Source organism: Saccostrea echinata, unplaced genomic scaffold, assembly GCF_033153115.1.
Source record: "Saccostrea echinata isolate AGI-Se365-2 ecotype Australia unplaced genomic scaffold, CSIRO_AGI_Sech_v1 ptg000012l, whole genome shotgun sequence".
Taxonomy (NCBI): domain Eukaryota; kingdom Metazoa; phylum Mollusca; class Bivalvia; order Ostreida; family Ostreidae; genus Saccostrea; species Saccostrea echinata.
Genome location: NW_026889761.1, coordinates 3,117,533 through 3,225,925, shown reverse-complemented (window position 1 = coordinate 3,225,925; position 108,393 = coordinate 3,117,533). Strand labels below are relative to the sequence as shown.

The 108,393-nt window shown below is 32.0% G+C and overlaps 2 protein-coding genes across 2 annotated transcripts; both read right to left on the bottom strand.

The window, feature by feature from the left end:
• Nucleotides 1-4,614: 4,614 nt before the first annotated feature.
• Nucleotides 4,615-59,004, bottom strand: LOC133185687 (uncharacterized). Its single transcript, XM_061320991.1, has 11 exons — nt 58,632-59,004; nt 56,923-57,071; nt 54,352-54,448; nt 53,644-53,808; nt 51,860-52,110; nt 49,119-49,236; nt 46,970-47,797; nt 44,162-44,310; nt 42,755-42,851; nt 29,570-29,734; nt 4,615-4,869 (listed from the first exon to the last, which is right to left on the bottom strand). Exons 1-11 carry the CDS (start codon nt 58,972-58,974, stop codon nt 4,625-4,627), a joined length of 2,607 nt encoding a protein of 868 aa, XP_061176975.1. The 5' UTR covers nt 58,975-59,004; the 3' UTR covers nt 4,615-4,624.
• A 5,263-nt stretch (nt 59,005-64,267) lies between these two features.
• Nucleotides 64,268-92,393, bottom strand: LOC133185686 (fibrinogen-like protein A). The gene is made up of 6 exons (XM_061320990.1): nt 92,193-92,393; nt 90,481-90,565; nt 89,173-89,309; nt 66,800-66,896; nt 65,958-66,122; nt 64,268-64,521 (listed from the first exon to the last, which is right to left on the bottom strand). The coding sequence occupies exons 1-6, from the start codon at nt 92,391-92,393 to the stop codon at nt 64,268-64,270; spliced, it is 939 nt and encodes a 312-aa protein (XP_061176974.1).
• Between the last annotated feature and the right edge of the window lie 16,000 nt (nt 92,394-108,393).

Sequence of the window (108,393 nt, the reverse complement as noted above, 5' to 3'; positions counted from 1 at the left end):
TTGCCGGCGATTTTAATGTAAGCTGCATGGTACAAGATTATAGAAAATCAAATAGGAATAAATCAAAGGAAATGGTCAATTTTATAAAGTCAAACTGGTTATTTCATCCATACCATAGTTTTAAAGCAACAAACCATTATCTCCAATACATTTTAATTGGAAATTATACCATGCTTGACTTATTCCTAGATGAAGGCTTTACAGATAAAGTGAAAACATTTAAAATCTTTAACGAAGGTGAAATTTTGAGTACATCAGACCATCTACCAGTATATGTTGAGATAAATGTAAACGAAAATTTCCACATTTTGTCACCTATCGATAAACAACTTACAGCATGGCATAGGGCATCAAACGAACAGATCGCATCGTACGAGAATGTAATGAATTATGAAATGACCACCACTGACATGGAATCAAGGATACAAACATCTGAGGAGATAGAGACTGTGTATAATTGTGTCACACCTATAATGATTAAGCAGCACGAAAGACAATACCAGTCTCTAATTACAACACTCACACTAAACCGTATTGGACACCAGATGTTAAGAGTGCACATCAGAAAGAACGTCATATGAGAAAATTATGGATGAACGACGGAAAGCTACAAGGATTGGAATATATATCCTATAGTAATTACAAAAAAGCTAAGCGTGAATTCAGAAATACTCTCGACAGCGCGTACGAAACGTATATTGATGGTGTAAATAAAGATATCGACGATGCTGCTGCAGGATGTGACGTAAGATTAATTTTGGCGCTGACTTAAACAACAAACACCCAAAAAAGATAAGACATATCCAGAAATTAGACATAAAAACAGCGTAGGGAACTCTCCGGATAGTGTTGCAGAAGTTTTTGAAAACTATTTTCAAGAAATCTATCAGCAGCGTAATAACAATCAGTTTGATGAAATCTTTTATAGAATTACTCAACACGAATATGAACAAATGAAAGCGTATTTTCACGGACAACATACCTGGAGGTTCCATATTGAGTTCTGAAGTCTTAGAAACCATCTTATCCTTGAAAAAAAAGAAAAGTCCCTGGTGTAGATCTAATACAAGCGGAACATATTAAAAACTGTGGGAAGAAAACAATACAAGTTATTTGCAATATATTTAATGCTATCTTAGAGGTTAAATACGTACCGTCATTGTTGAAAAAAGTATTATTGTACCTATACATAAAGGTAACAAGAAACCAAAAACAGAGCCTTATAGTTATAGACCAGTATCACTGTTGTGTACAATGTTCAAAAGTCTTTGAAAAAATTATTCATGATCGAATACACTCATTTATTATTAGTAATGAACTTTTTCTGAATGCCCAACAGCAAGAGTACCATAAAAGTTTAAGTTGTATTACAGCATCATTTGTTTGCAAGAAACTATATACTATAATATAGAAAACAAAGCAATGTATATACTGCTTTTATGAATAGTATCAAAGCTTTTAATTGACTCCGTGCGGAGAGAAGGTTTGATGGTTACATTGAATAAATTAGGGATTAAAGGCAAATTATCGTCTATCATAGATGATTGTCATAAAGATACACATTGTGCTATTGTTGTTAACGGATGCATGTCTAAACAGTTTAGTGTACAACAAGGTGTACGACAGGGGGTGGGGTGGGGGTTATCAGTTTTTTTTTTTTTTTTTTTTTTTTTTTCACTCTGATTTTATAAATGACCTGCTAAATGAACTTCATAATGCTAGTAATATGGATATTCTAAATGCTAAAATTTCAAACCCAAACTTGGCAGATGACATAACTTTGTCAATTTGACACCAGCAGGTCTTCAGACGTTACTTACAGTTGCCTATGAGTACTCATGTAAATGGCGTTTTACCTTTAGTGCTGAAAAAATCAAAGATTGCAATATTTATAGATATTACAAAAAGTGTTTAGTAATTACTCATGACATGTTGGTGAAAAGGTCATACCAATTTCGACAAATTACGTACATCTTGGCGTACAACAGACATCAAACCCTCAACCTTCAATCTTTACCGAACACAACCCGTTCCTTCGAAAAAGAAAGGAAATCCTACTTTGGAATAAAAGCAAATGTGCTGAAAAGTTCCCATCCCAAAACGTTAGTTAATATTTATAAGAAAGTTGTATTACCTTCAGCGTTATTCGGTTGTAAGTAATAGGACATTTTGAAAACAAAAGACTAACATTTTGAATAGGTTTCAACATCTTATTGTAAAAGACATACACAATTTCCAAAAAATCAACAAGATCGGCTATTTGTGAAAGTATGCTCGGATTACACCCAATACTAGCTGAAATTGATAAAAGAAAACTATGTTTCTTTGGAAAGCTTTGCTGCAAGGATAGTAATCTCCTTCCGAAACACGTTTCTACGATACGAATGTTCGAGTATCTCAACCACAACCAAAATTCGGTTTTGTTAGAGATCTTGTTTTTATTATCCAGAAATACTCTTTAGAAAGATTTCTTCAGACATACATAGGCAATACCAGTATTCCACCCAAGAATATTTGGAAGAACATTGTAAAACAGGCTGTTAATTCTTACTACAATTCTTCATGGAAAGATTTAATTCACTTCGATCGAGATTTCGATGACATCAAGTTTCCTCATACAACTGTACATTTGGCTTCACTTTGGAAAATTTCATTTTCAACAAAAGAAATGCAAGTTGTTAAGTACATTGATCTGTGGACTCTTGTACCGAGGAAGGATACATATCAGTGCATTATCTGCTCGAAACCCTTTACTAATAGTTTTCAACATGCCATAACGACTTGTTCTATACCATCTAATGAAAGATCTGAGTTTTTGAATATCAAATGATTACAATGATGTTTATATAGATTTTGTCACATTAAACGAGTACAATTCTTTACTATCTGTTCTTAGAGGTACCCATGACCAAGTGTTAGACAAGAAGAAATTCATTTTAAAATGTTTTTCATTCATAGTATCTAGTATAGCCACTTACCACGATAATGTATATAATACACACACATGAGATGTTTTTATTTTTTCATATAGAGTGTAAAAGCAAATTGTAAATGCCGCATTTTTAAAATATATTTTCATTGATTTAGATATGTTGTAATTGTTGTTGTTTTTTTTTTTTATCAAAGCTCCAAATGGAGGAATTAAAGATTGAATGAATGAATGAGCTACCTTAAGTTTAGATTTTTTTTCTTAAAATTTAGAAAGTAATACCATCCCTCATAATATTACTGAACTTGGCACACATATTCTGAATTCGTTGGATTTTACTTATTTCGTACCAGATAAAATAGCATTGCAATAGTCTAAATGGGAAATAACTAATGATAAAACCAAAATTTCCGTAGCTTCCTTTGTTAAATATTTGCAAATACATTTAATCCTTAGATAATTAACATTTTTGTACGACATTTCCTGTTTACATGTTCTTTGAAATTTAGGTTTTCATCTAAAAATGCACCCAATTATCGTATACGGATTTGATTAATCTTTATCGCCTGCGTAGCACATTTTTCTGTTGTTGTTTTTTTTTTTACTCCCAAATAAAATGAATACTGTTTTTGATGCATTCATTTTAGGTTAATTTGCGTTCATCCAACTGTTAATAATCATTGCGCAATCCTCAAGCTCGTGAATAGTCTTAATTTTGCTGTGTGGCGATGTTGGATTAAAGCATAATTTGCGGTATGGTAATCTGCAAAGCCGAAAAATGATATGGAATGACATCAAATAAAGTTCCTGCGTACGTTGGATATAAATGGGGTCCTAAGCAGCTACCTTGTGGAACGCTACATTGCGGCTGACATACAGATAATGAAACGGAATTCACACATACCTGGCAGCCACGAGGTCGCAAGTATGAATTTACTCAATTTCACAGCAAGCCGCAGTTTTTTGAAGTACTTCAATTAAGATATCTTGGTCTACAGTATCGAACGCGGCGCTGAGATTAATTGCAATGAGAGTTGTTACTTCTTGTTTCTATATAGCGCAGATTCACGACAATGGAAACGTCTGTATGCCGACGGATTTTTTGGAAGCAGATTGTTTTCGTTTACGTGCATATTGAGTCTATAAGGAGAGGATTTTTCAATAAGTTTTGAAAACAGGTTACTCACCGGCCAGTAGCTCGCTAGCTCCAATTCCAAACCTATTTTCTTTCAAAGGGGTTTAACGATCGCTTTCTTCCACAGATGCCATGTTTCAATGAAAGGTTAACGATTTTCATAATGTTTGGTAAAATATCAATTAAAAAAGATATCAAAATATTAGTTGGTAAGATGTCTAATTCGCAAGATTAAGTTTGTAGTTCCATGATCAGATTCTTTGTTTCATCTTGCGAGAGTTCTTGAAACTCACTCAGTGAAGGAACATCTTTATACCTCGGTTCAAAATATCGAATGTTTTTAAAGATTGTCTAATCTTCTATATTTTATCTTATATAATATAACTATTATGGATTTCAGTGACTTTGCAAGCTCGGCCGCTATCACTTCCTGTGTCTTCGGTCAATATCACTTGACATGGGTCCTTATAACCACAGATGGATCTACACTGAAGTCCAAAATAATAAAACTTAGATATCAGTTTCATTATAAATATTACAGGATTGTTTATACATTAACTCTAGTTTTTGTATCTTATCATCATCACAGTCTGTTTTAAAGCTTCAGTTCCTTTCCACTGACCCCATACCGGGTATTTATAATCAGACACAGCAGACTGGGTGTACTGTCCGTTAAGGTTTGAGTGGTGACAGGAGTCGTACCACCAGGCTCCGTGATATGTTGTAGCACAGTTACGACTATCCCCGTCGTTGTCCTGATCCTTTGTACTGAACTTAATTGCACTGTGATAAGCCAAACTGTCACCTGTTACAGAGTATATAATGAATTACCTGTATTACCTGTATGAAATTTCAGTTTGCCAAAATTACTTGCGTAACTATCCACAATGAATTAAGGCATACAAATGGCTAAGTATAATGTATCATCAAAGTTTATATTTCTAATTAACAATTCAACAAAATACATAGTAAATCCAGGAAATATTATAATTAGATCCTCGCCTCTACTACAGCAGATGATAAAAGTAATTGAGTAACACCCCTCTTTAAACAAGCCTTATTTTCTTACCAGACAGTGATAAAAAAAAGAATAAACAGATGTAATCTTTACGTTAAGTGTTGAATACTGTAGATTTCTTTAAGTAATACATGATATAAAATGGTTACGGAAACATGGATGAAAAACTGTTTGAAATTTTGCTGCACCAATAAAACATGGAACCACTCATATGAAAAAAGAATGAACTCACTAATATCCAGCAATTTCCTGAGACAATCTGATTTCAGTTGTCTGAAAAATCATGAAAACACAATTTTGAAATTAATGGTTTAATTTCCCTGTTTTAGGAAAATTTAATTATTAAGGTATTGTGATGTTTTTGTGCTTATCTGATTGATTTGCTCCGATTACCTTTCTCAAGAAAGTATAACAAATTCCTATTAGTGCTCATATCTTATAGAGTACTATTTCTCAAAGGAAACCGTAACTTTTCGACTCAATACCGTACAGGTCACGTGTAATACCGTACTATCTAAGATAAATTTTAGACTCTGTAAAAGGTGAATGCGTTTCAATATGGTTCTGAATTACAGGAATGAGTTTAAATCTTGATTTTTTTTTTTTTTTTTTTTTTTTTTTTTTTTTTTTTTAAATTGACCCTTTTCCATATTTAAGGACAGATGATACACACAAATTTTTATCAAAAATCTTGAAAATAAAAACTAAAGCCCTGTTTATATAAGTAAATTGAATAAGTTTAACCGCATAGATTTTTATTTTTCTTTTATATTTCACAGTAATTGGATTTAAAGTGACAAATATTTGTAAAGATTAATAAGGACAGTTGCAAAAAGGTGGACTTTTGAACATCGTAGAAATTTTACGATTTCTTAATATTTTGGAAATTTAGTATTCCTATAATTTAGAACCAAAATAGATCAAAAAATATATACCAATCCAGGCATCCATTTTTTTTGTTTGTATCATCTGTCTTTAAGGACAACTATCATCCATTATTGAAATGTTCTTGTGCTTCTTCCAATGACTTATTTTATGAAAGTATTACAACAAATGTTGATATTTCTTAATCATTTTTCTCAAAATAACCTGTAAATGTTCGACTCAATACCGTTCAGGTCACGTGTAATACCGTACTGTCAAAGGTAAATTTTTGACTCTATGAAAAGTGAATGCGTTTCAATATTGTTCAGAATTATATTTATCCAATGACTTTTCGTCTGAAGTAATACTTTTTTCCATGGTGAAATTTCTTAATTACAAATATGTACAATCTTAACGTTGACATTAATATCTAGAGATCAGAAATGATACCACACAGCCAAGGGTAAATTTCAGATCCTCTGGAAGACACAAGATCCTTAGATCACATGATAAAAATGTAACTTTTAGTTCCTTTGTTAGAAAAATGTGTTACAAGGGGCCTATAATTCAAGGTTATTTCAATGGGAATTTTTTACCTGCAGTTCCTGTGTATCCAGACACTGTGAGTTGGTATTTATCTTTCTCCTCTCCGATATAAAACGTTGAATATTCAGCATACGCTGTTTCTCCATCAAAGCTCTGTAGACCTACACAAAGTTCCTGGTCCTGATCTTTGGTTAAAGCGTGGATTAAATCATTCCCTTTGTGAAAAATATAAATTAATCCTTTAAAACGGATGATTATGACTTCAAGTATTGATTAAAATAAGATTTTATGACATGTCAGATGTACATCAACTACACGAAGTGAGAAGTAAATTGACATCTACAGAATTAAATGTTTTATACAGCTGGAGTAGGTCGTTCCGGTATAGTTCGGGTAGCGAGGTGAGAGGTTGAGAAGATGACATTATTTTACCCATCCTTGTGGTACAAAACAAATTGTAAAATCAATGTTAAGCATTATCATCTTTTTTCATTTTGAATCAAAGCAGTTGAAATGATTTTATATATGGGCACTTAACGGTTCGTTTGTTCAGACTGAATCATTCTTTAATCTATCATTTTGACTAAAAGATTGCCAACAACCATTGATTCCAAGATTGCCAACAACCATTGATTCCAAAAATGTTGTTAAGTTGTGCATTGTAACAATGGTGTATTGAAAATTCCTAGTTATAAAGAATCCATTTTCTCATACTCTGTTTATGTATGAACGAAAATATTTACAGTAGTCCTAAACTTATCCGTACATGTAGTATATATATTTAGATTAATATGAACAATTAAAATCAATCTGAATCCACCTTTTAGTGTTTATGACACTATGTAGTACAACAAATAATCAATCAGTGCCTCACAAACTTGCATCACATGTTTCACATTGTTTAAATGGACTTTGAGCTTGAATACTGTTCGTTATCTCCATATCTCATTTCATGGAAATGATATATGTCTGTCTAGTTACTACTTTACGATCATTGATTAAAACAACAAAAGACTGATTACAAATTTTTGACCATCACCAATCCAGTAGTTACTACTTTACGATCATTGATTTAAACAACAAAAGACTGATTACAAATGTTTGACCCTCACCAATCCAGTAGTTACTACTTTACGATCATTGATTAAAACAACAAAAGACTGATTACAAATTTTTGACCCTCACCAATCCAGTAGTTACTACTTTACGATCATTGATTTAAACAACAAAAGACTGATTAAAAATGTTTGACCCTCACCAATGCAGTAGTTGTTCCTGGGATCTCCAAATCCATGTTTATAATCTTCCCAAGTTCGATAGAAATTTGTTGAGCCGTTTATTCTTTTCTGTATAACCTATGGAAATGTAGAAATCAGGTAATCTGTGCTTGTGTGCCTAGGTGTATTCAAGATTTTTTTAAAGAATGTAATAGCTATCATAAGAATGCAACAAAATTAAATTCCTTTTTATATTCTTCTACATGGCAAGTAAATTGCAAATGTAATGATGACGAAGTACTAATGAAATTAAAAGATCACAATGAATTTCAATGCAGAGTGAAGTATGATAAGAACAAGATAGAACTAAAGAAATGTAAATACTCGGAACACATCTCAACACGAGCCCGACCAAGCGAGTATTTTATGTAGACAAAATACTTCTGTCAAAAATTTCGAAAAGATAAACGTATAATAGTAACCGCATTAATTTTTAAGTCAGTTATTTACCTAATCAGGAAGCTATTACTTGTAGTTAAATGCATGTCGCAGCAAGTCACACGATTTTCAGAGAATCAATTTACTTTGAAATTAAAATATTCTGTGTGACGACTGGTCACTAACGCTTATAAAATTTTGTTTTCTATTTTCAAAATTATGCTAAATAGTACATGAATTTTGAGTTGTAATGACACCGGAATGTTCTTAAAAATGTTTATAAATTATTGTGATGATTAAATGCACTTTATCTCTCAACACTTCTCGTTAAATGATTAGATATTAAGGACACCTGATGGAAAAATAAGCAATGATGATTATATTATTTTATTAAAGACTTATCTTGGGTTGTAAATGATGCAAAGATCGAATTCCTAAAATTTTACAGCATCTATGTAGTCTTTTGGAATTTTGATGAACACTACCTTTGTTCACTATTAGCCGACCTGTTTTAAATCCTTATGAAGCAGACGTTATTAAACAATTACTATATGAGAAGCAGAAAACAGATTCTATGGCCTTCAACTCGACATTCAGACATATCGACGGCGTTTTCTCAATTAACAATAGTTACTTCCATTCATATGTCGACTAGGCATATCCCAGAGAACTCAGATAAAAAGAAAGAGACCACAGAGTTTTCCGCATCTGTTTCATACTTGGATGTTTTACTGACTATATACCAGCTACAAACTAAATATGGGTCAAACGAGAAGACTTTATCTTTTTCATCGTCAGCTTTCCTTATTTACGTAGTCATTCCACTATCACTTGTATATGGTGTTTATGTCTCCCTCCCAACTTACTCGATACTCAAGAACAACTGCACTGTAAATCAAGAAAAGAGTCTCTGGGTATAACCAATTTTTAAATCGAGGCAGGCTTCTGCCAGATAAGTTGATATTACGATGATTTTAACAACCTCGTTTAAAGTCAGCATTTCTAAGCAGTACTCCACAATCTTGTAAAGAGAGGCAAACAATCAAGGACCTTAGCGATGCTTGCAACCTGTTTTCGGGAGAAAAAAAAAAATCCAAATCTTAAAGAAATATGTCAGACTTTGTGGTGCCTTTTATTTCGAGTTCAGTTGGCTATATCAAAATCAACTTAGGAATGTAAAATAAATATTCTTAATTGATAAATTGTCGTGTATATATATCTTAATGTCGAAGTGAAAATAGCAGCAAAATACATTGTTTTCATGTAGAAGTTTTTCAATAAATTCTGCTTCATGTGAAATAAAAAAAAATGTTTATAATTAATGGGTCACAATTAGTACCCATGGGAATTTTTGCAGATTGTTGGAAGACCTGATCTCCAAAAACTAAAAAGATATTGTAAATCAGAAACTCAAGCATCTTAATGAAATGATTAAAATGGCTTTTATCGATGAAATACGGAGATAACGAACAGTGTTCAAGATAAAAGTCCATTAAAACAATATGAATCGGGAGCAGAGCAAACACAGATCCCTAGGAACATCAGAGGTGGAATCAGGTGCCATGGAGGAGTGAGCATCCCCTGCCAACCGGTCACACCCGCCGTGATGCCCTATTGATGTATGAAAAGGGGTGAAGATAACAAACAGTGATCTATCCTGTTAAAAGTACAAACAATACAAATACGTGAAAGGGGGATTAACACGGAACCTGGAAACTCCAGAGGTGGGATCAGGTGCCTAGGAGAGGTAAGCATCCCCTATTGACCGGTCACACCCGCCTTGAGCCCTATGTATTGATCAAGAAGACGTATTGCATCTTAAGAAAAATGATTACAAAAAGTACAAAGCTAATATTTAGTATACCGGGTATTTCCTTTAGGATTTATAACTACAGCATTTTATCAAATTAAAACACAACTCATTAAGTATAGGATCAGAACGACCAGCATTTTTATTTTAACTTCATCAAATACTTTAAAAGAAAATCTACCAGGGTTGGGTTCAATTACTTTGAAATGTAATTAAATACTTTCAAATACATTGATAATTTTTAATTAATTACTTGCAATAACAATTACATTGATTTTTATAAATGTAATTAATTACTCTCAATTACTTTGAAGAATGTAATTAAATACATTTCAATTACTTTAATTTTCAAAAAACTGGAAGAACAAGTACATGTAATCTTTAATTAGGTAGAGGTTATATTTAAAATAAATAGCGTCAGGTGCCTTTGATGTTATTGTTTCCTCAACACAGGACCTACATGTACATATTTATCAATCGACTGCCTTTATGAAATCTGACTATAAGCGAGTTTCCAAGTGTTAATGAATCAAACGTAAAATACTCTGAAATTATTTCATTTTTAGGTAAACGTAACACCTAAATTGCAAATGGTAACAATTTTTATAAAATGAATAATACTTGTATTATATAATAACTATTTCAGATACTAAATTTATTTTTAAAGATATATGATTAGATGATTAAATAATGATTTAATAAAAACTTCTTTTTCTAAATTATACTGAAACGCAAAAGAAACGCAACAAGCAGTAATCTACAAAGATTTGAAATTTTTATCTAATGATTTTCAAAAATGAATACAGTTAAGTAAAACTCGATTTAAAAACATCAGAGATTTGATAAAAATGTTAAATGATTATCTTTTAACTTTAGAAAGTAACACATCACTGTTAAAACACCCCCAACCCGGCCATTCAATTACAGCGTGCAAGACTGCCATGCACAATAATTGCAGCTTGATTTCTACGATGCAATAGGTTCATCAATCTCGAGATCTGAGCGAAAGAAATAATCTTTGCCACTTTTAAATGCCCGTTTTTCAGATGATAAGGTCGAATTTTCTCTAGACTAGCGCAGTGTAGTAATCCTTGGACTTCCTGTCCAAGAACTGTCATTCATGCTAATGATACGTAAGAGTCTCTTGAGGCGTGATGTAGTGCATATTTGCATCTGCAATTCTTCATCACCTTTATTTTGAGTTTTTCCAGCTAGAGCAATGAAAATGCGTACTTAAGTCATTTTCAGGAAGCCTTAGCATCGCTTACGCGAAAAAAAGGAGAATTTATTTTTCGGAATATTGCTGCATTACTTATGATGAACAGATACAAACCCTTCAACCCCATATTATTGCCAAATGTTTTGTTAAACATGCAATTTTTGATTTCTTTTAAGCGGACTCAAACTTAACATCCGGTAATGGTATGAAAATCATTCAACCGTTAAATTACCGATATTTACAAAGTTGATGTACTTACTTTTTATATACAAAATTACATCTTATATATAATATTTCCCCCTAAAATAGGATGTTGCGTTTCAGTATATATAAATAATTGTATTAAATAAATCACCTCTAATGGTCATATCTTTGAAGTTTAACTAAGCATAGTATAAATAACCTTTTGAGGGATTTTGAAAGGAATTTTCAGCTGTGATTTGAATGGCCACCAGGCAGGTTTTAATGACAAATTACACTATTTCCTATTTGATAATCAAGCTTAAAAAATGGAAAGGTTCCATGGCTATACCAAAGAAGGGTAGAACAAAATTTTAGACAAACATTAAACTCATATTTATTCAATATGTGCATCATGGTTATGAAACAAACTATTATTATAAACAAGGCTATGTATCAAATTTATTTATAAGGGTGTAAGTTTGGGGTTTTGAAAAAGGCTTAGGATGTTTTTAATGAATAGATTGATTAATTGATTGTATGTTGTTTTACGTCCCATTCGATAATTTTTCACTCATATAGAGATGTCACCATATACCGGTGAAGGGCTTCAAATTTTGACCTTTACCCGGCACTCAGGGCCATTGAGCAGTGAGGGATCTTTATCGTGCCAACGCCTGTCGTGACACGGGGCCTCGGTTTTTAAGGTCTCATCCGAAGGACCCGCAACTTTCACTTCAAAGTGCCGAGCGCATGGCGAAGGAACAGTTGCTACCCATTTTTTCTCGACTTAGGTCAGTCGCGGCCGAGATTCGAACTCACGATCTACCGATCACGGAGCGAGCGCTCTACAGACTGAGCTACCGTGAACGGTTTTAATGAATAGAAGAAAACTCTAAATTGTGACTGTGATGGAAATATTTCCCTATTAAATACGAATGATATGTATTATATTAAGGAATTGAAATGTAATTGAAAAGTGATTGATATCACATGGTATTTTTTAGTGTAATTAATTAAATTGCAAACACAAGTAATTGACAAAATGGTCAATTTACAAATTACTTCCAGTAAGTTTAAAAAATGTAATTTATTACACTCAATTACAATTACTTTTTTCCAATTACCCCAAACCTTGAATTTACAACAACAAACAGTGTACAAGATGTATGTGTACACGATGTATGAAGTAAAATATTCCGACTGTAAATATAAAACCATTATTTGAAATCGGAAAAAGTCGATATTAGAAATATCGAAACAGCCTTTCAAATAGTATTCTGATAGTAATATACATCTCTTTGACTGTGCATTTTGTAAGACTAAACTAAAATAAAAATGTGATAACATGTAGGCAGTCTACTAACAGATTTGTTGAAGGTACAGGGTTTTCAAAATCACAATTTCCCCCCTCCGACATTTCCAGGGGTCCATGATTTATGCCCTTTTCACAGATTTGTATTGTCTAAGGATTTTTAGATCGCTCACTGTTCATTCCTACTAACAAGCAAAATATGCATAAAATATTTACATGATTTAATGCTTATACGTTATTCTTACTTAGCTTCTGTGGTAGATCTAGCTGTCTGTGTCATATCAAGCTCAGTAAGTCTCCTTGTTTGTTTGTCTGGGATCTCTGTATTACAGATGAATATTAATTGTTGTTTTTATGCAGTCATTAATAAATGACAACATTCATCAATGCTGTATTTGAGGAAGTTATAATTAACTTAGCTGCCTGTCTTACGTGGAATTGGAATTAAATATATTTTATTTTACATATATTTTTGGATAGATAAAGGATAAATGAAAAGCACGTATAATATTAAGAAATATCACAATTATGTCCGTTAATTGGATCATCAGACTCAAAAATCATACTCAATTTGTACAAAGATTATTGCCTTTAAATTTATGATCCATAAATGTTTTACCACACATGAATAATTGTTTGAAGAGTTTGTTTGTTTGTTGTTTAACGCCCCTCTCAGGACTGTTTTATTCAAATGGAGACGCCACCATTTGGAGGGCTGCAAATTTTGACCTATACTCGACTGGCACTCAGTATCATTGAGCAGTGATGGATCTTTTTCGTGCCAGAAAATACTGCAACACGGGACCTCAGTTAATGCGGTCTCTTCAGAACGACCGGTCTCCACGTCCCATATTGGGATTTAAAACTGCGACGTAAGGATTATTTTCTTAGAACGCTCTAACCCTGCCTCACGTAGGCGACTTGTTTTAAGAGGAAACTTCAAATGGTGCTTTTATATCTTACATAGGTCCTATTCCTACTTCTTATTTTCAGTACAAATATGCATTGAATTTGTTTTTTCTTAATTTGAAAATTTACTGGTAAAAAATTTCCTAATATGCCATGTGTTTTATAACTGAAATAATACTTCATTCCAAAATGTTTATTAATTATTCAGAAGGTCATTTACTTTTGCTACTTTGTTATCAGATGACAAATCATACTCACCGTCCACCCGCCCCCCTCTGTAGTGGATCAGTCCTGAGTCAAATGAGGAAAACACACAAAGATAATGAAAATAAAATTTTAGACATAGTATGGAAATTAAGAGATTTGAATCTAATATTATGATATCATGCAGTAAAAGAATAATTAAGCAACTCCTCATTGTGAACAGCAGAATCTTTCCTAATTTAATTTGCAAAAAATTGTACGGTTATAGATATGTTTGATTTTCGAGCTAGTCTGATATGACCATTTCCACGAAATAAATGTCAAGTGAATTTTAGCTGGGTCAACTTTGAAAGACGTTAGAATGGTACCACAATGTTTCATGTATCTCTAACAAATGCTGTAAAATGCATGAACACAGAAGGTACAATATGAAAATCAGGAAGTCATCCCCTCATTTAAACATGTTAACCTAACAGATTAAATTTGTACCTAATAAATAGAGAAAGCACTTTAAAGTTCAGAGGATTCAATCTTTTTTTTCTGGTGTAGAATTTATCGGGCCTGTCTGTGACACTAGTATATGATTATACGTAATCTAAACTTTTAAGGAGTATATAATGTATCAATATATTTCATACACACGAGTGGTGATAAAAAAGTTCGCGAACTAATTGAATAACTTCCATAAAAGAAATGAAATTAGGTTTCAGTGTTCATAATTTTTTTAAGTAATCCTCTCCGATTTAAATGCACATCTGCCACCGTTTTGCCCATGAGCGAATCACGTGATACAGGCGGTCACGTGACTTGCTCCGTAGCGTTTTGTTCACAGAAGGTGAAAGATTTTTCCAAGTCTTATATTTCTTACCATGCAATTTATTTTTATAACAATAACAGTCCATTTGTCAGAAATGGCCAAACCTCGGCAATAGGATGGGTGGATAAGGATATCTTTTCCTAGAATGAGCATGGTGACCATCACAATCTGAGTCCTCTGGCTTGGAGGGCGTCGTTTATCCTATGTGGATAAAGTACGGGAGCCTTCTTTTTATCATATCTGATATGTTAAAAGTCTAAAATAAAACAATATTTTAGGAATTTAATAATTATATTATTGTTAAGAAATTCAACTATTTTTCTATCTGTAACTTGGTGATCTTTCATAACAAATTGCTGAACTAACGACGCATCTCCTCTCCCGTTTGCTTTCACAGGAAAACAGAACAGACATCATTTTTAAACATCTTCCTTCTTTCATTAAAACAATCAATCCAATTGATGATTGAACTTCTGGCAAGTCTTTTGTCTTCATAAACCTTGAACAAATTATTATATACTACTGCAAAGGAATTTCCAAGATACACATTAAACTTTACAGCCGTTCGTTGCTCGAGTACGACCGAGTCAAACATATTTTTGTCACAAGTCACCTACATATTGACGTCATTTTCACATTTTGACTTCACAAATATGGAGAAAAACATAACATGACATCAGCTATTTATAGTATATTTGTATGACTGTATGTGTGCCAAATTTCATTCTGATCTGAATTGTGGTTTTATAAATATAGAGATAGTTCACGAACTTTTTGATCCCCCCTCGTAGAGATTAATTCCCAATAACTCTCAAGTGTGACAAAAAAATTTTAATGGTTCATAATTCTACAAACCTTAGGCACAAACTAACGTATTTATTTCTGTAAATGAAAATAATAATTTTTATATGTTATATCAGATTATTAAAAAATCAGGCATTTTTGTTATTCACGTTGTTTTTATTTTTTACCTGTTTATTCACGTTGTTTTATTTTTTACCTGTTTATTCACGCTGTTTTTATTTTTTACCTGTTTATTTACGTTGTTTTTATTTTTTACCTGTTTCTTCACGTTGTTTTTATTTTTTACATGTTTATTCACGTTGTTTTTATTATTTACATGTTTAATCAACATTAAAGACGTTAAAACAGAAGGAACTTGTCCTGAGCTAAATATAATAATAATGCATTGACAACTAATATTTTGATTCAGAGAAATATCTATGACGTACAGGTTGTTTCTATACTTACATCAACAAATGACTTCCCTGAAGACACGTATGAAATTGGTTTATCTAAATTCTATTTATCATCAAAATTCTTTTATGAACACAAGTGAAACATTTTTACAAACAGGGAAGACTGTCTCTTGAGTTTGTGTCATGTTAACATCGCTTAATATTCTTTTTTAAAATAGGGATTTCATTTATTCCAATAGGTGTTTTGTTTATGCTTACGCATTGGTCTGAAAAAGACGTTAATGGTGACATGGCAACGGAACTTTATGATGGGCGTTATGACGTCGGCTTTTCTCTCGTCAACTTTCCTCGCTTGTGTGTCAATATACCCTGGTCACCTGTGTGTGGGGCTTATGTCTCCCGGTTGGTTTCGATGCACGAGGGCATGTATCCAGTGTTTTACGATCAATTTTTAAAACGTTGGCCAACAGGTTGGTTGGGCAGGGATGTCTACGGCTTCGTTTGAAGTCATTTCGCAAATTCTGTGATCTATACAACGATCTTATCATTAAAAGCAGTCTGTCGTTGGTTCAAACGCTGACTGACGTTTTCGTGCTAGTTGTTGGTTAATTATTTATACACCAAAATATCAACGGATTATCCCGTTTACCCGATCTTGACAAGGAGACACAGCGGGTGTGACGGGTTGAGAGGGAATGCTTACTTCCACATGACACCTGATCACGCCTCAAATGTTTTGGGGGCTCGTGTTGCTCTGTCCCCCGATTTGTATTGTTTAAATGGACTTGAGCTTGAATACTGTTCGTTATCTCCATATTTCTGATTCTGTATACTCATAGACATTATATTGCCAAACTGCATATTGATTCATTTTTTTTATTCCAAGATCTATAATAAAAGAGAGTATTATTCTATCAGATTAAGCGTAACCAGCGCTAAGAAGCAAAATTATATTTTTTTAACCTGGTTTCGATTAATATTTTTAGAAATACTTAATTTTAAATCATTAAAAAAATATATAATGCACAATTAAGATAAAAATAAAGTTATTAAAATATGTAAATACTTGTACTTTATGTGTAATTTTAGAATACATAAATGATATAATATATCTAGATTTTGTTCAATGATATTCGTGGGGAAATGTGAATAAAATCTTACATTTTGTCCTCCAGAAAAAATACTAATGTTTTTATGACTTGCATATAAGTCGGACATAGATTTTTGGACCGAAATTTAACTCCCAAAAAACTGACTTATAGGCGAGTATATACGGTAGATATTTTTTCTCTCTCAAAGTACACTCGGGTAACCAGGGGGGAGGGGGTGCTCCTCTTAGACACCTGATTCTACTTTGCTGTGCTCCTGATTTGATTTATCTTAATGGACTTCTGAAATTGATTACTGTTTGTTATCTCCGTATTTCATTACAATTTCTCCAGGATCCACATTTTTAATTTGTATTTTTGATTTTCATTGTTTAAAAGATTTATGAATTTGATCGCTTTTCCACAGAAACATTCACCATTTTCCTTACCTTATCACTAATCTTTAATGGTAGAAAAGTGTAAATCGCAAGGATAAATCATGATTAAATTTTAAATACCGTTTTCACGAAATTATTGTTCCTTGATCTTTGCTTTAGTTATCATGTGTTGACTTATGTTTCCACCGATTAAATAGTTTTCAACATTATGATGCAATGAGAAAAAAAAAAAAAAGATTTCTAACATTTAAGAAACTCATTTGATATGATATCAAAGTAACTTATTTTGTCTCCTTTCCAGCGCACTATATTATGTTTTAGAATAAAATATTACGGCAAGATATTATTTTGTTCGTAGAAAACCATTTTTGTTAACTATCCCTTGCTATCATTAAACTTAATTTATCAAGCTTAAATTTATGTTCATTGTTATGACGAGAATTATTTAAGTTTTTGTATGATTAATAAATCACTAACTCACAATAATTGTTAATATTAATTTGTGACCAAAACTACAAACACATATGTACATTGTACAAGATTTAAATGTATTTTCATTAATTTTTGAAACCATGATAATTTACTTACCGAATTTTATTGTAAACAAGGGGGGAATCTTTTTTATCAATAAAAACTCTTAATGCGAGTTTACTCACGGATGATGTTTAGAAAATCATAATCTAGGCTTCCAACGAAACACATAGATTCACTAATTGAAATTCCCTGTTATCAAATCATAATCAAATCGTCAAGTATAAAACAATAAAGAAAACACAGTGTATCAGAAACCAAACTAAGAAGATTTCATTTTATTGAATTTGGTGCGCCATAAAAAACTGGTGATTATTTACCAACAGAACAATAGGAATGCTTGGTAAAAGTTTAAAGAAAGAAGCAGTTTACCAGCAGTAAGAGAAGAAGAAACATTCAAAACCTGCAGGCTTAAAACTGTATGATCCTCAAGCAAACCATCCAGGATCTCATTCATAGATATTGAATAGTTCTTAAAAGAATTTCCCATCTTTTCTCATACACGGAACCGTTGATATCTCTCAGAGTGTTTTTGACATCATTTAATAGTTTCCTAAATAAGTCATTTTCTCTGGATTCTCGATTTTTATTTTTGACATCCAATTCTCCACTTTTTATTTGCTTAATTTCTTCCTGCAAGGCATTATAAGAAAAATTCAAAAGTGTGTTGGTCTTATTTTGCAAATCTTGTTGCTGTTTAATTTTTCTGTTTTCCGCCAGTAATTCTTTAGTTTCTTTCTGGAGCACTGAAGTTTGGTTTCTTATTAAAACTAATTCCTTCTCTTTTAAATCTTTAACGTTGCCAATAGTGAAAACCTCATTTTTTTCTGAAAGTCTCATTCATTACTTCTAACACCTGTTTAAGTTTTGTAACCTCGGTTTCTATTCCGTCGTCTCTTGTCTACAAATCTTTTAATTCCTTGGTCAAGATTTTCAGTTTCTGCTGCATATTTTGAGAATTGTTTTTGTTATCTATGACGTCCATGACTAAGTTTTGAATTCTCTGAACCATAGAAAACCTTACTAGACTCTCCTGATTAAGGATGTCCCGTAAAACACTAGATACTTTTCCTCCGGACGTCGTGCTTCCGTCCAAAATAGATTTTTCTAGATTGTTACTTTCAGCTAAGACTTGTTCACCGAAGGTTACATTCAACAAAAGTATAAGAAATGCTAGACTCTGTAAAATGTGCATTTTTTGTAATATGGTTCTCATTAGCTTGCAAGTCAAGACTGAAATTAATATTCATGCAACAAATAGAGATATTTATATTACATTGGACAAAATAATAGGAATTTTTATCCTCCTTCATGTGCCAAGACATTGACGTGATAAAAAAATGTTTGATACAGTATTCACGTTATCCCATCTTTCGTAGGTATACCGGGAGATCACAGAAATCAAAACCCACTTATTATATTTTTAAGCTTGAATAACAGAAGAATAGGTTACAATTTTCGTGATCGTAATTAGCATGGTACTTGGAATACGTTAAGATATAGTTCAATGACATCAAATGGATTTATTATCTCTGGCATCTATTAAGAATTAAGCATTTGCTTCACTTACCGGTGATGGGATTTTGGTCTTCATTATTCTCTTTTAACAATGTAGAAATATTTATTTTCAAAAGAAAAGGAAATTAGAATGTTTATTCAAATTTTGTACAATGTTATTTATGATGTACAATACTAATTAACAAAAAAAGAACAAAACATTATGAGAAAAATAAATAAAGAATATGAGGCCTTGATTTGAAAAGAAAAACTAAGATTTTGTGAAGTTTGTCCTTGGCCAAAAGAAAATTTATAACTGAAAAAAATAATGCAAATTATTGAAATTAGCCATGAGTTGTACATGACGGATCTTCTATCAAATATTATCAAATAAGTCTGTATTGATGTTACTGGCTCTATTTCTTTGTTCCCAATGCAAAATAGTTTGTTTCCGCTTTCCATAATCCAATATTTTACTTTTTACAGTGTTTCTTCATTTAGTTAATCGAGCTTTAAAGTCAGCCATTGATCATGCTCAATTTTTAACTTCAGTTGACAGTTTATTCCAAATTTTAATTGTATATTTTAAAAACTATTCATCTAGGAGAAAGTTTATTGTTCCTGTCCTTAATTGTACTTCCTTTGAAAATGCATGTTTGTTTCTAAAAATTTCAGTTCTTCTTTTCAATGATACATTAATGTGTCACTGGTAGGGGTACCCGGCGCAGTCACGAAATCAGATTTTGAAAATATGTTACACCAACGTTTAAACTCACGGTGGACCCACAGTAAGAGCGAAAATAATTCACATTATATATATAATTTAATCTAGACTTCATTTTGTGCAAATTTGTTAGAATTTCGATCAGAAATAAGGAGATCATTAAATAAATTAAGCGCGGTCTAGAAATCTGATAATGACAACAAAATAGATTTTGACGTCAAGGCGGCGCAGTGAGCATACCTAAAATGTTGATGAAATGTGGAAAACTCTTGTACAAACTAAACAGCCTATTAAAACAATAACAATGCGATAAAATATGTCTAAGGGTTTGTTTATTCATTGGTATATATTTTTTTCTAACAAATAATTCAACCAGAGTAAAAACAAAAGCTCCGTACGACCATTAATTATTACGGATTAAATAACGTTGACCCGCGTTGCATAAATCGGTACTGCATAATGCTAAGTCAAACTGTATAAGACACTTGATGTATATTTTACACTGGTGTAGCAACAGCACACATTTTATTATATATTTTTTAAAGAATCGTTTAAAAAAAGAGAAAGTTTGATTTTTTTTATTTTTTTTTTGTATGTTATATGTGATAACGGAGTAGAAAAGTAAACGAATGCGATCGTTTCACATCTCCGGCTGACATGACGTTAAAATGACGTAGCAAAGCTGATCTAGGTCAATAGACATATATATGTTTGTAAATTCACCGAAACGTATTTAATTATCCTACAAGTAATAGCTTTTCAAAAAGCTTGCCTGACTAATCAATCATTATCTATGGAACGTATAAGCAAGAGAGGTGCTAAACGTTTCCGTCATCGACATAGTTGCGATACTTCATTGCACAAGATGTACAATTGTATCGCCGTAGGAACCGGGGGAGGGCACGGGGTAGCCGTGCCCCCCCCCCTCAATTATTTTGCCGATATATAGAATACTATAGAAATACTATAGAAAACTATAGAAAACATAGCTGCTATATGCTTGTGTCCCCTCAATAATAATGTCTGATGACTTTTTTTTTGCTTGTCAAGAAATTTTGGTAATTCATAGTGCCCCCCCCCCCAACTGAAAATGTATGGTTATTCCCCCTCAAAGTGAAATTCCTACGGGCCTGAATTGACTTTCACAAATGACATAACCAAATACTAGAGATTAACGAATATCTAAGACATGCCACTATTTGGTCATTTATTAGTTAGCCCACGGTCTGACTAGTTACGTTGGGATGAAACTGCAAGTGCCCTAGTGTAGATTATAATTCTGGGGAAAATAGTTAGATGATTCGTTTTAGAGAAATTCACATTACATGTACTCTCTTATCAGAGGGCGCCCTTCTTCATGCACACTCTCGTCAGTGATAGATTAGTGAGATTGCCTCTATTTATAGACTGGTCTCTTTTTAGTCGTTCTCGACGACGAAGTAAATTTTGAACACTTTTAACTGGAAAAGTTGTCTTGAAGGGTTTGAGAAAAAAATGCTTCAATGCTGCTTTAGAACTCAAAGTAAATGGCCTGTACAATTTATAGCTAGAGCAAAAACAAGATACTAATAACACCCCCCCCCCCCGGACAAAACTCACGCGATGATGGTCTTACCATATACATGTGCATATATTATAAATGAGTTTAAAATACATCTTTATGTACAGTTTTAAAATTGTTAAGTTTTTCTTTTCAATCGATTCCAGGACCTTTCTTATAATTTATAATAACGTGCTTCTTTATGAAATGAAAACCAGCACAGATCATGATGTCTTCTTCATTTTGCCGATTCTTTACTTAGAACCTTACGAGAGTGAAGTCCATTCCTCTACGGGTACTGACCTACACTGTTGTCACTGTATTAAGAGTAAACCCTTGTTCATCATATGCTACTGGCTGACTCTCTAAGCTTTTTTAAAAGCCTAACCTTGTAATGTACTTTATTAATAAATATAATATTGAAAGAAAAGATGGAAAACAGACTGAATCAAGAAGGGATGTCCCATTTACTAGATGGAGGGAGTTTGTTTATGATTGGACTTATAGGATAAATAGTAAGAAAAATCAGCAAATCCATTGTTTTAGTGTTGCCTGTCCATATACAATGTGTTCTTTTAAAAAATGAGATAAAATTTACTGTTAATAAAAAATCTGAAGCTTAAGAATCAGGTTAAAAGAATAAACTTTATTTATTTCCATAGAAGTTATCACACCCATTCAATAGAACAATCCAAGAAAAAGGCGCGAAGATAATTTACATGTGACATTTGGCGCTAAATGATTGTGTCACCCCTTTCGTAGAAGGCAAATGGACTGATCCAGTAGTTTAGAATCGCAGAAAAAATGTTACACGGACATGTCCATACAAAGAATTGCAAAGAATAAGCATGTGGATGCAAAAAACTGAAGGAATTAAACACATCATTAATTTGCATCAGTAATATGATTCTTTCTTCTGTACACTGTTTTTCTTTAAATACAGGTAACAAATTCCGTTGTAAATCAGCTTACACAAAATCTAGTTCATTAAGAATGATCGCTTAGTTTCGGATCTTGAAAAAAATAATCCTTATACTGCCTGATGCACGTGGCGTCAGGCAATAAATAAGAAATTTTGCACATTTGTTTTATTTGTTCTTTATTAAATGTTGACGAATTTTCATGAATTTATCTCTGTCCTTTGTGGAGTAAAAGTAAATGTCTCAATAATTTCCGAACAGCCCTGATAAGACCACTCTTTTCCCCGCCCTTACTGCGAAGAAGCGGGAACGCGAAGGCAATAACACAACGAAGAGAGAATAACAAAGAAACGAAGTCAGTGGTCACAATTAGTTCATTCTGAATTCATAAAAAGTAAGCAGGACTTATTACTGCACTTTAAATATATATAAAAGAAATAGCTGGTCTTATGTTAAGTGAGCGAGCCTGATGTAAAAGTTGGTAGGCCCTTTCAGTGATTTTTTTACTATGTACAATATGTCAAAATTAAGCAACAATGCAATTATTACAAAAATAAATGTTTTATATGTATACTTATAAGACAGCTCCTTTCCCCGGCCTTATGGCGAGACAGCGAAAACTTGTTAGCATCATAGAATGCAGCCTTTTCAATAAAATAGAACTCGTAAGTTTACTTATCTTATCATTGGTTCTTTTGCATAATTGTTTTTTGAAAAACATTCTGATTTTACACGTAATTAAAAATTAAAACATCAGTCAACATTCAACCTAACGACGGATTGCATTTGAAAACAAGATCATTCATTCATTGTATCGACCATAGATATGAAAAATTTGACTTTAATGAAATATATGGAGAGATAACAACCAGTATTCAAGCTCAAAGTCCACTTAAACAATTTAAATCGGGAGCAGAGCAAACACAGACCTCCAAAAACTCTGAGTTGGGATCAGGTGCCATGGAGATATGAGCATCCCCTGCCGACCGGTCACACCTGCCGTGTACTTCTCTTCATGATCGGGAAAAACAGAAAAATCCGTCAACAATTCAGTGTGTAAATAATGGTCTAACAATTAATGTGGAAAACGTCTGTCAGCATTTGACTTAATGATGTTGTATTTTCTGACAAGGCCATTGTATTGACCATAGAACTTGCGAAATGATGATTCCAAGCGAGACTGTTGATATTCTTGATTCATAAACTTGTTTGTCAATAGCTTGCCCCTTTTTAGAATTGTTCATACGTGGAGCATGCTCTTGCGTATCGACTCAACTGAGAGACATAAACCCAATATGCAGGTGATAAAGGTATATTGCTACATAAGCAAGGTAAGTTGACGATTGAAAAGTTAAAGTCATCACCTTTATCATAAAGCTTTGTTGTAAGGGTACCATTAACGTCTTTTCTAGTAAAATATTCAAATATGAAACAGATGTGTCAGACTCTGTGGTATCTTTTATTTCAAGCTCGCCGGGACATATCAAGTCGACATATGAATGGAAGTAACTATTGCTAATTGATAATACGCTTCGGTATATCTAAATGTTGAGTTGAAGGCCGCAGCAAGTGTTTGTTTTTTTCTTCTCAAGAAGTTTTGAATTAATTCTGCTTCATATGAATACAAAAATAGGTCTGCTAACAACGGTTCCCAGTTGATACCCATGGGAATTCCAACAGATTGTTGGAAGATCTGATCTCCAAAAACTACATAGATATTGTTAATCAGAAACTCAAGCATCTTTTTAATATCAACTTTAGAGTACTTGTGTGTACAATCAGAATGTTTTTTTAACAAAATAATTTTGCAAACGACCAATGACAAGGTAAGTAAATTTACGAGTTCCATTTTTATTGAGAAAAAAAGAAAACAGCTGTCTATAATGTCAAAAAGCACTGGACTTTAATTTATTAATAGGAATATTTGTATAAAGTGTTGAATAGTTGTTATTGATTTTGGTAAAATTTTGTGATTTCAAATTTTCTAGAAGTTCTTTGGAGTTTTTAAGTAGCAACACCTGATTTACACCACTTCTTTAATATACAGTTGTACAGTACTCCTGAAGTTTCCCCTTCACTGCTGTGAATATCTTAGTGATGAGTAAAGAAAGAGGCTTGGAAGATCATTTACTGGAATCCGCTATGTATCTTTGTTTGTAAGGATTTTTATGGAGTTTTATAATTCAGTATAGGTATTGTAATTTAAATTCATTTTGATTGTTGGGAATATTAAAAATATTTAAAACTGACATATGGTTTTGAAGTATTTCCTCCTTAGAAAGGGAGCTATGGGTAGAAGTTGGATTACCACTTGCAGAATTAGATCCTAGTTCCCCTAAAATAGAATTCAAATAATGAGACTTACAAGAAAGACAATGTTGTTACCTACTTTGTCAGCTGGGACCAGTAAATGAGATTTGTTGATACTCTTGTATGATCAACTTCTTTGTCAGTAGATATAGAACCCATATGCATGCGATAACCGTATATTGTGTAAATAAAGAGAGATGCTACGGCCAGACAGAATAATGCTAAAAGATCTATTATTATAGCAATGGTCACATTTGTCTCTTGTATTCTTATGCATGCCTATTCAGGATTATTTTCTTATACTTTTTAATGATTATTTTTAACTTTTTCAGCAAATTTTCTATCATTGGCATCTATTAATAAAGTTCAATCTAAATGCAAGAAAGAATTGCAAGATGCTTACATTTACAAATATTGATGAGAACTTCATTTTACTTCTTTATCTGCTTATTAAAAGAGAACGATACTTTGTGCTAAATATTTGTGTACTTTCTATTAACAGGGTATAACCCCCCCCCCCCCCCGGTTCTATCACTTAAGAACAGACGAGAAACATGAATATAAAGTTATATTCTTAATGACATTCAATGAAGTATTTAATTTTAAGAAAAAACTTTTGGAAAAATTCGAGCATTTTTGAATAAAACTCATAAATGACATGGATTTTGCTTTTTATAAAAACTAAATGATTCTTCTGAATAATAGATTATTTCAGATGAATTCTCTGTAAGTTTCTTTTTATTCTCTTCGTCAACAAGGCTTGTCATTTTTACATAACGTGGACGTTTAGATTATTTGTCCCTGCATTAAGCTACACTAAGGGAAAAGTATCTTTTTAAATTTTGTTTAGGTCCACTGCCAAGGGAACAGGAATGCAAAGCAACGAAATAATCAATTGATCAGTTTGAATTTCTGTATGACCTGTCAAGAAAATCTATGATTATAGATGCAAAATAAGATATATGTATATAGAGAATGTCTCCTTAAACAGTGATTTATAGTTTTTTTAATAAGGTTTTTTGAAAACTTAAAAAAAATGTTTGGATATTTTTCTAGAGTTTTGATATATCATAGGGAGCATATATCATAAATATCAAAATTCAACAAGTTTAATTTGTTTCAATTTGTTTATGGTTAGAGTGTATTTGGGTCCAAATTTATGCGGGAAATGTTGATGTGACTTCACACAAAAATAGCAGTTCCTCACAATACCAGAAAATGATATCATTTGCTATTTTAAACTATATAAGAGTAATGAACTTCATCAAAACATACCATGATTACCATCGCGTTCAATTTTGTCACTAGTTAAATCCCACACAAAGTATACACTTCTCACTGATCGCAATGCACTTGTCGACATGACGTCATCATGATAAATTTAAATCATTTTATGTGCAGTCATTTTATCACAGAGAAAAATGCATTTCATTTTTTAAACATAATATTATTTACAGATGTTAAATCATTAAAATCCTGTCGCCATTATTCAATCGTTGTCGGAAGAATTATTACATGTAATTATGTAGGAACAATTTATCACTTAAAGTTTTAATTTTAACTTGGATAGTCATGCTCTTGCAAGGTGACCGTCAAAAAAGGTGATCAAAATATATTCAATACAGATTAGGGTATACTATCTTATTTCAATTATTATTAAAGTCATGTGATAATATAAAACTTTTACAGAAATAAATTCAGATTTAAAAGGTATCTAAATGTGCACGTCTATATTCCGTCGATTTTTTTTTTTCATAGTACGCCTTAACAGGGGCTTGGTTCAGTGCAGGCCTACTACAAAATTTGCATATAGAATCCAATTTTTTGTTCCAGTTGAAGTTATTACCATTTTCAATTCAGATTATTTTACCCCGTTCTGCCTTTAAATGATAATGTACTTAATCTAAAGGTATCTAACTTAAATTCCATGCCAAGTGCAGGTTTTGTACTTACAACAATAACAAATAATTTGTATCTTTTTTTTTACTTTGTGTTATGTAAAAGGTGAAGATAACAACGTTCGATTTCAAAAAATCTATAAACAATACAAATATTTTAAGATGGCATAAAACACGGACCCCTTGAAATTCCGGAGATGGGATCAGGTGCCTAGGTCGGAGGAGTAAGCATCCCCTAGTGAATGTACGTAAAATTTTCTATTTTAAGTATCTATTCTAAAATGGCAGGGGAATAAGACATTGGGGTTGGGGATTGGTTTAGTGTATTTTCAGACTAGTAAATAATTTTTCACATGAATTATGTACATGAGAGGCCCATGGAGCACATTCTTATCTGAGAATTTTATGCCAAACTTGATACCTATATAAATGTACATGTTCTGATATACTTAAATTATAGATTATTGTTGCATCTTCCTTAGTTTCTCATATTTTATTCAGGAGGCATGTTTTTTCTTGTTGTTGTTTTATTTTTTGGTGGTTAAAAGGTGTGAAAGAGATTTAGTGGCTGGACAAATCCGACTGTAATATTTTTTCATTATTTTCTCTTTTAAGATAAAGTTTTATATTGACGTTGAGTCTGTGTATTTTTGTAAGAGAGCCAGGTTTGACATGATATGAATATGGCATATGAAGTTTTTCGGCATAATTTTAAATCTCTAACATAAAAGCCTTGAATTCATTGTTGGTATATTAAAATGTTTCATTGTAGAAGAGAGCAGGGAACCATTTAAATCTAAGCAGAGAACGATAGTTGAGGTTTAAGTATGTAATCAATACGGCAATTTTACATACATTTGAAAGTAATATTTAGCAAATGTAAAACATGTGTTACTTCTAATGGGGAAAAAATATGATTCAGAAAAAAGCAAGACTCTGTTATAAATCTCCCTCTCTAACCGAGACTTAATAAGAACTAACACGCTACTTTATCAACTGAGGTTCCTTAAATGCAAGCAGTGTGCACGTGTGTTGTATCACTACACACACTAAGCTGCGGAAATTTCATACTTCTTATATAACACTAATTAATCATAAATGCGACATTGCTGTCCTGACAGTAGATACAAATATAGAGTAAACAATAACTATATCATAGAAATATATATATTTTTTTACTTTATGAGAGTTATTCAAGATAAAGGAGGTAAAAAAAAACTTGAACGTTAAAACAATATGTAATAAAGGCATGTTGCTCATACATGTAATACGTTGTTTTATAAAAAGAAAAATTAACAATAGCAATCGTTAAAGCTGATCACAATCTGATTCAGTTTCTGTGTCTGATCATCATCTGAGTCTGTTTTAATGCTTCATATTTGTTTTTCCAGCGATACCATACTGGGTGTCTATAATCCGACACAGCAGACTGGGCGTACTCTCCGTTAAGGTTTGAGTGGGCACAGTTGCTGTACCACCAGGCTCCGTGCCAATGTGTAGCACAGTTACTACCACTCCTGTCATTGTCCTGATCCTTTGTGCTGAATTTATTTCCATTTTGATAATCAGCCATACTGTCACCTTAAACAGTTATATGTTAAGTTACATATAAATGTGTAATTTCTGCATTATTCTTGTATGATTTAATTTGAAAACCAGACGTATCATTTTTCAAGATTTAAAATTAACGTGCTAAGCTTGATAATCCTAAATTGTGATTGTGTGTCATCATATAAAAAAACCCATCCCCTTTAGTCTACTTTTAATTAACGATAATTCAAATAATTTAAACTATCAATTAGAATAGGGAATCAATAAAATTTATATTGGGATTAAATGTTGATAAAAGTTTTTTTTTTTTTAAACTTACACATTAACTTTGTGTAAAATGTCTTTGATATTCTTCACTTAAAGTTTTTGAACAATTTAAATGACATGAATACCTGTTAACACTAAAAAACCGAAAATGCTTAAACATGCATTATTGTGTCAAATAATATTTGAATAACAACCATCTCCTTGAAACAAGCCTTACATGTACATGTACTTTCTTAACATTGATAAAAACTCCAAAAAGAATGAATGCATGTAAACTTTAGTTAAATGTTCAAAACTGCAGATACCACTCTATATGCATTACATGCTATAAAATGGTTACTGCAAGGTGTGGATAAAGAACTGGTTGAAATTCTGTTACATTAATAGAACATATGTTTATTTGTTGTATGTTGATTTGTTTGTTAAACGTCCCTTCGAGAATTTTTCACTCATATTGAGACGCCACCACTTGTCATAGGAGGGCTGCCAATTTAGACATGAAGTCGGCGCTTAGGGTTTTTGAGCAGTGAGGGATCGTTTTCGTGTCTGCACTTGCTCCGACAGAGGACCTAGTTTTATACGGTCTTATCAGAAGGACCGGTCTCCGCGTCCCGCAATGGGATTCCAACCTGCAACGTAAGGATCAACTTCTTACTACGCGACTCTAAAACAAACGCTCTAATCACTGGGCCACGCGGGCGACTGTTCATTTGTTGTTAAAATAAATGTTGTATTCAATGGGAGCCAGCAATTTTCTGGGACAGTCTTATACAACGTATTATTTGTCCGAAAAGTCTTTTTAAGAAGAGGCTAATGCCTTTCAATATGGTTCTGAATCATATTTATCCAATGACTTTTCCTCTGAAGTAATCCTTGTTTTTTCGTAGTGATACTTCTTAATTAACGTTATTGATACTGTTTGACATCAATATTATACAGATCACATACAAGACGCCGCACTGCCAAAGGTAAATAACATACCCTCTGTAAGACAGCTGTTTTACAATGGTTTCTAAATCAAGGTAATAACAATAAAAAAAATTACCTGCACTTCCTGTGTATCCGGATACTATGAGTTTATATTTATCAGCCTCGTTTCCGATATAAAACTTGGAATATTCAGCATACGCTGTGTCCCCATTATATCTCTGGAGATCTACTCGCAGTTCCTGGTCCTGATCTTTGGTTAAAGCATGGATTGCGTCATTCCCTTATAACAATTGTAAAGAAATCATTGAAACTAATGTTTATGACTATTGATTAGAATGTGCTTTTATCCTGTAATATGGATTAGTTTATAAAAAACTAGAAATATGTCCATAGGACATGAATGCCCCACAGAGAATATATTAGTAATGCAACATGAAAATTTGTATTAGTGTATGAAATTTGATGAGAATTACTTGAAAGTTTCTTTAAAATTGAGATTGAAATCTAAAAAGTTTGATATAGATGATAAATTCTCACCAAATTATGTATAAATGCATAAGGTTACACTACGGTCAACGCGGATCCCGTATTTTCCCGCGCCCCGCGATGGTGTTTTAATCCTTTCCGCGATACACCGTCGCGGTTTTGTCATCGCTGCAATCGCGGGGACACGAGATTACCGTGACGGTGTGCTCTACCGTATTTTACTCAATGTGAAGTCGATAATCCTTAATTTCAAAGTAAGGATATTTAATTGTGAATATATAATATCGATTTTTTAAAATTTGGCTTAAACATGTTAAAGTCATATTTGGCGTACTTTTGATAAGTTCAGGCTCACCAAAATTAAAGAGATCTTTCTTTTTGTTTTAGTACCTTATATAAAGATAGGACTTTCCTGTAAATTACACAATTTAAATCAATCGCGTTTCATAGATATTAGAAATTTAAAACAATAACCGATTTATTTACCGACTCCGCATTTCAATATCAGACATAGTTTAAACTCAATTTAACGATAGAAATGTGGGGTTATTCGAGTTCAAAATCGGCGAAAATTTTAATTTGAACGTAAAGAACAAATATCATGTTCATCCACACTCAATCTCGTATTTTTATTTTTTAGCTCAGATACGCCATATATAGCTTTAAATTTCTAGAAATCATTTATAAAATCTTTTTTTCAGTCTAAAGGGTGATATTTGAATGATACTTTTATTCTATCAAAATATTATCATTGTTGTAGTATCTAATAAGTAAACTGAATTATTTTGAGGAGATCTATAACTCAACATAATTTTTTTTATTGTAGTAAATATCGATTCTATTTATATTACGCCCTTTTTTCATCATAACAGATTTTTCATACAGAATTACTGCAATTGTTGTTGTTTTTTTTTTCGAATTGAAAATTGCAATGTGTATATCACTGAAAAAAAAATGAAAACACATAATTTCACGCCAAAATATCTCTTCCAACATATTCAAATATTATTTACAATAATCCCGAATATTTGAATTAATGATATTGATCACCACCTAATTTGTTAGAATTATGGGCCTGAATGAAAAAAAAGCTCTGGTCATCATGTTCATATATTCTAAAAGAAGTCGACAATAGTCATTTTTGTAAAGCTAAAAGAATTAAATGGTTGCGTTCTCAGTTGATAATTAAGCAGAGAAGTCATGAACTAAATAAGTTGAAACTGACCAAACACGTTTACATGTATTACACAATCACAGCGTGTGCAGTGGGGCGTAGCTAATCCTATCAGTCGCCCAATATGTGACTATGGATTCTCGAAAAATTCACGAGATGATAAAGCCCTTTTACGATAACCGTGTTTTCAAGCTGTAAAAACTGCATGTATGACATGACAATATTTCAGTAGCCGGTCTTGACACCTTGATCACCCTTCCTACATATAGGTTATATCAACTGATCAAAAGCAATCCTGAAATTACAAAAATATCGTTATACTCGTATAAAGAATTAAAAAAAAAAAAACAATAAAAGTCTTCTTTTTTATTGGTCGGCGATTTTGAAAAACTTGGGACTGTCATTCATTACAAGAGGTACATATATACATATTTACAATAATTATGGACGAGCAGAGATTACAGGAGGACAGACAGTGTCAAAAATTTTGATGATAAATATACACAATTTTCTTAAGAATGCTGGGTCAGTATTTGTCATTAAATTACAGAATTTTATAATATTTGGATGTACATAGTATTTCTTTAACAGAAAATCTTTTCGAATATTACAAAATACATTACATTCCAATAAGTAATGAAATTCGTCTCCAATTTGATTATTATTACATAAATAGCACACTCTTTCATTTCTTTCAACATTATTCCATCTACCCACCTCTATGGGAAGACGATGGTTACTTGTTCTGAATTTTGAAAAGATATTTCTAAATTTTCTTGGTATAATAGTTAAGTATTTTTCACATTCAAACTTTGTTTTAAAAATTCTATATGTAATACCTTTACTGGAATTATTCATATCACTATACCATTTTTGTAAAAATTGGTCTTTAAGCTTTTGGTTTATTGCAGTCGCAATCCATTTAACACTATGAAAATTTTGATCATTCCAAACATTACATAGTCCTGCAGTGTTAAGAATATTCTGTATGCAAGATATCCATGGATTATTGATTCCATTTTTGGTATATTTATTATAAAGGTGTAAATAAATAATACAAATCTTATTCTCATTTCCATGTAACAGTTTCCCCCAGAAAGATATCATTCTTGTATAAATGCGTACGTACATCGGGTAACGTCCAGTCTCCCCGTATACCATAAAACTCGGTGTACTAGATTTTAGGTTTAAAATATATTTCAAAAATCTTAAATGTAAACGTTCAATAATATCAATATTTTCAAATCCCCATATTTCGCACCCATATAACAAAACAGGAACAACAACTTTATCAAATAGATCTAGCTGACAATCAAAAGGTAGATTATATAAACGAATTTTTCTTATAATTCCGTACATTGCCTTTTGTGCTTGATTACATAAGTGTTTCTTAGCCTTTGAAAATGACCCTGTCAGAGTAATTATTGAAACCAAAGAGAAAGGTTTCACGAAAATGAAACTTTTAAATCGTTTAAGAGAGTGGGTATTAAATTACACACTAATTTTGGATAGTGAAACATGAGGATTAGTTTGCAGGCAACAAAGTGGGGGGGGGGGGGTTAAGAATAAAAAACTAAAATAAACGGCGAGGCACATTTCAGGAAACTTGTCTGTATGTATTCATTTAATCAACACACTTCATGAATGCCCAAAATGTGCATAGCATATCTTTAGAAAATAATCAATAAATATGAACAGTCTGATTACCCCCCCCCCCCCACTCCTATCGTCGTCGATATGTGAATATGAGATACTTATTAAATCTATTTTTCTATATCATATTAATGCATAACTCATGTTGTTTGTTCAAGGCTTTGAAAGTCTGGAGGAATTCTGAATGAATTTTTCTAATAGTTGCTGAGAATTTAATGTTGTATATTGAATCAATGGAAAATTTTGTATCAAATAATTTGCTACTTATAGAATGGACAAATTATTTTATAGATTCCGATGCATTTCAAGTTTTATAAAGCAGACTCCTATTCAATATGAATGCAAAATTTTTCATGTCCAGGTATACAATACAGGTAAATCACAGATTTAAGAAATCTAATCTATTGTTGTGCAGACGTATGTGTATATCTATTATATAACGGCTTATTCCCCGAACGGCTACTCGCCAAAAACAACAAGTAATTATCACAGTCAATTAAGGGGCCCTCTAAGGGGTACAGGTAAACTTACCTGTATGAATAATCTGCCAGAATTTAAGTTACTTTAAATAAAATAATATAAAATAAAATGGATTTGTAATTAAGTTTTTTTTTTTTTTAAATTTTAGCAGAAGTTTAATATATATATATATATATATATATATATATATATATATATATATATATATATATATATATATATATATATATATATATATATATATTGTGTACATATTTTTTAAATAAATAATTTTACAAGCACAAAACATAGTAAAATTAAGAATTAAACAGATTTTTTACTTTAAATTGTCCTGAAGTTTTGTTGTTTAACAGCACTGTTTAACACATTTCATATTTCATTATAAATAAAAAAAGCACTCTTTCACACCACACATATTTACAATTTATTTAGTCACAACTAAGAGATCACTATCCTAGGTGTAGTTCAGATGCAGAGTCATATATATACTGTTTTGAAGCTTGTGTTGTTCTTGTAGTTACAGCTTGGACTGCATCATTGGGCAAGTTCAGCACATCATTTTCTTTGACACTAAATATTATAGTTTTTCTTATTTAAAATTTCAAAGTGAACTGATCTCAATTATCATTGCTTATCAATTAGCTTATTAACTTGGGTCTTCATTAAAAATCAAAGTGATTGTTTTTATCACATCAAATCTATTGATTATTAAAAAGTGTTGCATAAACTTCTGTATTTTATGATGAGTTTTTAAAAAAGGTTTCATTCAAAATGATAAATAAATGAGTTAGATAAGTCAGAAATTTATAGATAATTTGTGTATGTGTGTGTTAATTTTATGAACAAATAATTTATGATTTTTTTAAAAATAATTATTAATAATTATATGTAAATTTTCCATCAATACTATTTAATAATTTGGAAAAAATAATATTAAAGGTACAATAAAAATTTTTATTTTAAGTACAATCATACAAAGGATCTTAATTTTATGTATTTATTTTTTTTTCTTTTACACATTAGAGTTCTGAAAATAAAAAAAAAAATCTCTAAATTAAAATGAAATTGAATGAATTTATCTGATTTATCCTGATTTTATCTATTTTTTTTCTTTTATATAGTAGAATTATGAAAATTAAAAAAAAAATCTTTGAATTGAATGGATTTATCTGATTTATCAAATATTGCTAATCCAGGTAAACACAGGTAAGTCTATCTGTACCCCTTAGAGGGCCCCTTAATTGAGTGTGATAATTACTTGTTGTTTTTGGCGAGTAGCCGTTCGGGGAACACACCTACATAACACTTCCTGTCTGTGTCAGTGCCAAGGTTCTGACTGTGCGTACTACTAACTCGAATCTAGCCCGGGGACACATAGAACCTTTGTTCCAATTGTAGTTTATCAAACTGGTGTAAATTAAATTTCAAAATCGAATGTTGCATGTTTGCACATGCTGTAACATCCTCTTAGCTATTAGTAACGTTTTTTGCCTTTAATTGAAGTTAAATAAATAAAAAAAAAAAAACGTAAATTCAGGGAGGGGTATCACATGCATGAAGATAATGTGTGATGCCCAGAGCATGGGAAGTCAGTCACTAGGGTAACCGTCACTAGAAAACAATCAACGAAAGAAAACCTAAACTATCTTTGAATCAGTTTGAACTTTTGAATTATCAGTTGATTATGGACCTAAAATTAATTAAATTTTTAAATCAAAATAGGGCGAAGCTTGCTATTTACGAATAAACATGTATCTAAAGTAAATTAAAGTTTGAATGATAATATTTGTAGACAGGATATACATTTTTAAATAATATTTTACACCCAAATCATAGTTTGTTTGTAATACCTGGATAAATACCGTAAAAAGCGAACTAGATTAAAAGTCATGAAAAAGAGTCTAGTATACAGAACTGAACATTTATTTTCTAATTTAGAGCCCATAACAGACAAGTATGAAATTATTGCAATAATAAAGAAAAGATATACCAATGGATAGTATAACAATTTGTAAATGACAATACTCATTTCAACAATAATATTGTACTATTTCATTAAAGGGAATACTATATATAAAAGTGTATGGCTAATACATGTTGTACGTTCATAGTACTTTCTCAAGTTTAAAATCATCAAGGAAACTTGAATTACGAATATGGAATACAGAAAAAATATCTATTTATACTTTGAAGATTTTATTCTGAGCGCCTTTTTTTTGAGTATTGCGACTATTTTACTTATTTAAAATGGTTAAATGAAGGAAAACTTGTTTTCAATTGACAATTAAATCATTGAGTTATCGGATATCAGTAACTGTGATTTACAAAATCAATGCATATGTATAATTACGGATAAGTTAAGAACAATAAATGAACACTATATATATATATATATATATATATATATATATATATATATATATATATATATATATATATATATATATATATATATATATATATATATATATAGTTGTCTCCATATCACGCATTCTTTCTTTCCTTTTCTTTCTTTCTTTTTTTTTTTATTTTTGAAAGAGGCGTGAAATAAAAAAATAAATTAATCAAATATAAAAATGAGACCTAAATAACTGCTAAGACTGGTTTTATCTTTTTAATCTATTTTTTACTTCTATTCATTCTTGTTCTATTGTGTTTTTTTTCCCCGTCGGGGGAGGTAACTCGCGTTTATGAATTGAATATTTTTTTTTACCTGAGACGGATAACGCAAACCGCGATGGTGTGGATTACCTGAGTTACCTGTGTTAAACCGCGATCAATTTCACACCGTGAGGACTCGCGGTAAATACGGAAACCGCGTTGACTGTAGTGTACATAAATATATCTTAAATGGTTTCTTTAAAATTAAGCAAAATGCAAATTTAAGAAAAGTGAGGTCAAGGTCTCAGAAAAGTTCAAGGTCAAACTTTTTGATACAGTTGAATAGTTCTCATAAATACGTATCAGCATCTTAAGTTTGATAAAAATATTTTGAAAGGTTTTATTTCAAACTGAGCTAAACACTAATTTAAAATAAATGAAGGTAAGGTTAAAGGAAAGGTCAAGGTCAAAAAATGTTGATACCGTTGAAAAGGTCACATCAGTATGCATTAGCATATGAAGTTTGATAAAAATATTATGAATGATTTCTTTAAAACTGAGCTAAACACTAATTTAAGAAAAGTGCGGTCAAGGTCAAAGGAAAGGTCAAGGTAAAAAAAATATTGATGCAGCTGAATAGCTCTCATCAGTATGTATCAGCATATGAAGTTTGACATTAATTCAAGAAAAGTATATGAAGTTTGATAATACTATCTTGAATGGTATCTTTAAAATTGAGCTAAAACTTATTTAAGAAAAGTGAGGTCAAGGTCAAAAGAAAGGTCAAAGTAAAAAAAATGTTGATGCAGTTGAATAGCCTACATCGGTATGTATCAATAAATGAAGTTTGATTACGCTATCTTGAATGGTATCTTTAAAACTGAGCTAAACACTAATTTAAGGAAAGTGAAGTCAAGGTCAAATGAAAGGTCAAGGTCAAAAAATGTTGATGCAGTTGAATAGCCTACATCGGTATGTATCAACATATGAAGTTTGATTACGCTATTTTGAGTGGTATCTTTAAAACTGCGCTAAACACTAATTTAAGGAAAGTGAGGTCAAGGTCAAATGAAAGGTCAAGGTAAAAAAATGTTGATGCAGTTGAATAGCTCACATCAGTATGTATCAACATATGAAGTTTGATTACAATATCTTGAATGGTATCTTTAAAACTGAGCTAAACACTAATTTAAGAAAAGTGAGGTCAAGGTCAAAGGAAAGGTAAAAAAATGTTGAGTCAGTTGCATAGCTTACATCAATATCTATTAGCATATGACGTTTAATAAAAATATCTTGGATAGTTTCTTTGAGCTTTGAACAGAGCTAAAGGCAAAGTGTGATGGAAGGACAGACGGAAGGACGGAAGGACAGAAGGACGGAAGACGGACATGACAAACACTATATGCCTCGGCCATGTTCATGGTGGGGCATAAAAATCACACAAATTGATATCCACAGAATAAGTTGTTATCAAATAGTTAGATTGAGAGGTTCCTATTGTTGGAGAGGTACTGGGTGGTGCTTAAAGCGAAATAAGAGCTTGAAGTGGTGGCACATTTTACATTTCCGTGTCTTCTAAATCAAAACAAAATAAAACCAATGTTGCTTGTTTTCATCTCGACTAAGCAATTCCTATGATTATCCTGTAGCTAATTTATTTGAGATATAGGGTGCTTTCTGTCGTTGCTTGTTGGCTCTTTAGTTGCAGTTATTTCTTCATGAAGTTGTGTTACAACTTTCAATAAAGATTGCAACTCAATATTGCTAGAAAATTAAGAGTTGTAGACATAATAATACATTGTATTAGACAGTTTGACAGTTACATGTATGACTAGTTTTACTTAGATCTAAGTACTATAAATAAATAAGTAACGAGTTACACCCGAAAGATACACCAAGAAATGGTAATTAAAAGCTTAAAAATTACAAGTCCTATTAATTAGTCCCCTACCGGTGAAACCGGAGGGGACTATAGGATTCCTCTGAGTCTGTCCGTCCGTCTGTCTGTCTGTCTGTCTGTCTGTCCCTCTGTCTGTCTGTCAGTCTGTCCCACTTGGTTTTCCGCACTTTTTTCTTAAACGCTTGCAGATATTGAGCTGATTTTTGGTATGTGAGTGTATCTTGATGAGTTACAGATCAAGTTTGCATTTCGTTCCGCTTCATTGATTTTTGACGGAATTACGGCCTTTTCAATTTTTAAGGGTTTTCCGCAATTTTCTTCTAAACGCTTGTAAATATTGAGCTGATTTTTGGCATGTGGCTTTACCTTGATTAGTTATAGATCAAGTTTGCATTTCGTCCCGCTTCATTAATTTTTGACGGAATTATGGCATTTTCAATTCTTAACGGGAACCAGATTACACTTGCCGGTAGAGGACTAGTATTGCTAATGCAATACTCTCAGAATGCTTGTTAAAAAAGAAAGAAAAAAAAATAGCAACAAAGAAAAAGAAACAGAAGAAACAAAGATGAAACAAATCAAAAAGAATTTTGTTTATCATTCTAATATTATGTGCTATTTAACAGGCAGAAAGAAGTTTATGCGCGTGCTTAACCTTTTTTTGTATTAAAAAAAAACACATTCAGTAAAATATAATGAATACTGCATGTAGCTAAGGATAACATTGCAATTTTTCACCCCTTGAAAACCTTCTTCAACTTCGGATCCGTTTAAGTAGACAATTGGTTTATTAGAGTTAGATTTGCAATGTTACCCTCAACTAAATGCAGTATTTATGGGCATTTGTTGGCCTGTTGTCCAATCTATTCAGTATTCAAAATAAACATTGTTTAAACTAAAAAAAAGCAACAAACAAAAACCAAAGCCAAAATAATTGCAAAACAAATATATATATATATATATATATATATATATATATATATATATATATATATATATATATATATATATATATATATATATATATATATATATATATATATATATATATATATATAACCGGAAGAAGAACTCTTTAATAGTTAAATCAACAAAGTTACTAGCCAACTTGGCTTAAAGCAGTAAACTGCCTCCAGTTATGATTGTCAACCCAGGTAAGGGGATATCTGAACTATGATCAACGCTAAATGAAAACACAGTTGTAAGTTTTATAAATTTAATAAAGTGAGAATTAACCTTTGTAAATGATAACAAATGATAAATAATAATCAAAATTTCACCAATAATAAAGGGAGGAATGTGGAAAACCTATGAAAATAATTTATCCCCCTACTGAGCTTCCATACTTATGAAAAAGGTCAAAAATCCTATAAGAACTGCTATAAATGGCAATGATTTGGGAAAATGTAAGGGAAATGAGCTACATCACCCAATATGAACTCTACTAATCAACACTCTAGAGTTGAACTTAAAATAATAATGCTAAATCTGGACTCAAAAAAAAAAAATATCTAACCCAGAAAATAAACAACATCAAAAATAAATAGTGAATAGTGGTTCTAGGAATTAGACCTTTTATCTACAAATCCCTAGACCAGGCTGGACTTGGAAAGGGGAAACTAAGTTAACTCTATAAATCCTACATCCTAACTGTTTCCTAACAAAAACCTAGAACTTGTGAAAAACATGAAACTAAAGCTAACTAAGACCTAGAGTACTGTTAAACCATGAGGTTTTCTTAGAACTCTAAGGTACTATTCAAATAGTGCTCATAAACCATGAGGTTTTCTTAGCACAGTAAAGAGGAACTAACCATGAGGTTGTGTTCCCCAACCCAATTGAAGAAAACTATACGAAAACGGCTTTAAATACCCTAGCTAGGCCCAAAAATAAAAGCCAATGAACATCAAGATCCTACAACTAACTTAACCAATCAGAACACAGCTACCAAAAGTACTATGGAAAGACTCCCAACATGGATGGCACTTCCTGTTTAAAAAGTAAAACATGTTGAATGTCAACACATGTCCTAACTGGTAAAAGACAATTAATAAAGGGGTTTTACGTAAGTAACAACTGAAAACATAAGGTAAATAGAATTATCAGACTGAAATACCAGCAAATACTTGCAAAATATAATTTACGAAACCAGGGCTATGAAATAAAAATCTAAACCACTACATATATAATTCAGAAGTTGTTAAAAGATGATGCACAGTAAAGATAATCATAAAAGAAAAAGAAAATGCACAGTTTCCAAATTTCATTTAACACAAGCGCTTTCTGGATTTAATAATCCGTCTTCAAGTGTACATACTTTGAACTGATTTGTTTTGCTTGGTAACGTTAACTATGACGTCATGACGTTATGAGAGTCTTTGCAGGGAAGAAATAAATCCATGACGTCATACTATAACGTAAAAGTTCGGGAAAATTGAATTGGACAATAAATCATGATTTTCTCAGTCTCAATAAACAAAGTATTTAAGAAATTAATTATACAAAAAAGACAGGAACTTATCAAAATATTAATATTTGTTCAGTTTTGGTGAAAACAGATTTATAAAGTAGTTCTCTTTCACTATTCTCATTACGGCTGAATCAAGCCTAAGTTTATAAAATGGAAAGACAAAGTAGTTTCCTTGAAAGCAAATGTCGAAATGCTCACTGCATGGCGTGTTTCTGATGCTCTGATTATCGATTTGCTGACGGTGGACGCGCATGAGGGCGGTTAATTGGGATCCGGTTTGACCGATGTATTCCTCTCCGCAGTTGTTACAAGTTATACAATAAAGAAAATTTTTGGTTTTACACGACATGTTTTCATTTACAAAAAATATTTTTCCACACTTGAAAATAATAGAGGATCATGTTCGTAGATAAGGGCAGGTATCATATCTGGGATCACCGCATTTTGATACTGTGTATTGTTCAGGAATGGAGTTGAAATTTAGCTCTGGTTAATATTTTGGGTGGTTGTCGTTGGCTGTGAATTAAGTCCGATTTCTGTATAAGTTGTTGCAGATCTTTGTCCCGTTCGATGATTGTAAAGTTCTGTAAAGTTGTAAAGTCCACCGTCAGCAAATCAATATATATATATATATATATATATATATATATATATATATATATATATATATATATATATATATATATATATATATATATATATATATATATATATATATATATATATATATATATATATATATATATATATATATATATATATATATATATATATATATATATATATATATATATATATACTTTGCAACTGATGAGATAAATGCAGTTCTCAATTTGGCAGGACAAATTCCCTAATATTTTGTAGCTGTTGCCTGTAACGGGACTGTTAAAGCTGTCTGTGTCAGTGCTGTACTTAAAGAGAAGACATCGTCTGTCAGAGCAAGTTTTAAAGGGAATTTGTCCTGTCAAACAGACAACTGCATTTATCTCATCAGTTGCAAAGTTTGCTCCAAACTGTATGTTGGTGAAACAGGAGATCTCCGCAGGAGAGTCAATAATCACCGTTCTACCATTAGGACCAAAAAAGCTAAATGAGCCCGTTGGGGAACATTTCAACCTTGAAGGTCACAAATGGGAGGACATGACAGCTGTGGTTATTGACCATAATCCAAGATGGACAGACGCTCAGAGAAAAGGCAAGGAAAAGTTCTGGATGCACAGGCTGAAGTCATTCCGCCCTAATGGTATTAACAAACTAAATGACTTCACCAGGATGAACGTGAACTAGATCCTATCCCGGATTGTAACAAACAAGTTCATTCTCTCTATATAGTGTAAACTTTACCGTTTATTCGCATTCTGGAAAAATCTACGCAAATATTTATAGCTTACATTTTTGTTTATTTCTTTATCCGATTTCCAAATTTATAATATATCCAAATTCATATTTTAAAATTGCCCTTTCATATTATTTTTCTTTAATTTCTTTTTATCATGTATAGTTACGCTATATTGAGAGAATAAGACAGTGTACGATTTACTAATTGGTCGTAATTAATTAGCGATAATCAGTTCGTTCAATTATATAAATCGCACTTCACCAGAGTACACCCGATAGACCGGACGCAGTTCATAGCGCTCCGGATTTCTTCCTGCACAACTTTTTATAAACTTCAAATTAAAAATGTAACACTGTAAATATTAAGTGTTTGGTAGTTTAGAAGTAGTGCTAGTTGTTTTTGTTTCTCTGTTTCCTTTGTTTTTATGACCTCTTAACTTTTTTCTTTGTCCTGAGGAAGGGACAGGTCGTCCCGAAAATTTGACAATTTTTATTGTTCGTGTCGTTGGTCATTTTCAGTGCTTTATATAAATTTCCATCTGTCACCTAGTATCTACTTAGTAGATCCGACAGTTAGGATATACAGTGTTGTTGGATTTTAGTGATATATATATATATATATATATATATATATATATATATATATATATATATATATATATATATATATATATATATATATATATATATATATCCAATGAAAAAATCAAGAATCACAAGACTCGAATAATCATTTTAACTGTAAGCGCTTTCTGCCTTTTAATAGCTCTTCAGACAGTAACAAAATGAAGAGCCATTAAAAGGCAGAAAGCGCTTACAGTTAAAATGATTATTCGAGTCTTGTGATTCTTGATTTTTTCATTGGATATATCAATACTTTACTGTACCAAAAATTGGATTTTTCATAAAGTATATATATATATATCTATATCTATATATATATATATATCTATATATCTATATCTATATATATATATATATATATATATATATATATATATATATATATATATATATATATATATATATATATATATATATATATATATATATATATATATATATATATATATATATATATATATATATATATATATATATATATATATATATATATATATATATATATATATATATATATATATATATATATATATATATATATATAAAATTCTCATTTCAAAGTTTGTATTCTTACCAATCCAGTAGTTATTCTTTGGATCCCCGAAACCATGTCTATATTCTTCCCAAGTCCGATAAAAATCAGTTGTTCCGTCTGTTCTTTTCTGTATAGCCTATAAAATGTGTAGAAATCTTTTAACTTGTGGAAATTACTGAAAGATACTGGCAATTCTTTTAGATTGGAAAATTGATCATTTATTTCCATTCATGTGCACCATCTATCCATGCACACACCTACCCACGTACATTCCCACCTAACCATACTCGTATATGCTTTCCATCTTGTATACATACACACATATATGTACATACATACATGCATAAACATATATGCATACATACAAACTTATATCTAAACATACATGCATACACAGAAACGTACATATAAATACACATAAAATTCGAACATAAACACTATTTTCATATAAACATGTACGTACGCACACATACTTACATATAACCATACACGTATACACACATACTTACATATAAACACACATGCATACACACGTTCTTACATATAAACATACACTTTTACGCCTTTTACGCATACTCACATATAAACTTACATGGATACACACATACGTACATATTATCATACATGTATACACACAAACTTACATGTTAACATACACGTATGCAAACATACTTACATAAAAACATACCCGTTTACTCACATGTTTATATACAAACACACAGTACACACGGATTTACAGACATTACCAGACACAACCTAAAGTGAGCAGACCCAAATTGAATCCTAGATTCGCTTTTCTTTGTTAAATCGGGTCTGCGGAGGCTGGCTCAAAGCCATATATATTTATATATGTGTCTGATTAATAAGATGTGTCCGATACATGATATATAATTATATATGTGTCTGATTAATGGTATGTGTCCAATACATGATATATAACTATATATGTGTCCGATTAGTAGGATGTGTCCGATACATGATATATAATTATATATTTGTGTCTGATTAATGGTATGTGTCCAATACATGATATAAAATTATATATGTTTCTGATAAATGGGATGTGACCGATACATGATATATAATTATATATGTGTCTGATTAATAGTATGTGTCCGATACATGATAAATAATTATATATGTGACTGATAAATAGTATGTGTCCGATATATGATACATAATTATATATGTGACTGATACATGGTGATACGTGGTGATTTCCTCCTCTGACAATACAATTTTCTTGCTTCTTAAATATTGAACAGAACAACAGTTAACAAATTCGATTCAAAAAAGATGATAAACTCATACGTTGGACTTAAGTATTCCTTTATATGTTGAAAGATTAATCATGCAAGTTAAAAGTTAACAAATGAATTTTGAATCATGTTCTCTCTCTCCCCCCTCTCTCTTAGTAATATGTTCACGTGATCTATTTATACTCACAGTCCATCCGCCTCCATCCGTAGTCATGTCACAAAAGACGGAAGTGATGTTTGAATTAATCAAAATATCATAGACGCCATCTTTTCCTTTCAATGTATTATTTTGTTCCAAGATATCGTTGCATGATTTCGAGTGCAATTTTAATTTAACTACAATATATATATATATATATATATATATATATATATATATATATATATATATATATATATATATATATATATATATATATATATATATATATATATATATATATATATATATATATATATATATATATATATTAGGGATGTCAACGAGTACCCGGTTAACCGGGTACTCGATCGAACGTCCGAGTATCGAATACTAAAAATGGTAGTCGGTTACTCGGATGTGTATTTTTTCTTATTTCAAAGTACATATTTTTTATCAAAAACTTATAAGAAAATAACTTAAATAAGCATACTGGTAATTAGCGTGTCGTCATCTACACATGTAAACACCCGTTATCGCCCATGGCGGTGTTTATACAGTAATTAGTGACCTGTCACCTGGTACGCAGCTGTTCTCACCTATTGTGGTCCTTAATTTTTTGATGGCTTCAATGATTGTTTTTTCAGTGAAAATCGTGGTCTATTATCTTCAGATCATTTTAAAATTATTTACTTATAATATACGGCAGCGAAATTGGACTTGCATAGAATTGCCGTTACCCACTTCAAAATAAGTAATGATTCAAAAAAATGTTTAAAGTCAGTTTACATGGTAAGTTTAGTGTACATGGGGGTAAACAACCAATATATGAAAAAATATTAAACTAACGATCCAAACAACGTCCATTCCTTCTCTTTCGCTAGTCTAATCATCACAAACCTGCGTAACAGATTGTCCTCCTTTTGCGTTGATGAAATAGATCCTAAACAAGAACTGTAAACCATTTGTAATTTTTGATGTATTAATTGTGTCTTTTGTACATGTATTTATTTAGAACAAAACTCATTTCCGTTGGACTCCATGCTGTACGTTTATAAAACGTGATAAAAACAGCTATTGGATTTAACAAATTAACAATTAAAAATTAACAAACTTGTATTTACATTTTTAACAAGTACCCGGGTACTCGATCGGAAAAACGTCCGAGTAATCGATTATCAAGAATTGACCGATTTGACATCCCTAATATATATATATATATATATATATATATATATATATATATATATATATATATATATATATATATATATATATATATATATATATATATATATATATATATATATATATATATATTTCAGAAACAAAAAAAAATGTAGTTTATGATTCTCAGTTGTTCTGAAAATATAGGTTTAGGCCACATGTTATTTTTTTTCAAATATAATGGAAAAGAATACAAAATCTATGTATGTACATAAAGTTTTGCAACATAACTTTTAATCAATATTTAGTCCAAAACCTCCAAAAAATGTCCTATAAATGCGTTCAGAAAATTGGATAGATTTATTATAGGGACGGCAAAATGTTAGAATTTTGATTTTGATAAAAAAAAAATCTACAACTTTTTAAATATTTCAGGATTTTGATTAATCGATTGTATCTTGTTTAACGTCCTATTCAGAATTTTTAACTCATTGAAAGACGTCACCATATACCGGTGAAGGCCTTCAAATTTAGACCTATACTCGGCACTCAGGGCCTTTGAGCAGTGAGGTTTTTTTTTTCTCGTACCAACGCCTGTCGTTTCATGGGACTTCGGTTTTTAAGGTCTAATCTAAAAGACCCGTGACTTTCATTTCAATACTACGCTTTGCAAAGGAAGAGTCACTACCTATGTTAACGCCTTACGTCCTAGGTTTGATGCGGGCGGCGCTGCGAACGAAAATTGAACCAGGGATCCCGATGTTAGGCTTCTGAGAAGTCCAAATATATGCTAATCCATGCTTTCAATTCTTTTTTTATTTGTAGCAAGTGTCCTTAAAGGTGATACGGTACGTAATATTGCTTTGATTTTACCTTGTTTCTCTTAGTTAAGTGCTACATGATAAGTTGATAAATGGCTTTTACAAGACAATTCTCGTTAACTTCCACACAGATTTAAAAATACATATACTACTCAAGCACGATTGTAAATTCAAAAAGTCACGAATTTTATCATTAAAAGTTCTTCATAAGTAATACTTTTTGACTAAAAGTTAACTGAAAGATCAAAATTATTTTGTGCAAATCACATGATACGTGTTTTAGGTTCTATTCAAAATCCAAAATCGAAATTTGTTTCCCTGAAGGGTTTTCTATTCATGCTGCCGTATTGGTTCTTAGACTTGATGAGGCCAAATTACAAACAACACCAATCTGTCCCTGTCTTTCTCAGATCTGAGGTTTAAAATAAGAACAACCATGAGTTTTGCTGAGAAGAAACAAAGCAAAAACAGGGAACAAAAAAGTCAGTTCTTGCTATGAAACTAGAATATACTTTCATCAATAAGAAATTGTCAGTGTGAACTCGGAAGACGGAATATTACATTGTAATTTTGTTTTGCAATTTATAACCTAGACTTTCAGTTCATGAAGATAAATCATCAAATAAAGTTGCACAAGTCAATCCTATGATTATCAAATCATTTACTTTATTTGATCATCTGTAAAATATAGTATAAGAATCACAGAGATTGGTTATCAAATACAAAATCATGCATAGATCATTTAAGTCTGTGAGTTCGGTGTGCTATAAAGATTGACAGTATGTTGTTAGGAGTCTAAGGAAAACGATTTAAATATTAAGTACATTACAATACTTTATGAGGACTGGTTACTTAACATATAACTTACCTGCAGACAGAGAAGAGGAGACGTTCAAAACCTGCATATTTAGAACTTTATGATCCTCAAGTAAACCATCCAGTGTATTATTGATAGATTTAGAATAATTCTTAAGGGTATTTTCCATCTTTTGAAATCGCCCTTCATACATGGAACCTTTGAGTTCTCTCAGAATGTTCTTGACTTCATTCAGTTGTTCTCTATATAAATCATTTTCTGTTGACAATTCTCTGGTTTTATTTCTGATATCCAGTTCTCTATTTTTTATTTGTTTAATTTCTTCCTGCAAGACACTGTAAGAAATGTTCAACCGTGTAATGGTCTTGTTTTGCATCTCCGATTGCTGTTTAATTTCTCTGTTTTCCGCCAATAATTCTCGACTTTCTTTCTGGAGGACTGACGTTTGTTTTTTTATCAAAACTAATTCCTTCTCTTTCAGATCTTGAACATTGTCCATTGTCTTATCTTGATTATTTCTTACTGTCTCATTTAATGCTTGTAACACTTGCTTAAGTTTTGTAACCTCTGTTTGTATTCCGTTGTCTCTTGTCTCCAAATCTTTTAATTCCGTTGTCAAGATTTTCAGTTTCTGCTTCGTCATTTGAGAATTGTTTTTGCTGTCTATGACATCCATGACTAAGTTTTGAATTCTCTGAACCATAGAAAACCTCACTAGGCTCTCCTGGTTAAGGATGTCCCGTAAAACACTGGATGCTTTTCCTCCGGATGTCGTACTTCCGTCCAAAATAGATTTCTCTAGATTGTTACTGTCAGCAGAGACTTGTACGACGTTCAGGAAAAGTATAAGACACACTGGACTCTGAAGAATATGCATTTTTAAAACAAAGATTTCATTGATTGCAAGTCAAGACTGAGATATTCCTGCAAGGAATTGGTGCTTATATAAAACTATAGAAAATATCGGCTAATTTATCCTACTTCTTGTGCCAAGACATTGGAGTAATTATATATTATTATATGATACAACATCTACGCAATATCTTCATTCCAAGGCATATTAACGATACATTGTAGTTAAGGAGTCATTAACCTATATTTTTACAGTTGAAAAACAAAAGAAATGGGTTATACCTTCTTCTAGGAATGATTCTGGGCGGTACTTGTATGTAAGATAGTTGTCTGACATCAACAGATAAAATCTGGTATCTGGCAAGATTTACGTAAGCGTCTGCTTCAAGTACCGTTGTCTCTCTGGTAAAACATTAGTTTCAATCATTTTTCTATTTTTACATCTTTCCATCACAGCGTTTATTGATATTCTTAAAATTTATTATTTTTGTTTATTTTCAAGAATTTACTTGTCCCCGTAGACCTCAATGCAATCTTCATTGATTAATTTCTGCTTCGGAAATTACATTTTTGAAAATTTCTATTGGTAAATCCTTTTCTATTTTAAAATGCTTTGAATAAATATGAGAGGATTTTACACATGATGGATATTTAAGATCAGAAAATTAGGTCCTAATATGGATCGGATACTTAAATTAAACCATTACCTTGGTATATTAATTTCTCAAGGGAAATGGAATAGACAGCAGGCAAAAATGCCTATTTAAGGAGGAAAGGACGTCGAGCGGAAATAAAGTTATATTTTTCATTTTATTTTTTCAAATTATCTAATATCCGCCGCAGGAGCGGCCGACTTATTTGTGGTTGTGTTAGAAAATGCAAATGGTGAAACGAGTAGTTATTTCTTTTGTATATCAGCAAAATAATTCATTTATGATTACGTGCATAAAAATATGAACCTGCTTTAAACTAAGTCTTCATTGTTATTAACACCGTTAAGGTAGCTCAGTCGGCAGAGCGCTTGCTCCGTGTTGGGTAGGTCGTGAGTTCGAATCTCGGCTGCGACTGACCTAAGGTGGCAGAGGATAGTTTCGGATTAAGTACAGGTCAAAAATTATAAAAATAGAGAAACCTAAAGTTTAGATGCATATTATATGTGATTTTATTGCTAGAATATTTTATGCGTGCATTTGGAGGGTATTGGTGGCCTTTGTATTTTATTGATATATGACACTTTAGTGTCACTACTACTATTCATAGGATATGGACTAGAAATACGAAACTAAAATCAAAAATCACTCATCCGGGATTTCCTCAGAAAAGCTTGGGTTCATATGATGAATTGTACCTTGAAAATGAGGTGGTTGAGCCAGTATCCCTTGCTGTTCAGTGGTATGTACAAGTGTTTTTCTGCATTTTGTGTGGTGGCATAGGACATTAGCACGGGCCTGGGAGCTGTTGCGGATCTGGCAAAATAGTGAAAATAGCCTAAATATTTAAAATTTTGAGATTGTCCCTGTGCCATCATTTGGGCTCAATGTGTAAGTTGTACATGTTTTATTCTGAAAGCTTCAAATTCCTAAAGGGACTAGACCATACTAATGTTACATGTAGAGAGAATTTAAAATTTTCCTCTGCACATTTTACAAGCAGCACAATATTAAGGAAAACGTCAGCCAAACGTTTTGATAGCCAAAAAAACCCTCTGTCCTCTGCCACCTAAGTCGATAAAAAATGGGTACCAATTCTTCCTTCGCCATGCGCTTGGCACTTTGAAGTGAAAGTTGCGGGTCCTTCAGATGAGACCTTGAAAAGCGAGGCCCCGTGTCACGCCAAGCGTGGTACGATAAAGATCCCTCACTGCTCAATGACCCTGAGTGCCGAGTAAAGGTCAAATTTGAAGCCCTTCTCCGATATATGGTGACGTCTCTAAATTCTCGAATGGGATGTAAAACAAAATACAATCAATCAATCAATGTTATTATTGTGATTCAATTTATTATTATTTTTTTTTTGTCTCATCAGATAATTATTAATTTATTATCATATGAAAATAGATACTCCGCAATATGAGTAAGATATGAACACAACCGTTAAGATTTTCCGATTAATAATTGCAGTGGTAAAAGCGATGAGTAGAAATTGAAAAGTTGGTAAAACTAAAAAAAAAAAAAAAAATAGTAAAAAATTGTTTTGAATATACTACAGCTGCGAATTACATAATGACATTTTTCTACATTTGCATTTATTGTATTATCCACTAACGCCACTTGCAGCATAGCTGCAGAAATCATTGGCATCATCACGTGACAATAGATCCAGGTAATAGCACGTGGTTCACTGGAGAACTGAATATAAATAGCCGTACATCTCCATTTTGACGGCAATACATTCTATCAGTGATCACTGATTTTCACATCGATGAATCAGTTTGATGATCAAATGAACTGCAATGTCTATTTATCTTGAAATTCGTGTTTTTTTTTTCTTTGAAGACTGAAATAAAAATGTTCACTTTTAGCTTTCAAAATCTTGCACTTTCATTGAATGTTCACTTGCAAAAGTACTTTTTAAATCCTATATTTCTTTGCATCCGATTTGATCAAATTTACTTGTTAGATAATATCCCTCATACCCTAAAGCAGTTCTATCATTAGATTCCTAATCTTATTTTAAAGTTATTAATAAACAAATTTTGCACTATAAAGTGTTTGTTTGAAGTTCTGATTCTTCATGTTAATAGTTCCATCATTCTAGGAGCAAACAAAAAATGCATTAAAATAGGAAGCTCTTCGAAACATAAATTTATTTTAAATTTTACAAAGGAAGTTTTTGTATTAAAGACTGCATACGGATGGGATAAACGAAGTAATTTACAGGACAACTATAACAAAATTAAGCCTGTATGCATGTAGGGAATGTGTTGTATCATTCAATGTTTCTTTATAAACAAAGGAACTAAATTTTGATTTTGTTGATCAACCTGTAACAAAATTGAGAGTTGAATGAACACCTCAATAATGTACATCGTTGAACAAGACAGTACAAGTACTGTATATAAAAATAAGCAGGCCTTATCAGAACTCTTTAAATATATAATACTAGAGAATAAACGGATATATTCTTTATTTCTAAATGTTATACAATTATCTGACATACTGGGCCCGAGATAAATGAATGACCCCTCCTAACACGTTTAAACAGTAGTGATGTGTTCAGCGTTATGCATAGATATCGATCAAATATATGCAAGTCAAAATGATCACGAAGATCTATCATGCATTGTTTACATTTTAAATTTCTATGCTTATTAAAAAAATCAGTTTTATGAATTGAACTAACAGTTTACTTTGTGCAAGTGCAAGAATATGTGTCTATATGTGTCTATCAAACTCTTCCCGAAATTATTAGTTTTAATAAACTCGTGGTAGAAGTTTCTAAACATGCTTTCATTATATTTCGGCATGAAATGCTCAAGCAACATATAAGTCATTATATTATACTGAAAGCTTTAGAAAATATTAACTTCAATTCTGTGTCCAAGCCCCTATAACGACTACAGAGGAAGTATTTACAGATCAAGCGACTGGGTAATTTTAACCAAATGTCACGACGAATTTGTATGTGACGTTGTGTCAAATGGGTTGGTTCTGGTATAAAGACTAATACTTGTTCATACTCTTAAAAATAACTTCTTCCAACATAGGCCAGAAGAAGTGGTTGTTACAATTTCTATACATTGCCTTCACTTTTTATAGAGTCGTGGTGTGTGTCTTGAATAACACCTGGATACGGCATATTGTTATAAACAATCACAGACCACTTTCCAACTATTACTACATCTCACTGTATTAGCGGATAGAACTTATGTCCTGTATAATATCATTTTATCTCTCTGATAGAGAGGTTTGAGTGACATTCTCTCATAATCTAGAACAACACTTAAAGATGAAGAGATAAGAGTAGTATCTTTTGCACTGAAGCAAACAGAGACAAGATATTTTGTACAGAAACAGGATAAATGTCTAGTTCTCAATGAATCTGGATCAGTGATTGAGCGCTGGCTGACAACCTGATTAATAAACATCAACTTGTGCGTTTGCGTCTTATCATCATAACAGTCCTTTTTAGTGCTTTATATCCATTTGTCCAGCGATACCAATACGGACATTTATAACTAGTCACTTCAGACTGTGCATACTTCCCGTTTAGGTTTGAGTGGGTACAGGCAAAGTACCACCAGGCACCGTGATGTGAATTAGCACAGCTATATCTAACTATATCATTATCCTGGTCTTTCGTGCTGAATCTCATACCATTATGAGGATCCAAACTGTCACCTAGAGCAGGAATTGGAAACAATAACTAAAATACATGTAGAAATAATGAACAGTAAAGGAGTTGATAAACACTATATATATATATATATATATATATATATATATATATATATATATATATATATATGTGTGTGTGTGTGTGTGTGTGTGTGTGTGTGTGTGTGTGTGTGTGTGTCCTTCCCAACCCGGGGTTGAACTTTCGACCTACTATATCTGTCTCCTACCAGTACAGGAACAGCACGCTAGACCGCTTGGCCATCTAGGCAAGTCACTTAAACTTGTTTTCGATTCCGATGGAATTCTCGCGGCGCCGCATACACTACACGGTCATTGAGAATGAAAGTGAGATACAGTTATTTGAACATTAGTTTTATTATAGGATTGTTACCGATTCACTTTGTAGTGAAATTAATTTTTTTTGATAAAGGACATTTTACAACAACTCTTTAAGTAACATAACTGCGCTTAGTGAAAAAAAAAATTAATATAAAACATGTAGAAAGCACAAAGAAATTCATTTTCATAAAGAAACCCTCTTCCATGCTATTTAAATAAAAAAGCCAGGATACTGAAAGATAAACTGATGTTTCAACAATAACAACAACCTCCTTTAAAATCAACAAGCATTTTTTCATATCTTTAGATCAAAATCAGACTGACATGTTTAACCAATTGTATTGCCTTTGCTTTTATCCTAAACTTGGCTACTGAAAATTCAGTGTACCTGATCAATACATAGGGTTCACGGTGGCTGTGACTGGTTACCAAGGGATGTTTACTCCTCCTAGGTATCTAATTCCAACTCTATAATTTTCAGACTTCCGTGTTTTATGCCCTATTCACAGATTTGTTCAATTCTGTTTGAAGGTTTTTTTTTACGATCGTTTTATTTGTTATCTCAATACTTTGCGTATTTAATATTTATTTTCATTGAAGATATGGATACTGCCTTTAGGATTTTGTAAGCACATTTGTCACGACTAAATTAACTTGTTTCATATTAGAAAAAAATATTCTTAATTAAAGCAAGATAATTATAATATGAATTCTAGTCTATATCTATCACAAATGAGTAAATCAAACTAAATAATAAATAAAGATTGAAATTCAGTACTTAACTAATAAGTATGAAAATACAGAATTTGATATTTCTTTTATTTACATTATCTAAGCAGAGCAAATGAAATTAAGATTTGTGTTTCAAACTTTACTCTGGAAGCAAATCCATTATTCATATACGTATAATCATGTCTACTCTTATAAAATCGATACTCATTAACGTAAATGATGTTCCATAGATAGATTTATAGGACGATTAATTACTAATCATAGGAATGTTTTTATGATTATTGCTGTAATTGGCTGAAATGACTTGATGTTTGTTATAATATAACAATAATATTTTTTTTTTAAAAAATCAGCAATTTCCACATATAATATGCTGCTGGAGGTTAACCTTAAAATCTTTGAATAAAAAATGAACAAAGAATGCAACAGAGCTGTAAAATACATTATTACAATGACAAAACATACCTGCTGTTCCGTTGTACCCGGTTACTGTGAGTCGGTATTTATCAGCCTCGTTTCCGATATAAAAGGTGGAATATTCAGCATACGCTGTGTCCCCATTAAATCTCTTGAGATCTACTCGCAGTTCCTGGTCCTGATCTTTGGTTAAAGCATGGATTGCATCATTCCCTATAATACAATTGTATAAAAATAGATGAAAGAACTGTTGATTTAGAACTGATTTCTTTTCTTTTTCATCAAGAATAAAGACTAATTCTTAAAATACATTTTGTGGAGAAAAGGACATTGACAGAATGTTATAAGTCATTATCGAAAAGAGAAGTGGACTTAAACCTAAAAAGATCAAGAAGTGTCGAATTAAATGTCCTCTGAAATTGAAAGTAAACAATTACTGTAAATATATATATATATATAAATATATTTCATTTCTTTAAAGTATATTGATATCATTAATTCAAAAAAGTATAGCTTCTTTAATTATTCCAATATTTTGCGCTTCCTTCGTTGCAAATAATTTTTTCATAACTTTTAATCATATTTTAAACAAAATGTTGCTTTGAAAACCAATATTGAGGGCTTATAATCCAAATTACTTAAAAGTTTGATGATATATGAATGCGTTATAATTTTATGTGAAGTGGATTTCAGTGATAATGAATTAGAGTTATTTAAATACAAATATATTGACAAAAAGAAATTACACAGACCTACCTATCCAGTAATTTTTAGAGGCATTCCCAAATCCATGTTTGTACTCGTTCCATGTCCTATAAAAATCAACGTCATCATCTTCTCGCTTCTGAATGACCTGTTAACAGAAATCCATTGTTTAATACCAGTAAATTATCATAGATATGTGAAAACATATTTTACATGATTGCTTTCTCCAAGATTATCTGAATGTTTGATATTCATACGATATCAATCTCTCCGTTTAATTATAGATAAACCTATTTCTATACCTTATATGTAAAATAATTGATTTACAGGGGAAATGGGGGATAAGATTTAGTTTTATTTTTGAAAATATGAAATCTACAGACAATACAAACACTTGAATAGGACAAAATATTTAATTGACAATTTAATTGACAATTGCCAAAGGAATTCGACTAAGATCCCCCAAAATATTTCTGTTATTTTCCTGTAAAATTTCATTTTTTTTTCCAAAAGATGAAAAAAAAAGTCTTCTCTGAATTAGCTCTTGTGTCCTACAAACGCAATAAATTGTTCATCTGCAAAATTAATTGACTAAAACATTCTAATTTACATTGAAGTACTCCGAAGAACATCACGTCTTCCAACAATCTGTTAAAATTCTCATGGATACTAACTGTGTTCCGTTATAAGCCTATTTTAGTATTCATATGAAGCAGAATGTTTTCAAAAACTTTTAAATGAGAAAGAAGTTTGATGTTGAAGCCTTTAATTCGGTAATTACAGATATCGACGACGTTTTATCAAAAATAATAATATTCATATTCAATCGTACCTTGATTGGATATTTCCTTTTGAAGTCAAAAAAAAAAAAGAAAAAAGAAACACAGAGCCTGACACATCTGTTTCATTTTTGGATATTTCACCAGAGAAGGATATTGTATACTATCAACAAAACCTCATGACAAACGTGGTGTCTTTACATTATCTATCGTCATATTCCTTTATTTATGAAGCAATATATCATTTTCTCCTGCATATTGAGTTGAAGTCTTCAGTTGATTTGATATGCACAGTCACGTTTTGTGAAGCGAGGTAAGCTATTGGCAAATAAGTTGATGATACAAGGATATCAAGTCTCGTTTCAATTCAACATTTTGAAAATTGGTAGCTCATTTAGTGTCTAGTTATGTTGAATGTTGGCTTATGTTTTTTTTTTGTACAAATATAAAGGCCATTATTTTCACACTTAATTGTCTACGGATTTGTCCGTTTTCTCATGACAAAGAGCAAACAGCTGCCTGACCGGTTCTGGGGATGCTCACTCTTTCATGGCACCTGATCCCACCTCTGGTGGTTTTTAGAGGACCGTGTTTGCTCTGCTCCCTATCCGCATTGTTCCACTGGAGTCTGGAGCTTGATTTCTGTTCGTTTCCCATATTTCATTGTTAAATACCAGACCTTATTTAATCTCAATAAATTCCAAATTTACTACTAAACACCCTGCATAAAATGTGTTAATGATTAATGAAATGTATATGTATTAAGTAATTTCCATTAACAGTTAGCCCGCATCTAGTCAGCGAAGCATGAACAATCAGTGGCCAATACCCTTATCGGGAAGAATGTGAATGCAGGGGCCAAGAAGAATTGTCACCTACATGTTAAAACGAGTGTATTTATCAAAGGAACTCTAGCAATTAGCTTTGTTACCAGCTACGGTATGTGGTTTTCGATTACGTTGTAAGCAATAATAAAATATATCGAGGATTAATATGACTACATCGCTTTTGAAACTGCTTTACATCTGGATAAAAATTCCTCGTAATGACTTTAATCATAAAGTTTTGTTGAGTTTTAAAGGATAGTTTTATAATGTATGTTAAATATATAAATGTATATAATTTTGTTTTTATAATTTAGTTTCACAAATCCTCAGTAAATAACTTCCTTATTAAAGGGCACCCAATCAAGTACATGGCATTGGTTAAAAAAAATGAAAACACTATCATCGTCCACTTTCCTCCATCCGTAGTCATGTCACAGAATACTTCTCTTCAGATGTTGTCGATGTATAACATTGACAATAAAACACAATACTCACCGTCCATCCCATTCCATCTGTCGTCATGTCACAGAAGACCTCTCTCCAGGTGTTGTCGATGTATAACATATAAACATTTAAGTATATACATGTATTATAAACATATTAGAGCGTTTGCTCTAGAGTCGCGGAGTAAGGAGTTGACCATTACGTCGCGGGTTCGAATCCAATGTGGGACGTGGAGACCGGTCCTTCGGATGAGACCGTATAATCCGAGGTCCCGTGTCGCAGTAGGTGCTGGCACGAAAAAGATCCCTCACTGCTCAATGGACCTAAGTGCCGAGTATAGGTCAAAATTTGTAGCTCTCCACCGGCAAGTGGTGGCGTCTCCATATGAGTGAAAAATTCTCTAGAGGGACGTTAAACAATAAACAAACAAAACATATAAACATACAGGTCATGCATACACACATACTTACATATAAATATACACGTATACACACATACTTACATATAAACATTCACGAATACACACACACACAAAAATACTTATTTGTATTGGATAACCTATTTGTACTCACCGTCCATCCGCCTCCATCTGTAGTCATGTCACAAAAGACGGAGGTGATGTCAGAATTGATTACTACATTATAGACACCATCTTTTCGTTTCAGCCACTTGTTTTGTTCATGAATATTGTAGCAATCCTTTGGGAACACTTTTGATTGAACTGAAAAATGAAGTCAAACTTGAATGATTCAGTCACAGTAAAACAACACAGTTTGCACGTAAAAATATGCTTCACATGTGAATAAAAGGAATGGTCATTTGTTTTATACGAAAATTCAGAAATAAACAAGACAGACATTGTGGTATTAGGCAGTGCATGAACATGACAGTAAAGGATAAAAAGGAGAAATATAAACATTTATCAACGCAAGTCCAGTACAATTGATACCTTTTTGTCGAATTGTTAAACCGTCATCTAGTGTCACATGGTACAGTTTTATTTTTAAATTCTATTCCAAACCGAATATTTTTCTTTGAAAGATGTTCTACTCATGCTCATGCATTGTTTTGATCCTGTGAGCAGATATGTTGTCGCCAAACAGAAAACTGCGCTTATATTTCCTATTCCTATCCTCATCTGATCTGAGGTTCAAAAAAGTGTTTATATAAGAACAGTCATGAGTGGCTGAAAAACACACAAAAAAATATGTAAATTTATAGATACCTATTGCGTGTACAGCGGTTCTGTTGTGTGATGATTATTCAAATAAAAAAAAAAGCAACTTGTGATTCAAATTCTTATTTCTAATTTTGTGATTTATATTCAATAAATAATATTCATACATTCGTTAACTTGCAATTTATTTACGAAATTTTTTAATTTTTTAAAAAGTTGATATTCATATTTGAAGACTCCTTATTTATATCCGAAATCATGATTTTTATTTGTTAGTTTTTTGAATTATATATGTGCTTGATAATTTTGTGATTTAAATGAAAAAATTGTGTTATCAATATGCAAAATGACTTCACAAGTATGGATATAAACTTTTTGCATATAAATCTCGAGACTATCAAACTTTATCTCAGATTTTTGCATATAAAAACGTATTCGAATATATATGTATATACATCAACATTTGACATACAAATAACAAAATTATCGAAAATGAAATCATTTTTTATATGAATACCAGGTTTTTCAAAGATACATGTATATGTACATATCAAGATTTCCAATATCATGATTTCGCAAATCTTATTAAATAAATCAAAAGATTGGAATATGACTCACGAGTTTATGAATATGAATAATGAGTTTTCGAACATGAATAACTAAATATCGAATATAAAGAACACGTTTTATCAAGCATAACAAAAGATTTGTATAACATTTCAACGTTTTATTTTACATACCATTATTACTAAAGGGGGAAATACTTTTATCAATAAGAACTACAGTATTTAGTAAGCGAAGTTATATACAGACAATAAAACGTGTTCAGTAACTTATAAACTAGTTCTATAGTTCACAAGGAAAATATTTATTCTCAAGACAAAATATGAGTAACAGATCTAAGCTCCGTAAAATATAAAATATAAATGACGTAGAATTGTTATCAAATACACGTTCCAACTTGTGAATTCGTTGTGCCGTAAAGACTGACACTATATTGCTAACAATCTAATGAGGAAGTAAATCAAAATTAGTACATTACAACACTATAAGAGGAATATTAACTACACTTTTAAAGGAATGGTTAATAAACATATAACTTACCATCGGATAGAGAAGAGGAGACGTTCAAAACCTGCAGTTTTAGAACTTTATGATCCTCAAGTAAATTATCCAGTGTCTCATTGATAGATTTAGAATAATTCTTAAAGGTATTTTCCATCTTTTGAAATCGACCCTCGTACAGGGAACCTTTAAGTTCTCTCAGAGCGTTGTTGACGTCATTTAGTTGTTCTCTATATAAATCATTATATGTTGACATTTCTCTGGTTTTATTTCTGACATCCAGTTCTCTATTTTTCATTTGCTTCATTTCTTCCTGCAAGACATTGTAAGAAAAGTTCAACCGTGTAATGGTCTTGTTTTGCATCTCCAACTGATGTTTCATTTCTCTGTTTTCCGCCAATAATTCTCGACTTTCTTCTTGGAGGACTGACGTTTGTTTTTTTTATCAAAACTAATTCCTCCTCTTTCAGATCTTGAACTTTGTCCATTGTCTTATCTTGATTATTTCTTACTGTCTCATTTAATGCTTGTAACACTTGTATAAGTTTTGTAACCTCTGTTTCTATTCCGTTGTCTCTTGTCTCCAAATCTTTTAATTCCGTTGTCAAGATTTTCAGTTTCTGCTTCGTCATTTGAGAATTGTTTTCGTTGTCTATGACATCCATCACTAAGTTTTGAATTCTCTGAACCAGAGAAAACCTCACTAGGCTCTCCTGGTTAAGGATGTCCGGTAAAACACTGGATACTTTTCCTCCGGACGTCGTACTCCCGTCCAAAATAGATTTCTCTAGATTGTTACTGTCAGCAGAGACTTGTACGACGTTCAGGAAAAGTATAAGACACACTAGACTTTGTAGAATATGCATTTTTGTAACAAAGATTTCATTGATTGCAAGTCAAGACTGAGATATTCCTACAAGGAATTGGGGTTTATATAAACTACAGAAAATACCGGCTAATTTATCCTACTTCTTGTGCCAAGACATGGACGTAATCAGATATATATGATACAACATCTACGCAATATCTTTATTCCAAGGCAAATTAATGATACACTGAGTTAAGGAGTCATTAACTATATTTTTATGGTTAAAAAACAGAAGAAATGCGTTATATCTTTTTCTTGGAATGATTCTGGCTGGTATTTGTATGTAAGATAGTTGTCATCAACAGATAAAATCTGGTATCTGTCAAGACTTACGCAAGCGTCCGCTTTACGTAATGTTGTCTCTCTGGTAACACACTAGTCGTCAATCATTTTTTTTCTATTATTACATCTTTCCATCACAGCATTTATTGATATTCTTAGGATTTCTTTTTTTTATTTTCAAAAATTTTCTTATCCCCATAGACCTCAATGTAATCTTCATTGATTATTTTGTGCTTTGGTAATTACAATTCTTGAAAAAAATTTTTTTTTAATTCTTTTCAACTCTAAAATGCTTTAAATAAATATCAGAGCATTTTAAACATGATAGATATTTAAGTCAGAATATTAGGTCCTAATATGGATCGGATACCTTAATTTAAACAAATCGTATTAATTTCTAAGCTTTAAGGAAATGGAATAGACAACAGGCAAAAATGCCTATTTAAGAAGGGAAGGACGTCGAGCTGGAAAAAAGTTCTATTTTTTTCAAATTACTTATTATCCGCCGCAGCAGCGACCGATCTATTTGTAGTTGTGTTAGAAAGTGCACATGGGGAATTGAGAAGTTATTTCTTTAGTAGTTCATTAAAATAATTCATTAGTGAAAACGTGCATAAAAATTATGAGTTAACTATCTATCTCGCTTTAAACTAAGTTTTCATTGTTAGGGTCTTCCGTCTTCACGGAAGACATTATAGTGATTCTATTGTTTCTTCTTATTATTATTTTTACGCCCATCTAATTTTGTGCACGCGATTTCTCGAAGACTACTTGATGGATTTACATGAAATTTGCAGGAACAATGTGTTGTAAACTGAAGTTATTTTATCTGAGAGAAAATTTGGAAATTTACTTCCGGTGCCAAGTTACGGACCATTTTCTGAATTTAAAAATGACATTTTGTCCGCGGATAATCTCAAGAACGGTAAAAGATTTCAATGTGAAACTTTCAGAGATTATAGATCGTGGTAAATACTAGCCAGGACGTGACTTTTCGTTCGTCGTCATTACTTCCGGTCGTTACCAGGTGCGAATTTAATTTTGATTTTTTAAAACGTTTTTGATTATCAATATTTTTCTTTGATAGTAGTAGTGTTAATAGAGGCACTTCTGGAAATGCTTAATATATAATTTGTTTTCAAATTGATCAATCTAAACTCTAGATATTCGCATTTAAAAAATTTGAAGCGGGTTCAAAATGGCGGCTGTCTTCGCAAACTCCGACGAGCAGGTCGGCACTCGGAGCTCCTCGGTTGGCTCGTTCCTCGCACACTAACCTCGGACGTCAATGGTGTTCTACCATGTTGCTGATACAGTCATGTGATCTTATTTGAAATTCCTCCAAATGTTATACCTTTGAAGTCTGAGTAACAAGGACGCCCAACACTATGGTTCGCTTTCAAAGACTACTTACATGATGTTGTGATCAAAACCAATATCCAAGGAAGAATTAGACAAGAGAAAAAGAATGTTTGAAGAACTTTATGCAGAGTAAAATATGAAATGAGTTAAAAGGCAGTTTCCGGCGGAGAAATGTAATCGATATGATGCATATTTCTCCACCAATCACTTCCGAGGTTTGTATGGAGCGAAGCGGAGTCAGTCGAGGATTGGCAGGTTGGAGTTTACGGAGACATCCGAGCTTCTTGTTGAACGAAACTACCATAAGGATCAATGAAATATGAAGGAATTGTTGGATCTTTCAGATTATGAAATGGATAATCTGCCTTTGAAAATATAAATACTCTGAGTAATTTGTACGGTACATACAATAATATATATGAGAATGGAGACCATTCAATAGAACATATATTTCAAAGAAAAGGCGCGACGATTTACTCGTGGCGTAATGTATCGTGACTCTTCTTTCATAGTAGAAAAGTGGTCTGATGTACATGTAGAAGTGCAGAAAAAGATTACACGGACACGTTTGTATGAAATACAGATATATGGAATTGCATGGAAGAAAAAGTTGAATACACAAAGAATAAAGGAAGTAAACAGTATCATCAGTAATAGATTATTTGTTATTGTTTAAACTCAAGTAACGAATTCCGATGTGAATCTGCTTGCATAAAATTTGGCTAGCTAGCTCTCATTCTATAATTCCGCACTATATAAAAAAACTTTTAACCTTCCTGACGCTCGTTACTTCAGGCAATGATACAAAGTAAACATTGATGATGGCTGGTAAAATTGCGCTGGTGTAGTGGCTTCCATATTGAATTTTCACGAAGGCGATCTGGTTTTAATCCCGAATTTGTTTGCTTAAATTTACGTTTTCAACATTATAAATCCAAACTCTTGATATTTGTCAATTTCACTTTGAAGTGGGAGTTGAAATGGCGTAATGGTTAGCACGTTGGATTCTCACGCTGACGACCAGTGTTAAATCTCCAGAGTGTCACTTTTTCAGCTTGAATTTACATTTTTATTTTCAAAATCGGACGGAAGACCTCTCATTGCTCGCAATGAGTTTCTAGTTATTATTATTATTCAATTTAATTTTTATTTCTCATCAGATAATTATTAATTAATTTTCATATAATAGGCTTTGAAATAGAAACTCCCTAACATAGAAGTAAGCAAGATATGAACATAACCGATATGATTTTCCAGATAATAATTTCAGTATTTGATTGGTAAAAGGGATGGCTAGAAATTAAAAAGTTGAAAAAACTATTAAAAAATGTTTAGAATATTCAACAGCTGTGATTTACTCAAAGATACTTTTTCTACTCGTACTTTGCATTTATTGTGTTATCCATCAACGCCACCTGTAGCACAGTCTGCAGAAATCATCGGCATCATCACGTGACAAAAGATGTGGTTCCCTGGAGATCTGGATATAAATAGCCCTATCTTCATTTTGACGGCAATACCTTTTATCAGTGATCACTGATTTTCACATCGATGAATCAATTTGTTGAACAAATGAACTGAAATGTCTACTTTTCTTGGAATTCATGACTTTTTTCTTTGAAGACTAAAATAAAAATGTGCGCATTTAACTTTGAAAATCTTGCGCTTTCCTTAAATGTTTATTTGCAAAACTACTTTTTAAAATCCTAAATTACTTTGCGGTCGATTTATTCAATTTTACTTGTTTAGTAATGTTCTTCATACCCTAATGCAGTTCTATCATTAGATTTCTCATCTTATTTTAAAGTTATCGATAAACAAATTTTGCACTTTAAAGTGTTTGTTTAAAGTTTTGATTCTAGGAAGCTCTTCGAAACATAAATTTATTTTAAATTTTACAAAGGAAGTTTTTTTTTATTTAACACTGTATACGGATGGAATAAAGGATTGGATAAACGATGTAATTTACAGGACAACTATAACAAAAAAAAAAAAAAAAAAAAAAAAAAAAAAAAAATGTATGTATATAGAGAATGTATCATTCATTATTTCTTTATTAACAAAGGAACTAAACTTTGATTTTGTTGACCAACTGTAGCAAAATTGAGAGTTGAATGAACACCTCAATATTGTACATCGTTGAACAAGGCAGTACTCGTTCAGTATGTAAAAATAAGCAGGCCTTATCAGTGCTCTTTGAATATATAATATAAGAGAGAAAAGATGTATATATTCTTTATTTGTAAATGTTATACAATTATCTGAAATACTGGGCCCGAGATCAATGAATGACCCCTCCTAAAACGTTTAAACAGTAGTGATGTGTTCAGCGTTATACAAAGATCAAATATATGCAAGTCAAAATTATCACGAAGATCTATCATGCATTGTTTACATTTTAAATTTCTATTCTTAAATGCTTGAACTTACAGTTTACTTTGTGAAAGTGCAAGAATATGTGTCGATCAAACTCTTCCAGAAAATATTAGTTTTAATAAACTCATGGTAGAGGTTTCTAAACACGCTTTCATTATATTTCGGCATGAAATGCTCAAGCAACATATAAGTCATTATATTATACTGAAAGCTTTGGAAAATATTAACTTCAAATCTGTGTTCAAGCCCCTATAACGACTACAGAGGAAGCATTTACAGATCAAACGCCTGGGTAATTTTAACCAAATGTCACGAAGAATTTGTATGTGGCGTTGTGTCAAATGGGCTGGTTCTGGAATAAAGACTAATACTTGTTCATACTCTTAAAAATAACTTCTTCCAACAAAGGCCAGAAGAAGTGATTGTTACAATTTCTATACATTGCCTTCACTTTTAAAGAGTCGTGGTGTATGTCTTAAATAACATCTAGATACAGCTATTGTCATAAACAACCACAGACCACTTTCCAATTATTTCTACATCTCACTGTATTAGCGGATAGAACTGTATGTCCTGCATAATATCATTTTATCTCTCTGAGAGAGAGGTTTGAGTGACATTTTCTCATAAACTAGAACAACACTTAAAGATGAAGAGACAAAAGATGTATTTTTTGCACGGAAGCAAACAGAGACAAGAGATTTCGTACAGAAACAGGATAAATGTCTAGTCCTCAATGCATTTGGATCAGTGATTGAGCGCTGGCTGTCAACCTGATTAATAAACATCAACTTGTGCGTTTGCGTCTTATCATCATAAGAGTCCTTTGTAGTGCTTTATATCCATTCGTCCAGCGATACCAATACGGACATTTATAACTAGTCACTTCAGACTGTGCATACTCTCCGTTAAGGTTTGAGTTGGTACAGGCAAAGTACCACCAGGCACCGTGATGTGAATTAGCACAGCTATATCTAACTATATCATTATCCTGGTCTTTCGTGCTGAATCTCATACCATTATGAGGATCCAAACTGTCACCTAGAGCAGGAATTGGAAACAATAACTAAAATACATGTAGAAATAATGAACAGTAAAGGAGTTGATAAACACTATATATATATATATATATATATATATATATATATATATATATATATATATATATATATATATATATCTGTGTGTGTGTGTCCTCCCCAACCCTGGGTTGAACTTTCGACCTACTATATCTGTCTCCTTGCAGTACAGGAACAGCACGCTAGACCGCTTGGCCATCTAGGCAAGTCACTTAAAACTTGTTTTCGATTCCGATGATGTTCTCGCGGCGCCGCATACCCTACACGGTCATTGAGAATGAAAGTGAGATACAGTTATTTGGACATTAATTTTATTATAGGATTGTTACCGATTCACTTTGTAGTGAAATTAATTTTTTTTGATAAAGGACATTTTACAACAACTCTTTAAGTAACATAACTGCGCTTAGTGAAAAAAAAAATGTTAATATAAACGTGTAGAAAGTACAAAGAAATGCACTTTTATAAAGAAACCCTCTTCCATGCTATATCAATAAAAAAGCCAGGATACGGAAAGATAAACTGATGTTTCAACAATAACAACAACCTCCTTTAAAATCAACAAGCATTTTTTTCATATCTTTAGATCAAAATCGGACATGTTTAACCAATTGTATTCACGGTGGCTGTGACTGGTTACCAAGGGATGTTTACTCCTCCTAGGTATCTAATTCCAAATCTATAATTTTCAGACTTCCGTGTTTTATGCCCTATTGAAAGATTTGTTTAATTCTGTTTGAAGGTTTTTTTATGATCGTTTTATTTGTTATCTTAATCCTTTGCGTATTTAATATTTATTTTCATTGAATATAAAGATACTGCCATTTAGGATTTTGTAAGCACATTTGTCACGACTAAATTAACTTGTTTCATATTAGAAAAAATATTCTTATTTAAAGCAAGATAAATATAATATGAATTCTAGTCTATATCTATCACAAATGAGTAAATCAAACTAAATAATAATAAAGTTTCAAATTCAGTACTTAACTAATAAGTAGGAAAATACAGAATTTGATATTTCTTTTATTTACATTATCTAAGCAGAGCAAATGAAACCAAGATTTGTGTTTCAAACTTTACTCTGGAAGCAAATCCATTATTCATATACGTATAATCATGTCTACTCTTATAAAATCGATACACATTAACGTAAATGATGTTCCATAGATGGATTTATAGGACGATTTATTACTAATCATAGGAATGTTTTTTATGATTATTGTTGTGATTGGCTGAAATGTCTTGATGTTTGTTATAATATAACAATAATATTTTTTTTAAAAAAATGTCAGCAATTTCCACATGTAATATTGTACTGCTGAAGGTTAACCTTAGAATCTGTGAATAAAAATACAACAGAGCTGCAAAATACGTTATTACAATGATATAACATACCTGCTGTTCCGTTGTACCCGGATACTGTGAGTCGGTATTTATCAGCCTCGTTTCCGATATAAAAGATGGAATATTCAGCATACGCTGTGTCCCCATTAAATCTCTTGAGATCTACTCGCAGTTCCTGGTCCTGATCTTTGGTTAAAGCATGGATTGCATCATTCCCTATAATACAATTGTATAAAAATAGATGAAAGAACTGTTGATTTAAATCTGATTTCTTTTCTATTTCATCAAGAATAAAGACTAATTCTTAAAATACATTTTGTGGAGAAAAGGACATTGACAGAATGTTATAAGTCATTATCGAAAAGAGAAGTGGACTTAAACCTAAAAAGATCAAGAAGTGTCGAATTAAATGTCCTCTTAAATTGAAAGTAAACAATTACTGTAAATATATATATATATATATATATATATATATATATATATATATATATATATATATATATATATATATATATATATATATATATATATATATATATATATATATATATATATATATATATATATATATATATCTTATTCATTTCTTTAAAGTACATTGATATCATTAATTCAAAAAAGTATAGCTTCTTTAATTATTCCAATATTTTGCGCTTCCTTCGTTGCAAACACTCTGCGTATTACACATATTCATAATTTTTTCATAACTTTTAATCATATTTTAAACAAAATGTTGCTTTGAAAACCAATATTGAGGGCTTATAATCCAAATTACTTAAAAGTTTGATGATATATGAATGCGTTATAATTTTATGTGAAGTGGATTTCAATGATAATGATTTAGAATTATTTAAATACAAATATATTGACAAAAAGAAAATACACAGACCTACCTATCCAGTAATTTTTAGAGGCATTCCCAAATCCATGTTTATACTCGTTCCATGTCCTATAAAAATCAACGTCATCATCTTCTCGTTTCTGAATGACCTGTTAACAGAAATCCATTGTTTAATACCAGTAAATTATTATATATATGTGAAAACATATTTTACATGATTGTTTCTTCCAAGATAAATATTCTAAATGTTTGATATTCATACGATATCAATCTCTCCGTTTAATTATAGATAAACCTATTTATATACCTTATATGTAAAATAATTGATTTACAGGGGAAATGGGGGATAAGATTTAGTTTTATTTTTGAAAATATGAAATCTACAGACAATACAAACACTTGAATAGGACAAAATATTTAATTGACAATTTAATTGACAATTGACAAAGGAATTCGACTAAGATCTCCCAAAATTTTTCAGTTATTTTCCTGTAAAATTTCATTTTTTTTTTCAAAAGATGAAGACCGTAAAAAAGACTTCTCTGAATTAGCTCTTGTGTCCTACAAATGCAATAAATTGGTCATCTGCAAACTTAATTGACTGAAACATTCTAATTTTAATTAGAAGTACTCCGAAGAACATCAAGTCTTCAAACAATCTGCTGAAATTCTCATGAATACTAACTGCGTTTCGTTATAAGCCTATTTTAGTATTCATATGAAGCAGAATGTTTTCAAAAACTTATAATGAGAAAGAAGTCTGATGCCGTGGCCTTTAATTCGGCAATTACAGATATCTACGACGTTTTATCAAAAATAATAATATTCCTATTCACTCGTACCTTGATCGGATATTTCCTTTTGAAGTTGAAAAAAAGAACCACAGAGTCTGACACATCTGTTTCATTTTCGGATATTAAAATAGAGAAAGATATTGTATACTATCAACAAAACCTTATGACAAACGTGGTGTCTTTACATTTTCTATCGTCATATTCCTTTATTTATGAAGCAATATATCATTTTCTCCTGCATATTGAGTTGAAGTCTTCCAGTTGATTTGATATGCACGGTCACGTTTTGTGAAGCGAGACAAGCTATTGGCAAATAAGTTGATGATACAAGGATATAAACAGTCTCGTTTAAATTCAACATTTCGAAAATTGGTAGCCCGTTTAGTGTGTAGTTATGTTGAATGTTGGCTGAGGTTTTTTTTTTTTTTTTTTTTTTTTTTTTGTACAAATATAAAGGCCATTATTTTCCCACTAAATTGTCTACGGATTTGTCCGTTTTCTCATGACAAAGAGCAAACAGCTGCCTGACCCGTTCTGGGGATGTTCACTCTTTCATGGCACCTGATCCCACTTCTGGTGGTTTTTAGAGGACCGTGTTTGCTCTGCCCCAAATCTGTATTGTTCCACTAGAGTCTGGAGCTTGATTTCTGTTCGTTTCCTCCGTATTTCATTGTTAAATACTAGAGCTTATTTAATCTCAATAAACTCCAGATTTACTGCTAAACACCCTGCATAAAATGTGTTAATGATTAATGAAATGTTTATGTATTAAGCAATTTCCATTAACAGTTAGCCCGCATCTAGTCGGCGAGGCATGAATAATCACTGGCCAATACCCTTATCGGGAAGAATGTGAAAGCAAGGGCCAAGAATTTTCACCTACATGTTAAAACGTGTGTATCTATCAAAGGGACTCAAGCAATTGTCTTTGTTACCAGCTACGGTATGTGGTTTTCGATTACGTTGTAAGCAATAATAAAATATACCGAGGATTGATATGACTTCATCACTTTTGAAACTGCTTTACATCTGGATAAAAACTCCGGGAAATGACTTTAATCATAAAGTTTTGTTGAGTTTTAAAGGATAGTTTTATAATGTATGTTAAATATATAATGGTTATATAATTTTGTTTTTATAATTAAATTTCACAAATCCTCAGTAAATAACTTCCTTATTAAAGGGCACCCAATCAAGTACATGGCATTGGCGAAAAAAATTGAAAACACTATCAATGTCCACTTTCCTCCATCCGTAGTCATGTCACAGAATACTTCTCTTCAGATGTTGTCGATGTATAACATTGACAATGAAACACAATACTCACCGTCCATCCCCCTCCATCTGTCGACATGTCACAGTAGACATCTCTACGGGTGTTAGGGTATATGATATACACACCATCTTGTCCTTTCTTACTGGCGTCTTTTTTTAAGATCTCTAAGCAATCCTTGTATCTTTTTTCTAGTTTATGGATGAAATTTGAAGATAACAAACAATAAATATACTCAATTTCCAATCCAACAATACAAATTCAAAATTTTGAACAATGCACAATTTTAGTAATAAGAAAATCTCCTCAAGTTGCTGCACGTGTCTGTGCATCACATGTTTTCAAAAATACATTCAATCTCTTGTGCACAGAATTACTAGACCCTTCTGTTTCGCATAACAAAAACATTTTTGCTGATAATTTTTCTCAAATGATTTGAGAATTCTAAATTAGCAAAAAAATATATGGGATCTGTTGTTTCTAAATGCCAAAATGTACATTTTACAAACAATCATGAAGAAATTGTTCCCTCGTATACATGCAGAGCTGACAAGAAATATATCAAAAGATGCCATTCTTCTAAGAACTACTGTTGATTCTTTGTATTATTTGTCACATTTTTTTTCTTTTTGGCAGGCTACATATAAAATATAGATAAAGAACAGTGATTATTCTCAAAAGTTCAATTAAACAATAAAAATTATAAGCAGAACAATCTGAAAATAGGGAAGGGGTCAAGAACCAAGGACGAGCATTAAGCATTCCCTGTCGATCTTCCTATCATGGTAAGATAAACAAAAGATAAATTAGGTGTGAAAATAAACGCCTAACAATTTGTATTAAAGATGTCAGTCAATATTCGATTTGATTAATGATTTTATTTGCAAACAATGTCATTGTAACAACCATAGAATCAGCGGAATTGACTTTAAACGAGATCGTAGGTACCCTTTTATTATCAACTTTTTTTTTTTTTTTACAAATTACCTGCATCTATTAAGAAACTTTTTATATATGGTATATTGCTACATAAATAAGGAAAGTTGACGTTCGAAAAAACTGAAGTCATCAGGTTTATCAAAGAGTTAAGTTGTCAGTTTGCCCGCAATGTCTTTCAATAGTAAAATATTCAAAAATGAAAGAGATGTTTTAGACTCAAGTAGGTCTTTTATTCGAATTCAATGGCATATAATATTTTAATAATTTATAAATATAATGCGTTGTATCTATTTTGATAAACATTAATCTCTGTAATAAATGCGTTTTTAGTTACAGGTCTATTATGGAATGAAGGAAATTTGTTACGAAATAAAAGAAATTTCCGATATATTATTTCTATTTACCCATATTATGATTTCATAGATACCACAATAGAACAAAGTAGATAATATCGAGCAAAAGCATAAATCTTTTGTGCATATTAATTTATTGATTTGCGATGATTCACACAAAACCTATAAATACAGAAGCAGAAAATACATCTAATCTTTGTATGTATTTTTTTTTTACGCCTTCCATTACTTTATCTATTGTAATAAACATGTTTGCTCAAATATGCAGTTCATTGTAACAATAAGCCTCCAGATCAAAAAGTGTTTTGAGGACATATAAAAAAGTTTTTTGAAGATATTTTATCCTCCTATTCAAAAAAAAAAAATAAAATAACCAAAAGAAAAGAGATTTATTTATCAAAAATGTTAAAATGTTATCAAATAAATAAGTTATGCTTCCAGAAAACGTAAAAAGGAAATTAAGCCTAAGAATATGACTCTTATGTTACCTTTAAAGACAGGTACACATTTACCACCTATACAGACTTCATCTTCAGAACAGGAATGGTTCAGACAATTGCCCGCCAAGTGCTGAAATTAAATAAACTCAAATTTGTGATTCCCTTAATATGTTATCAAATATGTTACAAGAATTCTCTCAAAACATCCGCTACCTTTCTTACCTTCGGAAACTTATCCCGCTCGACATGAATGGTGGGGCTTTCTGTCATTAAAAGACTGACATTCTTGATGGCAAACCTTGTGTTAAGCCGACATGTCTTATTATCTAGAATCCAATCCACTGAACTACACAAACTAAACCTGTAACAAACCGTCATGCACATTGCAATGTCAGCATTGGTCAAAAGCTTAAAACCAGGCACAGAGGAATTTTCATAATTGCTAATGAGCAAACTTTTTGGATTGAATGGAGCAAAGCACTGAGAATAACATGTCTGTAACAATGCCAGAACTTGTCCAATGAGGTACAGACAATGAGTGGCTGATTCCATTTCAGGAGTTTTCTTAAACAATGTAGCAATATTTTTTGTTTGTGGGCTCTAACCAAGACAGTCATGAATGTTAGATTTCCACATTTCCATAATGTATATATATACCTATGGTTAAAATTTGTCTATTAATAATTAATGAAGTCTAATGTGAGAGTTTCATGTGTAGTTATATTGTTCAATGATAATAAAATAGCATACCTGGATTTTTATATCTATAATGGCTTGGTGAATTCAGAACAATGAATAAGTATCAAAAATAGTATTAAATATTTTAAATAAATAAATAAATTTTATTTTCACCCTTTTAGGTACTGTAGAAAAAGTGGAAAAGAGAGATCTATACTAATAAAGAAATAATCAACACGATTCCTCCCCAAGACACTAGCATTAATATAAGCTTATTGCCTCGCCATCCGTATAATACAAAAAAAGTGACAATATGTCTTTTAACACGAATAGTTAAAATTAACAAGTAATTTACAAATAGTTAATTTAAATATGACATTTTTCTGAAAGTAATTTAAAATTGTCAATTGCATTTTCATTATTAGGTATCAGCATGGAATGAATCATTTTTAATTTTAGATTGTGTAGGTTTATAATCATTTTACGATCATGCACAGCTCTCTTTTCTTAACGTGTCGCTGTGGTTAATGAAATATTCTTCCTGAATTGTTTTGATATAAGTCTCTTAATTCAAAATAAACATAACGGAAAAGTTCTAAAATGATATATGAAAGTAGAAGTTTATAAAAAATTTTGCGTCATAAGAATACAAATATATGTTTGCGAATAAATTTGATTGTTTGTTTTTGTAAACCACTTAACAGTGTAAACAGAATAAAATTAAAAACATGGCATCGTTTTAACGGCTATATTATTTTTCAATACTTTCTGTTTTTTTTTAATATAAGTAATGTTGGTATGGCATATTAACCGTAGAAAATGATTATACTGCCTTTTACTGTTCTGAAGAAGATATTTGAAAGAGTTTTGGTATCGGCATGTATTTTGTAAAAATTGATCTCCTATTGCACCCTTCCTCTAATCTTACAGCCCATTATCTGAATAACCTTAATCAATCCCATGTAGGAATATGCCATTTATTACGAATTTTTAATTAAAGAAATTACATGAATTACATTTATTTCTCATCTTTCTGAATTTCTACACTAGCTCTGCCTGTTTATTGGTTTATTGATTATAAGCTGAGTAGGAAGAGATTATAAAATGAGGGGATTGTATAGAATGGAGGACTATGTGAGTCGGAATGAATCTTTTTACACTTAATCAACCTACCACTTAATGCATCTTTACGCACCTATATGCATGGTATTGGCATGGTATTGGCGATTATTAATCATACATATCGTCAAGGAATTAGTCAAGGTTGACTATCAATAGAATTAGGAATTGGTGAGTTTGGGGATCACTCATGAGCTAACGATTTTCTAAATTGAGTAAACCTTTTAATTATCGCATCAAGTTGTGTTTGACATGTTTTACAAAAGTAAGTAAGGGAATGTAAAAAGAATTGATTTTTCACTCTCAAAAAAAGAAATTCTTTACCCTAGCAGGTCAAAAGTCGTGAAGTCTACATTTCGTTAAATGCTCATTGGCAGATCACGTGCACCAGTTTGGTCTGGTCTGATTACTGCCCGGGGATGGAAATGATTTTGAATGCATTTTCATTCCAGGTATATGATGAATAGAGAACATGAGTTCAAAGACTCATGATCCTATTACTTGATTGAACAATGATGGATATATTGTATGTAGTAAAGTTTTTATACGGTTGTTCCAGAATCTTCAAGCAGTCTCATTGATTTATAAAATATGATACAGTGGGTTAAATCTGAACAATTGCTTGAAGCAGTCTTAACCAATATTAAGTATATACTATAACTAGCTTTTTCATTGAGAGGTCGATTTTATATCATTTGAAATTATTTGTTTCAAATGTAAAGGTGCCACTCTTTTGAGTCTATAAGTGACACAGACTCAAAGAGTTCATTCGGTGCCCCTCGGATAATCCTCAGGGATATTAAATATAGGTCCTATGTGCAGTCTTCAGATTCCCAGTTTTGGTATAAAACCAATAGTTCATACAAAAAAATTGAAAGAATGTAAGTTTCTTTTAGAGATGTATTTGATGATTCCTTTTCCGATCACGTTTTCTATTTCAAAAAGATCTGCGAAAAACTAAAACCTGCGACATTTTGATAACTAAAACTTCTTTTACTAGTAATCTTACTGGACATAGCCTCTTTACCAAAACTTGGGAAAATCTGAACTGCAAATCTTCTAATGTTGCCTACGGAATAGAATGTAATTTTTGTGGACTTATTTTTGTTGGTGCAGCCAAGGATTCACTTATTAAAAGAATACCAGGACATTGATTTCAAATTAACAATGGGGACCAGCAACTTCTATACAAGCATTTTAATTTACCTGATCATTCTATTTTTTCAATGAAAGTAAGAATCCTATTAACAAGATTCATTGCAAAAACTATAACTACTTGTCAGTACTATGGAAAAATCATTGACAAATAAATCTCTCTTACCTAGATAATTTGGAAAATATTTGCTGTTGGTTACAAGTTAATCATCATCAGGGTATGAGTGCTGTATTTTTGTAAAATACGTAATGCGTAATAGAATTATACATTTACAGATTTTTGCATAGTTTCTTCTGTTGTCTGTTCATTATCGCTATAGATTTTCTTAGTTTCAGTTTTAATAAACTACTTTTGTCATTGAGGCTTTAACCCTTCATATTGCTAGATGGTACGGTTGAATGTAGGTTTAGTGTTGGTTATTTGGATGCGGTTCGTGAAAAGTGAAACAAACGCTATTTCTTTAAGCAGTTGATAGAGTTAGACAGGTTTCACTTGATAATCAGCAATAGATATCATGACTATATTTGTTAAATTTTAATCATCTTTTTTTGACATTTACGTTTTCTCTGCAACTGCCTCGGTATTTTTCTACTTTAGATAATCTTCCATATAAAAGGATATTTTATATAGAATAAGCCTTCACTTCGCCCTCAGATATATTTAGGATCTATTAGGAATAGATTCTTCCGTTTATATGTCGACACAATATGTCAAAGTGAGCTTGAAATAAAATATTCCATAGAGTCTGGGTTATCTCTTTTAGATATCTGGAAAGTTAATTTTATGCTAATACAGGATCTATTGGATGACCAGTATGAAGCTTAAACATGCAGAATGGATTTTGTATTCAAATTTTTAAAAACATTCATGGTGTTTCAAAATAATCTTTATCAATAGTAAAACTTACATTATTGTATCATGTTAAAATGCTGATGTGAATATCTGAATATTTTTAAAAATGATACAATGAAAAATGTGAAGGTAGCAAATTCATAAATCCAGTTAAATGAAGAGGGGTAAAACACAGACCTTACAAAACACCAGATGTGGGAATGGCTACCTAAGAGGAGTAGGCGTACCCTGTTAATCGGACACATCGCTGTGAGCCCCCTGTATTGATCAGGTATAATAATCCGTGGTCAAAATTTGGACTTTAAAGGGCCATTGTACAATGAACTTAGAATTAGTATGAAACATTTCAGCCAAAATACGGACTAAAGATAGGTTGTATTTGGCAAAAAAATCATTGAAATAATGGAAAATACGATATGCTGGCTTTACGCAGCTATGTTAAGGCTTCCCGAAGCTAGTATTGAACTTAAGTACTCTCAATTTATATAGAGGGTTTCCTCGGCTATATATTAACATATTTGTTATGATATCACATGCCTTTGTTGATCAAGTGACGGTCATTTATAATTTTTTAAAGTGTTCCATATAAATCGCTTCGGCGCAGCTGATTAACACAATAATTATTAACATTTTGTTATATAAATAAACTCATCGTATCCTTGTGTATCCGAAATGTGCTTGGGAAAAGTCATAGTATTACTTAGATACAAAACATTTCCTGAGAAATTCAACTTACCTACAAATTTGAGAGTATTTTCCACACAATATCGTAATCTGTATTTAAACAAAGCCAACACACACTTTCCCCAAGCAAGATTCAGTTAGAGAACAACCTCTTCTTACAGATTTCCACAAAAATTTTCAGATTTATCCTCATTAATCACCTGCGCCAGACTCTTTTATACACACAAAATAAATTCTACCTCCAATCACGGAGTACATTTCAAAAGGATATTTTTCATAAGCATTTTGAACATGCTGAATTTGAATCAAGGGTAGGTAAGCGGTGTATTTTTAAACTATTCTGACATATACAACATAAAAAACCTTTAACGACCCGTGAATTTTGCAATAGCTACCTAGCGTTTTACATGCGGTTTCAAATAAAGTGTAAAGTTCATGACACTCTCCCCGTCATAACACCTCAAGTTTGCAGTGACTTGACGTCATTTTCCATTATAAAGTCATATTTTGGTAGTTCAGAGATGTGAAGACACAGAGTGCGCTGTGATATTCTACGGGAAGCCTTAACCTACCTGCGTAAAAGATATTGTACGCATCCCTTTTATATCAACAAAAAAAGGGGAAGATAACGAATTGCGATCGACCTAAAAAAACAAACTTCAAACAACCAAACAGTGTACAGGGCATACAACATAGAACCCTTGAATTTCCAGATTGTGGGCTCAGGTGCCTAGGAGCAGTGCGCATTCCTTGCGGACAGGTCATATCCGTCGTGAGCCGTATGTATTGATCAGGTAGACTGGATATATAGTAAACGTATAAAAACAAAGGTCTAACAATTGGTATGAAAGATAACAAAATACGACAAAATACGATCCAATAATAGGTTGTATTTGCTAACATGTTCATATTAACGAGACTCTAGAATTAAAAAAATGCTGACTTTCGAAATGTTGGTTGTTGAAATCCTAGTAACATCAACTTATCTAGCAGTAGCCTAGCTGCCTTGGTTTAAAATTTCATCGTACAGTGCTACCTCGGTATATTGCCCTCCGTTATATTGCCACCCCCGCTTATTGCCAGGAATTCTCCAAGAACGGATTTCCCCCTGTATTAATACACCCGTTATATTGCCACCCCCGCTTATTGCCATCCGCCACTAGTTTGGGGAAACAAAAGGTCAAATTATATAAGGAAAACCCTCGGTAACAATGCCAATTATCTAGAGCGCGTCGGTAATTTGGACGTCACACCCGTGCTTTGACAGTGGTTGCGGTGAAGCGTGACTGGCTGAACAAGGAGTTCAGCTAAATTAAAGATAATCATTTTATAAAACTCAAAATTAGCAATTTCTTTTGTGTTGTTTTTATAAGATAGAAGTATTATTTCATCACAATAATGGGAAAGTCAGGGAAGAGAAAGCGTACAAATTTAGATTACAAACGAAAATTTAAAATAAACCCAAACAAATAATTGTACATTTTATTTAACTGTAAATCGCCGATTGTTGCTTTCACCGAACCAGGCCATAATAAATGAAAAAATCATTTTATTCCCCAAAGATCAAAAAACCAAATTCTAAATTCTAAGGAAATCCCATCTCTATTTTTAGACTACTATAATTCCGCACGTGAAAATAGCATGGGATTCCGATACCCCTGAAACAGTCATCAATTGTTGGACACATAATGGATTGATTGATGAATATCAAAGCAGATTAAGAAGAGAAAGTACTCAGGTACTAGCAAACATGAGAATACGTGTATATTTCAACAGGTTCATGAAGATCTAGACATGTACCCTGGCACGTGACTTTCCATTTGTCTGTTACCGAACTTTTTTAACTTATCTAGTATTATTGAGATGGTGAAATAATCTACTTCCAATTCAGATGATATTGACAATAAACCTCAAAAACTTTTGTATACCGAGAGGCTATAACTGCTATTGACACCGTTATCATCGTTATCATCGGGTTTTTAAATTCTTCGACCCAGGATCAACAGAAGAGCGAAAGAGCGGGAAATTGAAAAATGTCGTAATATTGTGACATTTTCATTTCATTTTAAAAACAAATACATTAATGACTTTTTTCCGGAAGAGATGAAAGTTGCGCTTCAGTGTATATGTATGTACACACGCGCAAAAGCATGACATTTGATTTTAACTAAAATAAATTACGTATTCATCTTGAACTGGGCTCATTGCATTGTAATTTATGGCAGAACTCGTTATATTGCCACCCTCGCTTTAATGCCAAAATCTGTCTTGGACAAAAGTTGGCAATATACCGAGGGAACACTGTACTTAGAGCATAATCTTTAGTATCAAATCATTTGGGAGACTTATTGTAAAAGTGATATAGTGTAAACACAATATACAGCGGAATATTATTACATAATTAAGGGAAGTGGACAAGTGGAAGCTGAAGACATCTAGTTTGTCATACAATTAAGTTATTAGTTGTCCGTTATCGTATAGAATCAGTAAACCATACAAATATAAAACGGATGTCACTGACTCTGCAGTGTCCTATATTTAAAGAACACTACAATATATCGAGTTGACAAATGAATGAAAGTACGAGGGTTGTTAGAAAAGTTCGCGGACAAATTGATTTACGGAAAATGTATTGTGTATTTTGAAGAATGACATATGTCTGATTAAATGCTTATCTTTTATTTATAAGTATGTAAAAAATCAGGTCCATTTATTAAAATTTTGAAATTTTACAATGATTTTTACTGTGCGGTCATAGGATTCACGGAGCAATCACTTGACGTAAGGTGAAGTGACAATCTGATTCCAAACTGTTAAACTTTTTCACATTTTTTAATTTCTTTTCAGTTCTATAGATTTTCCATGTCTTTCTCCTACTTGACAATAGAATGTTAGCTAAAGCAAGACATCTGACTTTTTTCTAAAATGTCTTTTGTGGCGTTTCAGATATTAGTGAGATCTTAAAATCCATGACTACGCAGTGAAGCGATGAGGTTTTGAAAATGTAAAATCCACAGGCGCAACTTCCATACGATAAACGCAGTATTGGTGTATTGCAGAAGTTGACCATCAAAATTTTCAATATTTCCATTCTTACAAAGCCCCTACCATTTGGACATTTTGTTCCTAGATACGTGTAGGCAGTCTCCAATAGCTTCCAAAACATTTTATTCTCTTTAGGATATTTTCCTTTCTGTAGAGACAATTTATTTAATAGCTCGGTGCTCCAAGACGTTAAATGACGTTGCCATTCTTGACTTCATTTTGATCAACCATAACTAGCGATAAAACAGTCAAATCCCCTCCAATTTAATTCAAAATTTTACCAAATGACGTTTCATGAATATTGTAGCGACAGTACGTTTTATCTTAATCAAATAGCTGTATATTTTTTAAAGATCATCGGAAATCATCAAATCTTTGCATATTTATTGGAAAATGCATATAGCTTTTATCTGCAGAGTTTTACTGGTTTCATGCAAATAACGCGCTCGATCACTATAGAACTTGTCTAACAACCCTTGTAAGTATTGTTTATTGATAATACACAGTCGATATATCTGAATGACAAAGGCCAGAGCAGGTTTATTTTTTCTTCTCATGTAAAGGTTTTAAGAAATTCTGCTTCATAATAAGAATTTGATTTATACACCCATGACCAGGGAATTAAGAAACTACCACATTTGATTTATACCCCAAAGATCAGAGAACTAAGAATCAACCTGCATTCAGTTTATACACTCAAGACAAGAGAAAAAACGAAACTATCTACATTTCATTTATACACTCAAGATCAGAGAAATAAAACTTATTCTTATTCTATTTGCACACTCATGACCAAAGAACTAAGAAACTACCTACATTCGATTGATACACTCAAGATCAAAGAACTAAGAAACTATATATCCACATTCGTTTCATTCACTCAAGACCAGAGAACTAGGAAACTACCCAAATTCGATTTATACACTGAACCAGAGAACTAAGAAACCACCCGATTTATACACAAGGCCAAATTACAGCACTTTATCTTTCCTCCAGCACCAATTATGTAATCTAAAGATTTGAGGGTCATTAAACAAATATATTTCTAGAAAAAAATGAATCGTAGAGAAAAGCCTATTGCAACCTTGAATTTAAAAACAATTTATTTGAAGCCTACTAAATAGTAAATTCGTCAATTGCAGAAAAACAAAATTATTTGTTAGAAAATGAACTGTTACATTTTAAAACAGGATCACAGTTTCCACCAATACAGATGGAATCCTAGGAACAGAAGGGGGTGAGGCAATTGATCGCCACTTGCTGAAGTTAAATCAATTCAAAGCTGAAATTTATTAAACATGTAATAAATGCATTTAAATAAAATGCATCCGAATTTTTTTTCCTGAAGTCTCTTTTTTTACCTTTGGGAAATTTTCCCGGTCAACATCAATTGAATGGTGACCCTCAGTCATTAGTTGACTGATATTCTTGATGGAAAATCTTGTGTTCAGCCGGCATGCCCTTTTCTCTATTATCCTATCCATTGAAGCAAATTTAAAACGCATATCTGGCCATAAAAATTAAAGTCGGTCACGGCAGCCTAGTGGTAGGACGATTACCTCATGATCAGAAGGGCGGGGGTTCAATTCTCGTTGCCGAGCAGCGTCAAACATGAAACAAACATAAGTAGTGACTGTTATTTCGCCAAGCGCCCGGAGTTAGATGTGAAAGTAAAAGGTCTTTCGAATGAGACCTTAAAAACCAAGGGCCCGTGTTACGGTAGGAGTTGGCACGATTAAGAGACCTCACTGCGCAAAGGCTCTTCAAGCCGAGTAGAGGTCTAAGTTACAATTTCATATCAAATTTTGCTGGAAACACAGAAAGAAAGATTTCGTGTTCATTGATTTGCTTGTTCCTCTCATTTTTTTTCAAGTCAAACGTTAACCTTACTTGTGATCGATGCAAAGATTAAACAAACCAACAGTCATTAAAATTTAATTAGCTAACAGCAAAGTCTATGGTTTTTGATTGATCATTGTGATCTTTTTCTTATGTAAAACCGTGTTTTAATCGAATTTTGGAAACTAAAGGATATATGAATGATATGCTTAGCGTTTTAATTAGTTAGGAGACACTAACTTCATATTTAGGTGGAGTATCATTAAATGCAGAGCACAGGTTTAAGATAGAAAAGCTGGAGTTATCATTTAAGAATTAAGTACATGTATGTTACCTACTATGTGATACCCCACAGATTTTCATATTTTATTAAACAGGTTTGCCAAAATGTAAAAACTATGTGCATGTACAAGAAGATAGGTAGTTTTAATATATGCATAGCAAAATTTTCCATTATCCGTAAATAAGATGTGTACACAATGTTTAAAGATTCGCTTTTTCTAGAAGTCGCAATTTTTTGCACTATTTTTACCAAGAATTCGAACATTTGAAGAAATGTCCGTCCCTCTACCAAAAATCAGAGTTATATATTTCAAAATATTTAGATTAAAGACAGACAAAAACAGTGGTTAAAAAATTGCTCCAGGAATGGGCTGCATCTTTATTTTGACGATTCATCATTTTTTTTTCCGTTGACTTATTCATAGTTGATTGTGAGATGTAATTTTCTTAGTTGAAATTATGACTATGAAATTCATGTACAAATGTTAGAAAATAAATATATTATACATAGACCATAAGTATGTTGCTATTCTACCCTTTACATGTAAGATAAATTATTTCAACTTGCTAAAAAAGACTGTCAACATGCAATGCAATAATTCTTACATGTAAGATAATTATATGACATGCAAGTTCCTAATCTGTTCAGAAAATCCACTTTTTGTGTAGCCTGCAGAGCAGAACCGTCTGACACACCTTGATTATATAACGAGGACAGTAAGAAGTATGGATTTGATATTTTGCACGTATATTACATTGTGCTATGACATTTGTAAAATGCCATTGATACTGACCTCGGGACCCATGATCTTGACCTTTGACTTACTTTTCAAAACACGTATGGTTCATTTTGCCGATTAACAGCACATTTTGACATTTAAGAGGTACGTCTATGGTATTCAGCATGTGCACTGTTTGTCTTAAACACGAAAAATACCAGCCATTTCACCTTGACCTTTGACCTACTTTGCAAAAATTACCCTGGATAGTTTACTTTAACATGTCCTTTGAATTTTGAAGGCAAAGTTTCGTTAAGGAGGGATTCTTCTCATTTTTCTAATATCTAAAAATTAATGAAATTTTCATAGATTCAAGAAGACATAATCATTAAGTGATCGTATCAATTAGATAAAATCTGACGGTTTTATTTTAAAAGCAAGGTCAGGTCAAGGTCATTATCTTTTTCCTTGACCGTAAGAATAAAACATTACGGTTGCCAATCACGCAATGCTTACTTCTATTTCAAAAGATTAAATGCTTTTCTTTTTGCATAAAAAGATATTACCATATAGGGTCTATAAGGTGATACTACCAAATTGACATACATAATTTAACTAAAATAGATGTTGGCTAATCCGAATTTCCTCTATTTTTCTTAGACTTTTAAGATATATTAGATATTTTTATATGCTTCGTATATTTAAATTTTTCTTATTTTCACAGATGGCAAAGTAGTTATAAAAGATACAAATTGATACAAAAACAAAAATTTAGACCATTTACTAAAAGAGAAAAAGCACTTTTACGTATTTTTTGCTCAAATCCGTACTTAGAATGGAAGCCTTTAAAAGTTTACAGAATTGTAGTTTATTTGATATATTTTAAAACTTCAGTCCATTATTATTAATTTTACTTACAGTTGAAATTTTCTTTAAGTCTTTTATTGTTTGAAAATTTTAACTAAATTCATTGTTCTATAGTAATTTTGAGAAGCAGAAAAGAAGATATTTTCATACGCCGTCGTTCCGCCAAAAATATAGTCCCTGCTAGATTTCATTGTTCTATAGTAATTTTGAGAAGCAGAAAAGAAGATATTTTCATACGCCGTCGTTCCGCCAAAAATATAGTCCCTGCTAGATTTCAAACTCATTTTACCATTTTCATTTAAAGTTGTACAATTATATTGAGGAAAGAAAAATATGACCTATTAAATCCCTTACATCTAAAAGTATAAGACATATGAGCAAATATGAGTCGAATATTTCATCTAGTCAGAAACCAGACAAGAATCCCTCCTTAATTAGCAAAAGCATATGTATGTTTATGATCTCATAATACTGTATTTTGAAACCATATGATATTCAGTTATTCAGTTACCACATAAATGTATATTTAAATACTACGAATCATTTGGATCGGTATTCCACAATGGATTGTGTAGACTGACATTTGCAGTAAAGATAGACCGAAGTCATTTTAAGAGAATTGATAAAAACACGTGTTAATAAGGTGTTAATAAAGTGATAAATAATTATTTATAATAACTTTAAATTAATCATTTATTTGATTTATTGGGATTATGACCATATTTTCTTTGTTTGTCACATTCTATAGCAGTCTTATACTATCTGCGGATGATATTTTTTTTTCTTTTCAGTTAAATGCATATCATGTTAGTAGTAAATAAATTGCTGACCACCCTTTGGTTTATTTACATCTTTCATGACAAAGCAGGCGAAACATGCGTTCTTTGGAACCATAGGGCTTGCCTTCCGGATTATAAAATTTAAAATAAATTTTAAAAATTTTGAATCTTCTTGAAATACACTTAAAAGTTGTTGAAATAGAGATTCTGACTTTCAGTCAAGAAAAACCACGTTTAAAAAAGACGTACCACACCTATATACATAAACTCTACAAAGGACGAAAGCTCTCGTCTTGGAAAAAATACCCCAACCCACTTCAACACCTATATCTGGACTCTAAGCAATTAATTTATTAAGCTGTGTTATGTACGGAGGTACACAAGAGAAGACAGGAGGACGAATAACACGACTTAAAATATCTCATTCATGAGGGTTAGTATCTTCTTTCAATCTTATTTTCTGAAAGAATGACATAAGGAAGAAAAAAACATTGCGGAAGGAAAACTTGGTAAGAGTTGGATTGAAGTGAAGAAAGGGGGTCGAGGGTAGGGTGGTTGCCGTTCCCTTCCTAGACAACTTAAAATGTACTTTAAAATGACCTATTATCATCGTTTAATTAAATGTTAAACTAAATATTTACATCGCAAAAAAGCTTCCGTATATTGTCCATGTGTAAAAAGTACGCTATCGATTGTAGAAGTCAGCGCTTCCATTAGTTACAATGAAAGTGAATCAGTTCTGGTACATGTATTCCATTCAATTCAGTGCAGCTGTATCTGAAAGTTTTCACTCACACTGATACCTCAGTATTTACTTGAGTATTCAAAACAAATCTATTCAGCTCTTCCTTCTATAAAAGCCGAAATATTGTTTGTTTGCTTGTTAGTTTAAGGTTCCTTCGAGAATTTTTCAATCATATTGATAGGCCATCACTTGCCGATGGAGGGCTGCATATTTAGACCTGTAGGCGTTACATACAACATTTGAGCAGTGAGGTATCCTTTTTTAGTGAGCACCTACTGCGACACGCGTATGTGACCTCGGTTTATACGGTCTCATTGGATGGACCGGTCTCGATGTTTTGCAGTGGGATTCGAACTCTCAACTATAGAGCAAAGGTTCAAACTACTGCACAACGCGGACCAAAGCCAAGATAGGTTGCGAACAAAAAAGTTATGGTTATGGTTAGAAAGTTTTCTGTCTGCAATCTAAGGGAAGTTCAACTCTACTTTGCAAATAAATATATTGCTGGTGTAAATATCAAAAATAACCTCACACACCTGCTCAAGAAAAGATGGGACTACACATACATGTTGGCTAGAGAGATTTATGCAACAAAATTAATTCTTTTATGATTTTTGCTTTAGAAGTACATATTACGTAATCTATGTTTCACATTCATTATACGTATCGAACCTATTTGAGAATAGGCGGTGTAATCTCGATAGTCGAAATCTAACTTAAAAAGTTAAATACTTCAGGGACGATAAAAGAGATTTGATAAGCACGGAAAGTATCGGCACGTGCTCGACTCTTTCTCATATTAAAAGAAATACGTAGTGTGTTAAACGACATGCACAATTTACATGTTATTTAATACAGTTTGTTAAAACAATATGAATGATTAATGATAAGTATGGACAATGTAAAATGACTTAAAACAACGTTTATATTAACTTGGTGAATTTTAAAACATATTTACCACCATTATAAAGTCCAGATTAGATCTCCAATATTCTATTGCTAACTCTTTTAAAGGTATCTTTCTACAATATTATGAGTTATCCAGTTCAATCAAGGGATTACGGGGATTTATCCCGGCTTGTATTCTATAAAGCCTGAGATCAAACCTTGACTGGACCTGGATAACGAATTTATTTCCTATGTAACCAAATAAATTTGTTAACCACTTCCAATCAAGGATATATTATACTTTCGAGATATGTCATTTATTGACTCATCAAAATAAATCTACACGCTGCTCATGAAAAGTAAAATTTTGAAGACAAGTTTAAATTAATCCAACATCTTTAATTAAACAAAAATAATGAACACTATGAAATTTAAGCCAAAAAAGTTTTTTTAACATAATTACAGTGATTTGAATAGCCTTACTCATCTGCATGTTTTCATGTTCTGAAACTCGATGATATACAACAAGAGAATTCACAGATTTGTGGCCAATAATGGACATAACTTTGGAATCAGTTGTAAACTCGATGATATACAACAAGAGAATTCACAGATTTGTGGCCAATAATGGACATAACTTTGGAATCAGTTGTAAACTCGATGATATACAGCAAGGGAATTCACAGATTTGTGGCTACTTACGGATGATATACAGCAAGGGAATTCACAGATTTGTGGCTACTTACGGATGATATACAGCAAGGGAATTCACAGATTTGTGGCCAATAATGGACATAACTTTGGAATCAGTTGTAAACTCGATGATATACAGCAAGGGAATTCACAGATTTGTGGCCAATAATGGACATAACTTTGGAATCAGTTGTAAACTCGATGATATACAGCAAGGGAATTCACAGATTTTGTGGCCAATAATGGACATAACTTTGGAATCAGTTGTAAACTCGAAGATATACAGCAAGGGAATTTACAGATTTGTGGCCAATAATGGACATAACTTTGGAATCAGTTGTTTCTTAAAAGGATGCTGGCTCCGATGACCCTATTTGAGTGATTTATGTAAAACTCGATGATATACAGCAAGGGAATTCACAGATTTGTGGCTAGTTACGGATATAATTTAGGAATCAACAAAGTTGTTTTAAAAAAGATGCTGGTTCCGGTGACTCTAATTGAGTAATTTGTGGAGAGGCCACTTTTTTTTACTGAGTTAAGACATAAAGTAACAAAGGGATTTTTTTTTTCACAGGGTTGTTTCGTCTCCCATACGTAGTCACTATCTAGGAATGTTTCTCGTGGTCGCTGCCACAGACGGGTGTTTTTCGGATTCAGTTTTGTAAGATATATTTAAAAGGATGCTACTGGACAGGTGCTAAATGAGCCTTTATTTCAACCATGCAACCTCCAAAATTTTCTTCTTAGCTCGACCTTCTATTTTGTATTACTTCATCTTTGGCTTTTCTACGAATTTAAGTGCAGAATTCGGATCGATAGCAACACAAAATGTTTCTTTTGACATTTCATCACAAAATAAATTATATACAGAGATAAATTAATGATATGAAGTGGCAAATACAATTTGTTTGAGAAATTCCTCTTATAGTTCAGATTATACTTCGTGTTTGTGTCTTATCATCATAGCAGTCTTTTTTAGTGCTATATATCCTCTTGTCCAGCGATACCAGTATGGAGATTTAGAACTATTCACTGCAGACTGTGCATAGTTCCCGTTCAGGTTTGAGTTGGTACAAGAATTGTACCACCAGGCTCCGTAATGTGATCTAGCACAGCTATTACTAGAGTGATCATTATCTTGGTCTTTTGTGCTGAATCTCATACCATTATGTGGAGCCAAGCTGTCACCTAGAACAGAGAAAATAACTTCAAATATAATATCTATCTAAAGTGTCAACATTAATAGAGATAATTAATCGTCACGGTAGCTCAGTCGGTAGAGCGCTTGCTCTGATATCGGAAGGTCGTTGTGTCGAATTCCGGCCGAGACTGACTTGAGATGATACAAAATAGGTAGTAACTGTTCCTTCGCCAAGCGCTCGGCACTTTGAAGTGAAAGTTACGGATCCTTCGATTGAGACCTTAAAAACCGAGGCCCTGTGTCACGGCAGGCGTTGGCCCTCAGTGCTCAATGGATAGGAGAACCGATTTAGGGTCTAAATTTGAAGCCCTTCACCTTTACATGGAGACGTCTCTATACGAGTGAAAAATTCTTGAATGGGACGTAAAACAATATGTAACCAATCAATCAGTTACAGTGAATTACAATAAATCTTTTTTTTTTTTTTTTTTTTTTTTTTTTTTACAACCAAACAACAAACAAACTAAAAAAAATAACTTGTTTATTTATGCATTTATATAACAATATTGTGAGATTAATTAATTTTATAGATATATGTTTAGTCAGGGCATGTATTAGAATGTATAGTTGCCCTGCATATATTGGCAACATTACGAGCAAAACTTCTCTGATCATATTGTCGCTCCTAGAGAATAATACAGCTTCAAACATTTTTGCCGTACGCAAAATATGCGGCACATATAATAGCATTGACTGTCAGAGTTTTAAAGATGGTTATTATGAAAACATAAAAATTATATTTATATTTAATTTATTCATAGAGAATAAATGGTTTGTGACTATAAATATCCGTGAGCTTTAGTTGTTCAAGGATCTCGCAGATATTCCTCGCACGCGTACATAGACTGGTAAATTTAAGAGTTCCATTTTAAGTTAGGAAACAGTTGTCTATGATATCAAAAGGTTTTTCAAAAAGTTTTTCTGAATCCACGTATGATTTACATCACTCATTGAAGTTTTTATATCACTGTACAACATTTAATATTTTTGTGAGAAGTAAAGGGGTCTAGTAAAGTAGTTACTGGAAGATGCAACGTATTTTTGTTGGAAGGATTTTTACGAATTTTTGATAGTTAGAGTAAAGATAGGGTAAATTGAATGCACTTTTGTTGACTGGAATGGTTAAAGTATAAAAGACTGAAAGGTCAATTTGAAGAATTCAATCATTTGTAAGGGATCTTGGAGTGCACAGTGGAATTCTAGAAGTAAAATAAAATCCTGCTTCTTCTAAACTACAATTGTAATATTAAACCCTACGTTCAACGACAAAAATTTACTATTATCATTTAAATTACTAGAAGTAACCTCAACAAAAGCATGAATAGTATGCTGTAATTATCTACGCGATCAGTAGATTGATCCAAGGCGCACTACTGAGTTATTGATTTTGATTGAGAGGATACGTACTTTTCTAATAATTTAATATTCATTGTAGCATTACAATTTTTGAAGATTCCAGTTCTCCTCGCCATTTATGTCCATATATAATATTGTGCTGCCGAATGTTAACCTAAAAATCTGATAAACTGATGCTGATTGCAATAGAGCTACAAAACACGTTATTACAATGAAATAAAATACCTGCAGTTCCCTTGTACCCGGATACTGTGAGTGTGTATTTCTCTGTCTCATTTCCGATGTAAAACGTTGAATATTTAGCATACGCTGTCTCTCCATTAAATCTCTGGAGATCTACTCGCAGTTCTTGGTCCTGATCTTTGGTTAAAGCATGGATTGCGCCATTCCCTTTTTCGATAATTGTAAAAAAAAAATTGAGAATTGATGAATGAGTTATTGATTAGAGTCGTTGATTTTGATCCCATGTCTTGAAGAATAAAAAAATAATTCTTAAGAACAGATAATAAAAACAATAATAAAAAAAAATTGAAAGTTGAGAATTGATGAATGAGTTATTGATTAGAGTCGTTGATTTTGATCCCATGTCTTGAAGAATAAAAAAATAATTCTTAAGAACAGATAATAAAAACAATAATAAAAAAAAATTGAAAGTAACTACAATAAGGAAAAGTTTAAAGATAATACAAAAAAAGTATCAAAAAAAATCTGGGAGCTTCTCTAACAGTCCTAACAGCTGAAGGTGTGCTTTCATCCTATATCCTTAACAGTGTGTTTCTTGCAATTAATTATAGTTTTGTCATAATTTAAAAAAAAAAAGACAGATCGAAATGTTGTTATGAAAAGCAATATCGAAAGCATACGATTTACATTATGTAGTGATTTGATGGTATATGCATGCTTTATAATTCTATATGATGTAGATTTCAGTGATAATGGAAAAATAAGCATTAAAACAAAATATGTTACAGAAAAAAGAAATATACAGGCATACCTATCCAGAAGTTTTTAGAGGCATTACCAAATCCCTGTTTGTACTCATGCCATGTTCTGTAAAAACTGAGGTTCCCATCTTCTCGTTTCTGAATTACCTGTGCATTAAAATTTGGTGATTTAATAACAGCTTCTTGTCAGATATGGGGGAAAAACAGATTAAAAAATATTCTTTCCTAGGGTAAATATCTACAGATTTATATTTGTAATATATCAATCTCTTTTTAAAATTACAGACATATCTATTTATATACATAATATGTATCTATTTTAATTGACTTAGGGGAGATGGGGATAAACATCAGTTACTTGTTTCTTTTTGAATATATTTTATTGACAATGTGTGTGAGTGGAAGGCATTCGCCCAAAATCCCCCAAAGTTTGTGGGACGATTCGCTATTATCTTTCTGAAAAAATTTAAAAATGCAGTTTTTATTTATTGTCATGTAGGAAAGGAACGCTTATCATTCTAAAAGTCTAATTCAACAATATGAATTAAGATCAGAGTAAACACTAAACTCTGAAAACAGAGGTGCTATGGAGGAGGAGGAATCCCCAATCGACCTGCAACACTTACCGTAAGCCCTCCGTCGTCATTGGGATTCTGGCCTTTTTAAACAAACTTGTCTAGTTTTAATCATTTAATTTGCCAATTCTGCAATAAAATTACTTCCTTATTCAAAGCCATTCAATCAAATATTTAGTATTGACTCAAAAAGCACCTTACCGTCCACCCTCCTCCATCTATCGTCATGTCACAGAAAACTTCTTTCCAGGAGTCAAGGTAAATAACATACACTCCATCTTGTCCTTTCTTGCTGGGGTCTTTTTTCATGATCTCCTCACAATCCTTGTATCTTTGTTCTATTTTATGTGAAATATATGGAGATAACGAACAGTATTCAATTTCAAAAGTCCATTCAAACGATACGAATCAGGAGCAGAGCAAACACGGACCTCTAAAATATCAGAGGTGGAATCAGGTGCCATGGAGGAGTCAGCATCCCCTGTCGACCGGCCATACCCGCCGTGTGCTCTTTGTCATGATCGGAAAACCACAATTCAGTGTATAAATAATGGAATAACAATTTGTAAGAAAAACGATAGTCAGCATTTGAGTAAATGATAGGTTGTATTTGCTGATAAGTTCATTGTATCATCCAAAAAACTTGCAAAATTTTACTTCAAATGAAACTGTTGATATCCGTATTTCATCAACTTGTTTGTCAAAAGATTTCCTCGTTTTACTGCGTCTGTTTCCCCCAATTATAACTGACAATGACTTTTTTTTTCACAAAGAAGAGGAATCAGCTTTGTCTCATCAATTATCGCAACCATGGAAGACAACGTAAGTTATGTCAAAAGAAGTTTTAGGTATAAAAACATAAATTGTGTTCTCGGGTAACTTAAATGCGTTTTGCTGACCCCTCGAACCAAATGCTTGCATGCACCTAACGGCCTCTGGCAAACAGTTTCATATGGTTCTTGGTCTTCGATTCTTCGAAACAAGTCAATAAATGCATATTCCTTATTTAGACTGCCGATGAACTAAGCATGGCCTTGATTGAAAACACTAAAATATTGTATTATGTCTAGCCGTTTCTTACCGAATTTGTCTTAAAAAATCTTAAGCCAAGCTCAGTTCTTGCGAAGAATAGCAAAGATTACAGTTAGGTACTAGATCATGTCATGAAATGCGTAAGATGGACACCTCAGCATTTTTTAATAATCTTGCAGTCAGTACTCTTGTGTGTGATGTCGATGTTCAGTTATCATTGCTGTCTTACAATATAAAATGTTATAGAAATCGACATTTTTTTAATAAATTAATGGGTTCGGCTTATCTTTTAAAGTAACCAATAAGAAAGAACCTGGATGAACGTAATCACAAAAACGTTATAGAATAATGCTATATAATAACGATCGAAGTGGTAAACAGTCAAAATTTTAAAATTTTTAATTTCAACAAATATGGAAAATAAGGCTTAATACACCTTTGAGTCTCTACCTGCAGAAAAATTGAATGGTATGTTACCTTTTAAAACAGTTACACAGTTACCATCACGAGCACAGAAAGAATCTTCAGAACAGGTATGGTTTAGACAAGTTCCGGTCATGTGCTGAAAGGAAATAATTTCAAGGATGAAATTAATGGAAACAAATATTAGCAAAACTATCACAGACCCCTTAAAACACAGTTAGGATCAGGTGTCATGGAAGAGTGAGTATCCTTTGTCCAGTGTTTATGCCTGCAGGTTGTTTCCTGATCGGGTAGACGGAAAAATCCGTGGATTAACACTGTAAAAAATGGCCTGACAGTTTATATGAAAAAGTCAGTCAACATTCGACTTAACGATAGATTGTATTTGCAAACAAGATCAGTGTATCGAGCATATAATTTCCAAAATGTTACAATGTTACATTGAAAATACGTTGTTAATATCCTTGAATCATAACTTATTTATCAATAGAGGGCCATGTTTTTGAAATTATGTACGTAGAACATGCTCTTGCTATCAAATTATTTGGGAGACCTTAACTCCATATGCAAACCATAATTGTATATTGCTACATAAAAAAGGGAAGTTGACGAAAGAAAGTAGAAGTCATCACGATTATCTTAAATTTAAAACATTAGTGTTTGACAGACGGACAGATGCAGTCCCCTTGGTTTTACCGGTAGGACAATAAAAAGATGCTGCTTTCTTTTGAACTAAATTACTTTCAGCAAAAAATATAATACTCATATTTAAGTAAAAACTTTAATACTTTGGTTTAAAAAATTAAAGTGAAAACTTTGAAACTTTGATTTACTATTATTATTATTATTATTAATATTATTTAAACATAATGCACCTATTTTAATAAGAAACAATCAAAGTTCTGTACAAAAATATAAATACGTTTATAAATATATAAAAACATTATAAGGAATAAAAATAGTATTGAATTGCATGAGATTAAATTTAATATTTTATAACAATTATAAATATTTAAATTATGAAATAATTGATGAATCTAATGTTTTAACATAATAAATTAATTTAATATGGTACGAGCAAAAAATTATTATAATAAAATAATCAATTTAAGAGTTATTGATATGATCTTACATAAATAACTATCTAAAATAAAAAAAAAAGAAACTATAGTAACTCTGCCAAGATAAAAAAATTAACCAACTGCTTTCCAAAAAGATGGGATTTAAGATATCTTTAAAAGTGTGCACAGATGGACATGAATGAAGATATGAAGGTACACAAGAGGGTTGCTGCAGCCACATCTAAACGTCTATTGCTATACTGATAATTTTGATACTTTGATTTACTATAGTGAAAATTTCTATATTTTGAATTACTATAGTGAAAACTTTGATACATTGATTAACTATAGTGAAAAATTTGATACTTTGATTAATTATATTGAAAACTTTGATACTTTGATTTACTTTGGTGAAAACTTTGAAACTTTGATTGACTTAAGTAAGAACCTTGAAATGTCGATTTACTATGGTTAACTATTGTATTTTTTAAGAAATTTTGTGAGTTCAAATTTATATCAAGTTTATTGGAGTTTTAAGTATATTCATTTGATTAACACCACTCAAGTATGCTGTACAATACTCCTGAAGTTTCTCGACATGCTTTTAATATATTGTAAGGGGTAAATAAAGAGAATTATATATGTAACTAAATTCATATTAAAATATTAAAAATTTCTCCGCTAACGTCCTTCATTCATTCTTACCTCTGGAAAATTCTCCCGGTCAATATGAATGAGGCGGTTTTCAGTTCTCAAGTTACTGACATTCTTGTTCGAATATCTTGTGTTTAGCCAGCATGTCTTTTTTTCTCGTGTCCAGTCCACCGATTGACACAAACTAAACTTATAACAAACTCGCATGCACCTTCCGATGTCCACATTGGTCAAAAGGTTGAAACCAGGCATATATGAATGTTCGTAATTGCTAACGATTACGGTTTTTGGGTCGAGGCACTGAGAATAGCATATTCGTAAAGGAGGTAGGATTTGCCCAATGACGTACAGACAAATGGTCTTAAGAAAAGCAGATTTTTCCATTGAAGTAGTTTTTGTGGTGTTAAACAATAAAGTAATCCAATTTTATCATGGTGATTCTTACTAAGATCATCACTGTTTTGAGCATTTACATATCTCTTGTGTATCTTTTTGGTTAAGTTGTCTGTTAATGATTTATGAAGACTCTGTTGATGGTAACTTCGGTGACTGAAAGGAATCGATTTTTTTCAATTTTGATCGACAATGGTTACCCATGGAAATTCCAACAGATTGTTGGAAGACCTGATCTCCAAACACTACATAGATATTGTTAATCAGAAACTCAAGCATCTTTTTAGAACTTCAGAGTACTTGTGTGTACAATCAGAATGCTTTTTAACAAAATAATTTTGCAAATAACCAATGACAAGGTAAGTAAATTACGAGTCCATTTTTATTGAAAAACAGCTGTCTATGATGTCAAAAAGGTTGAATAATTGGTGTCCTGTATATAGTCCGTTACCTGATATAATAACTTCCAGAAAAAAAAACATATACATTATTGTTACAATAACTACGATACAACAATATTTTTTCTGGAACAAATTCAATGTTCTTAAATATACATATCACTGTAATCAAAGATAAAATGTCCTGAAATTTAACATTTTTCTACTAAAAGCTTGCTTCTGTAGTCTCCAGTTTTGCCTGTATTCACAAAATATTTCTAAATATACATGATAAAGGTATCCTTGTGATACATACTATCCATCCATCTAGAATAATTAAGATTGGAATATTTTTAAAAGAATATTTAGTCATACATATCTTACCTGCAAAAGGGCTACAGATGCTAAACATAAAATTTCGAATATTTAACTATATAAATGTATAGTGAGAGATTTTTTTCTGACTTGCAAAAAGAGGCTTTGGTTTATTAGTTCTCCTCAAACAGTCAACATCCCAAAAGTGTGATTTGATCCCAAAACATAAGGATCCACTCCTTATTTTGCGATTTTGTACAAAAGTGAGACCTTAACATAACACAATCTACATATCATTGAATTGCTAATTTATGGATAAATATTGTACTGTTTTTTAAAACTCCAAATGGTTATGATACAATCATGTTTTTAAATTTCTTCTATATTGCACCATGATAAATTACATACACCTTTTGAGTGACCATTTTAATCTACGTGTATTACATTAAAATCAAAACGAAGAAAAAATATGAAGCAAAATAATCACCCCCCTCAAAAAAAGCCATGAATTGATTTACAGATCTTGTTGTTTTTATTCATTACAGGTTGAACACCACTTCTGTTGTAATTAGTTGAACTGGGATTTCATTTGGCATTAAAAGTACACAGTACATTAGATAACCAGGATATTATAAATACTCAAAATAAGTGGCGCCAACTCTTATAGGAAACAAAATAATTCAAAAAGATGGCCAAAATTTAATTATACAGTTATAATATGTCTAAGTTAATTGTCCAAAATAGAAATGTTTAATGGTAAAGACTGTATCTCCAGTGCCCACATAAAATTCATCCTTCTAAGTTGCTAAGTTTAAGCTCATTTTTGGTCTTCAGATGGTCTTATACTATATTTGATATCAAAACACCAATTACACGTAATTCTGACATGTATTATTTTGTTCTGATATTTTTTTTACTTGTATTGTGAATATAAAGGAAGTTTTTGGTTTTATTATGTTAAATATTTTACAGGAGTTTTGAATAAATGGATTTAATATCCAAATGAAAGGATCTATTTAAAACAAGTAAATTCCTTGATGATAATTTATATATTAACTGATACAAGCAATTATTTTTTCATGGTCTCTCATAGAATATAAAATGCTATATGGATAGTCGGTAGTCTAAAGTTTCACTAAAGGCAATCAAAAAATACCTGACAAAAATTTTTTTTCTGCGAATACTACCAAAAAGGCTTGAAAGTTTAATCTCTATATACAGTATACGGTATGTTTTGAAAATTGAAAGTACTTTAATGTATATTTTCTTTAAACGTCCAAATACTAAGAGTGGAAAAAAGTCTCAAATCTTTACAAATTTATCAATGTCCTTTATAAACTGTATCACTTTAAAGGAAATGAGTTAAGTGCTTTTTTTCTTTTCTTTTTTTTTCTCTCTTTTTTTTTGCTCAGACAAATTTTTTTGAAGAGTTTGTATTTGAATTATACTTTTTTCCAGCTGAATATAATTAATGTATATGTTATGTCTGGATATGTAAAGTCCGTAGCCCTCGTGGGAAGCTTGAATAGTAAGAGTAAAACATTTTTAATCGCTTGTCAGAAATAGACAGAAACTTCAGACATGTTACATAGAACATACTTGTAATACGTTTCATTTGAATTTTTGTTAAATTGCAACCAATCTGTGCACTTGATCTTGGTCAAGCCGAAAAAAATGTCATCATTATTTGCTTGCTTACGTGACTTTTTTTGTTGCCGTTGAACATTTATACAATGCCCTTTTATTAGAACTTTGCTAAAGAAAAGCGATCAGTCAAAATCTACATAAATGATTTCCCCTCTCTCTCCCTATATTATAAACTTGTGTAGTGTCTGTTTTGAATTTTATCGTGAAATATGGAAATAACAAACAGTATTTAAGCTCAAAATTCATTTTAACAATACAAATCGGGAGCAGAGCAAATACGGACATCTAAAAACATCGGAGGCGGGATCAGGTGCCATGTAGGAGTGAGCATCCCCTGCCGACCATTCACGCCCTCCGTGTGCTCCTGGTCATAATCGGTAAATAGCGGGAAAATCTGTAGACAATTCAGTGTGTAAATGATGGTGTAACAATTAGTATGAAAAACGTCAGTCAGCATTTGACTCAATGATAAATTGTATTTGCTGACAAGGTCATTGTATCGACCATAGAAAATGATGACTTTAAACGAGACTGTTGTTATTCTTGTTTCGTCAACTTGTTTGTCAATAGCTTGCCTCATTTTAGAAATTGATTGAACGTAGAGCATGCTCTTTCATATCGGAATCAACTGAGAGACATAAATCCCATATGCAGATGATAAGGTTATATTGCTGCTTAAGTAAGGCAAGCTGACGATAGAAAAGTTGAAGTCATCACATTTATCATAAAGTTTTGTTGTTATGTTACCATAAACGTCTTTTTTTAGTAAAATGTCAATATATGAAACAGATGTGCCAGACTCTGTGGTGTCCTTCATTTCAAGTTCACTGGGATATATCGGATAGACATATGAATGGAAGTAACTATTGTAAATTGATACTTGTCGATATATCTAAATGTCCAGTTGAAGGCCACAACAAGTGTTTTCTTCTTCTCATGTAGACGTATTTGAATGAATTCTGCTTCATAAAAATACAAAGTAGGTCTGCTAATAACGGGGCGCAATTGGTACCCATGGGAATTCCAATAGATTGTTGGAAGACCTGGTCTCCAAACACCACATTGATATTGTTAATCAGAAACTTGCATCATTTAAATATCAACTTCAGAGTACTTGTTTGAATAATCAATGTTTGTTTTTTTTTAATAGTTTTGCAAACGACCAATGACAAGATAAGTATATTTACGAGTTCCATTTTTATTGAAAATGAAGCTGCCTGTGATGTCAGAAAGTCTATGTTGTTTTAATTCTGTTGAAATTTTGTGATTTCAAATATTCTAAAAGTTCTTTTGAATTTTTTAGTATCCACATCTGATTTTCATCACTTTCCGAATATACTGTTATACAGTATTTCTGAATTTTCTCCTTCACTGCTGTGAATATTTGATTGAGGAGTAAAAACCGTTGTCCGTGACTCCGCTTACGTCACTGAGTACTGTTTAAAAGTCCCATCATATTCACATTGCTTCACTGTGAGTTTGGAAGATTCCCAACACAATCGACATTGTCAAACTAAGATCTATGAAGCAACTATCTAATTAAATATTTGAAGTATTGTTATATTTTTTAATTATAAAGAGTAAATTTGGATTTTCATTTCTGCCACATTCACTGTTGTGTATCCGCACCGGTTGTGACTTGTTTGGATGAAGAGAAAATAGCGAAGTTAAACAACCGCTTTAAATCTTCGAATGATTTTAGCTTTATATAATGGACATTTAGTGTAATTTTACAACTAAAAGACAATTATATCTAAAAGCAATTATTTATCCTGTCAGTTCTGTTATAAATCCTCGAATTTGATGTAAAGAAACTGTTCCAATTGGTGATGTGCAAGAACAACGTAACATGTTTGGATGACAATGTTTACAAAACTATGTACGGTTTAGAACGATGAATCGGACGCCATTTGTTCCTGATATCCTGCGTGAGAGAACAAATTTAAAAACGAATAATTATGTCCCTTACCTTGTCACCTGTGTATCCAACTTTTTTTTAAAAAAATAGGCACATAATTTTGTTTTCGAAAGAGGGGGGGGGGGGCAGAAAAATATCTGACAACTTACCTGAAAAAATCTTTAACAAGCAAAAAAAAGGGGGGAGGGGGGAATTGTCAAAATTAAAAATCCTATCTCGTTGAAAGGGTATTTGTGTGGGTTTTTTTCACAAACAAATTTTATTTATACACTATTGCCAAAGGATGACTTCGATAATACTGCAACCCAAAAGTGGGGGAAAGGCCTTTCAATGAACATTCTCAACAGTAAAAGGTTATACTTGGGAGACTAGAGTGTTCCAAAGAAGCATGTATTGCTTTGTAGCTTCATTAAAGATGTAAATAAATCTAAGAGTGGCCAACTATTTTTTTTACTTCTAGCATGATAGTTCATGCAATTGCCTGCAAAGAATAAAACATCCACGGATAGTATTAGGAAATCGGCCACATAGTATCGTTTTGAGAAAGCGGGGGGGGGGGGATCAACTTTACAGACGGTCAACGACTTCCATTTTGATAACGCATTGTTGACAGATGCATTTTGTATATTATTTTTTTTATCTGATTTAATAAACACTAATCTTAGATGTTTTAATGTAATCAGGCATGTGGTATCTTTTTTTAAATAAAAAAGAGGGGGTGCTGGAAATAATTGACAACTTACCCTAAAAATTATGCAAAAGGGGGGAAGCATGTGGGGTGGGCAAGCGATTGACAACATTTAGTAAATGAACAGTAAAACAATATGAAAAAAGAGGGCGGGCTTCTCCCAACTTTAGTGCTACGTGCCTGTGTAAAGTTCCATGATAATTATTATAAACGGCATTTTTCTCAATTTAAGTGCATCTTAACAAGCAAACTGCTTCGTATTGGTCTACAAGATTTAGACATTTGAAACTGTAGACTGTCCAAACCGGTGTTGTAGAGTAGGATTTCCCCCATAGCCAGCTTTCCCTCCGGGGTCTGTACTCTAGAGTAGGATTTCCCCCGAAGGGAAATCTCACACTAGAGCCAAATTTCCCTCTCTTTCTTTCTCAGAGTAGGATTTCCCCTCTTTTATCAATGCTTAAAACATGTCGACAATATTTGATTAAAAGTTTATATAAAAGTCAACTAATTCCTTTATGGAAATACGAGTGTTTTCGACTCAAAAATTGTTGAATTAAGTAAGAAATCTTAAAATACATATTTCAAATTATTGCGTCTCAACCCAAAATTTGAAATCTTTGGAAATTGTAATATCACTCAAAAAAATCCTAAGTCTCGATGTCTCAACACCCTCTTTCAAATTTTAAATTATATCAGGTCACTTTTAGCTATTTTATAATTTGTTTACCCTCTAAAGGCCCAGTATTTCACCTATGGATCCATCCTTTTTACGAAGAGTGGTGAGAACAAAAAATTATGTTGTTGATAGGTTTCACAAGCCATTTTCTGAGTATTCAAATTGAGAAGTTCTTTAAAGGGGGAAAAAGCCAAAACCATAAACACAACAATGCAACAAACACTGCTTTTGCGATTAAGCTGAAGCATAAGTATGTATCCTATATTCCAGCGATATTATTGGATTTGAAAGCAGAGAGCAAATACTCTCCAAAAGTTTTGCACAATTTAATTTTTTTTTTTTTGAAGTTGACCCATTTTTAGATCCGCGGCATTAATTGAACACCAGAATTTTGAGGAGACACTAAGACATCAATATTATGTACATGTAGTTTGAAATACAATTTGAGAAAAAAAATCATTTAATATAAAATTCAGTTTTGTTTCTAGGAATAGTTAAAGTTTTTACAACTGATAGTATTGTACCATTTTTTTTAAAAACGAGATTTGAACAGATGAAAAGAATAAGATTTTAATGTTAAATTTAAAAAAAATGGTTGGACGGTTACTGAGAAAAATGAGATTTTAAATTTTGTATTTTTCATACCTCGTATGTTTCAAAGAAACTGGTCACCATTTTGAAGAAAGGACACTTGAAACAATATTTCGCCCCCTTCTCCTCATACACAGGTACAGCCATGATATTTTATGAGGGGAAAATTGGCTCTGGAGAAAATCGCACTCTATAACCATTACACAGAGTAGGATTTCTCCCCGGAAAATTTAATCTGATGTGGGATTTTCGTAGGGGAAGTCCTACTCTAGAGTCATTTTTCGGGGGGGGGGGGCTTACTCTAGAGCCTATTTGCCGGGGTGAGATCCTACTCTAGAGCCAGTTTCCCGGGGGACAGATTTTAGAGCGGAAAGCCTACTCTACAAGACCGGAACATCAAAAAAGTTGAATTTGCATCCAAACCAGAACATTTTCATTATCCAAACCGTACTATATTTGTTATGGGTACATAAATTTGTACATTTTTTTGTATGGGAAACAAATAAAACTGTCAATGTCTCATTGATAAAACAAATTTTCTTCGTTTTCTCCGCTTCAGATTTTGAATATATTAAATATAATTTTAACAATCACAAATAAAAACTTACTAAACGGCCGGGGTAAGAATACCATGTTCATCGATAAAAAAAATCGTATCGATGACTAATTTAAATGCACCCTGAAAAACAAAATTAAAACACATCGATTTGATAAATAAAATGCTTGTAAAATTCCGATAAAAAACGAAAAAAATGAGTTAATATTTACCAAAATATCGACAAGGAAGTTTTACATTGATGGTTTTTTTTTATTTTTTATTTGTATTATTTTTATTAGCAGACCTTTTTTGTATTCATATGAAGCAGAATTTGTCCAAAATCTTGTACGTGAAAAGAAGAAAACATTTGCTGTGGCCTTCAACTCGACATTTAGATATATCGACGACGTATTGTCAATTAACAATAGCTATTTCCATTCTTATGTCGATACGATATATCCTTGTGAACTTGAAATAAAAGATACCACAGAGTCTGCCACATCTGTTTCATATTTGGATATTTTACTTGAAAAAGACGTTAATGGTAATCTAACAACCAAGCTTTATGATAAATGTGATGACTTTAACTTTTCAATCGTCAACTTCCCTTACTTATGCAGCAATATACCTTCATCACCTGCATACGGGGTTTATATCTCTCAGTTGATTCGATACGCAAGAGCATGCTCTACGTATGTACAATTTCTAAAACGAGGTAAATTATTGACAAATAAGTTGATGAAACAAGAATATCAGCAGTCTCGTTTAAAGTCATCATTTCGTAAGTTCTATGGTCGATACAATGACCTTGTCAGCAAATACAATTTATCATTGAGTCAAATGCTGACTGACGTTTTTCATACTAATTGTTAGGTCATTATTTACACACTGAATTGTCGACGGATTTTTCCGTTATTTCCCGATCATGACAAGGAGCACACGGCGGGTGTGACCGGTCGGCAGGGGATGCTCCTCCATGGCACCTGATCCCACCTCTGATGTTTGGAGGTCCGTGTTTGCTCTGCTCCTATTTTGTATTGATTAATGGACTTTTGAGCTTGAATACTGTTCGTTATCTCCATATATTTCATTGTACACTGTACATAAAATTTAAGCCATTTTCACTTCATCGAAACATATCACAACCGGCGCGGATACACGACAGTGACATTAAAAAAGGTAATTACCCTCAATTATGTCCGGAGTTTAAAGGAAAATAATAATTAACTTTCTTTATAAAAAACACCGAGAAGAGAAATATCTTTACAACCATTTATGGTAGTGTTTATATTTATAATAGAAAATTGTTATCGACGATCTGCGAAATTACTTCCAATACTTCATCCTAGATTTTTACCGGCAGTGACAAACAACTCATAGTTTGAAAAAAATTAACGCTTTCTTTATTGAAAGGTATCTACTTTCATGGTGATTATAATATGTAATTGTTCTATTTCGATTAACACATACCAATTTCCAGCAAGCTCATACAAAATTCAATCGAGATTCTCTTCATAATTTTTAAGATAGATATAGATCTATAAAACTGTTAACATTGAAAACAATGAGATTTATGAAATAGAAATGTTTGAAATCAAGTCAACCTTAAATATTCTCTAAATATTTCTTTATGTAGTAATGACCGACATATGTTGTTTTGTTTTACATTTTGTGTTAAATTGATCAGAACTTATGTACAACTAATTTATTAATATGTTTTGTTTTGTGTTTTTTTTTTTTAAATGTTGGGTTCAATTTTACACAGGGTTAGGGTTAGATAATTAAACTGTAGTTCTTGCTTCGATGAATGATGAGGGTAATAGATAGTAATCTTGCCTAGGAGTCCTTTTTAACAATGCAGTTGTCATGATCGGATAAACAGGAGAATTTCTTTAAAAAAAATTATATGAAAAAATGTCCTAACTACCTACAGCTTACAAAGAAGGTAAAACATTGTTTGTAAGGCCCATACCGGTCACGGTAGCTTATATTTAGTGGTAGGGTGATTGCTTCGTAATCAGGAGACCCGGGTCCGATTCTCGTTCGCAGCGTCAAACCTACGACGTAAACATAGGTAGTGACTGTTCATTCGACAATCGCCCGGCATTACAATGAAAGCCACGGGTCTTTCAGATGAGACGTTAAAAACGGAGGTCCCATGTCACATTGGGCGTTGGGACGATGAAAAAAAAAACCTCACTGTTAAATGGCCCTGATTTCCGAGTATAGGTCCAAATTTAAAGCCTTTCATCGGCATATGATGACATCTCTTTATGAGTTAAAATTCTCGAACAAGACGTTAAACAACATATAATTAATCAATCAATCAATCGTAAGGTTCATTATTTTAGTTGTATGTTAGAGGAACTGTGAATTAATTCTGCAACTGGTAATCCAACTTTTCCCATAGCTCCCTTTCTGAAGAGGAAATTCTTGAAAATCAAATGTCTTTTTTCAATATTTTAAAAATTCCCAGCAATCAAAAAAGTGTTTGAATTACTACACGTATATTGGATTCCCAAACTTCCTAAGAAATTCCTAAGGATTCCTAAAAATCCTTACAAAGAAAGTTACATTGGGGGTTTTAGTAAATGTTCTACCAAGCCACTTTCTTTACTCCTCACTAAAAAATCACAATCAGTGAAGTAGAAACTTCAGGAGTGCTGTGCAAGAATATATTCAAGAAGTGGTGTTAATCAGTTCCGTATACATAAAACCTACAAAAAAACTTTTTGAATATCTGAAATCACAAAATTTTACCAAAATTAATAACATGAAAAGGTATACTTTTTTAAACAAGTTATACTACTATAAATCAAAGTCCAGGCTTTTTGATATCAAAGGCAAGCCTTTCAATTAAAATGGAAATCGTTATTTTAAATACCTTGTCATTGGTCATTTGTAAAATTATTTTCTTAAACAATATTCCGGTTGTACACAGAAGTACTCTGAAGTTCATATTTAAAAAATGCTCAAGTTTCTTATTGACAATATCTATGTAGGTTTTGAAGATTAGGTGTACCAACATTCTGTTGGAATTTCCATGGGTACCAATTCCACCCCTTCGTTAGCAGACCTATTTTTGTAATCATATGAAGCAGAATTTATTCATTATCTTATACAAGTAAAGAATAAAACATATTGTTGTGGTCTTAACCTCGACAATTAGATATAACGACGACATTTTAAAGAGGATCTCTATATGGCACCTGATCCCACCTCTGATGTTTGGAGGTCCGTGTTTGCTCTGCTCCTATTTTGTATTGTTTAATGGACTTTTGAGCTTGAATACTGTTCGTTATCTCCATATATTTCACCTATGAAGTATAAATGATTTTTGCTGCATGCACTTGTTTCTAGAAATAGACTCAATATGCAGTAAAATAAAGTGCCTAAACATTTAACAGGTTAGAGAGAATACTCGAAATCGGGTATTTTCCGTGAAATTGCGTATAGTCCCCGATATCAGGGTATCGTTGAATCCGCTATATCGGGTATAGGCGGTGTAATCATCTCATGAAATTTAAACATTGAGATGGCGCACTTTGCCAAGTCAAGTTTCACCTAGAGATGAATATAATGCAAAGGTATCAGCAGTAGAGAAATAATTTCGAAGTCTGGTTTAATGCACACATGGCAAAAAATACTCACGGAGGGTAGTGCATTTAACATTCTGCACAAAAATAGGTGTTCGTTCTGCTTTATATTGTGTGTTATGTTAAAAGTATTTACAACATCTTCAAGTGAATAATCTACTCTACAGAACTACAAAATACTTAAAGTCTGGGATCTATAATAATGTCATAGCAAAGCAACAAACATGAACCATTTGTAAATAATTCCATTTATATGGAAACACATTTAACACAAAATGTTTTTCCATATGAACACGAAGCGAAGAGAAGAATTTGTCTTTCATATTTTAACATGAGTATATAATAAATAAAATATATGTTTATGTGTATATAATATAATATTATGCAATGTAATGTAATGTATTAACTGTTTTCATATTTTTGCTTAAAATCAAATTCATAGCAAAATGTGTCAACTATTTAATGAATAAAATATTTCAAACTAGAACTAAATACAAATACAAGGTTATGTATTACTTAAAACAAAAATTCAATTGTACACTTTTTAATTCTCGTGCATATCTTGGTGGCACGCATTTTTCATTTAGTATGCCCCCCTCCTCGAATTTTCCCCCACACATAATGCTTAACTGTAATTTTATATCATTAAAAGGTTCCTTGAAAAACATTGCCGAATTTGCCTCCCCCACTTTTTAGGATAGTCAAATCCTCCATGGCAATGTAGTCCCCCCCCCCTTGTCAATTGTGTTTGAAAAACACACACCCACTCCAACGAAAAATTACTTTCAAATCTGGACATTTTCCTCCACTCCTTAATTTTCAACATTTATAATAATTTTTCATCTTTGCAGGTTAAATACTTTTAGGAGAGTAGTCAATTATTTTGATACATGTAGCCCCCCCCCCCTTCCCCTTCACACACACACACACACACATATTCAAAAACGATATTACGTGTTAGATCTTGTACTAGTACAAAGACAAGGTGAAGATAACGAACAGAAATCAATGTCAAAATTCTTATAAACAATTGAATTTGTGAACAGGGCATAACATACAGGTGCCTGCAGCTTAGAAGTAGTAAGAATTCCCTGTATACTGGTCATTCCCGCCCTGAGACCGATGTATTTTATCCACCTAGACATTTTCAGTGATGAAATGATGAAGAAATTTATATTGCTATTAATAAGTGCTTAAACGTTTGTCCATATTATTTAATTTTTTTATAATCTAACTTTAAAATTTCATCTGTACTCAGTAGGCTTGAAGCAAATTTTTTTAATCATTCTCAGCTTTATTTTGGGTTGTAAAAACTTACATGTGAAAAACGTGCAAATCGGTTTTCTTAATGGCAAATAAAATAGGGAAAAATTGATACTTTGCTGCAAAATACAGAGCATTTTGAATTTTAGAAGTCCCTACTGGGACGCGGGGGGGGGGGGGGGGGGGCTACACACACACAAACACACCCCAAACTCGCTAAACTCGAATAAAAGCTATTTCGAGAGGTGGGGTGAGATTTTGACAGGTAAATTTTTTTATAATGCTTAGTTTTAAAAAAAAAAAATTAAGAGGCATATATATATATATATATATATATATATATATATATATATATATATATATATATATATATATATATATATATATATATATGTGCCTCTTAATTTTTTTTTAAACTAACCATCTTTTTTAAAAGGAATGTCGATTTCTCTGTATGTATAATATTGCACTATAGAATATAAAAGAAAGATAAGTATTGGACGTGAGTGGTCTAATTGATTTTTTTTTAACTTTATTCCGTAGATGAATGACTTTTGTGGATGCAATTTCAATAGATCCAAGAAAATAAAATATATTGAATATTTCAAGATGTTGCATTATCCTTTATCAAAACAACCAATTCTTTCTTATGTAAAGAATGATTATTTTATGCAATGAATAAAATTTAATGTTTTTTTTAATATAAACTAGATTCGTAAAATTAACCACTGTACATTTTTTTTTAGCCATAAATTGTTGTTTAATACACAAACAAGTCACTGTCACATTGACTTTCAGTTGATCAAACAGGTACACAGGTGTCCTGAGCGTTACAAATCCCTAACGGTAGTTTTCCTTTATGAAATTCACGACACACTCAAGCCACATTGTGTATATAAACAGTAATTAATGTTTCTACAAATGATACAAATTTCCTGGGTGTGTGTGTTTGTTTGTTGCTTAACGTCCCTCTCGAGAATTTTTCACTCATATGGAGACGCCACCACTTGCCATGCAGTGGAGAGCTGCAAATTTTGTCCTATACTCGGCACTTACGGTCATTGAGCAGTGAGGGATCTTTTTCTTGCCAGCACCTACTGCGACACGGGACCTCGGTTTATACGGTCTCCACAGTGGGATTCGAACCCGCGACGTAAGGATCAACTCCTTACTTCGCGACTCTAGAGCAGACGCTCTAACCACTGCGCCACGCGGGCGACAATTTCAAATGTAAGTAAATTTAAAAATAATGGACTGAAGTTTTAAAATATATAAAATTACTATGATTTTCCAAACAAACTACAAATTTGTTAACTCTAGAGCAGACGCTCTAACCACGCGGGCGACTCCTGGGTGTGAAAATATCTATCGATCATGCGTAAACACAGTTACAGCTTTCGAAGTTGGGCATGCGATATCGTAAACTTATAAATGGGAAACATGACAATGTCATATCCATTAGTAGATAAATATGGTTACGTTGTTCTTAATATTACAGATATTTAAAACTGAATTCCAAATCCAGATAGTTAGGAGCTCATAATCATGACTGTATTCGTTCGTTTCCTGCTAGCTTTTTCGGTCATTAGGACCGTTGTTTAAATTTAGTAAAATATACTAGAAGTAAGTTTGCAAAATAATTCATATGTTTATCCAAAAATATAACTGATTTTAAATAATAGTCATTTATTTATTTTTTCATGTTCCCGCAAAACTTGATCAATATTATTTACATTAGTAACAAAAATTTGGAATCAGCTGACTCCAGATCAGGTCACATGATTGGACAGAATGGCCGCTATAGACGGGAAAAATGGCGATTTCGTATAAAATTTGATGACCGCTGACCGCGTTACGCAGGGGAACGCTTAACTTTATATAGGACATTTCATTGGGAGGAAATGAAATAACCGCAGAGGACAGGTGACCGCTGGATAGAGGTGACCTCTATAATGTTTGACTATATATATATATATTTATTATACCTCTATTAAGAATACTCAAATTTGATTGGCTTGTTAGAAGGCTTTTAAACTCAATAATGACTCCAAAAAGTACCGTTTACAGCAATAATGACCTAGGAATCATTGCACGTGGGGTATAATGACCGGTCAATAAAATTAATGACCGCTAAAAATGACCTGTTAATCCAAATTCCATTCAAATTAAAAAAAAATATGCATACAGTAATGATTGTACATTACAAAAATTGCCGTTATAAAAATATGTATAGTATTTTTAGGATACGGAACACGATTGGCCTTTAGATGCGTCATAACATTTATCGTTTTCATTGAAATTAACTTTCGTTACAATTCAACGAACGCAGACTCGGCTCTCTTGTACAGTAAAAGTCTGCACCAGATTGTCATTGTAGTCGGGAATGGTATCTGTGAATTTATAAAAATGCAATGTTACTGACAATCACAGAGTGTTTTAATAAATCGGCGGTGCAAAAACTTACAAGACTAGCAGCCGAAAAGTAAACAACTTCACTAGCGAATCCCGATCCCGATGAAACACTGATAACAGTTCGTAGGTCTTATACATGTAATTGATTATTTTAGTAATTAAGCTTACAAAAATTGCCTTAATTTATATCGGTATAATAAAACAATTGATTACCCATTATGAGTTCAACATGGTAAAATAAGGACCCTCGACCTGGCCCACTCACTGACCTGACCTGACCTCGGCCGCTACGCGGCCTCGGTCAGGTCAGGTCACCTCGTGGGCCAGGTCTCGGGTCCTTATTTTACCATGTTGACCGCATAAGGGGTAATTAATTGTATAATATATATATATATATATATATATATATATATATATATATATATATATATATATATATATATATATATATATATATATATATATATATATATATATATATATATATATATATATATATATATATATATATATATATATAATTATCCAACTTATATGTATTATCCTGTGCTACAGATCTAGATGATATGTAAATGATTAATAGTTGGTAAAAGGAGTTCGTATAACAAAATTCCTACTTCTTTTCAAATCTTTACGTTTTCCATACAAAACAGCTGATAAACAATGTTAATTAAAAAGTTTGAGTTAATACAATTCCACCTATTATCGAAGCGTTTTTTGGTGATTTCATGAAGAGTTCGATTTCACCGGGTATAACCACACATGCGGGGTGTATACTGTGTTGTAAAAAGGGTTATCTTTTAGGCGATGAGAAGGTGTGGATATGCCTTTTTAGTTTAAATATATTTTTTGATGTATTTCGCTGGAAAGCATATGCTTTCAGAAGAAGCATTAATTTAGGACTTTATAGAAGCATCTGAGTGGGTCTGACACTTAATGATCAAATATCATGATGACAAGGCTTTGATTAATTATCACGTTCTTTTATTACTTATAATCATATTTTATATTTATAAGTTTGCGCATATATTTTTTCTGTAAATAAAATCAATCGTATTTGAATATATTGACGAACAATTTATGTTTAAAGAAAGGGTTTAGATTGGCCACCCTCGTCGCTTCGAGGGGACACATTTCGTTCACAATGTAGTATACACACAGCAAGTTGTGTTATATCCGGCGATTTATCGGTGTTTAGTGAAGAATCTGATTATTTCGGAGGAAAATGGTGTTTCGAACGCAAGTACGCCATATTGTGACGTTGTAGAGAGCGCCCTTAAAATGAAATATGGAGATAGCGATTCTGATCCTGACCCAACCTCTTATGTTTCAGAGGTCCGTGTTTGATCTGCTTCTGATTTGTATTGTTTCAAGGGACCATTGAACTTGATTACTGTTTGTAATCTCCATATTTGATTTTTTAAAGGACTGAATTGTCTACGGATTTTTCCGTTGCCCAGTTATGACATATGGTGGACCTTACCAATCTTCAGGGGATGCTTTACTCCTCTAAGGCACCTGATCCCGCCTCAGATTTTTTAAAGGCCGTGTTTGCTCTGCTCTCGATTTGTGTTTAAATGGATTTTTGATCTTAATTATTGTTTGTTTTCCCCATATTTAATTTTTCAAACACTGAATCGTCTATGGATTTTTCCTTTTGCCCAAACAAGACATACAGTGGGCCTTACTGGTCGTCATGGGATGTTTACTCCTCCATGGCACCTTACCACACCTCTGTTGTTTAGTGGTCTGTGTTTGATCTCCGATGATTTGTTATTGTTTCAATGGACCTTTGTGCTTTATTACTTATCATTTTATTTAGATTTCATCTTTATTTT

Excerpts from the sequence above, each read along its gene's own strand:
- LOC133185687 (XM_061320991.1), bottom strand. The coding sequence starts at position 58,974 with ATGAAACATCAGTTGGAGATGCAAAACAAGACCATTACACGGTTGAAC. Across the intron at positions 53,809-54,351 it reads CTCTAAAAATTACTGGATAG|GGAATGATGCAATCCATGCT; the intron begins GTAGGTCTGTGT and ends ATTGTATTATAG. Across the intron at positions 49,237-51,859 it reads TAAGACGCAAACGCACAAGT|ATCCGCAACAGCTCCCAGGC; the intron begins TGATGTTTATTA and ends CTATTTTGCCAG.
- LOC133185686 (XM_061320990.1), bottom strand. The coding sequence starts at position 92,393 with ATGCCTGGTTTCAACCTTTTGACCAATGTGGACATCGGAAGGTGCATG. Across the intron at positions 90,566-92,192 it reads ACCGGGAGAATTTTCCAGAG|CACATGACCGGAACTTGTCT; the intron begins GTAAGAATGAAT and ends ATTTCCTTTCAG. Across the intron at positions 66,897-89,172 it reads TAGATGGAGGAGGGTGGACG|GTCATTCAGAAACGAGAAGA; the intron begins GTAAGGTGCTTT and ends TTCTGTTAACAG.